Source organism: Camelus ferus, chromosome X (assembly GCF_009834535.1).
Source record: "Camelus ferus isolate YT-003-E chromosome X, BCGSAC_Cfer_1.0, whole genome shotgun sequence".
Classification (NCBI taxonomy): domain Eukaryota; kingdom Metazoa; phylum Chordata; class Mammalia; order Artiodactyla; family Camelidae; genus Camelus; species Camelus ferus.
The window spans coordinates 77,171,074-77,306,957 of record NC_045732.1 but is presented as its reverse complement, the minus strand read 5'-3'; the positions used below and the strand labels follow the sequence as shown (position 1 = coordinate 77,306,957).

Below are 135,884 nucleotides of genomic sequence, written 5' to 3'. Positions count from 1 at the left end.
ACAAACATACATCAGTGATTGAAAAAAAGAAGAAAGAAAGAGTGGGCTGCACAGGAAGGCCAGCCCCACCCCCGCTCCAGGACTGGAGGTTAGGGCGCCTACCTTTCTTATCCTTCTTCTCCTCCTCCTCTCCACCAGCTCCAAGCAAGGTAAAGATGATGCCTGTCTGGGAGTTCACGCCAACAGCTGTCACCACCATTCTTCCAGAGCCTTCCATGACATGAGTGCCTGGCCCAGCAACACAGAGAGACCAAGACAGAGATTTGCACTGCTAGGTGGGACGCAGTCTCAGCACCTCCATGTTTCCTCCTGGGAATCTCAGAGGTAGGCACCCAGCGTCCCCCTCCCCTCTGGGCTCAGCCCGTGCCCTGAGGCCTCACCCGAGAGCAGCATGGGGTCTTTGTCCGCTGACTTGCGCACGTGGTCCGACTCGCCCGTCAGGGAGCTCTCATCAATCTTGAGGTCGTTGCCCTGGATGAGCACTCCATCGGCAGGCAGCAGGTCCCCTAAGTTGGGCCAGCACAGATTGTGGATCCAGGTGGCCCTTGTCTGTGCCACCTCTAACCTCCCCCAGAGAAGACCCATCTTGTCCTTTCTGGGGGGACCCACTCACCCCAGCTCCCAGGGATGGGGACAACAAAGATGTTGGGGGAAGCCCTCGACAGGCCTTGGGGACAGCCTGCTTCTGGGGCTCTGAACCTCTGACTCTCTCCCTCTTAGCTCTGCCTCCTGCCCAATCTCCGGCCTTCAGGCCCCCGCAGGTGAGGCACACTCACTCCTGGGGAGAAGTTAGTGGTGGTGGTGGGGCTCCTCTGGCCCATCCTCCCCCTGAAATGGGAGCTGAGCTTCCTTCACAGGGTGGGTGACAATGGGCGAGCTCACCATACTTGACCTGGGCAATGTCCCCGACCACCAGCGCGGCCACGGGGACCTGGAGGAGCTGCCCATTCCGGATGACGGTGAACTTCTGCTCCTGCTCGATGCGGCTCTGCAGGCCCCGGAACTGCTTCTCCTTGCTCCAGTCGTTGAAGGCCGTGACCAGGACCACACAGATGACAGACAGCAGGATGGCGGCCCCTTCGATCCAGCCAGCCTCGGCCTCCCCTTCGTCTTCTGCCCCAGCTGACACGTTCCCGCACGCTGCGGGAGGAGAAGGGAAGCACAGAGGTGGCTGAGGAGGGCTTCAGCTGGCTCCTTCCTGCTATTGGGACCCGGTTGCCCTGTGACCCTTCCTGTCTCAGGGCCCACACCTCCCCTCCTGCTAGCCCAACTATGCTGCCGCCCTTGCCCCGCCCCCTGCCAGCTCTGGCTCCCCACCTTCGCTCTCCTCTCCAGGGGGCGCATAGAATGAGAGGCCCAGGGATACGATGGCGGCCACCTCCAGGATGATGAGGGTCACATCCTGCAGGGCCTCCCACACCAGCTGTAGGAAGGTCTTGGGCTGCTTGGGAGGGATGAAGTTTTGCCCGTAGATCTGCCTGCGCTTCTCCAAGTCGTTGGTGTTGTCGGCCAGGCCTGCATGGTGCGGGGACATAGAGCAGAGGCACAGAGGCAGAGGATGGGACAGGCTGGCCCTGCCGCTCCTGCTCCCTTCTCCATGCCTGTCTTTCACTCTAGACTGAGAGCTCTCGCAAGGCGGGACTGCACTAGCCTGGCACCTGGATGGAGCCTTTCTGCAAACCCTGGGGTCAGCTGCCTGGACCACACAGGTGCACAAACACATGATAATGCAGAGCCCCAAGCAGGAGGAAGGGCTGGACTATCCTCCTGATCTGCCCAGGGAGGTCTAGGAACAACAGCCCCCTCTGCATCCCTGAGCAGCTGCTCTGCGGGGGCTGGGAGGGAGGGCGGGCCTGGTTGATGCAGGGGCTCAGAACCAACGCCCACAAAGGGGCCAGCCCCAGCATTTGGAAGCTGGGCCCTGACTTCTTATTCTTGGGACAACCCGCCTCCTACCCAGGCCTGTACCAAGGCCTCTGGGTCTCTGCTTCGACAGTATGAATGTCCTCAGGCCTGAAGGTACCAAAAGCTTCCATGTGGGACTGGCATCCGGGTCAGTGCCTCCCAAGGCCAGGTATCCACTTGGCCATCTTCCCCAGAGGCAGGCAATGGGGCGACACAATGCCCTGGTCCCACCCTCAGCCCACAGGATTCTGCTTCCTTCCAGGCCCATCCCCAGGACTCCCCCTGCCCACTGGCTTCTCTGCCCCCAGTTGCCCAGCCCCACACTGACACCTAGTGCCCTGAGTAGCTGCAACACCTGTGGTCTCTTGAGGGGTTGGGGGTGGGGGTGGGGGAAGGGGCAGCCAGAAGGGCCCAGATCCCAGCCACACAAGACCGGGCCCCTGATGACTTGAGAACAAGAAAGTGCTAAGTGTGGTGCAGAAGGAGCTGGAAGGAAGGAGGGCGGGTGTGTACTGGGCAGGGAAGGGCGGCTTTGGGGGAACAAGGGGAAGGGGAGAGACCCCTTTGAGGGGAAGGAATGACAAGAACAAAAGCTCACAGCTGCACCACCTGGGCACGTCCTCCGATTTAGGCCTTGACCTCACGCCGTCTTCCCCACACAGCTGTCCCTGCCTTTCTTCCCCGGCCTCGCTGTGTCTGCGCCCCGCCACGGCTCAAGTTTCTGGAGGACGTGGCCTCCCAGTTGGGTGTCTGGGAGAAGCTCAGGACCTAAGCTTGTAAGGGCTGGGGACCCAGTGAGGGCCCACACCCCACTCCTGACTAGAGCCTGTGTCCTTGACCTATTGGAGGTATGAAAAGGTGGGTAATTACTACGAGGGCCTTCAAACCCTGAGTCTCCCAGACATGCAGGGTATCCACTCCCCCTGCCCTGGGAAAAGGCACTGTCTTGGAGTCCCCAGGAATGACAGAGACCCACTCCGCCCACTAGAGAGCCCGGGGCTGCTCGTCATACCTCCCGAGTCTGCATCCTGCCCGTCCTGGCCACAGGCCCAGCTTGTTCCAAGGAAAGCTGGGCCCTCAGGGTCCCTTCCCCAGGACCTCCGTCCTCCCCTCAGCCTGTCCCTTGGCTTTGCTTTGCCCTTGGTGCTGCGGCAACGCTTCGCTCTCCCTTGCCCTAGGCCAGCCCGAGGCCTTGGCTTTCCTGTGGGCTCGGGGGTCCGGATAGCTGCTGTGGCCGAAGCACTCATTGGGCGGGGGGGGGGGAGGCGGGGGCAGCTGCAGCCCCTCTGGTTCTGAGCAAGTGCTGGTCCAGCAGGCCCCTGAGGTGGCCCAGGTCCAGGGTGCAGGGGCAGCAGTCGGCTGGTTGGCATGGACATAGATGGGCACTGTGCCCAGAGCAGAGGCCAGATGCCATCAGAATTGCATTAGGACCTCATCGGGCGGCTCTTGGCTAACCTGCCCCTCCTTTTCAAGACTGCCAGTGGGGCACACACAGGGGCAGGGCTGGGGCCCAGGTCCCCCTAAGCTTGGCCTAAGACCCAAGTTCCCTGGCTTCTGGAACCCTCTTGGATCACTAAAAAGGTGGAGATCATGGGTGCGCTTATTGCCAGGAGAAGACAAAGTCCCCTGCTCCCCAAAGCACGCACCCCCCGACCCCCTCGCCCACCCCAGAGTGCCACTTTGCTGGCACCCCCAAGTCTGACCACCTTGCCAGGGTGTTGGCGTGGGGCCTGGGGCGCAACTAAGCCAGCTCCTCCAGGAGTTCAAGCCATTGTGTCTGAGCAGGAGCAGGAGTGGTCGGGTGAGAACTCGGGGTCCTTGAGGGCTCCCAGGGCCAGAGAGGGGAGGGTGGTCCTCGCAGCACTCCTTCTGTGGGACGCAGACTGGCCCAGCGGGCTCCCTCAGTTGGAGCTGGGCCACCCACCCGGGCACCTGCCTGTCCTCACGCCTGTCCCTCCACAGGCACCGGGTGAGCGCCACAGCCACTGGGGCAGAAGCGGGGCGTTCCCAGGGGCCTTGACATTTTAAATATTTAACAAGGCCTGACAGGCAGAGGGAAGAGCTGCCAGCTGAAGCCCATCTGCTTGCTTTTATCTGGGAGAGACCAGAGCCCTCGTGGCTAAATGGCCCTCTACCCCAGCCTCCCCTCCCCCAGCCCCAGTCCCGGGGTGGGGGGGGCAAGGAGGAGGGAAGGAGAGACATCCTCTGGCCCTGGGCCAAGCCATCTGCCCTGGTCACACACCCGCGCCAGGTTGGGTCCCTTTAGAGCACAAAGCAGGAGAGACCCAGGTGGTCCCTCCGCGTTCCTGACCTGGCCGAGTGGGTGCCCTCTCATCCGGCCTTGGGGCCACCTCCCCTGGGGGACGCACTTCCTCTCCCCACTCCAGCCCAGGTGTCACCTGCAAACAGATGGGGCCAGGGGGCAAGAGACACAGGTGGTGGCCAGGGCCCTGGGTGGACGAAGGTGTGACGGCCGAGACAGGAGTTTAGATCAATCAGTGCTCGCCGGGAACAGGCCTGGCACCAAGCTGGGACAGCCCCAGCAGCCCTGCCAGGGAGACGCCAGGGGGCCAGAAAACGCTTCAGCTCGTGCAATCTGGGGCCAAGCCTGGCTCCCGGTGGTCCTGGCCTGCCAGAAGGCCCAATAGACAGGACTGGGGAAGGCTGGTGCAGGGCAGGAGAAAAGAGCCACTGGCCTCCACCCACAGAACCTTCTGGAGGACACAACCCAGGCTCCCTAGTGGCTCCCTGCAGCAGAACTCTTCAGGGCTGTACTGCCTCAGAATTTGACCTCTACCCCCACTCCCGACCCAGAGAGCACAAACCCCACACCCTTTCCTCCACTTCCCAACTGGACAAAGGACTGAGCACATGGGGGACTGGGAATCACTCAGTCAGGGACAGCCCCTCTCGCTTTTTGGAAGAGCTTCTAGGGTTTCAGTTTGGGGCCCATTCCGTTGCCTGCACTGATGCGGTGCTATCTTCTCCCTTCCTCTGGTCTGTTGCTAGATTTCTACGTAATCCAAAGAGGAGATGCGAGTGGGAATTGCTGGTGGTGGAGGGTCAGGCTCAAGTGCAGGGGCTCAGGCTGACTCGGCCTGCCCTGGGGGTAGGGACTGTTTGCAGGGAGGAGTGCCGGGTGGCACACGGCCCGGCACCCCTGGCACACACGTGGCCCGTGCGGGGGCTCTGCAGCCAACTTACCCTCTGTGGGCGAGGTCTTCAGCCTCCTGCAGAGCCCGCTGACATCCCCGTAGGCTTCCTGGACTTTCTGCAGCGCCTCGGCCCCTCGGAGCTCCATGAGGGAGCGCAGCTCAGCCAGCGTGCACCCAAAGCCACCTGCATGGGGGGCCTCCCGCAACTGCTGTGGCTTGGGGTGGAACTCGATGGAACTGTTGGCAACGTCACCCATCCTGCCTGTTTCCCAGGAGGGGAGAGCGTTCTCGCAGGTGCGGCGTCAGCTAGGGACAGGCAGCCACCTGAGGTCCCGGGGCCTGAATGAGGTGTGGTGGACGCGATGGCAGCCGGGAAGTGGCCAAGCACAGACACCTGGGGAGAAGGAGGGGAGAAGAAGCCAGGGTCGCAGTTGAGAAAAAACCAAGGTTCGCTTTTCTGGAACATTCTCTGCAAATCTGCACTCAGTCCAAGCCATGACTCACTGAGTACAACATTCCCCTCCCAGGCCGGGCCAGTGGCCCTCAGGCTTCACCAGGCTCCCCTGCCAGGGGACCCCACGGTCCTGCCCGCCAGGAGCGCCCAGGCCTGGAGGACTTGTCCACGTGGGGAAGGAGGACATGTTGGAGCCTCCTACTGCGATCCCGCTGCACCAACACTAGCCAACCTGGGATGTAGAGGTGCTCACTGCCCCCCCGAATCTATTTCGGAACCCATATTGAAGCAAGGGCCATGTCTTGGGATTGAATAGTGCGGGTCTGGCCTGGGCACGGATGGATAATCTGTGCCCCCATCCTACCGCGAGCTTTTCTCTCTCGTCTGCTCCCTCCCGTTCCTGCTCTTGCCTGATTAAGACTTGCGGTGTGCAGCCGGCATGCTATAAATCCCCGTGGCAGTGGTCCTCCGGCGTGGCCTCTGCGGCTGGAGGTTTCAGGCCCAGGGCTGCACAGGGGTCCAGGGAGCATGGACAGATCCAGTTGGGCGCTAGGTCAAGGCTTAGCACACAGAATGTCTCTGCTGCCCTGAGAGTACCTGGGGACCGGGCAAGGAAGGGAGGAGGAGGGGAGGATAAAAGGAGAGGGGAGGGAGAGAAGGAGGGGAAGGGAAGAAAGGAAGGGAAGGAGTGGAAGGGGAGGGGTAGAGCAGAAAGCCAAGAGCAGCCACAGGTCACTGGTGATGTCTCCATTGCCCTGTCCCACAGCTGGATGCCACCCACTCCCCTCCACACCTTTCTGCCCTCCAGATAACCAAGGAAGGTGCTGGGGTCGCCTAACATTAGCAGCAGCTGGCCAAGTCCTGGCCACATGGCCTTGCCTCCACTGTGGAGCATCACGAAGCTGTCAACCCTCTCACTGTCCCCACGCTCTGCCACTGCCACCCCCACCCACCCAAGGAACCACTGGCACCCTAGCTGCACCTTCACAGAGTCTAGTGGTGGGGACCACGGTGGCTGCTGGACAGCTCTGTCCTGGGCCCCTGGCTTCTCCTGCTGCTCTCTCCCTACCTCTCCTTCCCAGCTTGCAGCCGGTGCCTGAGTGGCAGCATCCCCCAAGGCCATGTGCTAAGCTCCCAGGACCAAACTAGTCTCCATGCACATGGCCTTGGCCTTCACACTGGCAAAGAAGTCTCCTGGCAACATGGCTTATTTGGGCCCGATCCCTCACCTCTGGGGAAGCTCCTGGCCCAGAAGGATCCCCTTGGAAGCAGAACTTGGCCACCAATTCGGGTTTCTGCTCTAGAACTGCCCATGGAAACACAATAGCCCAGAGCCTCGTGTCCTCTGCTCTCAGGAGAGCTCCCGTGTCTCTCTCAGAGGCCAGTGGATGCCAGGAGGAGGGACATGCCACAGTCCTCAGAGGATGAGACCAGGGTCTCTGGGAAGCAAGGCCCTTTCTCCATGCCCATGGGCCTGGGGGTCTCAGAACATGGTGGTGGCCTCAGTTCCTCTGGATACTGGCCCCATGTTGGCAGGAAAAATCCCGTGTACCTAGGGCAGTCCCTGGCAGAGAGGCACCTTAGACCAGCCAAGGTGATCCAGATTGTAAAAGTTTGGGCACCTAGGTGTACACTGCCCTCTCCTGCTCCCACGCAGCTCCCATGGCCCGTCCTTCCCGTTTGCTAGCTGACAAGTGTTTACTGAGCATCTACTCTATGCCCACGCTAGTCATCCATGCTGGGCATAGAGGGTGACAGTGCTGAGTGAGTTCCCATGCTCTCTATCTGGCCAGGAGATGGGTAGCTCGTAGGTCCCGCTGGTGAGAGAGATGGAGGAGTGAGCCATTCTTCTGGAGGGAACAGTGTTGTGATGTGAGAAAGGAGGCAGGTAAGGGGACAGGGTGGTAAGGGAGGGGGCTGCAGATCCCCTGGGGCCACCGGTGACATGGGCCAGCACAGAGCACAGGGCTGCTGGGTGATGATGGACTGTAGGGGCTGAAGTGGGGAGATGAGGGAGGGGCCTGAAGGGTTGAGCTCAGGGCTGCGTGGGGCAGCAGAGTGCCCAGGACTTGAAGGAAGTGAAGCTTTCCAGGGGCTCGAGGCAGGGCTGGCTCCTTCTGGAGTGCTCTGTGAACGCATCCACCCACCCGGGTGGGCACAGTAGGAATCACTGTCCCATTTGCCAGCTCAGGAAACGGAGGCCTGGCCAGGTGAAGTAGCAGAGCCCCAAGAACACCCGGGTCACCTGCTTCTGACCGCTGGCCTTGCCCGGCCATTCAGGAACCACTGGAGGCCGCGAAGGCAGCTTCTGACTGTGGCCCGCGCTCCTCGGTCTCTCCAGACAGCCTCACCTGGGGCTCCCACTCTGTGCCTGTATTCCCTTGCTTCCTTCCCCACTCTAGACCTCTGCTTAGATGCACCCCTCCCCTCCTTTCTCTGACCCTGAGCTCCATGCCCTGTGCCTCACCATTCCCAGTTTACAGCAATTTGGGTGAAACTGGCAGAACTGGGCTGTCTCCCAGCCCCCCAGCTGGGGGGGAGGGATGGAGTTGGTGCTTCTGTGTAGGCCCCAGCCTCGGGTCCACTGACAGGCACAGACGCCCTCCACTGGGAGTCGGCTTCCAGGCCCCAGGCAGGCAGGATGGCTGAGAGAGGCCTTGTGAGGTCCATGCAGGTGGGAGGCATCCAGCAAAAATGTGAGTCACTTGTCCCTGAGAAGAGTCCTCATCCCAGGCTCTGACGCCCTTAGTGGGCAGGCCACTGGCCTGCATTCCAAGACCTTGCAAATTCGCCTCTGGGGCCCCAGGGACAAGCTGGGTGTGTGCACGGCCCTACTGAGCTGCCTGGGGCCTCCACAGGGGTTCTTTCTAAAAGAGAAGCCAGATGAATGATTTTGTTCATTGGGAACCCTTTTATCCTTTTGGCCTCTACACTCACTTGGTTGGAAGGCACCCAGCCCCACCAACATGGCACGAGTGGGCTCCAAGGGGTGACCTAGCCAATGGCCCATAATTGGGGTGGGGGGCTCTTGGCATGTGTTGGGATCCAACGGCTCATCCTGGTGGAGGTCGCACCCTTACACACACATACAACCTGCAGGGCCTGACAGAAGCGCCCATTACTCAGAGCAGGGGCACCTTGCAGGCGGGCAGCACAGCACCCTGCTGCTGACAAGCAGGGCTCACCCAAGGGCAGCTCTACCGTCCCCCTCCTGCTCCCTGCCCCTATCCCCAGGGGTGGTACTCCCTTCCAGTAAGCAATAGCCGTGGCCCAGACAGGGCCACGCCGGGTCCTTGAGCTGCTCCAACTGTTGCGGTGTCATTGCTGTGGCCGACCGGGCCCAAGGTGACTCCTGGTAAGGGGACTGGGCAGGAAGTCGAGGCCTGGCCTTTGGCTGGGGCACAAAGTGCTCTTGGCCCTCACCACGGCTCCTGGGCGGGCCCTGCTGTCCCTCCACGCCTCGGTGTCCCCTGGTACCCTGCCTGCAGCTGGGGTGACTATTTGCCCCTCTTCCCCTACCCTCATATAGGGTCTCCCTCCAGTCAGGTAGCTGGTCGCCACCCTGCTCTGAGTCACCGCATCGCCTGGTTCAGGTGTTATCACTCCCTCTGCCTCCAAGCCGCACTGGCCGCCAGAAAGGCACACCCTCTGTTTCCATTTTCCCCTGTCCTATCAAGCAAGAGCCACATTCTTTCAAAGGACCTGACAGTTCCTGTCCTGCACTGGCCATTCGGCAGTGCCGTGCACTGGCCAGCTCCGAGTGCTCCACACGCGCCTGCCCTGTGCTCCCTTCTATCCCCTCTCCACCTGACGACCTTGGACGAAGCTGTGCAGCACTTCAGGGGGACCCTTCTCCAGAAAGGCCCTGCCAAAACTGATGGCCGCAGAGTCTCGAATCCCATGACCGTTCCTATTTTGCTCTGCGTGGTACTGCCATGACCTATGAGCGTGTCATTCCTGCTCTGGGGTCGGAAGCTCTTCAAAACACATGGTTATTGGGTCAGTGGGAAGTCCACTGCCTTGTCAGCCCTGGATGGGGACAGGGGCCTAGAGGAGTGAGTGAGCGGGGCCCCAGGCAGCCGAGGAGGAGCCGGGAGGCTTGGGAGTGGGCGATCGCTGTCCCAGAGAGCATATGGTGGGGTGCAGGGCTGACAGGCGGGAACGCCCATGACCCCCAGCTCTGGGGGCCCGCTCAAGTCAAAGACTGCTCGTGCTAACCTCTTTCAGGCCACCAGCACAAGAGCTATCAGTAAAGTCAAGGTCCAGCTTGAGTGAGCGCTGGCCATTACAGAGACTAAACGGTGTATACTCTTGTTTCCCTGGGTTCTCTGTAAGCCTGGCCGATGGCCTCCCTCAGTCTGAATCAGGACAGCAGACATCACCGAAATGGCCAAGAACAGAAGTGACTGGGCCTATCGGTGCTGCAGGCCCGACAGAGACTTTCCGGCCTGGGCTGGCTGCCTAGAACGGTTTGTAGGCACCAAAAGGGCAAGGAACATACCATTTCTGTACTCTTTCATCCCTCAAAGCTTCATTGCCTTAATTGAATTGAAAACCTCCACAGAGGGGGACTCTGACCTTCTGGCATTTATTTGCTCCATCCTGGCCCAAACTGGCCAGCATTGGTGGGGGTGGTGACAGCAGACCTCCTGTGGGTTCCCTGGCCCCGCTACTCCCTTGCTCTGTGACTTCCAAGAGGAGATCGCCGAAGACATTCTAACAGTCGTGACTTGTGTCCACCAGACCAGAAACCCAGGAGTCCTCGTCCATCTGTGCCAGCCCTCCCTGGCCACCTTAGCTAGGAGCTTCCTGAATGAGGTGGGGGCACCTCTGTTTCCAAGCTCCCCTCTTTCGTGAACCTGCTTCAGACACTTCCCTCATTGCAACTCACAAACACCCTGGGAGGGCAAGGAGACACCTTCTCTCCATTTCAGAGAGGGGGAACAGAGGCTCGGGGAGGTTCCAGCATCCAGACCTCCTGGCCTTGCCTTCCACGTTCCCGAGGAGAGAGTCATGACACCCCGTGCAGCTCAGCCCCTTAGCTCCCGGGAGAGAGAACCCTTCTGCTTTGCCAGTGGGCTTGGTCTTGCACTCTACCCGGTGCCTTTACAGAGGGCACAAGGGGTGAAGGTCCACACCCACCGCCGTCTCCCAAGTCAGACGTTGCAAGGCCTTAGAATTCCCCACTGGTCACAACTGTGGAAGCACAGCCCACGGGAGACATGTCCAACACCTGTCTGAAGCTGCTAGGGTCTGAGTGGACATCTGTCCCCACACTGGTGATGGGGCACCTGCTGCTAGGTACCACTGTCTCCCTGGGATGAATGGATCCCGGCCGGCAGCACCAGCTAGAAGTCACTGGGCCCTCAGCCCTCCTGTCAGCGCACTGAACTGGTGACAAGAACATTCCCCCTCTTTGACGGAAAGGGCCAGGTCCTGCCCTGCAGGCTCCCACAGGCCCAGGACACCACACCTTGAGGCAAGAAGGAGCAGAACCCACCACAGCCATGTCCCTGATCCCAAGTCCCCTCTGAGGCAGGGTCCAAGGGCAGGAGATTGCAGACCTGCAGCCCGCTGGGCATGTGCCCTCCTGACTAACCCAGCCACAGGGGCTCGCCTTCCAGAAGGACTCACAGCCGGCTGAGCAAAGTGATTCACTGTGGGGATTCCTTAAAATAACACTCCCCTCCTCTCTCCACTTCCAGGCACCTGGAACCCTAGCCAGGCCCCACGGAAGCAGGAAGAGGAAGAGCCAGAGGCCCCACTGGCACCTGCAGACCTGCTGGGAGGCGGCAGGGAGCTGGGAGCAGGGCCTCCAGGTGCCCCTGGCCCTCTCTGGGGCCCAGTTTGGTCCCTGGCAGGTGAGGAAGGTGGCCCAGGCACCCCTTTAACCCTTGACTTCCTGCGCTGCTCCCTCCCCCACCAGGCTCTCTCCCTCCCACCGGCCCCACCCTCTCCCCTCTGCTCTGATGCACCTCCAAGCAGCGGAGGAGGTGGCGACCACCAGGCAGGGGGAAGGAGGTCTCCAAGGGCGAGGCCTGCATTCAGCTGAGGAGGGAGGGAGCCTGGGGGTGGGGGTGGGGGGCATGGGGGGAGGAGCAGAGGCAGAGAACAGCCTTATTAATATTTCAGAGGCGCCGTCACTGCAGCTCCTGGGCCCTCACAGCTCTGCCACTTGTGCTAGTGGAGGGAGGAGGATGGAATAAAAGGAGGAAATAAAACAGAGAAAACAGATTTAAAGGGACAGCCCTCCCCCCTCCGTTCCTTCCTCCCCTTGTTCCTGGTACAATCTGTGCACATGCCAAGTGGCTCTCGTAGGGAACAGCTTTGGGCAAGAACAATAACAGCATAAAGGGTCAACCACCGCTGTGGGAGTCACCCTCTCCCAAAACTCCTGCACATCCCTACCCACTCGCAGCTCCGCCCCTGCAGAGCTGCCCCTAGGGAGGGCCTGTCGTGCTGTGACCAGCGCACCCATGCAGGGCTGCCAGCAAGGCCAAAGGATGCTTCCTAGCCAGCATCCGGTCTAGACTCAAAGGATGATCTGAGCCCAACAGAAAGATGGATGCACAGACTCTGGGCATTGAAGTCCTCACTAATTAGAGTCCATTCAAGGAGAATTCTAGAACCCAGAGAAACACAAGTCTAGATTCCTGGAAGTGGCAGGGAACCAGGATTTACCTGATTCAGCTCCTGCCCTCCTGGGATGGGTGAATTTCCTCAGTATCCCTCCCTAACTGATGGCCCGGTGCTTCAGTCTAATCTAGAGCAGCGGATGGACGCCAGACTTGGAGGGGCACCCACTCCCCCCCCCGGGGGGGCCTTTATAGAACCAGAGTCCCAGTCAGAGCCTCCCAGTCGGGGTTGGGGGCGGCACTGGGACCCTATAAAGCTCCCGAAGAGGATCCCGAGGCCTAGCCAGGTTTAATACCACACGTGTGCCTGCCTCCAGAGGCTCCAGGAAGGGCTCAGAATTCTCCAGTGTAGACAAGCCTAACAGAGAATGTAAAATGGTGCAGCCGCTATGGGAAAACAGCATGGCAGTGCCTCAAAAAATTAAACATACAGTTACCACAGGATCCAGCAATCCCATACCTGGGTATATGCACAGAAGGTGAAAGCAGGGTCTCAAAGAGCTGCTTGTACAGCTGAGTTCACAGCAGCATTATTCACAGTAGCCAAAAGGTGGTAGCAACCCAGGTGTCCATCGATGGATAAATAACAGATAAACAAAATGCGTACATCCATACAGTGGGCTGTTATTTAGAATGAAAAGGGAAGGACATTCTGACACCTCTGACAACACGGATGGACCCTAAGGACAGTGAAATCAGCCGGTCAGATGCAGACAGACACTGTAGATTCCACTTCTATGAGGTCCCTAGAGACAGAGAGCGGGAGGGTGGGGGCCTGGGGCTGGGGGAGGGGGTTCGTGTCTAACGGGGACAGAGTTTCAGTTGGGGGAGATGAAGGGTTCTGGGGATGGACGGTGGTGACGGCTGCACAACAGTGTGAATGTACTTCATGCCGCCGAACAATACACTTAAACACAGTGAAAACGGTAAATGTGATGCTGCGTGTAATTTACCACGATCAAAAAACCAAACGGGCTCTACCAGCCCTTTTGCTCTGTGTCCAGAGTAGCCTCCCATGGTGCACCAGGCCACATGGTGACCGCAGGAGTTCCAGCGTCTAGCCTGGCTGACTCCCTGACCATTCTGCCCAGGCTGATGGTAACTCTCAGGAGCATCCCCTATCTGGAAGACTTGGAAGCAGACCTTTTGTACCTCCAGCCTTTGGTCTCAGTGACCTTCAGCACCACCCGCACCCCGCCTTAGTGGGGTGGGTGCCCTATTAGGTGGCACAGGAGCGGATGAGCTGAGAGGCCGGGCTTGCTGACAAGCCACCCCCAGCGCTCTCGCCCTCCGACTTGAAAGAAGGGTGGCCCTCAGGGCTCCCCCGCCTGCCCCTTCTGGGTGCTGCTAGTATGCATTTCCTCAGAGGCACCAACCCCACCTCAAAAGGAACCGGAAAGGGAGGTCAGAAGGGCCTGGTCTCCCGACTGCAGGTTCTGTGCAGACAGTATGAATTTAGAAGGTGCTCGAACCCCCGGAGCTTGTGGCAGAGACTTGCCAGACATTCCCTGATTTCTATTCCTGTCTTCCCAAGTGTATTTTAATTTTTAGCTAGGTGTCTTGTCACCCAGCTAATGACTATATTCCCCCAACTCAGGGGCAGCTACCTGTGGCCATGTGACTAGGTCCTGGCCAATGGGATGTGAGCAAAAGGGACAGGGAACCGCCTTACTCTTGGACAACACTAGGGGGGTTCTCAGCACATGGGACGGTGCTTCAGGGTTGTGTTCTTAAAGGGAAGGAATGGGCTCCCCCCCACCCCCGGTCCCTCTCCTCCTTCCTGCCGGCTGAAATGCTGATGTGAAGACAGGAGCAGGAGCAGCTATGTTGCTCCATGTTGCACACGAAATCCACATGTTGAGGATGTGGCAACACCGTCGAAGAAGCCCTGACCCCGGACAGCCCAGTAGCCCTAGTTGCTTACCTAGACTTTTATGAACAGAAGAAATCATCTCTCTCGTGTGTGTCTCCATTAAGCTGGGTCTGTTAAAGAAGTCAAGCCCGTCTCTCAGGTAATTCAGGTGTGCAGGAAGGAACCCAGCCTGTCGTCAGGTACGATGCCTGCCTTCCCTCCATACCCGGAGCCAGCCCTGGTTCTGGGAGAGCCAGGAGGCATCCCTGAAGTTTCCATGACCTACCAACCCCTGCCACGTCCAGGGGCTCCATGGAACGTGGGATGGTTCAGAGCTGGGCCCCCTCTCACCTGCGTCATTTGATATTGTCCTAGAAATCCCAGCCAAAGCAGAAGACAGAACAATGGGTGTACTGGGGGGAGAGCCAAATAAAAATCTGGTCACATGCAACGCCCAGTGCCCTTCTCCACGCTGTGGTGGAATTCCACCCCCCTACCCCGTGCGCTCCAAGCCTCTAAGGTGGGAGGAGTGATTATCCCCACTTGAGCCTCAAGCCGCTGAGGCACAGAGCGTTTAAAGAGCTCACTCAAGATCACAGAGCCAGCGAGGAGCAGAGGCCAGTGAGAACTCAGGTGGTCTGGCTCAAGAGAATTCTACATTGCTCCTCTGCCAAGTGACGGCCCAAAAAACCCTGGAAAAGTAATGAACACAGGATTAAAACCAATTAAAAGAATTCAACGAAGAGACTAGAAAGGAAGTCTGTCCCTTAAACTTCAGGGCTTGGGAGTGCAAGTGCTGTAGTCAGGCCTGGCAGCGCTCACCGGCACAGATCACTCAGCCTCGCTTGCTTTCCACTTTTGAATCTAGGAAATGGCTCCTCATTCCTCCTGGCTGCATGGGCGTAAACTCCAGAGGACAGGGCGCCACCACGCACACATACGGAGGAAGGGCCCTGGGGGCCCATTTCCCTGGAGGGATTCTTCGTGCCCCTCAGACTTTCCGCAGGAAGATGAATGACTGGAACGCTTCTTGTTAAGTCAATCCATCTACCATGCCTGCCCTCCCTCTGCCTGCACCCCAGAATTCAGGATTCGGGACCAGGCTCCACCAGTGAGGCCAGAACATTCTGCTTGGCTGGGGGCTGACCACATGGGCCTCTCAGATGCTCCCCTGTTTCCGGGGACTTCCTCAAGCAGGTCCAGGCCCTGAATCTCTCCTGGAGAGTGCTAGGCACCAAGCAGAGCGGGGGCTGGGGCCCGGGGCAGCAGCCAGTTCCCTAAGGTGCTCCTGGAGGGAAGCCCTTCAACAGCACCTGGTGCCCCTCTGTCCCTGAGGAAAGTTGGAACCTTTTTCTTCCTGGGGCCTTGAAGTGTAGTTCTGGGGGTCACGACTCTAGCCTGGGGGGGTCAGTCATTTGCTTCCTGCCAGCGAAGGCTTGAGAGTGCGGGAGAGCAGGAGGGGGAGAAGCCGATGGGCAGGAAGCATCATGACACTAATTATCCAATTACAGCTGGAGCTGGAGCTGTGCAGGAGAGAGCTGCGCCGCAGCAGGGAGCCGAGCCAGCTGCCCCTCGCCCGCACTCGGCTGGCGCACACGGCCCACGCCCCTCCTGCTTTACCCTGTGAGCAGCTGGCAGGCAGTGAGGTCCCGGGTCTGCCCAGCGAGCAGAGCATGGCTGGCCTGTGGTCTCAGAAGTGGCGGGGTGGAGGGACCTAGAGATGCCATGGCTTGGCCTCTGGAGCATGCCTCCAGCCCCCAAAGGGGCCGAGAAGACTCCTCTGGGGTCCAGGGGATCACAGGGCCCCATCCTCCAGGCTTTTATAGCGGGACAACATGTGGACAGAATGAGGGGCCCTCAATCCCAGCCCTCCCCCACTCCAAAAAGGGGAGGCGTGTCTCCCTGGCTCTGTCCATGGTACCACACTGCACCCCTGCCAGCTTCCAATCCCCAGAGCCAGCTCGAAGCCACCGGAAGCAGCCAAGTCTTAAATAGGTAATTAAGGAAATTACAGACAGCTGCAGGCCCAGGGTGACTAGATAAGGAGACTGCTGGGACATATGTGTCCTCCTGAGGACAGGCTCCATGGGGCCCCGATTGTGGGTCCTGATGAGGAGAGGACCAGGTTTCCGGAAACTGGCTGAAGCCCTTGGGGAGACAGGCTTGGAGAGACTCTTCAGGTGAAGGTCAGGGGCTAGGGAACTGTCAGGGAGAGACGCCCACTTCTCTGTGGCCAGTAAAAAAAGTCCAGAAGGCCAGGCTCCCAGTGGGAGACCAGAGCTGTGTGAGCTAACTTTGGCTCCACCTCAGGGTCTCTGAGTGCTGGCAAAGCTGGTCTCCTGTGTCTCCCATAGGATTCAGCTTGGCTGGAGGTTAGAGTCAGGTCCAGAGACCTGGCTGACTCCCCCACAGGGCCAAATCAACGTGGAGAAAGAGCTAATGAGTTCCGCCACCGTACAGGGACCCTGGGCACAGGCCACTCTGAGTACGTGGAAAAGACCTTGGTCTTGGGCATCCCACTGGGAGGTGAGAGTGGCATGAGTGCTGGCTGGAGCAGAGAAGACGTGCTCAGACTGAAGATGGGAGTCCACGGTAGCTGGCCTTCTGTGACCCAGACACGAAGAACTAGCACACCAGAGCGTATGTGCCACCTCTCCAGGCTGACCGTGGAGGGATGTCTGCTGCCAAATGCACGGACAGCGGAGGAGACAGTGGCCAGTGCCACTCGAGAGGAAGCCTCGGAAGCTGCAGCTTAGGGAGGGGCATCTGCAAGGCCTCCAGGCTCCACTCCAGCATCCTTACCAACCCCAACTGGCAGCAATGGCAGGACCTGAAGGTCACCACGGTACCAGACGGCAGGGGCCTGGCCGCCATCTGAGTCACACAGACCGCGCCCTGCTGGGTCCTGAAAAGCTATTTCTGATGGAGGAGGACACCAGCACACAAATCCTAAAGCATTTCTGGCAAAGCCCTGAGAGGACACCACAAAGCTCCTGCAGGCCCAGGGTGTGTGGGGAGGCGTGGGGGTCGTGTGGAAGCAGCAGGGCCTCAGTGACAACAAGATACAGTGAGAGTCCCCCCTCAGCGAGCCCCACACCGCAGCCCATCAGGGTCCAGGCTGCCCCTCCCCCAGGTCCCGGACCCTCTCGTCCGTGGTGCCCCTTCCCCCAGCCTGCTCACAGCCAGATGTCCACTAAGGCTGAGAGCCAGGAAGGCAGTGGTGGATGGTGGGGGATGAGATGGGGGGGGCGTGGCCTGGCACCAGCTGCAATGAAAGTGCTGCCTCCTGGTCCAAAGAGGGAGGCCGGGAGCCCTGACCCTGTGGCCCCTGCCCCCACAGCCACAGCCACATGGGCCTCTCTGGGGGCTGCCAGGCCCCATGCCAGCAGCCCTCATGCCGGCCCCCTTGGCCTCTGGCCCCACGGATGGATGGCAGGGGCTAGGGTGACTCTCACCCTGCTCTGCTCCCCAGTACGGAGGTGTCCTAGAGAAGAGGCCTGACCACTGGCCATGGCCCAGTGGGCCATCCGGCCAGGGGCCCTGGGAGGGAGCTTGGGACCGGGTGGGCTGAGGGGCACCCAGGACGGGTCGTGTCTGTGCCCGAGGCCCTCCCTCCCGGGCTGCTCCAGGTCCCGGGCACCATCATGTGGGAGCCTCCCTCTGCCTGCAGGGCCGCCCTGCCCACAGGAAGGGCAGTGCTTGGGAACCTCAGCAGCCCGAGGAGCCCCGGCCCACCTGGCCAGGGGCCATGAGCGTCACTCCCAGGCCCATGGCTCCAAACCAAGACGGGACAGTTTGCCCCAGTTCTTCCGGGAGGAGCGAAGCTGAGCCCTGTGGGTGGGCAGGGTGTCGGGAAAGGTCCCCCGGGCCTGGCGTGGCAGGTGGAGGCCCTTCCCCGTGCTAGGCGCCGAGGGCACCGGGTGCTTTCGGCCGGGTTGGTCCTTCTGTGGAGAAGGGCCCTCCCTGCGAGGCGGTGCCCTGTGCACCACCACGAGCCACGCCTGTGGCCTTGTGGACAGCGGTTCCTCAGAGAGCCCGCCTACTGCTCCACAGACTCGAGCCCAGTTCAGGGTCTGCGGCAGAACGCAAGCGTGTAGGGGTGCCCGGTGTCACCCAGTCCGGGGACCGATGACGTTCCCGGGCCAGTCAGGAAAAAGTCACCTTAGCTGAGTCCACCTTCGTTCAAGGCCAGCCGGAGACCAGACTCCCAGAGAACAGCACCAGGGCCAAAGCCCTGTCTTCTGAGGTCCACAGTGGCCGGGCTGGAGCTGGCCGGCAGTGACCCCCGCATCTCCCTGTCTCCTCCTTGGCTGCCAGCTTTGGTTTCCTGTTTCTCAATCAGGAGGGTCCGGGGATCCTGGCCGTCTGGGCATCCTTTGCTGTGGGCCTCTGCTTCGGACCACGCTCTCCTGCCCACACCTGCCTCCCCTGTGTCTCTCTCTGTGAGGAAAACACACAGCGTCTGTGGAGAGCGAGACGCCATCTGAGCTGGCGAGGACTCACCTGCTGCTTTGAACTCTAAAGAGGCCCAGGACCGTGTGGCTGAGTGCTTGATTTGGGGGACTTGACAAATGGGTCTAAAGTTCAGGGGACAAAGAGGCAAGGAGTTTGATTTTGCTTTAAGATTCCTAAGGTGAGACCTGCAGGTCAGGTATCAAATGACGCAAGGTGTAAGAAATAAAAGCATGCTGCCAGTGTGGGAGCCCATGCACGGGCCCGCAGAGTGAGACAGACAGCCCAGACACAGGCCCTGCTGCACACCAGGACCACGCAATCAGCCAGGAGACAAAGGATTTCATAAAAGAAATGGGAATGATGGGTTACCACTCATGAAAACACTGTACCTTAGGTCTTCACCTACGAATTTCCTTTGGATTAAACAGGATTCGGCAAACTCCAGCCACAGGGACAAATCTGGCAGCCAAGTGTTTTTGTGAATAAAGTTTTATCAGTACACTCACATCCCTACATTTCCGGCGTGTCTGCATCCTTTGCAAAGTGGAAAATATTCACTATCTGACCCTTTGCAGAAAAAGTCTGCCCACCCCTGCATTAAAGAGTTAAAAATCTTAAAAATGCAACTACACATCCAGTCACTCACACACACAGACATATGGCCAACCCAGAGAGGGACAGTTCTCAGATTTCTGTAAGGGAGTTTGTAAGCTGACAAGCAATGGAAGAAATCACAAAAAAACAGTGAAATAGAAAAGTGTTTAACTTTAGCATGAAAACAGTAAAAGGCAAAAGACAAAGAGGATTTAAAATGATTTGCAACAAAGATGCTGAACTAATCTTTTACGTATAAAGTTTATTCAGACCCACAAGAGAAACACCTGGAGCTCAATAAATAAAGGAGAGGGACAGACAGATCACTTAACAAAAAGAGATGCCATCGATCCACAGGGGGAAAAGCGCTCACTCTCAGGCACAATTCAAGGAATAGAAAGCGAAGTAGACATTTTGGGTCTAGACACTTATGCCAGGTTGTTTGATTACAATACCCAAGGCTGGCAGGGCTGCAGTGGGCCGGCCCCTCGGACGCCCAGAAAAGCCCTTTGGAGAAGAATTTGGCAAAATGAGCTTCCGTCTGGGTACTCTCTCCTTGGGACGGAACGAGCGTCACCCACCCAGATGCTCAGCAGAGCCTCACATAGGAGTGCAAAACAAACCCGACGGCCTGCATCTCCACAAATAGCCACATAATTAAGCGAATTACAATCTCTTGAGAGAATATTATTCAGCCATTAAAAATTGTAATTACAGCCCAGAGGACCTCCCCGATACATCCTGGGTGCTTGATAAACAGCTGTTGAATGAGCGAACGATCATGTGTAGTTTCTTCATTGCTCGGTTCAAGTTCTTTATGTTTTGCAATAAAGCACTTACTGCTTTCATAATCTTAAAAAAATTAAACTATACCCATTTTGAAAAAAATTCATTTAGAAAGGGATTACATTAATAAAGAAAATGCTTGTGTGAAGTAAAAAATAGATTACACAATTGTGCCCATGGTATAATTACAGTAATGTGAAAATAAATAGCCTATGCAGAGAAAGAGGAGCGGAGACGCGTCCAATGAAATGGGAAACACTGGCTGGCATTTTGGTGATAGGATGGAGGGGGTTCCTATGTCTGCTACTTCTCAGCGGTTCACGAATTTTCTGCAAAGAGCATGCATGTTAAGAGCTATCTTTAAATGAAAGAAATAAACATTATTTAAAAAAAGGCAACAACCCCCGAGAGCCTCCCCCGTCTGCAGGGCTGCCCAGGAGCCCCCGCCTGCCCCAGGTGAGGGAGCCCGAGCACGAGGTGCGGGCTAGAGCCAGGCTCGCCTCTGCTACGCGCCAGGGCAGCTGGAATCAGCGTCCCCACCACGCGGTGAGCTGCTCCTGGAACGAGGCACTCTCTCCCCTCCCTTGCCCAAGTCTGTGGGCTCCTGGGCTGGCCTTAGCAAGTGTGGCAGAGCCCCCCAGACTCTTCAGGTGGCGGACAGGCTGCCCCGAGGCGTCCACACCCGCTTGACCCAGTCCCTTTCAAGGAACCATGGGGGAAGAGGCATGGGAGTGGCCTTGGGGTCCATGTGAGGGTTGTCTGCATTGGCTCTGAAGTGGCGCTGGATGATAGCACCTCCGGGAGTGACGGAGATGCTCTCTCTGTGTGGCTACGGAGCACTTGAAACGTGGTGAGCAACTGAGGAACGGAATTTTAAACTTGACTTAATTTTAATTAAATCTCCACTTGTGGCTAGTGGCTACTACAATAAATCTCGCCACTCTAGAAAGCACCTCGAGGGGAGGGTATAGCTCAGTGGTAGAGTGAGGTCCTGGGTTCAATCCCCAGTACCTCCTCTAAAAATAAATGAGTAAATCTAATTACCTCCCCCATAGAAAACAAAAAAAAATAAAAAAATATTAAAAAAAAAACCACCCCAGAAAGCACCTTGAGCCCATGGCTGCAGACAGCAGTTCTCCTTGGAAGAAAAGGGTTCCCTTTTACTGAGGACTCACCTACAGAACAAAGAGGCAGGCTCAGGGTCCCTTTAAATCAGGTGCTCCCCCAGGACGGTGGCCAAGGCACCCCCTTTGCACAGTGCTGATGTGGACCCGAGCTTCCGGAATCCTCTGGTGCCCCAAATCCCCTGCCAGTCCTCGGAGGTGGGAATCCCGAGAAACCTCCAGCCCTTTCCCACACCACTCTGGGCCTTCCTCCCGGCACCCTGTGGCTCTGGTTTGGGTTCTGTCACCTGCTCAGTCCTGTGACCTTGATCTCGTCCCCTTCCCAGCCTTGGGCAGTCTGGACACCCAGTCTTTGCTCCTCTGCCTGACAGCATCTTTCCCTCTGTTCCGGTGATGTGTGGGCTTAGATCCTGCTCTCCAGGCGGCACTCCCAGGCCCACTTCCAGCACCTCCCACCCAACAGAAGGTGCACAGGCAGGGGAGGGCTTTCCAGCCGGGCCCTGCTTGGCCTGGCTTCTGCCAGCTTAGCCAGGGCAGGGAACGGAGAAAGAGTGAGGAACTGGGGCCCCATCTAAAGAAGTGGCCTTCTGGGAAATGACGGGGGTGGGGTGGGGAGGAGACATCTGTGCCTGCCAGGTGTCTGCCTACCGTGCCCAGCAAAGTCACAGCCTGAGCCCAGCCCCTGTGCCCATCTCCAAGATGGCACTGGTGAGGCTCTCGGGCAGCACGCCCTTTGTTAGATTTCAGCATCTGCCTTTGGTGCCGCAGCCCAGGTCTCCATCTCTCAGCAGCCATTTAGACACACTGAGATAATCCCTTCACAGAGGTGCCCTGGTGGGGTCACGGGGAAGACTTACTGGAGGACGGGTAGTCCCCCAACTTCGGATTGATACCAATCTACAGTTTAACCATTTCTCTCAGTGGGTAGAGGTGGGCTCAGGGTCTTCCAAAGAATAGAAGTGCCCTTGACAATCGGCTCACTCACACAATGCTGCATTCTGCTGAGTTCAGCACAGACTTCTAGAGAGGACGGAACCAGTGGCTACATACACAAACTGGACTCAGGAGCCTGACGGCCTGCCTTCCATGCTAGTTTTACCACCTACTGGCTGTGGGACCTTGGGCGAGTTGCCTAATCTCTCCGGGCCTCAGTTACCTCATCTGCAAAATGGGGACAGTGATAGCCATGGCTTCCTGTGGTGGTTGTCTCACTGAAGTGAGGGAATGTCTGCGAAGCGCTGAGAGCAGTGTCTGGCATAGGATGAACGCCATTATTATTACTGTCACTACTGCCATTATTTGATGTGCTGGTAACCTCCGACAGAGATGGCAGCCACCAGCTAAATATCCACGCCCTCGGTTGAAAACCAGAAGGGAGCGCGAGGGGCAAAGCCCACATGTGTGCTGGCAACTTGCTCTGCAAGGTGGGGGGAGGAAGCTGGACCCGGCTTTGCTGGCTTCGAGAGTCTCCGATGAAGCTAAGCTCCCAAAGGCTCCAGGGGCCCAGGACACTCTCATCTTGTCCACCAAGAAGGCAAGGGTTCCTCTCTAAAAGCCACGCTGGGGGAGGGGGAGAGGGGCTGCAGCTGACCCCAGCACCCTTCGGCTGCCTCCTTGGGCTGGAAGAAGATGTTCTGGGATAAAGACTGCTCACTGACTCACAGCCTGGCCTCTCCCCGCGCCCGCAAATGATTCAACCTCTGAAGTTCCAGCTCGGAATCCTGAAATGTCAGTGGAGTCCACCGAGGCCCACCCCCGCGCTCCCCAGGCCTGGAGCTGGGAAGAGACTCAGCCAAGGTCACAAAGACCATCAAGCCCAGAGCTAGCCCCCAACCTGGGTGCTCCCCACATGACCAAGACACTTCCCACCACCTTCTCTGCCCCTCAGGGGCCTGCTGCAGCATCCCTGCTCCCCGGCCTGGCATGGCCTGGTAGCCGTCTCCCCAGCACGCTCTTAGCCTCCTGGGCTTCCTTCCCCAAAGGACTGGTTTTCCTTCTGGCTCTGCACAGAGCCCTCTCCCACGCCGCCTCAGTTCCATCTGCCTGTGTTCCCCCCTTCTGTGCCAGAGACGCCTGCCCTTTCTCTCAAACCACCTGGCAGCACTGGGCATGGACCAGGTTGGTCTGATCAAGACCGGCTGTGTCCTTGGCCCTCCCTCTCCTTGAGGCCAGCAGCAGGGACAGTCAATACCCTTGGACCACAAGCTTCCAAATGGCTCACTCTCCAGGGGCTGGCTCCATCCTCGGACCCCCCTGTCCAGCCTCAGCTGAGGCCCTCAGGGGCCTGGGCAGCCTCCTCTGCAGGCCAGAGCCGGCAGGAGTTCCCAACTCCCAGGTCTGCAACCCAGCTCCCCTGTCATGAGCCATGTGGCCTTGGTTTCCTTGGCTGAGAAAGGGTGATGAAAGCAGTGGCGCTGATAGTGAGACGCAGCTGGAAGGTCTAGGAACCTGCTTAGAACCATGACAGGACAGCTGGGAGGTGCTCCCTTCACCAGGCCCATGAGAGTGTCCCCAGCCACCCGCCTAACCAGTCAACACGGGGGCAAGTCCCTTCCCCTCTTGGGGCCTCAATTATCCCATGTAAAAAATGGGGACAAAAATCCAGGCCTTGCCTCCCTCACCAGGTGATTCTGCAGATTCTATGTGGTCAAGGTCGTGAATGTGCCACACAGAATCCTGTGCCCACTCTGAGCCAGGCCTGTGCAGGGCACCCCAGCAGCCAGTGCAGATTAGTAACTGGTCCTTGCCTTCAGATGCTCACAGATCTGAAGGGTGACTGCAGTGGGTCAGGAGGGCCCACAGCTATGGGCAAATGAGGGGGACTGCCTGCTAGGCTGGCACCCAAGTCCTTGCGGGGAGCCAAGGGAGAATGGGACGGTTGGGGTCACATTGGACTTGACTATGTGGCTGACAGAGACCCACTTCAGGTCAGAGGCCCAGTGGCCTCACCTTTGAAATACCGAGTGGTCCCACTCCCCTACCCCAGCCCGGGGAGTACCGAGTGCCTAGTTGAGGGATGTTGGCACTGCCCCATCCTCTCAGGGAGACTTTCCACACTCTCTCCCAGCCCCTCACCAGACCCTCACCCTGGGTTCTCCAAGGCTCCCTCCAGTCCTGCCCTGCCCCTTGGTGTGCCTCCCTCCCAAGCTGGCCAGGCCGCTATGCCCTAAAGGGGCCAGCAGAAGGAAGGAGACCAGGTCCTAGAGAGCGAATTGGATTGTCCAAGGGGGAGACCCAGGGCTCCCTCCTCTGGGAGACGCCACACCAGCGCTCCAAATTCCAGAATCCTAAACCCGTGGGAAAACTGAGGACCCGGCAGGAGGCAGGAGAAGCCGTCTGGCCAAGGTCACACAGGTGAGGAGGCGGAGGACCGCTGTGCATAGAGGGATGGAGAAGGAGTTACCCAAGTGTGGCGGGGCTGCCTGCCGTCAGCACTAACCAGGCCAGCGGCAGGGTCGGCTGGGCGGCTATGTGGGCGTGCGGGGGACATTGTGGGAACGTGTGAGGGTTTCTCAGGCTGTGTGTCCGGGAAGGATGACACAATGTGAGAGTGTGGGGGGAGGGGGTGCCCAAGGCTCCGAGAAGGTGCGTGCGCGGCCCGCTCCGGCCCAGGCCCGGCGCCCCCGGCTGTGCCCGCCCGGGACCCCGCCCGCAGCCCCCAGAGGCCTTTTTTCCCCAGACGCAGATGCGCGTGCGCCCGGGATGCGGGGCGCAGGGTGCCGGCTGCAGGGCGCTGCCCGCCGGCCGGGGGACCCAGGGGGTGACGCGCGGCTGAGGCGCCGCAAGGACACGCAGGCCAGACGCGGGAAGCAGGTGCCGCGAGCGGGGATCTGTGTCCCCCCACCTGCCGGCCGCGCCACCTGCCGGGCCGCCCGCCCCGCCCGCCCCGGCACCCACCCCGGCGGCGCCCGCGCGCCCGGTTCTCCACTTACCCGGTCATGGGCACGGCCGCCACCGCGGCCTCGGTTCCGGCGGGCGCTGTCGCTGGTCGCTGCGGGCGGGCGCCCGGCGGGCAACGATCCGCTCGGAGGACCGTAAAGGCCCGGGCACGGGGCGGCCTGGCCGGCAGCGCGGGCGCGACCCTCCGCGGCGGACGAGGGCTGCGGCCGAGTGCTCCCCACGCTCCGCACCGGCGGCGGCGGGCGACGCGGCGCGCTCGGCTCCAGCCGCAGCTCTGAGCGCGGAGGGAGGGAGGGAGCGGGAGGCGGGGGGAAAGGGGAGGGAGGAGGGAGCGGGCGCGGGGGGCGGCGCGCGGCGCGGGGGCCGCGGGGCTCCCGAGCCAAGCGGTTCCCGAGCTGCGCGCCCGGGGCGCGCCCTTCTGTCCCCCAGGACGTGCGCAGGTGCGCGCCCTTCCTGGCCTAGGGGGGCGTCCCATGAGGGTGCTGGCCCGAGGGGAGGGGGTGGGTGTGGCTGGAAACTAGGGGGCCCTGGCACGAGGGAGCTCAGAGAAAGGGCAGTGAGCCCGCAGGCTGCCGCGCCCTCTCAAGGCCACTGCCTGTTGGGTCCGTCTCCCTGACAATCAAATAAGATGTGGAACCGGGCTGCAGATCTGTAGCGTGGGGCCCATGACCCCTCCACCCCGCTAACCACCTCCCCTCCCAACCCCCGACCCCAACGTCCGTGGCCTCCAAGGCATAGGAAACTGCCGGCTAACTGTTGGGTGTAAGACATCTAAACAAAAAGCTGGAGTTTGGGACAGATTCTCGAAGTCAGTGACCCCAAAAGGTTATCACACCAACACCCTTATACAGGACACGGAGAGGCAGGCACACAGGAACACAGGTTCCTGACACAAGTGGAGACAGACACGCAGACAAAACCCCAACGCAGAGAAGACCCCCATGTGCACAAATGCACACAGGCACATCTGTGGACAGAGACCCAGGTGTGTGCCCGTGGACACTCAGTGGCCAGGCGGGAGCTGGCCGGCACAGGCCCCTTGTCTTTAAAGCCCCAAACTTCCCAGCTCCTGGGACAGTGAGTGCTTCCGAACCCAGATCAGGCCTTTGCCACTATTTATGAGTAGCGAGCAGATGTGCAAGGGGGCGGGGGTGGCACAGGAAGGGGGCTGAGTGTGCAGGAGGGAAATGACGGACTGGCAGTGAGCATCACCAGCCCGGGGCCAGCAGGTAGGAGAGGCCGGGACACAGCCTGGAAAGAGCAAAAGTCTTTCTTGTCTTGGGCAAACAGGGGCCCAGGGTGTCCTGTGTGCCAGACTTGGGCTGGGTGCTGAGCTGGGACCCCAAAACAAGGGGCTGGCAGGCAGAGAGTGAACATTGCAGTTGGGATAAGGGCCCCAAGAGGCCATCAGTAAGGAGAGATGAAAGACGGGGCTGGGAGCTCAGGGAAGGCTTCTGTGAGGAGGCGCCATGCGACAGAGATCTGAAGGACACAGAGGCACTCCAGGGGGTCTTCCGTGGGTTGGGGGACCATCACACCTCCCCATGGTCTGTCCCTTCTGCCGGAAGCAGCTGTTCCATGGACAGCTTCTGAGATCTGGGACCCGTCAGTTCAGGCAGAGGTCACACACGAGCCCGCACACGTGCGCACACACACTCACACATGATGACACACCCTCATGCCTGTTCACACACACACTCACAACACACAGCCTTTCTCATTCTCCTTCACACCAAAGCTCACACGCGCTCATGTGCTCACTCATGCACACTTCCGTGCGCTCGGTCACACTCACACGCAGTCACATGCACACCCGATGACTCATGCAGGCTCGCCCTTCGTGCTCACTTGTTCATGCGCCTTCACACACTTGCACCCAATTAGTCACACCTAGTCGCGTACTAGCGCACACACATGTGCGCACTCTCAGTTATTCACCTGCATTCACACTTACACACACAGGTATTCACGTTTCTTCACACGTCCACCCACTCTCGCCCGCTCAGGGATGCATACACATCACACTCACATGGGCTCACATGGTTGTCCTCACACACACACACCCACTTCATTCGCACATGCTCACTTGCGCACGTGCCCCCTTCCCACCTGACCCGCAGCCCGGGACAGGGAGGATCACAGCCGAAGGGAGCCCACAGTTTCCTGACCGTGGACCCCCAGCTCCGTGCTGCCCATGGGGCCTTGTGTCGTGGTGCTGTTCTTCTTGCCTTTGCCCCGCCCACCCCTGGGCACCCACACAAGAAAGAGGAGCCCAGAGCGGTGGGAGCACCTCCTGAGGGCCCTTCTCCCCAGGCTCAGGCTGCTCCCTTCTTGGCCTCCCACGATGAGGGCAGGATCCCGGGCGTCTGGCCTGGTGGCACGTCTTTCTGTCCTTCAGTCCCTGGGCCGGAGGCCCCTGGCCCCACAGCCAGAGGAGGTCAGGGCAGGCTGCTGATCTGGCCTCCCCTGGCTCCCCTCCGGAGCCTCTCTGAGGCTGGAGTATGCTCTGGCTGAGAGTGAACACCTCAGTTACTGGCCAGCCTCTTAGCAGACATGTTAGCAGCTCTGGGAGGACAGAGGTCGGAAGAAATGGGGGCCGAGAGGGGAGGGGAGGCCTGGGGAGGGGAGGGGGGTGCCCACCTGTGCAGGCTTTTTGGGAGAGAGGCTGAAGAACAGAAGACTCACTTTAGACCGTGTCACCGTCTTCCCTCAGGGACCAGGGGACATGCTGATCGCTCCCAGGGAGGGGTATTCGTTTTACCGATGGCGGCTGTCCGCACGGGGCCCTGGCAGCAGCACGGGGAGCTCGCCCCGTTGCAGAGCTCAGGGCTGGCTGCCTTGGCTGGGCGGTGACCTGGGCCCCTCTCCCTGCGCCCGGCACAGCCTCCCTCTTGCTCAGGCTGTCTTCAAACACCACGGGGAAGAAGAAGGTAGGGGGAGAAAGTCAGAGATAGGAACCACCCCCCCCCCCCGCCACCTCTCACCTCCTCCCCTGACCTGGGGGTGCTGCTTCTGCAAAAGCAGACAAAGCCACAGTCCTTCAAGGTGTCATGAAGGTCCTCCAGTTTTTAGAACTTGTCAGTCCCCGTGCAGCTCATGGGCCAGGGCAGGGCATGGCCTCCTTTTTGTACTCTGAGTCAGTTGGTCCCTGGCTTGGGGTCCTGAGGCCAAGAGGGAGGGCGGGCTCAAGCCCAGGAGTGAGGGAGCCTGGGTGCCAGGCAAACTCTGCCAGTGTCACCAGTGACCTTCTTGGCTTCTTCATCTGTACAGATGTGGGTGGGAAGACTTCCCCTACAAAGTTCTTCGTTGTGCCAAGCCCTGTCCTCTGCACTGGAAATGCTTAGGGAGTAGCTCCAGGGAGGCCCATGGCCTCCCTGTTCCCTGTATCTGCCCCCATCCCTTTCCTCTGGTCCTATACCCGGCCCCCACTGTGCCCTTGCCCCTGGTGCCTCCTCGGCGGCCTCAGGCCTTTGTCACTGCCCTTCACTCTTGCACTGTTGGTGGCTCCCTGTCAACGATCTCCTCCCAGGACCACCTCAGAGACCTCTCAGCCTGACATAAAGCAAGAACAAGTGGCCCGCCCTCCGGCCTGTGCCCCTCCAACCTTCACACCCACGTTCTGCGGACAGGACCTGCTGTCCATTCTCCCACTGACCCCCTTCTCTTGTCATCTGCCTCCAGCTGTCTTCTGCCCTCACTCTCCTTCCCACTCCCTAAATGCTTTCCTTCCCTGGTCCTTGGCCACCACCTGTCCCCAGGCCCCTCCTCTCTGTGGGACCTGCAGCTGCCACCCCTCCCTGGTCCGGTTTCGCTCCTGACACTTTTAGTGTGGCTGTCACAGCTCCTCTGGGAACAGCAATCCTCAGCCCAGCCCTGAAGTGGGGGTGCTCTGGCTGGGCCCGGGTCCCCCTCTTCCTCTCACGCCCACTCTCTCCTTGGCTGAGATCACAGCCACCACCCCCGGCTTCAGGGGCCACCAGTGTGCCCGGACTCCCAGACTAGGGTTCCCCAGCTGCCTGGGGTTGGCTGAAATGCACGCTGAGAGATGTGCCCATCCTAACCCCCGGAACTAGACTGGGACCTTATGTGGAAATAGGGACTTCACAGATGTGATTAAGTTCAGGGTCTTGAGATGGGGAGACGAGCCTGGGTTATCTGTGCAGACCCTAAATGTAGTGATAAGTGTCCTTACAAGAAGGAGGCAGGAGGAAATCTGACACACGCAGACAGAGCAGGAGGTCTGGTGAAGATGGAGGCCGGGGCTGGAGGTACGCAGCCACAAGCCAAGGAATGCCTGGAACCACCAGAAACTGGGGGAGTCCAAGAGGGAGCCTCCCCTAGAGGTTTTGGAGGGAGTGCAGAGGATTTGTGAACTCCAGAAACAGTGAAAGGATCAATCTCCATTTGAAGCCACCTGCTTGTGGTCCTTTGTTAGGGCAACCCTGGGAAATTCCTAGCAGCCCTGACCTGGCCCTGAAGAACCCTGCCCTTCCCCTCTGGCCTCCCATGTGCTCAGCCTCAATAGCCCCCACTCCAGAGGTTCTGCAAAGCCAGGGTGGCCTCTCCATGCTCAGGAACAGCTCAGGGCTGCCTCTGGGGAGGTGGCCCTTTGAGCACAACTCCCTCTGCCAGCAAGGCTTCAGCCTCCAGGGTGGGCTCACCCCCCCCGGCACCCTCTCCCCTGCCCTGGCAGCCCACGGGCTGCCCTCCAGTGCTGGAGTGGCCCTGGGCTCTCCAGGGCCACAGCGGCTCTGCGCCACCCCACACGATGGTCCCCTGCTCCACGTGTCCAGAGTGGAGCTGGCTTTTGCCCCTTCCTGCAGCCCCTGCCCTCCCGAGACTGGAGCCTGGAGTCCAGAGCTCACAAGGGTGGGCCCAGTGATGGATGAACCACTTCCCTCCCTCTGAAGATCTCAGAGCTGCCCCTCCACCCCTCAGGCCCTTCAAGGAGGGCTTGTCCCTTTAGGTGCCCTGCCCCCATCCTCAGCCACGGCCTGCGGACACCTGGCTGGCTGCCCCTCTGACAAGCCCTGACGCGTCTAAACCCAAGCAGTGGATTCAGCTTAGGCTCCAGCTGGGCCCTGCCACATCCAGCAGGCACCTGACCTGCAATAAGTCCTTGGAAATGTCCCCTACCCCAGCCCCATGGCCTCTCCTTTAATGGGACAGCCCTCCCCCAGGGAGCCACTCCCGTGGCTGTCCTCACCCTGTGTATGCGCGTGCAAGTGTGTGTGTGCACGCGCACGCGTGCGGCTGTCCCAGCTCTCCCTCTGGATCAGACTCCTCCTCTGAGCTATCCCCGTGAGCCCACAGATTTTAGGGTGCTCCTGGCCCACAGCAGCATCCCTCAGACCCTGGGGGCACCACACCACCCCCACCCAGCCGCTCCCTTCCTCTCACGTCCATCCTGCACCCAAGTCCAGGGGCTCCTACTCAGCTCAACATCGGCTGGAACCTGGCCCTTCCCCACATCTTTCCTGCCACTTCCCCATGGTTACCCGAGGCTTTCTGATTGCACCCCCTCTGCCCATCCAGCCGCCCAGAGCTCACAGGGGAGGACCCTAGCCCTCTGCAGCTTTGCCACCCTGGGGCTCCCTGGGACTACAGCTGGGTCCCGAGCTGCCTGAGGATGTGGAAGAGGACATGAGGGGCCATTGGCTGGCAGGGACATTGCCATAGGTTTGTTTCCAAAGCCCAATCGGCCTCAACTTCTGTATTGTCATTATTCTTATCTGAGCTTGTGACACACGTGGTAGCAGAGTGAGGCTGACCAGCTGCTTTGGGTATGAAGCCCTCCCTTCCAGCCACCACCCACAAACCCTTACAGGGTGTGGCCCTGGTCACCTCCCTGGCTCCTGCTGTGGGGCCCGAATTCTCCCCTGGGTGCCTCACAGTCACACGTGGGTCTATGCTGAGTGTGGGGCCTGCCTGCAGGGCACTGTCCCTGCTTGTGTGGAGTGACCCACCAGGCCCCCAGGATGCCTTCCCTGAGGCCCAGCCAGGGGCTCTCCTCTGTGCCTACCACCACTATGATGCTTGTCCCACAAGCTTGTCATGACACCTGTGTCCCCAAGTGGCAGGGAGACAGGGGGGAAAAGAAGGACAGGAAGGCTGGGAACCCACACAACATGGGGCCCCAGACCTGCCCGCAGAGAAACGGCCCGAGGGCCCCACTTTTCTGTCTCCGCCAGGCCCTTGTGCTGGCTGCCCCTCCTCCCACCAGCAAGGGGACTTGACTGAGGCCCTGACTCCTGGCCCCCCTCCAGTGCCCTTGCCCTGAGCCTGCCCAGCTCAGCAGAGATTGTCGGGCCATGGAGCACATGGCCCAGAATAGTGCTATGATGCCGACGGGTGACATTCTATCGCTGGGCCGCCACCCTGAGCGGTGCCTCCCATCCCCAAAAGGAGAAACCCGGGGATTCCGGGTGCCCTGGTGCCAGGCCAGGCAGAAGGGCGCATGGCTCTGTGTGCACGGTGCCTCCGGCTCCTTCTCTCCTGGGCTGGCACTCCCGGAGCGGGGAGCCCGCCTGCTCTGTTTTCGTGGGTGGCCCACGCCACCCAGGGAAGCCCTGGCTCCCACCCCCCGAGACAGAGGCCCCTTGTGTGGGACGAAGGAAGAGCAGCCAGGCCATAGCCTGTCATCTGCTCAGCCCTCTGGGCTTGCCATCCGAAGGGGCTTCACTCTGGGGACTGACCCCTAACTCTGCTATTTCCAGGGCAGACCTGTGTCCCCAGTGAGCCAGCTTCACAAGCTGTGCCCCGCATTCTCTCTTCGGAGCCAGTACCTGCACGCTGTCACCTGGGCCTGACTCAGCTGGCCTGACAGTGTGACCCACTAGGGGGACCCTGGGCTGGAAGACCAGGCCAAGCCAGCCTGGGTGGGTGTGCACAGCACTCTGCCCTGTCCCTCGGAGACCTGGCCCTCCTGGGGGTGCACCCCCTGGTGCTGACGTGGGTGTAGCACACAGCTCTGACCACAGCGGAGATTGTTCTGAGCCCCCAAACCCCATCAAGACAGGCAGGCCCTGACCCCTAGGCTTCATGGGCTCCTCTTTCTGTGGAGGGGCACTAGCCTGGTCCTCTGCAGCGGGCAGGTGCTCGGCAAATGCTCCTTTCTGGGATGGCAGGTGCTACCTTGGCTGGGCCAGCTCCAGGAGCCCAGTCTAAGGCTAGCGGGGGCAACAGAAGTGCCTAGAAGAGGGGGGAAGGGCTCAGCCTAAGGCCTTCTGCCTGGTTGCCTGGGGCCTCCTTACCCAGTCCCAAACCCGGGGGTGCTGAGGACCCTCATTTTAAGGCAGGGAAGGCAGCAAATAGGCAGCCCAAGGCTCAGAGTGGGCATGGAGAGGCAGAATCTGGGAGCCTGCTGCGGTGGCCCCGGTGGCTGTCTTTTCTTCTGGGTCCCCAGGCCACCCCGAGAATGGTGGCACAGAGAGCCATATTGCACAGTGTTTCTTTAATTGAAAGACACAACCGACCTCAGAAGCAGCCCCTCCTCAAGCTGGGTGTGATTGCTCGAAACCCCCACGTCACTGGGGGCTGGAAGGCAAGGGGAGGGGAGACTTAGCCATCATGGGGGGGACAATGAAAAGCATACTGGAGACTCCGGCGGGATGCTGGGTCCCTCCCAAGGGGCAGACTCCCAGGGTCTGAGTCCAGCGCTCCCCTCCTGACTGTGGAGCATATGGGGGGTGCAGTGCCTCCACCTACCAACATCTTCGAGGATCATCCAGGCTTGAGGGGGCAGCTTACCTGGGTAGGGGCTGGGCAGAGGCCCAGTGAGAATGGGTCCAGATCCAGCCCAAGGATGTGAGAGAGGAGAGGGAGGATGAGGGAGAGACAGACAAAGAGACAGAGAGAGAGAGACAGAGAGAGAGAGAGAGAGAGAGAGAGGGAAAGAGGACTGGTCCAGGGACTAGTAGAACAAGGAGGATCGGATGGATGGGCCTTGAACTTGCAGAAGGATGGCAGGGGACAGGGAGGACTTGGGTAGCAGGCCAGGCCAAGGAGGGTTGGAAGCTGGAAGTACACGAGAAGGAGGGATTGTGCCAGGCAGGTGGGGTGGGCTCAGGGGGATCCGCTATCCCCATCTCCCCTACCTCCCTCCTGCCCGCCAGATCCGGGGACCATTTTCCTTGGACTGGAGCCTCAGACAATTTGGTTTTGGAGTGAATGGGAAGAAAGCTTGGTGGAGGGGGTGGGGCTCTGAGTGGCTATGATGGAGGGGCAGGGGCAGCTCTGAAGCCAAGGAGCAGTGATGGGGGTCAGGCCTCATGCCCCACTGCCCACTTGGGAGCCAGGGTGAAGGCATCAGGGGGCAGTGAGTGGGGGTTGGGCATCAAGGGTGGGGCTGGGTTGGGCGTGGCTGGGCACTGGCTTCACTCCCTTGCTCTGTATCCCCCTTCAGGGCATCTTCTGTGCTCCCCAGAGACCCCGCCCAAGCCACCTTGGCAGCTGCCGCCACCTCTACTTTTTGTAGTTGCCGAACTGAATGGCCAGGCGGTCAGTGACGCAGCGGAAGGTGGCCGGCTGCACCTCCCAGTAGGGTACTGGGTTGTTGAAGAGGCTGATGCCATTGTAGTAGGCCCGCTTGATGCCGAAGCCCACGGGGCAGAAGTCGTTGACTCCCACCTTGGTGATGTTGTTGGTGTGCAGATAGACCACCTGGGGGCAGAGGGGCGTGGCTCAGGTTCAATGTCAGTGGCCCAGTTGCCTCCCCACGACCACCCTCCCTTAGTCTGTTCTGCCTGGGCAGGCAGAGCGGAGGGCAGAACACAGAGGCTTGTGCCTTCCCTCTTGGCTGAGTCCCACACAACTGCTTTGGTGGTGTCATTTCATTGCCTGGCATCTGCAAGGCCCTTTGAGGGACTGCAGATGATTCTCCCATTGTCAGGAGGAGCAAACCAAGGCTTGGGTATGGTTTTCAGGGTGGGAGTGGGTGTTGGCCAGCATTAAGGCGCAGATGTGTGACCAGGGGCCAGGATGAGGACCTCTGGTGGGGGTGGGTGTGTGGTGGGTGTCGATGCAGAAAAGTTGGCACCTTGGGCTCACATAAAGTCCCTGGCTCTCCATCTGGGTTCCCTGGGCTCTGGGCCCGCCCCCCAGGGAAGCAGCCTCTTACTCCAGAGACCCCAGAAGCCTAAGTGGAGACAGAGCCTCCTCTTCCTCCCAGTCCTCAGGGGCACTTGTCCTCCAGCAGCGCCACCCACCCCAGCCCCGCCCCACCCCACCCCGCCCCAGCTCCCTGAAGTCTGGCTCTGTGGGAGAAGCAGAGGGGACAGGTGGGCGGGTAAGTAACCCGTAGTCCGCCGGAAGGCGCTCAGACTGCAGCAGCGCCCTCTAGAGGCGGAGAGCACGCAGCCGCTAGAGGGCGCGCTCAGCCCGGCAAGGGTGGCGCTGCCGCTGCAGTTGGGCTGTCCCCATACAGGGCTCTCGAGTGGACTCGTGAGAATAGCCGGGCTCCTGGCATGTGAGAATGCGTCTGAGGAAGAGACTGAGGCCCAGAGCAAGGGTGAGTAAGGCCGAGTTCACCTGTGTGACTGACAGCCCCTCATCAGCCCACTTCCTGCCCTAGGCTGTCTCTCTCTTGCCACAGATCTCTGTACCCTCAGGCCCAGACTGTCCCCTGAGCTCTCAGGCCCTGCCACACACCTTCATGGTGTCGCACCCCACCTGAGAGATCCAATATCTACAAGGCCAACTCCTGCTCAGCCCTCACTGCCTCTCCCTCTCTCTCTCTGCCCTGCCCTCCCTCTCTTCTTCCTCAGCACGGATCTTCGGCACTGAGGGAGGGATCCTTGTGACCGCTCCTTTCCAGGTGAGGAGACAGAGGCTGAGAAAGCAGGAGTAACTGGCCAGACCACGCATCTGGCTAGCTGCACAGCGAGGTTCAATTCCAGCCTGGACCTTAACCCTGCACGTGCTGGGCCAGAGCAAGGAGGGGCACGGGCTGTGGAACTGCCCTGAGGCCATAGGCTGCTCCCCTCCCCTTGTCTTAGAGAACTTGGCACCAGGGGCTGCCCCTCCCCCCGGCTCTCACCTGGAGGAGCTTGAGGTCCGGGAGGCCAGCAGGCACCCTGGACAGCTTGTTATTATCCAAGTGCAGCTCCCGCAGGGTAGGCAGAAAACTCAGGCTTCCATTCTCAATCATGCGGATCTGGTTGTGGCCCAGGCCCAGCCTGTGAAGGGGATGGGTGAGATATACTGAAAGGCCAGAGGAGAAAAGGACAGTGGGGTGGGGCCCACAGGCCACATGGCCCTGGGGGGGACACAGGCACCCCCCTCAGATTCCCAGCCCACCTGTACAGCTTGGAGTAGCGGAGCAGATCCTCCAGCTCGATAGCCTGGATTTTGTTGTGGTCCAGATGGAGTTCATTCAGGGTCTCGGGGAGGTCTGCCAGGAAAAGAGGATGCTCTCAGCTCAGCTCAAGAGAGGAAGCCATGTGTGTGGGCTGGTGCTGGCATTCATCCATGGGAGCAGAGACCCTAGCTCTGCCCTGGGGCAGGATGGAGAAGGGCCACCAGAGACCTCCCTGAGTAGACTGGCTGGCTCCGGATGGCTCCAGCAGCCAGCCCCCCACCTCTGCCCATCTGTGCCCTGAAGGTCAGGTAGTGTGGGAAGCAAGGGCCACCTTCATACCTTTAGGGATGCCGGTGAGCTTGGCCTCGGAGATGCGCAGGTAGTTGAGCTTCAGGCCATCGAAGGCTCCAGGTTCAAAGCCACTGTTCTCCAGGGGGTTCCCACCCATCTCTAGGAAAGAGACACCCCTCAGTCCTGGAGCTGAGGCTGGGCATCTGCCCACACACCCGAGGGCCCATCAGCTTCCTGGCTTGGGCTGGCCTGATGGGCCCTGCTCATCACCCAGTCCATCTTCCCCTGAAGGCAGTGTCACTAATTTACTCCTCATGGACTCCTCATGGTTCAAGACCCCTAGCATCGGCCTCAGGGGGCAGGCAGCAGAGAGAAAGGGAGAGGAGCCAGAAATCAAGGCAAGACCTCCCCCGCCCAGTCCAGCCCCTCTGGCTGCTTGGCTGCACTGGCCTTTTCCTTTCCCTTTCTTTACAGGCCCTTGGTTTCTCTTCACGTGGCCTTGGCAGCTCTTGGAAAGTTCTCAGACCAGCCCAGCCTCTGGAAAGTCCCAGGAGGCCCATCCAGCTTGTCTATGGCTGTCGCAGACAACCCAGCACCCAGCGGCTCTGGCTGGTAGAACCCCACACTTAAGCGCAGGTGAGGACCACCGGGGGCAGGGCCTCACTCACCGATGCAGTTCATGTTTCGCAGCCCGCTGAACACGCCCTTGGGCACCTTGCGGATGCGGTTGTCATGGATGCGGAGCTCCACCAGGGAGCTGGGCAGGTTGGGAGGGATCTCCACTAAGTGGTTCTTGGAGATGTAGAGCTTCTGTAGCTTCCGCAGGGGGCTGAAGGCCTTCTCGTGGATCTTAGAGATCTTGTTGTTCACCAGGACCAGGGCCTGAGGCAGGGCAGGGACCGGAAGTGAGGGTCCTAGCTCTCCATCCTGTCCGCCTTCCCCCTTCCCTCCCTCTCCTGCCCCCTGAGCTGGATGTCTGAGCCCCAGCTTGGCCTCAAGGAGCTCTGTGCTGGCGGGCAGAGTGCGGAGCAGGTGGCTGGCACTCAGGCCCAGCAAAGCCTCTGCCTAGTCCATCCCATCACTTCTCTGCACCTCTGTTTTCCCACTTGCACCTTGAAAGCTTTTCTTGCATGGTGAAATCTTTTCTTCCCGTGTTACTGGGAGGAACCAATAAGATGAAAAGTTTTCAGCCAAAGAGGGAGTTAGGCTGAATGATTCTGCACTGTGCTTATGGTCTCTGACACCCACACACGTGACAGTGACCCTGGGTGCTCATGCTTCAGCCGCCTTCAGACTTCTCAGCTCTTCCTGCAGCTCCCCAGTCCTCTCTCTCTTGCACTCCACCCGGACGTGCCCACACCCATCTGGGCCCAATCCCCCCCCCCCCCCCCCCCCCCCCCCCCCGGCTACAGGCCTGCCACCTTCTGGCAGCGGCTTGGAAGGGCTGGGGCGGGCTTACATAGAGATGCTGGAGGCCTTTGAAGTCGTCCTTCCGGAGCTCGGAGATGTCGTTGTTCTGCAGGTCCAGCAGAGTAGTGTCGGGCGAGATCTCCTTGGGCACAGCCTTCAGACCTGGGGGCCGGTGCCACTGTCACCAGTGTGAGCTACGGCCACGGCCCCAGAGTGGTGTGGGGCACAGAGACACACACACACAGATCCACGCCCGAGGACTCGGCCACTGATGGGCGCCAGCTCTGGAGCCGGCAGCAGGAGGTGCTTCTTGCTCCCTGCTTGCTTGCAACCAGACAGATGGACACCCTCCCACTGAAATCAGGCTCCCCCAGCCAGCTTGGGCTCACTCCACACCCACCCTCAGCCTTCCGTGCCCATCCCCTAGGACTGACCCAGGTCGGAGCACTGAACGACCCGCAGGTGGCAGTGGCAGCCGAAAGGGCACATGGCACTGTAGGTGGGAGGAAGAGAGTCCAGGTCCGGGATGCCTGAGGTCGTTTCCGCGCCCGAAGCCTCCTCATCGTTCAGCATGGGTAGCCCGTCATCCAGGGTGAAGTCCCAGAAGCCTTTTTGCTCAAAGGGCAGGGCCTGGCTCAGGGCCAGCAGGGATGCGAGGAGCCACAGGGGCCACATGGTGGGCGTGCCTGCGAGGCCAGTGCAGAGGGGCTGTCAGGAGGGCCGGGCCACTGGGCCCTTTCCCATCTACCCACCCAGCCCCAGGGGCTGGGGTTCTGCATGTGTGGGCCTCGTGCCCCTCATTCCTCATGGGGAGGGGGGCAGCCAGACCCTGGGGTGGGAGCGGCAGGGATGGAGGTGCAGGCGGAAGCCCCAGGCAGGATGGGGGTGCTGTTGGCTTTCTCCACTCCCCTCCATTCCCAGGCAGGACTTGGCCCCAGTGGGCAATGCAGTGTCTTCCCAGTTAGTGAGTCCGCAACCCTGAAACACACACACAGAAACACACACACACACACACACACACACACACACACACACATACACACAAGCCACCAAGTCAGCTGGCAGCCTGCCTCGGGGGTCGATGAGGCCAATGGAGGAGGTGGAGAGGGAAGCTCAACCATTTACCCCCCACATGCTTTGAATAATTCAGTTTTAAAGATACCACTGAGGTCCGGGACAAGTCCACATGCTCAGGGCAACGTGGGTACACTCAGGGTGGAGTTAGGCGACCACGAGTCACTTCCTTTCCTGCCTGAGTCCCCCTTGCAACGCACCTACATTTTTCTAAGAAAGTTGAGGGGCCAAGGCACAGGGCTGGGCATGCTGGGTGGAGAGCTGGGCCAGCCCTGGAGGTAAAGTGGAGGAGAGGAGCGTCCTCCCAGGCTGCGGGTGAGATTGCAGAGATGGCGGGGGCGCAGCCGCCTGCCCGCCTGCCCTCCTGCCCTCCCTGCTGCTCGCCGAGGCCTTGGCTTCCTCCCATGGCCCACAAACCTTTCCCTGGCTCAGGCAGTGGAGCCCCAGGGCTTCCACATCTGCTTCCACCCTTCCTCCTGCCCACGGCCTGGCCCCCTGGAGAGGCCACCGGAGGGGAGCAGGCTGCTGCCAGGGTGGCAGGCAGGGTCAGGCTTGTCTGGAGGCCCCCCAGGCCGGGCAGCGGGGTGGGGCTGGGGGAAAAGCTGCCCTGCCCGAACCTGTCCTCAGTGCCCACATCAGTTTGCCTCCTTCCTCCTCTGGCAGAGTCTGCCCCTCATCCAGAGGCTCCTGCCTCTCCCACCATCCCCACCTCCCCAGATTTCCTAGGAAAGCCCAGCCTCATTTTCCCATGCATTAAAAAGGAATCAGAGTGCCTGTCCTGCTCTTCTCCCAGGCATGAGGTGTCTGGGGTCACCCTGGGTGCAGACCTGAACCGGCCCCACCTCTGGGAAGTCCTCACTCCGAGCCCATCTTGGCCGGGGGAGGGACTGTTGGGGGCTTCGGTGGGGCTGGCTGCGAAGGTGGAAGGATGCCCTGGTTAGGGGTGGAGGCTCTGTCCCCCTAGAGGAGTACCTTCTGAGCAGCTTGGCCTGGACTGCTGCTTTCCTGGGCAGGCCCCGCTGACTTGGGACTGGGCTGGCTGCCATCTGGAGCCCCCGCATAGAGGCTGAGGGTGGGGGCTGCTACTCTGGGGTCCTTCCACCAGCAGGCTGGGGGCCTGTTGCCACCTCCAGACCTGGGCACCACAGCTCTGTGCCTCGGGTTTCCATTGATCCCCCCTCGCTGCCCCTTCTTGCCCCGCTCAGGCACCCCTAAGCCGGTCACGTGGCCTGTCCTAGCTCCCACCCACCTGAGGACGGAGCTGCAGCTGCCAGCGTGAGGGACCAGAGCAGCCTTTCTGGTCACCGGGGCTTCTGTGTGCTTGGCAGGCCGAGCCCGGGGAGCCCAGGATGTGGTTCAGCCGTCTCGGCTGTGGAGTCAGCCCCAGAGCTCCCAGGGACAGGCTCAGAAAAGCTGCCTGCCTGCCCCAGGTGACAAAGCCAAGTAGGGAGCCCTCAGGCTGGGGGAGCACCCAGCTTCCCTGGCTCCTTCCAGTGTTAAGACCCTATGATCACACACCAGGTCCTGCCAGCCCCAGCTGGACCTTGGGCAGGACCCTGGGGAGCCCCCAGAGGGCCATGGCACAGACTGGGGAGAAGGCTTGCCTACCTGGACTGAGGGCACCTCCTTCTTCCCACGAGTTTGCAAACCCCAAGGCAAAGCAGGGCGGGCCTAGGCCTCCCAAGCTCGCTGCTGCTGCGCACGCCCCTTGCCCAGGTGCCACTGGACACCCAGGGCTGGGAGGAGGAAGAGCAGCAGGGAGAACAGGAAGGGGAGGACGAAGGCAGGAGGGTGAGATGGAGCAGGAGAGGGAGGAGACTGCGCCCCCTTGCCGGCACCTCTGCCAAAGCCGCTGCCTCACAGCGGGAATGAGTCAGGCCTGGAACGCCAAGTGGGAGCCTTGGAAGGTTCTGGGAGCCACTGTCCACCTGGGCAGGTAGGGGTGGGGTGGGGTGGTCTGGCCAGGCTCAGGGGAGGGTGTGGGGAGACACGGGTGCAAACAGGCCTCTTCCAGCCTGGTGTGACTGGGGAGGGCTGTGGGCCTCCGCCAGGAACCTCCGCCGGGCCTCTGGCCCCTCCAGCATGGGAGAGGGTGGATAGGTGCTGGGAAGGGCAGCCACAGCAGGACTAGGCACTAGGGCCCCCAGAGGCTCACGGGACCCTCCCTGGGGGGACGGAGGCTCTCTAGAGGAGGTGAACCAGCTCAAAGCAGCTGTGCCTGCTGTTGCTGCATCGCTGCATCTGGGGCCCCTGCAGAAGCTGAGGAAGGGGCGCTGGGAAGGGCGGGCTCCAGTGCCAGCTCAGTCTGAGGGGGAAGGAGGCGGAGGGCTTGGCAGCCCTCTACCAGGGCCCCGTGACAGAGCAGAGGACAAGGTCTGGCTGGTTCTCCCTGGCTCCTGGCTGGGCGCAGGAGCTGTGCAGGCTGGCGGGCTTTCCAGCATAGCCCCTGCTTGCCCTTGGAGAGCTGGCACTGGACTCAGCGGCCAGAGCTGGGTGGGGGAGGACAGGGGTACTGGTGGCTTGACACCCAGCACACAGGAGGCGGCAAGGCGCCACAGAGCCGGAAGGAGCCAGGGAGAGGCCATGAAAGGGCGCTCTGGAGGAAGTCTCTCTGCTTCCACACAATTAGTTATCTCCATTTTATGGAAGAGAAAAGGGATGCCTAGAGAGAAGAACCAACTTTCCCCGAGTCACTCAACCTGAGACTTGGAGCCCAGCTCAGGCGACTCCAGGCCCTGGGCTTTCAGGCCTCAGCCACGGAGCTCCTGACCCAGCAGGGGGCGATGGGGGTCTCGAGGTGGCTGGCTGGTTGACTGAGCGTGGGCAGCACAGGGAGCCTGGGGGAGGAATCTGAGGTGGCTGGTGGTTGGGGTAGGGGCTGCAGATAGCGCAGCCCGGCCTCCCCCCACCTCCTCGCACTGGGGCCCCGCCCTGCACACACATGTAGGAGCCCTCCAGAGACGGGTGCTGTGAGACCCATGGCACACCCCCCGAGGCCCTCCTCCCCACGCTCCCCAAGCCAGTGAGCCTGTTTCCCTTCATCAGCCTCCCTGGGCGTGGCCCCAAGGGCTTCAAGGAGAGCCTCGAGCCCCACAAAGCGTTCTCTGAGTTCGATGGGCCCCACCTCCTCAGAGCAAAGGAAAGAAGTGGTCATGGCGGTGAGGCCTCAGGCTGGCGCCCACAGGTGTGAGGGAGAGAAGAGGCTGGGCTTCCTGGAGCCTGCACCGCACACCCAATAGGGCCCTCCTTGTCTAGCCCTTTGAAAACCAGCCAGTCCTCTGAGTGGGATGGCTCCAGGGCACAGCCAAACAAGACACCCTGGCAGCCCCTGAGAACGCGGAGGGGCCAGGCATTCAGGCCAGGCCAAGGGCGGCGGGACTTGAGGTCTGGCAGGCCCTGGGCGCTCGCCTGCTGATGTGTGGCCTGCAGCTGCCAAGTCGCAGACGCCGGATGCTGTCCGGCAGTCTCAGCCTGGGTGTCTGGCCCAACGGAGCAACCCTACCTGAACTCGGACACACATGCCATCTTCCACCCAGCCCTGCCAGTCCCCAGGACTGCAGGGTGCCCTTCCTCCCTCCCCTCTGTCCACCAAAGCTTTCCAGTCCCAGCTTTGACTAGCAGGCTGGAGGCAGGGGCGCGGCCCAGAGCTCCGCCCCACAGGCTGATGCTGGCTACTCCCCACTGCCCACCCCCAGGCCCCAGCCCACCAGCATCCCCCACCCCTGCCCGACAGCTCTAGTCTGCACTTGGGTGTCACTCAGAGAGATGGGACGTGTGCTATCCATGTGTCTCCTGAACTTACGTGTGTGCGTGCGTGTGGCAGTGACTGTGTGAGGGGCTGGTGGCTGGAGTGGGGAGGGGATGGACCTGAGCCCTGCCCCATCTGTGCCGCCCCCCCCCCGCCCCCCTGAGCCCACCGCCATTGCCTTCACACGCCCTCCAGCCCCAAGCCTGGCTGGCCAGGGCGGCTCCCTCCTGCCGCAGCCCTGGCGCTGCTGGGATGACTGGACGGAGCTGGGTCCTGTGCTCCCGCAGGCTTTGGGGGACAGAACTGACCTGGAGGTGGGTGTTGGAGACTGCAGGGGACCAGCAGGGAGCCAGCCCATCAGCTGCAAAGTGTTGGCACTGGGGAGGTGGTGAGGGGGCTGGTGCTGGCCAGGCCAGACTTCTCTCCCCACAGCACTGAGGAGAGCCATCCACCTCCGCACACCCCCTCAACCCCGCTGGGAAACCTCTGGAAAGCAGGAGGGTCCCTCTGCTGGCTTTCCGCCCCACCAGGAGGCAGGCAGCCAGGACCTAGGTCGGCTGGGGGTCCTGGATTTCCTGGTTTTTCCGCACCTGAGCTGTTTGCCCTTCCTCCTTCTCCCACTCACAGAAGAAATCCTGACTGAAGAGGAGGATGCCTTCCCTTCCCAGGGGTGGGAGGGGGCACTCAAGTGATTTCTTAACACAGCTGATGGCCAGGGGAAGAGTGCTGTTTCTACGCTTGATGAATTGGTAAAGTGAGGCCCAGAGTCTGTCTGAAACTCTTGCCCAAGGCCGCGTAGTGAGGAAATGGTAGAGCTGGGACTCCAGCATCTGTCTGTCTACCTGCCCATGTGTCTGGCTCCATCCTCCACTAATGCAGACTTTGCCACAGACTCCAAAGCCGCGGGATCCCCCACTCCCTGGGTTGCACAGGGGGCTGGGCCAGTCCCAGGGTCCATGGAGATGGTTCCTTGCCAGCTCCCTCACTGTGGCTGGGAGGTAACACTGGTGGTGCGCAAGACCCTGCTCTGTGCGTCCTGCACCTCCTCCCCAACTTGCAGCCTGAATCCTCTGGAAACATAGCGTCTCTGTCTAGCTTTCACTGTCAATAGCTCCCCTCAGCCCACAGGGCCAGATGCCCCTCTTCGGCCCCAGCGCACCACCAGGGCAGCCCCAGCCCTACTGCCTCCGCCTCCAGCAGCAGAAAAGTTGCCTGGAAAAGCCATCATCCTAGCCTGGCCAGGGGTTTCCCCCAAGCATTTCAGGTCCCAGCAGGCACCAGACCCCCCAGGGAGATGCTCTCAGCCTGGCTCCCAGAGCTTGAGGCCCTGTCTGCCTTGCTCTCTCCATGATCCTGGCCCAGGCAAGGGGGCTTGGCCCCACTGCTTGGGCTGGAGAGCAGCCAGACACCCAGGAGGGAGGCCCTGTAGCCCTCTCCCTTCCTGTGCCCAAGGTTTCCTGTAGACCCTTTCCTGAACCGGGTCCTCCTCTCTCTGCCAGGGGCTCTGGCTGGGGTGGGACTTAGCCCTCTGTGGCCAGCCTGGGAGGTAACGGGACCTGTTCACCATCAGCTTCTCCCAGGGCTCCGGCAATGCACACCTCCTTGCAGCCAGGCGGACTGTAAGGCCTATAGGACCAAAATTAGAGCCAAGCTAGAACTCAGACTGTGAGACGATGGAAGTAGCACCCGCCTCCCAGACTTCCCCAGCCTCTCTCTGCCTTCTGCCCTTCTCCTTCAAGTCCGACCTCTGTTCCCCCAATCCCCAGTCCTTCGGCCACTTGGGCCTCTGATGGCTGTGTCCCTCTTGGTCTAGAGGCAGCTGGTTGGGGGGACGCAGGGGCGAGTTCAGAGTCATACAGAGTCTGGGACCTCCCCCAGCCCGCAGCCTCTTGTCCTGCAGCTCAGCGCCAGGCTGCTGTTTCTGCTGAATTTGGCTTTCAGATGCCCCAGACCAGGAGGGTTGGGTCCTAGGAGGCTGGGTAGAGCCTCCAGGCCCCTAAACCTGAGGGATGTGTCACCACAGGCAGGGGACCCCTGGTTGTCTAGGATTCAGCGCTCTCTCTCATCACAGGCGGGGGACGAGAGTGAGTCATCTGAGGCCCTGGCACCTTCAGTGGGCTTGGGAATGTCAGTGACGCTGGTGGGCCAATGAGCATGAGCTGCCACTGCTCTGCAGGCTGTGATGGGGGCCAAGCAGCACCCGGAAGAGCCGAGGCTGGTGGCCTCTGGGCAAGCAGGTGGCTTCCACGGCCACCCCAGGAGCTGCCCTGCCCCAGAGCAGAGAGGATGGGTGACAAGCCAAACAAGGCAGAGCTATGGTGCTCCCAGGAGCCTGGGGTCCTGGAGGGAGTGAAGGAAGTCCCACGGACCCTTGGACTGGGGGCTCTAGGTAGGCGGGAGGGCCTTTACCCCAGGACCTCCCATCTGGAAGATGGGGACATGAACCACAGTCCCAGAGAGCACTGGGAAGCTGGTTCTGGAAGGCTGGAGAAGGGGTCCTGGCTAGAGGGCTGCCAATTAGCCTCAGCCGGCCTCCGGCCTGGGGCAGGACTGAACAGACACCCCCCCATCCCCCAGCTCAGTCCCCTCTGCCCACCCATCCCACTAAAATGAGATTCACAGAAAAGATTTTGTGGGTGACCGAAGTGCAGGCCCCAGTGTCTGAGCAGAGAGAACAGAGCGGACAGGAGGGGCTCTGACTGCTCCAGGCACCAGCCGGCAGGAGGGGCAAAGCTAGCAGGACCCCTGTGTGCCTGCCTTCAGAGGGAGCCCAGGAGAGCCACCCCCACCCTCTGGCTCCTCGTTTGGAACTAAGCCCTTGGGCTGGTGTGTCCCCTCCCACCAGCAGGGTGGACAGGCCTGGGAAGGGGTGGCCAGCTCAGAGCAGGGACCCAGCCCCCCCGCCCTGGGGTAGCGGATGAGGAAGGCTGGGGAGGAGTCATCGTGGGCGTGCGAAGATCCTTCTAACAATCCAGGGTGTTGGCAGATAAGCAAAGAAGGAGAGGGGCCCCAGATGGGCCACCGAAAGAACAAACTGCCCAGTGGCTTAGCAGATGGGGCTTCAGAGGCCTGGGACCTGGGGCTGGGTGACAGCACCCGGCCATGCTGTGGGTCTGTGCACTGGGCTGCTGCCTGCTGCTCACATGCATGCCCCCCAGGGTGGCCCTGGGGGCTGACCACTCCCTCAAGCTGTGTCTCCAGGTGGCCAAAGACAAGTGATTGCTGGGACAGGCTTGAGCTGCACTGTCTCCGTGGGCTTCTCCGGGGAGTGCAGGAGGGATGGTGGTGGGTGGGCCCAGGATGCAGGGGAGCAGAAGGATGGGATGCCTTGTTGGAAGGCACCACTGCAGACTCTTGCACACAGGCTCAATAGAGATCCCTCCTCTGGGACTTTGCTGGCACTGGGACACTCTGTGATCTTGAGTGCCTACGTAGTGTTGCTAAAGAAGGGAAACTCTTCCTTGTCTTACAGACACCCTCTCTCCTGTCCTTTCTGTTCATGGTTTTCCAGTGGGCCAGGGCCACTGGTGGGATTGGGGAGAAATTCTGGTCGATGCTTGTAAGTTTCACCCTGCACGACGGTCAGAAGGCCAACAACTCACTTTTCTGGGTCCCTGAAATGAGCTGGCACAGACTGCCACCAGACCCACCAGTGAAGGGGCTGGGCCCTGGACTCCCCCTGTACATGTACAGTGGGGTCCCTGGTGCCTGCTCTGGGGCAGACAGAAGCAGTAGGATGGTTAATGCTCCCATGACCTGGGTCCTTGGGGCTTGAAAGTGGGTCAGTGGGTGAGCCAGCCGAGGTGGCCAGGGCAGCCACTCAGCTGCTGGCTGGCTTGCTATGAGAGCCCTCCCTGCTCCCAGCCTGTTCCCACTGCCCGGCCCCGTGCCTTCGAGGCAACCCTGTGCCTTCCCTTCGGTGTACTCACAGAGTCCTGCCCTGAAAGGCTCACCCCTGCTGGCCCAAGGCAGCCGGACATGGGCAGATTCCTCACAAAGGCGCCTCTGCCTGGCCACCGGCCCTCCCAGGGTGTGGATGGGCACAGGCAGCTGTGTGTCGCCAGGAGGCGCTCACCTGCGCTTATGTAGTCTGCCTCTTTGCAGAACCGCAGCCCTGGATGCAGATGCTAGGGAACCCTCCTTCCTGGCCCTGAGGGCAGGGGTGGGGGAGTGTGCTTGAGCATCCCCAGCTTGTCCCAATCCCAATCAGTCCTAATAGGGCAGAGAGCTGGCCGGCCAGGGAGGGCCCAGTGCGCAGAAGCAGGAGGACAAAACTGGCCACCCGATTGGTGACCTGAGTGGCCCTTTTGAAGACTGTTCCCCCGTTTGGGAACAATCTCCCTGGCCTGAATGAGGTTCCCCCCACCCACCCACCGCTCTGCCCTGGAGGACCCTGGGCCGTCTGCTCCACTCAGCAGAACCAACTCAGGAAGCACTCACCAACCAGTGCCCAGGCCCCAGCCCCGCCCCTGGAGCAGCGAGGGTGGTGCTCCCATCCCCCAGCCTGCCAAGGCACTTGGTGGCACACCCAGCCAGCTCCGCTCTTCCTTGCTCCACTCCTGGGTCTCTTGGTGGACCCCTCGGCATGCCAGCCATTTCGGTAGCTTGTAGGACAGGGGCCAGTGACCCGGCCACCTCCCACTCCAATCCCCACACACTGTAGTTGACCATAAGCTATCATCATCACCACTCAGGTGACTTGGAGGGCTCCCTGGGAGCTATGGGGTCAATAGCCAGGGTTTGCCCATCAGGAGCCCGGGGTCTTGACCCCAGTTCTGTCCCTGACTGGCAGTGCTACCGTGGGCAGCTTCCTGCCCCTCCCTGGGTCTCGCCGCCCCTTCTGTACAATGGATGAGGTGGGGATAGGACCAGCAGGAGCCACGCGTCCCCTCCAAAAGGGCCCTGGGGGGCAACCTTGCAGCTACACTTTGCTTCAGACCTGGGCTCTCTCCATTCCAGAGATGCCCTCAATGCAGTGGGGGGCTGCCTTTTGGGGACAGAGCATCTAGTCTGGAGCTCTTGAACCTCAGCCTTCCCTAAAGGTACCCATCCTGGGACGACGGTGTCCTCACATCTACCCACGGTTCCCTGAAGCCTTCTGGGCCCCAGGCCAGGCCTGCCTGGCTAACACCCTACAGTTGCCTGAGTTTGTCTCTGCAACACACCCCTCTCTGTTGGAGCCCCAATCCAAGAGGGCTGAACCACCCAGGCAGCCCCACCCAGGGCCCCCACAGCCAGGGCTCTGTGGACCCACACCTCGGCCAGGAGGAGGTGGAGGCAGGGCATTCGCCTGTGGGTGAGTGAGGAACATCTGGGCAGGGTGCCTGGGGCGTGCCTGGGAAACCAAGCCTCTGAGCCCACTCCAAGGACTAGCCCTGGGCAGGGCGCACTGCTCCCCGGTGCTGAGCTCGAGTGGGTGCCCAGAGGTCCTTCAAACCAGGGCCAAGTGCAAAGCGCAGAGTGGGGCCAGTGGGAGAGCAGGGCATACCCAGGACTTGCAGTGAGGGGAGAGGGCCTTTGGCCGAACCACGGTGCCAGCCACCCAGCCATGCCTTGATGATGCTTTCAGAAGTACCCGGAGAGGGAGGCAGAGAGGGCAGCCGTGGAGAGGGGAGAGGGAAGGGGCTGGAGAAGGTGCCTGGAAGAGGGAAGGGAGAAGAGGCAGAAATGGGACAAGGACCAAGGGGGCCACAAGGTGGCTACGAAGGGGCACTGACTGGGAGAAGCAGTTGTTTCGTGGGGATCTGCAAGCAGCCTAGGGGCAGGAGAGGGCAGCAAGGGGGGCAGCGAGGAACAGCGGTAGGGACGTGGAGGGTGAGCGTGGGAGGAGCAGGGTCGGGGGCATCTTGAGGACAGCGAGGGGGCAGTTGACAGGGGGATGAAACAGCGAAGGCAGCTCCAGACAGCACAGGAACAGCGGGGATGGTGTGGGGCTGGCGTGGGGGCCCTACCTGGGGAGGGGAAGCAGCTGGGCGCGGGCTGGCTAGTTGGCAGGCTTGGGGGTCTGGCAGTCTGTGCGTCCGTCTTCCGTCAGGCTGTCCGTCTGAGAGCAGCTGCTCACTCCTGGGCAGTTCGCGGAGAGAGAGAGACAGAGGCGGTGGTGGGAGGGAGGCTAAAGACTGGGCGGGCGGCTGACAAGGAGGGGACGGCTGGGAGAGGGCGGGGAGGGAGGAAAGGAGGGAGGGGGCCAGTGGGGCGGAGAGGGAGGGAGGCAGGGAGGGAGGGAGGGAGGGGGCAGGCTTCCCGGCCCCCCTGGCAGCTTCAAAGGGAGCAATTTTCTTGTAGACAGCTGGGTTAGCTGCACCCCTCCCCCTTGCATCCCCCCAGGACTTCCCCCCAACCCCCTCATCCTGGGGCACAAAGTGAAGGGACACAAACTAACTCATACGAGGACCCTTGGCGTCTCTGGCAGGCACAGACTCAGAAATTCAAACTTTCCACTGTCCAGATGGGGACACTGAGGGCCAAAGAGGGGCGGGAGTTGGCTTGCTGGCACTAGGCCGGGCAGAGGAAGGGGAGAGGGCAGAAATGGAAGGGGAGACAAAGGAGGGGCCAGTCCAGTGAGTGGCCCCTGGAATTCTGTATCCAGTCTTCCCAGAACCTGTGGCAGCCGGGGCCTGAAAAAGGAAGTGTTTCTCTGGGGTCAGGGAGGCAGCCGTTGTGGATTTCTGGAAAGGCTTGATCTAGGCTCCCAGGCACTCTGGACGCTCCACCTCCCACCCTACTCCAGCCTTTTTTCCCTAAAAGTAGAGGAGCCGGTCCTGTCTGTGCGATCTCAGGATGGGACTCAACTAGGAGCTGGCGTGAGGCAGCACAGATTCTGAGGGGCCTCCCTAGCGCGTCTGCTCTGAGCTGAGGTCTGGAGAAGCTGATTCAGAGAGGAGGAGCCTAGCGAGTCATCCTTCTTGGTCCATCTGTGCAGGTCCCCAAGGATGCAATAACTGTTCTGTGGGTGGGCATTTCCGGGGCTGAGCCCAGGGCTGGCCACTTACAGGGGTTCACTGGGTCAGCCCACCAAGCATCCCAGGAAGAGGCCATCATCAGCCATGACACCCACAGAACCACTGGAAGCCTGGCCACTTCCTGAGGGTCCAGAGCAGCCCAGCCCTACATGCGCAGGGGCCCAGGGCCATAGCACGACACCTCTTCCCTGTCCATTGTGGTCCCATTCCTCCCCTGGCCCGTGTGCCCAGCCTCGGTCATAGGGAGATTCCTGCAGGAGCAACTTTGAGGAGACAAAGGGGAGGGTTTAGACGAGGCGAGAAATTGAGGCAGGGAGAATAGGAGACTGAGAGGGGGAGAAATGATGGCAGGCAATGCCAGACAGGACAGAACTCCACTGAGACCAAAAGAAAACTGCATAGAGAGAGGAAAAGCTCAATAGGGCAGGGGTGGGGCCAGGCCAGGGAGAGGCAGGTCCGACACAAGGCGAACAGGGGTGATGCCTGAGGCTCCTGCCCACTCAGCCAGCTGTGGGTCAGCATTTCATGCTCAGCTGAGGCCTGGCGTGCAGGTGGGGTCTAGAAGGACGTGGGGAGTGGCTGGGACTGGACTCCTTGTCTGGGCACCTGTGTCAGTTCAAGGACCCCCCAGTCAGACCTGGGACACAATGGTGGCCTGCCCAAACTGTGGGGCCTGCCTGCGAGAAGTTTCCAGTGTGGGCCAAAGATGAGAGAGGCATGGGAAAAGCAGAGTCCAGTTTGGGAGTTCTGGCTTCCTCTTGTTTTCGTGGATGAGGCAGTTCCACATGGTTGGGACCAGGAGATTGGAGAGAACATTTGCCCTTCCAGACAAAGGGGGTCAATTTGTCTACTTGTTTGTTTGTGGGTTTTTTTTTCCTGTTTATTGGAGACATATTCAAACCCGTCTGGCAGGAGAAAGACTAATATAGTGAAGCCCCGGGAGCAGGAGAAAGAGGATCCAAAACATGTATAAAACATTGTGCTCCACAAAAGAAGCCAGTTGAAAAAGACCACATAGTGTGTGATTGGGCATGAAACGTCTAGAACAGGTAAATCTATAGGCCAAAAAGTAGACCAGTGGTTTCCTAGGGCATTGGGGATAGAGTGGTGACACCTACAGGTATGAGTTTCCTTTTCAAGGTGATGAAAATGTTCTCAAAATGACTGTGATGATGCTGCGCCCTCTGTGAATGTATCAATAAAACCCATTGAGTTGTACATTTTAAATAGGCTAATTGTATGGTATGTAAATTATGTTTTCAAACAAACAAAGCTGTTTAAAAAATGGAAAAAAAGAAGCACATAAGGCATGCCCGTTATCCAAAGAGACTTTAACCAAGTTGCTTACTGAATAAGGCCCCACCTGGCCTCATGCTCGCAGCCAGCCCTCCACTACGCCTGGCACTGCTCTGAGGGCTGGGACCCTAGGAACCGTCACTCAGGGGCCTTGGCCTCCAGGAGTCCCAGCGGGGGTAAAAGAACTGTAGATTCAGTGGTCAGGGCTTAGCTGGAGAAAACACACTTTAGGAACTCAGGGGCTGGGCTCTGAGCTCTGTGGCAAGGGAAGTGGGGCACTCTGGTTTCTGGATTCCCCAGGGCCATAAACAGCACAAGAGGCTCAGGAAGACTTCCTGGAGGAGGTGACTTGGAACAGACAAGTAGGGAACAGGGACATTTGTGGTGGAAGGAAGAGTACAGGGCCAGGTGTGAAGGATGTGGGGAGCAGGGAGGAGCGAGTCTCCTGCAATGAGGTGGGCCTGTCTCAGTCTCCCCTGCACAGCGAGTTCCTGGAGGTGGCTTGGGGGTGGCAGTGAGGTGACACCCTGCACAGGGCACATATGCACCTTGGAGTTCTTCCCCGCAGTTGACGGGCTGCATCTAAGGCAATATTTCCATAAATATGGTTCTCGCGCCTGAAAGGCTCTTGTGTCTGTGGTCTGCAGTCTGCAATAAGCCATAACTGTGTGCCCGGCCCAAGGCCCACTGAGTCACTTGGTCTGGCCCTCTAATTTGGGAGCCACTCCCAGACCAGCTGGGCAGTACCTCAGTCCTGAGCCTCCCCCTCGCCCCTCCCTCTTCCCAGGCCTCAGCTCTCTCTGTGGTGGTGCGGGGAAAACCTGGACCCCAGCTCAAGCAGCGCTGGGGACAGCACGTCCCTGCCGGCTAGCAGAGCCGGAGACCTCCTGCCCTCTGGCCTCTCAGGGCTGGGAGGAGGCAGCAGGAGGCAGGGGAGGACAGGCACGAGGGGCAAGGCAGGAAGGAAGAGCAGGCATTTCCTGAGGCCCCCAGGCTCTGGAGGAGGTTGATGCACAGCTGTCTCAGCTCCACAAGAGTGGCAGATGGAGCTGGCCGAGTGATTGGAGGTGCAGGGGGGTGTGGGAGGCAGAAGCCTGCCTCCACCAGCAGGAGCGCTAGTGCCCTCTCCCAGCATGCCCTGCGCATCTGGGACACCACTGGACAGGTGCCCGAAGCCCCAGCCTGGACACTTGCCCCAAGGGACTGCGGAGTGCTGGGTGATCCTGGAAGCACCAGCCCACCCCTCAACCTGGAAACCCCAGCAGGTGCTGAAGGAGCCAAGAACGCGTCCCTCTGGACCTGAGAAGGAGCCTGGTGGTGGCTCAGGCTTCCCGGGAAAGTGTCCTGCCCTGGGCCCCCACCCCTGCCCCTGTTCAGGTCCCCTGGCCATGGAGCAGCCAGTCCTCACCTAGCACTTGTTGGGTCACTGCTGCCCCTGCCAACTCCCCAGTGCTCCGCCCAGAGCCCCAGAGCCCAGGGCAGGTGCTGGCAGGTAGCGGGCGGGGGTGGGGGGCATTCAGAAGACCCAAGGAGAAGAGTGTGTAGGAGGGAAGGGAGCTGAGAGGAGGGGAGGCCGGGCTGGTGAGCAGATGTGGGGGCCACCCTGGGTAAGGCGGTCTAAGCCTGTTGCCATCCTGTAGGCCTGTGTGTGAAGAAGGGCCTGGAGTCAGCTGTGGCCCGTCCCTACAGCTGGCTTGCAGCTGTCAGTGCCCTGGCTTCACAGCTAGAGGGGGAGGCCCAGGAGAGAAGCAGGGCACCCAAAAGGCAGACCTCAAGTCTCTGATTCCCCTTTGGGCAAAAAATCTCGCCTTGGGTGCGGGTTCCTCAAGGGCAGAGCCTGGCAGCCTGGAGGTGGCCCCTTGGGCAGGGCTCCAGAAGCTGAGAGGGAGCCCCTACAGAGGTGGCAGCAGCTGAGAGCTCCCCTCCAACCCCAAGCTCCAGGTCACCCAGCAGCTAGTCCCATGAATGTCTGGGGCCTGGAAAGAGCAGCCTGGCCTTGACCTTCAGGGGCCCTCTCTCAGTCCCCTTCTGAGGCCTTTCTGGCCCCCCTGCCCTGCTGTGTCTGGCTGGTCCCCTGCTCGCTCCTCTCTGCCTCTGTGCTCCCCTATCTGTTCTTCTGGGCTCTCCACTCCTTTCTCAGATCTCCCCTCTGCATCTCTGTCCCTTCCCTGGGCACTGAATCAGTCAGCCACAACTTCCAGCCCCCCTTGGAGCACATGCATGTGAAGAAGCAGAGTGGTGACCCAGTGTGGTGTGGCGCAGGGGAGGACTTCTGGAGGAGGCGCCCTGGGGCTGCCTTCCAGCCCTTCCCTGGGGCGCTCACACACGGATCTCTAGAGCCAGCCCAGAGCGAGGCATCTCACCCACAGGAGCCCCCTTAGGCCTCCAGGATGAATTCCCAGGCAGGGACACATCACATACAGACAGAACTCAACCAAAAGCTGGGAGAGGGCCCTTGGAGCTCCCAGGCACTGCAGCAGCTGAACCCGAGCCGGTACCCCCAGATTCACAGCCTTGCATGGCCCTACTCATAGCCTACTGGTTTCATCGCACAGTCAGGAGCTGGGCGGGGGGGCAGGGCCAGGGCCAGGCCTACAGTCACTAGGGGGCAGCCCCGCCCACTTCACTGATCCCTTGAGGCCAGAGCCCTGACATCCTGGAGCCCCTAGAGGCGGCAGGTTTAACTTGTGCTCAGGTGACCCTCAGGATCGAGGGGGTCATTCTGGAAGAGGCTCATGCTAATGGGCCTAAGATGGAGCTGAGCTACTGCGGATCGGGCCGACCCTCTGCTATCTGGAAGTTTCCCAGTGCTGATGGCTGAGGCGTGGCTGGTGAAAGCTGGCACTCTTTACGCCAGAGCTTTTTTTGACCTCCCCCTCAGGACATAATCACACAGCGGCTCTCTGCCCCGGGCCGTGAGGGCTGTAATTTCAGGGCTTGAAGGGGGCTCCGCGGAGGCCGGCCTGCGTCTAGCTATCTTTAGAGAGGCACGGTCTGGGGTGCGGCCCGATGAGGGAAGGTGGGCAGGGGGTTGTGCCGCAGGGAGGTGTCTGTGGGCTGCCTGCAAAGCCAGCGAGACACAGGGAGGCCAGGATGTACCCTGGGGTCCCCACGGGCTTCCCCTGGGGGAGGTCAGCCCCCAGGAGCAGTGTCTGATTTTCCTGCTGCCTGCAGGACCAGGAGCCTCTGGTGGGGGCAGTGGGTGAGAGCAGGTGCAGGGGAGGGGGCCAGGCAGCCAGCGTCTCCGGGACTGGCCCTGCGTGCCACTGAGGTGGCCCTGCTGACAGGCCGGAGGGAGGCACACCACGCCTGACACATCCTTTGCCCTCCTCTGCTAACACACACTCCTTCCTGGACTCTTTCTCCTGGAGGCCACGACATGGGGTATGAAGCAGTAGGAAGGTTTGGAACCGGATGTACATTAGACAGAAAGCCTGGCGAAGGAGTGGGTGGCGGGCCCTTGGGTAGGGGCACTGTGGACAGAGAGGAGTAGGCGGGTTGGAGAGGAATTTGGAGGCCAATAGGCAGGAGTCTGGGACTGTGGCTGGGAGGGGGCCGAAGTCCCTGGAAGGAGTGCACCACTGCTTCCTGCCCCTGTTCTCGGCTCCTCACACTTGCCAGCCTATGTGATCTGCTCCTTGTCTCCACTGTCCCCGCTGTCCTTACCCTCACCTGGATCCAGCGACTGATGAGTGCCTCGCTTTTTGCCACCTGAGCCTACTGTGTTGTCACCACCAACACAACAGTCACTACAGTGAACCATCAGATGCCCAGTGTTTCCGGGTTCCTGACTGGGCCACGCCTACCGCTATACCCTCCTGCCGAGCCAGCCCCCGCCTTGGAGAGCACAGTGACCACCTCCAGGCAGGCACGAGTGAGTAGAGGATACACGGTTGGGGCGTGGGTGAAGGAGGGACAGGCACAGGACAACAGGTGGCCTTGGTCCTGCCACCAGGCATTGACTGCATTGCGCATGCTCCCCTGGCCGGGGGTCTGTCTGGGGATGTCCCTGGGTGGGCTGCTGACCCGCCTCTCCCCCTGGGGGCACGTCATGCTGCCACAGCCACCTCCCTGCTAGGACTGAAGCCCCTGGTCTCCAGCTGCTGGCACCCCAGCCCTGAGCTCCCGGCCCTCTTGGGGAGTTGCCTGGGCTGAAGAGAGTGCCCTTGCCCTAGTGACAGCCCCTTTGCTGGGCAGCCCTACCCAACTATGACAGGGGGATGGAAAGGTCCAGTCCCCTTGTCCTAACTCAGGACCAGCTCAGCTCCAGAGCACCTGGAGGCCTTGGCTGGGCCTGTGTCGTTGGTCACAAGCCAGCTTCTCCCTGGGCCCACTCCTGCTCTTGTCCTCTCCTCCCCTAGGAGACTCCCAGAAAACTTCCTGCACACTCATCCTTGCCTCTGGTGGGTCAGCTTCCAGGGAGCTCACTGGCAGACACCTACTAGGGTCTCAGGAAGATCACAGAAGGATTGGCCCGCTTGCCTGGATTCAGGCCACCTGACAGCAGCCCCCAGAGCCCAGCGACTCCCTGTCTGCAGTGGAATTCACCCGGGGAACTGCCTAGGCTGCCTGCCTCCTCCATCCCCTGCCCTCCTCCACTCCTCTGCCCCAACCCCACGGCCAGGTTGCCCTGACAAGCGGCCCTGACAAGTGGCGATGGGTCCTTAGGTGTGGCCCTTCTCCTCTGAGGCCTTCCGGCCCCATCTGCTCAATAGAGAGGTGCGAGCGGCTCTGGGGGGAGGTGGCCCAGCCTGAACTTCCTGTGCCTCCTAGGGCCTGACCTCTGCGACTGCGGGGAAGGAGGGGGCTGGTGGCTGACCAGAGTGGAGTGGGAGGGCTGGGGCCAGGCAGCCAGGCGGGGGAAGAGGGGTCGTGAGAGCTGGGAAAGCAAGGGGCCCTCCCCATCAGGGCCAGTGCCTCCAAGGCTGCTGACCTCTGACCCAGTCCAAACAGGAAGTGCCATATCTGTGGGCCCCGGGACGGGCCGGGAGGAGAAGGAATGCAGGGATGAGTCCAAAGCAAACAGGCCGCCAGCTTCCCAGGCCTCTCCCCTCCCCCTGCCAGAGTCTGGCCTGGTCTCTGCTGAGAACTCAAGGGTAGGGGGCGGGGGGCTGGCTGCAGAGTGTGACAGACGGGAAACTCACAGTTCCCAGGCCCAGACCCCAGCCCGAGGCCCTGGCAGGGCAAGGTCTCTGCAGTGGCACTTGCTGCCTTTTCTCCTTCACTCCACCCACATCCAGCAGCACTGAAGGCTGGGTGAAGGCTGGGGCCTGTTCTGCTCCACGGCATTCTCTACCCAGTCACTTGGCTGTCTCCCTGCCCCCCCCCCCATAAGCTCCCCACTCCCCAGGGCGGGGGCTGAGCCCGCAGTGCTTCCTGCTGGTTTCGGCCCCTGCCCCCATCCCTCTCCCTCCGCAGCACTAGGCACGGGGCACTGTCAGCTGCCAAGGCTGACCTAGTAACCCACCCTGTTCCTGGTGGTCCCTGTCACACAGGCAAGGCAATTGTTGCAGTGACCTCAGGGTGCTCTGCAGATCCTGGGTCCCCACCATGCAGAGTTGTGGGGCCTCTCTCCAGGCTCATAGCTGGCTGGTGTCTGTGGCTGCCTCCCTCACCAGGTGGACAATCAGCAACTCCAGTCAGGGGTTGGTCACCCCTGGGTCCCCAGGGCTAGGCCTGGCCTCCCGCAGATCAAGAACTTGCTCCCCAGGAGTTGTTGAGAGGATGCTGCTCCTCACCCTCCCCTGGCACCAGGCTGCACGTGGGTACATCCAGGTCCCAAATCCTTGGACCCCTGTGCCTGTCTCCGAGGAATGTGTGTAGGGCCCTGGGGACCTGTGGGCTGGTACGGGAGACTGAGGTGTGGAACCGGGATGAGAGCCCTGGGACCTGGGATAGGGGAGAGGGAGGAGCAAGGTGCCTCTGGTGTTGGTGCAGGTGTGGGAGGCTCCAGGACAAAGGGCAAGCACCAGGGGTGCTCACATCAACTTCTCTGACAGCCAAGCCCCACTCTATGCATCCACTCCATGGACAGGGTCACTTCCTGGACGAGAGAGTACTGATGCTGCCCTGAACAATGAGGGCAAGCCTGGCCTCCAGATGGCTTGGGGCTGAGCTGCAGGAGACTTCAGGACCCTGGCCAGGGCAGGTGGGGCTGTGGAGACTCTTGGAGAAGCTTCTAGAAGCAGGCCCTCTTAAACTCCTGCTGATGAAGCAGTATCCAGGATGTGGGCTCTGGGGGCTCCATGCACAAGAGAATGCCAGCGTGTACAGGCAGTTTAGATCCAGGAGGGAGGGCAGGAGGCTAGAGGAAGTGAGTGGACTTGAATGAGATGCATTTATTATGCTCAAGTCCAAACCAGCACCACATCCGGCTGGGTCATTTACTAAGTGAAGGGACCTCAGCAGTCAGTGGGATGTGGGCGCATCTGAAGCAGCAGGGTCTTCTAGATCTTTCTCCCAGTGATGCAAAGATCAAATGGAGCTGGGCTTGGGCCCTCCTCCCCTTACCAGTCCCCAAGGAACAGGGGGTGGGGAAGGTTGGATCTGGGGGCTAAGCACCCTCCGCCTCCCCCTCCTCCTCCCCCTGCTGGGGCTGGAGGACCACACTGTGGTAGGCCCGGATGCAGGAGAAGGCAGTGGGGGGGATGCGGCGCCGGTCGATAAGGTTGTTCTCCAGGTGCGTGGAGATGAGGTTGGAGTCCTGGGCCACGCGTGTGTCACAGATGGAATTCAGGGGCACGTGTCTGTGGAGTGGGGGTGGCAGGGCGGAGCAAAGGAGCCAAGACTCCAGAAAGAGGAATCAAGCATCAGGTAAGAGGAGAGAAAGAGAGGGCCTGACAGTGAGTGGGTGGTGAGACCAAGGTGCAGAGACCAGACCCAGGGTGGAGGGTCTGGAGGGTTGCTACCACCACCTGCCACCTCTGCACTCAGGGCTCAGCCCTTGTTGCTCTGGGCCAGAGCCCTCCCATCTCCCCCCTGCCCACCCCCTGCCCAGATTCTGCTGTCTGCAGCCCTCCACCTTGGCTGCCCAGGCCTGCCACCCACTGGGCACAGCCTCCCAACATGGCCACCAGGATGGGTAGGTGCGGGCGGTGAAGGGGTACCCCCACAGCCCCGCCCTCAGCCTCTGAGGCCCTTGGGTGACGAGCCCACCGGCTAGCCCACCTGGCCCACCTACCAGGCCAGGCCTCTGGGCCTTGGCTGCGTTTCCTCCCCGGCCAGTGGTGGGGATGGGGCTGGGGTTGGGGGAGGCAGGTGGGTGACCCTACCTGATCTTGTTGTGACTCAGGCGCAACACCTGCAGCGCCCTGAGGCCCAGGAGGCCTCGAGGGATGGCCTGCAGCTGGTTATGGTCCAGCAGCAGCTCGGCCAGGGAGGCTCGCAGGCCCAGGAAGGACACGTCGTGGATGCCATCGGCGCGCAGGCTGTTGTGAGACAGGTGTAGGCGCTCCAGGCCCGGCTTCATGTGCGCAAACACATAGCCGGGGATGCGCTCGATGCGGTTGTGGTGCAGCGTCAGGTGGCGGAGGCCCCGGGGCAGGAAGGAGGGCACGTGCACCAGTTGGTTGTGGGACAGGTCGAGGGCCTCCAGCTTCCTATGGGCCGGGGCGCATGAGCACAGGGTGAGCTCATGGCGTCTGACAGGGACCACAGCCACAGCTGGAGCCCTAAATTGGAGTCCCTGGTCCACGTCGGAGAAGAGAGTGGCCACCAGGGCTCCCAAGAGCTGACAAGGGTCAGGCCCCGTCTGGCTTCTGTGTCCTCCTCTGTCTGCTGAGGCCGGGAAGAGGGGATCTGGGGGGGGCCTCTCTTTCTCACCGCAAGGCTAATGAGGCTGGCCCTCGGTGTGGACGTGGCAGACCCGCTCCCACTCCTTTCTCTCCCTCCTAAACTCACGGCTGACAAAAGAAGCACGAGGAAAGAAGCTGTGGTCCGGGGAGAGAGCTGTCCCTGGCTGCCCCACCCAGGCTTGCCTCCGCTCTGCCCTTCCTGGCCTGCCCCACAATCTTCTGCTCTTGCCCCTACTCCCTCGTCCTCTTCCTGCCTCGCCCAGGCCGAAGACAAGCAGAAACCAGATGAGGAGGGAGAAGAAAATGAAGCTCCCGGGGATCAGGGCCGGGGGACCCTGAGGGAGGCCGGCCGTGAACCCAGGTTGCTGCATGGTGGGCGTGGGCAGGGGCTGGGCAGAGGGAACTGGGAGCAGATGGTGGTGGTGCTTCCAGAACAAGTTAGAGCCGGGAAAGTGGCTTCTCTCATTAACATCCCTACCCCTGCGAGTGGGTCAGCCCGTTGGCCTTGGGGTTCACACCGTCCTTAGTCCACAGGAGTGGGGGCTCTGGTGCCTCCCAAGCCTGCCGAGTCAGCAGCCCCCTCCCCATCCACCAGCCAGAGAAAAGTGAGGCGCCGCCCGGCTAGGCCTTGACTGGCCGCCAGCCCCCTGCCCAGGCCCCGCGGCGGGAGTGGAACGGCGGCTGGGCGGGCCCCTCCCTAGGCTGCCGTCTGCTTTCCTTTGCCCCCTTGGCAAGAGGGGGAGAGGAAAAAAGAATAATTAAACCCAAACGTCCTGGTAACTTTTTCCTGGAACACTAGGATGCAGGGCGGGAGACTCTGGTCCCTGGAATGGCAGGTCAGACTGTCAACCCCTGACTCCCCCTGCAGCCCCACCCCTACCCTGCCTCAGTGATCTTGAGACCCCATGGATTGTACCTCCCCAGCCCTCCCGCTGCTCCCAGGATCACATCCTGACTCCTTAGGCAGTGCCTGCAAGGGCCCTGTTTCCTCCTGGACCCCATCTGTCAGTGCCCCGACTCAGCTGTCCAAACCAGATCATGGGGACTCATCCTGGACCCTTCCTGTAGTGGGCTGAATAGCGGCCCCCCAAGGATATGTCTACCCAGAACCTGTGAATGTGACCTCATTTGGCAAAAAGGTCTTTGTAGACGTAAGTAAGTGAAGGATCTTGAAATGATATCATCCTGGTTTGGGGTGGGCAGTAATGCAATGACAAGAGTCTTTATAAGAGACAGAAGAGGAGAGACACAGACACAGAGGGGCAGCCACATGAAGACAAGGGCAGAGACAGGAGGGATGCAGCCACAAGCCCGGGGACACTTGGAGCCACCAGAAGCTGGAAGAGGCAGGAAGGACTCTCCCCTAGAGCCTGCAGAGGGACCATGGCCCTGGGACACCTTGATTTTGGACCTCTGGCCACCAGAACTGAGAGAAAATAAATCTCTGTTGTTTTAAGCTGCCCTCTTCATGGTGCTTTGTTACCTCTGCCCCAGGAAACTCACATATGTCTTTCCCACGGCCGCCATCTCCCCCATGTCCATTCCTGCCCCTGTTGCTTCCTAGCTAAACCTAGCACGGGGCCAGTTCTCACCACTCAGGCTGCCCCTCCATCTAAGCAATCCAAGAGGAGCTTCCTGGCCGCCGGCAGGGCAAATCCAGGCATGGCAGGGGAGGGGGTTTCTGTGGCCTTGGAGATTCTGTCTGGCGGGAGGGACAGAGGGAAACCTTGAAGGAACAAGTGGTGTCTGAGGGCCCAGGCCACCAGAAGCCAGGCCTGGGCAGCAGAGCCCCCTCTCCCAGCCCTCTCTGCCCTTGCTCCTGACTCTCTAGCTTCCCTGAGGAGCATCCTCCCTTTCTGGACTCCAAGTGCCCGAGTGGGTGAAGCTCGGGCCAGGCCAGGGTGGATGGCGGCACTCACGGAAGATCGATCCAAGCGCGGGGTGCCAGCCGGTCCTCCTGGAGCCGGTTGTTACTGAGTACAAGCACGCTGAGGCTGTGGCTACGGTTCAGTGCGCCCTCTGTCACCTCCTCGATGATGTTGGTGCCCAAGTGCAGCTCCTAGGGCCAGGGCTTGGGGTGAGGGGCCCACCCTCTACTCACTGGTGGCCTGGCTGGGTTCCTGCTCTGCCTAGTCCCGCTCCCTGCCCCCTTCTACTAGGTCTCACCCGTGGGACTTCAGATGCCACCGTCTCTGCCCCTCTCAGGGCCCTGGCCGACTGTGCAAAGGATCCCAGTGGCACAAGACAGCCTCAGGGAGCACCGCCAAGCACAGGGAGATCATGCGGCCCAGAGAGGGCACGGGCCTAGCTCAGGGACATCCAGCGGGTCCAGGACAGTCCTTGAGGCTTAATTTTGGGCTTCCAGAAGGTTAGGTCAGGTAGAGGAAAGGCTCTTTGGCGTTAAGGCCTTGTGGGTTTATCATCAACCCCCACCCCCACCTCAACCGCATGGGTAGCTCTACCTGCCTGCTGGGCCGGTGGTGGCAGATTCTCAGGTCTTTCGGCCACAGCATTGCCTCTCGTGGCCTTGGGGTTCCCAGCTCACCTGCAGGGAGGCTGGCAGGCCAGGAGGGATGGTCCGCAGCTGGTTCCGTCCCAGCCTCAGGTAGAGCAGGCTGCGCAGGGGCTGGAAGGCCCGCGGGGAGATGTCCCCTTCATGCAGCTGGTTCCCTTCCACCTCCAGCGTCAGCAGCTGGCCGAGTCCTGCAGGGCCAGATGGCAGAGGGGCGCGTGAGCTGCCTGCTGAGCTCCAGAGACCCCCTGGCTCTAGAGGCCGGTGCCACTTCCCAGAGCAGATGCTCCTTCCTCTGCCCTCCAGCCTGGCAGCCCTGGGCAGACCTTCCCCTCGCCCGCACCTTTCCTTGGCTTCCCTGGCCAGCCCCTTCAGCCCCTGCCCCCCGGAGCCTGCCCGCACCCTGAAAACTGCTGCTCTGTAGGCCCTGCAGAAGGTTGTCATTGAGTTTGAGCTCCTGCAAGGAGGCGGGCAAGGCCGGCACCGTGGACAGCGAGTTCCCATCCAGGTTCAGCCGCTTCAGCCTGGTCAGAGTCTGGAGTGGGGGGTGGGGGTGGGGGGTGGAAAGGGGGCTGGGGGCTGGGGTTTTGCTGGCTGGGGCTAGGCTCATCCTGCCCAGGGTCACCCCCATTTAGTAGCATCGTGGTTTCCTAGTTCCCTCTTGGACCAGGCCTGTCTGGGGGTTTCTGGAACTCTGCTCGGTTTCTCCTAAGAGTGCTGATCCCTTGTGGGGCTCAAGGATCTGTGTTGTTCCTTGTGTTCCCAGCTGTAGACCATGTCACTCCAAACCGTTGAAGCCCCCAGCCCCCCGGCCCCGTGCTGGGTTTCTGCACAGCGCCCAGGCAGAGTGGGGAGAGGAGTAGTGGTTGCCCGGAGCCATGGGACCTGCTGGCCCCGCTCCTGGCCCAGCCCCCTGGGGGGGGTGGGTGGAGGGCCTGGGGCGCACCTTGAAGGCATGAGGGTGCAGGCCGCGGGCATCCAGCTTGTTCTTGCTCAAGTCCAGCCACTCCAGGTTGGGCAGTCCCAGGAACGTGTGGGCCGGGATCTTGGCAATTTCATTCTCTGTGCACACATGGGGAAGCCATTTTCCGTGCCCCTCCATCCCCCTCCCCTCTGCCACTCTGTGCTTCCCCACATGGGCCAGGGGCAGCAGGTCAGGGCCTCTTCTTACTGCCAACCTGGACCCCATGGGAGGTGAGCCATCCCCAGGCACGGTGGGGTGGCCGAGGACCCACTCAAGGGGGGCCTTTTCACCTCTGCTGCAGGAATGGCTGCAGGGAAGAGGGGCCACCCACCTGCCAAGTAGAGCGTGGTCAGGCCGGGGTCGGACAGGGCAGGGACATGCTTCATCTTGACGTTGCCACAGGCAATGGCCGCCTGGGCCCGGAGGCAGGAGGCTGGCAGGGACGGCGTGGGCTGTTCCGCAGTGCCCAGGTCTGCAAAACCATGGCTGTGTCCTCGCTTGCTTCCAGGCCTTTTCCGCCCATGACCTGTAGTCTCTGAGGTGTGGCTGCCACCTTGGCCTTGGCTTTGAACCTTCTTTTGATGCCAGCTGCCCAGGCCAGGTTGGTGGGAGGCCCCTGGGGGACGAGAGCCGAGACCCCAGCCTGGTCACGTAGCAGCAGGAGCCCACCGAGGGGCAGGGGCTTGCCTGGTCTCCCTGGACCTGCTGGTGACCCGGCCAGCTGAGCTGGAACAACAGGCCACTGGGTTTGACCCCTTTCCTTTGGCACCAAGAGCAAAGGCTAGGTCCAAATTGGGACCCTAAGCAGGGGGAAGGGGATCTACCCTTGAAGATTCCCCTCGTGCCAGGCACATGGGGGTGTTCAGCCTGGGCACGTGGAGAGCAGGGTGGGGTCTCAGTGGCTGCTGACTGGTGGAGGTTGGCACACGCCTTGGCCCCTTCAGACTTGAGTATGGCCCCATTACCCATTGCAGGCCCTATCTGGGGGCCGCCTGCCCCAGCCAGTCCTCACCTTTGGGGGGCCTCCCAGGCTTTGGGCCCCTTTCCCTGGCTTCCCAGCCTCCTGCCTTCCTGTCATGGCCCTCCTCGGTGGCCACTGCCCCTTCCTGTGCTCGGGGAGCCCTGCTGGTCTGCAAGGGCCTGAGCTTGGCAGCTTTGGGCCTCGCTGCCCCAGCCCCAGTTGCTGCTGTGGCCTGGGGATCGACCTGCACGGTGCCTGCCCTGTTGTTGGGACCCCTCTCCTGCTCCCAGGCAGCTGATGGTGTCGCCTTCCTCTGGGCCAGCCTTGGCCTGGCAGGGGCCTTCCAGCTGGGGGCTGGGAACCAGGTGGGGGCTCTGTGGGCTCCCTCCTTGGAGGTGAGCTGCGACTGTGATCCGTCCAGCTGCCTGTCCTCAGGCTTGTCCAGGCCGTCGCTCTCGGGGATGGGCCGAACTTGACCTGCAGAAGGAGCCAATGTGGGCTGGGGTGACTGGGATCCCCGCACGGCTGAAAGACAGCACCTCCATCCTGAGTGGGGGGATCAGCCGTAGGCTGGCCCACCTCCCTCCTTGCCTCTTTGCCCAGACCTCACTTCTGCCTCTTTCTTCTCTGCTCAGGAGCCTTCTGTTACTGACCAAGTGTCAGAGAGTCCCTGGTCTCTGCCCTGCTTTTTCATGGCTCCAGAGTGGGAGACGCCGAGCACCAGAAAGGGAGAACAGGGGGCTGCTCAAAGCCAGAAGCACGTGGAGTCACCCTGCTTGCCTCTCAGAACTTCTGGGGACCTTCTAGGCTCATTGTGACAGGGCACAGGCAGGTTCCTGGCTCACAAGGGTGGGTCCAGGAGCGCTTCAGTGGCCCTAGATGGAGGGGGCTGGGCCTGCTCCTGTGCCTCCCAGTCCCCGGTGCATTCTTCCTGGGCAGGAAGGGGTTGGGGAAGCCTCTGGGGAGACGAAGGGGTCCCTGCCACCTGGCACAGTTTGCTTTTGGAGGTGGAAGCCCCAGTGCCTGCAGGGAGAGGAGGCTATTGGGGTCGAGTTGAGCCCAGGGGCCACCTTGAGGGGCTGTCAGCAACGGCCAAGGAGGGGTGATAGCTCCAGGGCCTGGCCTCCTCTGCATGGTACCCTTCCTCAATCAGCACTAACTGTGGGCCTTCCCTGCAGGTCCTGCTGTCTGCAGGGGTTGGGGGATCGGCTCACCCAGGCCCACCCACTGGCCCCTCCCACTCCAACCCTGGGCCTGGGGCAGGGCCACCACGCATGCTGTTAACCGAAGGCATCTGAGACCAGGGTGACCCTGTAGCCATTCACCTGGAGGCCCTTGTGCCACCTCACCCCACCGCAGCCCCAGGCCCCGACTTCCGCTCTCCCACGCATCTCTGGGTCCCCTCAGTAGGCCTTAGGGCAGCCAGCAAACCTGGATCCGTTCTTGCAGCCCCAGCTGAGGCAGCCCCTCCTAGGGGAGCTTCTCCCCTCCCCTGCTCCCACCCTAGGCAATGAGCACGAAGCCTCTGAGTCTGCAATACCCCCTCACCCTCTGGAAAGGGTTCCCTGAGGCCTGTGGATCCCTCCCAGCCCTGACCTGAGCAACCGACGTGGGTATCGGTGGGCAACCTCAGGATGACCAGCTTTCTCTCCCTCTGGCCCAGCCCCAGGCTGTTCCCCTCCCACTAGCCTCTTCCTGCTGGTGCCACCTACTCACCATCGGGGGGCCCCGGCGGGCTGGGCGGCAGCGGCTGCAGGGTGGGCAAACCCGAGGAGGATGGCCGGGCCCTGGGCTCTCTCAGGCTCAGCCCCTGCTTGGCCAGGGCCCCTCCAGGGCAGCACCCCACCCAGAGAGCCAGGATGGGGAGCAGCACACTCTTCATGGCTGCCGCGTGCAGACCGTGCAGCCCGAGCAGGCTGCCTGGGCTGGCGGAGGGGGTGAATAGCTGGGAGAGGTGGGAGCCACGGCGGCAGGATGGAACACCAGCGGGCTGAGGGAGCGACAGCCCTGCTCCCTGAGCTGCAGTGCTGGGAGCCTCCGCCACCCACCCAGCCCTCCCTCAGGAAGGCTCCCCTCCAACAAATACCTCCCCAGGCCTTGCCCCTGACTCCGCTCAAAGTCCCCTGCTCCCACCTGAGGAGAAAGAGAGATTGATTTTTTTCTTGGACCCAAGCGCTCTCGTTTTTTTCTGTGAGGCCTGCGTTTATTCTCCACTGGCCCTGGCCCAGTGGCCCCCATGAATGGGGCTTCTGTCTCCACATACAGTGGACCTGTGAGGCCCACCACAGAGCAGGCTGCCCACCGCAAGGCTGCCAGGTCCCACCTCCATGGCCGGGAGAGGAGAGGGGCCAGGCCTTGCCAGCAGCAGGCCCCAGAGCCTCCTGGGTCCTGGGGAGAAGGGACAGGTGACAGGGCCACCCGGACAATGGCGGCGCTGGCTCCTCTGGAACCTGCCAAGCCTGTGGGCTTCCTCTGTGGGCGCCAGTTCCGAGGCCTCCCTACTCCAGAAGAAACAGAACATGTGTCAAGCAGAGACCCTAGCCCTTGGGGCCCCAGTGCCACCTGGGTATGGACCTCCTGCCTCAGATGGGGCTGGAGTAGGCAGTTCAGCTCTGGATCCTTCTACTGGCTCCCTACCTTCCCTCTAGGCCTCCACTTTCCCCTCTAAAATGGTGAGCGGGTATACATCCCGCTGACTCCCACCCCTGCTATGTCCCCACCTCACACTGGAGTGTATGTGCACCGGGACTGCTGGGTTCTTCAGGGACCACTGGCCCGGCAGTAGTAGCCTGGCGGAGGCCATCTCACAGTTCCCTCCAGGCTTCTCGGCCGAGAGTTCCAGGTCTTGGACTGACCAGTGTCATCGCTTCCCTACACCTCACGCGCGCCCTCTCTGGCCGAGGGGCACCTGTGGGTCAGGAGAGGGCTCAAGAGCAGGGCCGTGGGGTGGAGCAAGAGGCAAAGAAGGGGTGTCTGACCACAGGCCCCTGGGCCCGCCCTCAGATGGCCCCAGCCCCAGACCCAGCTGTGGGAGCCGAGGGCAGGCGGGGACTGGCAAGGAGGCCGGGTCTCACCACATGGCTCTTTGGGGCCAGCCTTGAGGAAGCTTTTCCTACAGCTCTGTCCAGCATTGACTTATGTTTGGAAGCGATCTTAAAAAATGAGTTAATTGTGGGCAAGGCTTGGGTGGACGGGAAAGGGGGAGGGGGGGAGGCGCAGGGCCAGGAAGGACTGTGGAGGAGTTTCCCATAGCCACCTGGGGTTCAAGGTCTCTGTTCGGGGCCACAGAGGAGTGTGCAAGGGCGTGGGGGTAGGGCACAGAGTCCCCCTCAAGCAGGTCTTTGTTGGAGTCCTCAGCATTGACCCACTTGGGCCCGGGGAGCAGCCTTAGTCCCGAGTATCAGATGTACTGCGCCCGGGGTACAGCAGGGACAAAGGAGTCACCACCTTCCCGGAGCCTCCGTGCCAGCTCACAGTCCCACGTGAGCCACACACAGACAGCGATGGTCTGCAAAGTGAGCGTGAGCAAGTACCCTGGGAGCCAAGGATGAATCCGCCACGTGCCCGTGTGCCCGTGGGTGACACAGGATGGCCTGGGCTAATGGTTTGCCAAGCTGGGCGCGGGGGAGCGCTTAGGCACGGGAGGCTGGGCTTTGCCCAGGGATTCTGGAAGACTGAGCACAAACCCCCGCCCCCAAGACAGGGAAGGAACTGAGAGGGGGTAGGGCTGGCCTGAGGCAGATGCCAGAGGCCAGGCCTCCTGTCTCCTGCCTCCTGGTCCAGGCATCCCTGGAGGAGGGGGTAGGACCCCGCCTGAAGTGGGTCCCTAGAGACAACTGTGGTGGGACCCCCAGCTCTAACCCTCCCCCTGCCTGGGGATGGCTTCTGGAATTCTGGCCCCCAACCCATTTCCCCTGTTCGCGCCGCTCCCCAGGCGCTGACTAAACATCCTGCCATCTGGTTCCCATTAGCTGAGCTGGGGGTGAGGGGAAGCCTGCTCCCAGGTTTCTTTGGCACAGTGGCCTGGAGGAGGGAGGGACCCTCGCTCCGACCCACCTAAGCAGGAAGGGGCGAGGCCTGGCGCACTCTCAGTTCCCCAGGTCCTGTGGAGTCCAGTCATCACTGCCCTTCCCCCACTGGGGGCCAGCGGCCACCTGGCCACCTACTGTGTCCAGTTTCAGGGTGCTCGGCCATCGTGGGGACCTTGAAAGAACCCCCACAGAGCAGAGCCAGCTTGTCGTGGGCTCAGCAGAACCAGAGGTGCCCTCCCACACCCGCCCCTCTTGCACACGGAGCTTACTCGTGGACTTGGGCTGAGACAGGCAGGGCCCCTGGCCAACACTAACCCTGAGCCTGGTGTCTGGAGCACAGGGTGGGAGGGGTGTCGGGATTTTCCAGGAACCAGAGATGTAGCCTGGGGGTTGCTGGAAGGCTTTTGGGCTCCCAGCTCTGCCCTGGACAGATGGACCATTTGATGTCAGTAGCAAGCCTCCCCGCTCAGGGCCTCGGTCTCCCCATCACAATGTGGTGGATAAGGGCTCCTTAGAAAGTTCTAGAACCTGAGAACTGGAAGGGGCCTAGATAAGCGCCATTAGACGATCATGGTTGCTTCCAGCTGCACAATCCCAGGATTCTGAGGGCAAGGAAGGGACTCCTGCCCCTTCTCCTTCTGTCCTCCCCTTCCACATGGGCCACTGTCCATGCATCTTGCCCCCAAGAACACACAGCCCCTCACGAGTCAGGACTCAAACTGGCAGCCTGGAGGATGCCAAAGCCATGCCCTTCATCCCTCAAAGCGCCTTAGAACTGCATAGCTGAGAGCCCTCCTCCCATCAAGGGAGGATTGGAGAATAGATTCTTCATTCACTGAACATCCCTGAGCGCTTGCTGTGGGCTAGGCACTGTGCCCGGTGCTGTGAGCAGTACAGCAGTGAGCCATGTGGCCAGCTGCCTTGTGCTCACAGACTGGGGGGCGTGAGGAAAGGGGCTGGCCATGGCGGCTGGAGAGAGAGACACTTTTGACAGGGGATGGGATGAGGACTGTGAGAAAGTGACATTTGGGTGGAGGCGTGAGTGAAAAGGAGATAGCTACACCAAAAGAGTTCTGGTAAAGAGCCCTCCCAAAAGGAGGGATGGCCAGTGCAAAGGCCCTGAGGCAGGAAGGGTTTGGCCCAATTTGAGAACCAGCAAGGAGACCAGTGCTGTGGAGCAGGCTGAATGAGGGGTGAGGCTGGGGAAGAGTGGAAGGCCCAGCTTGATAGGGCATTGAAGGGTGGCAGGTGGACTTTGACTTTGAACTTAAAAGAAGCTGGGGACCACTGTGGACTTCTGAGCAGAGGAGTCACACATGATCTGACTTATAAAAGGACCCTTCAGGCTGCGGGGTGGAGCACAGACGTGTTGGGGGCACAAGGGCAGAAGGAGAAAGCCAGTGCGGAGGCAGCTGCACTCTCCTGGGGAGAGGTTATCTGGCTGGCCCAGGGTGGAGGCCGCAGGTGGGGGAAGTGGGCGGAGTGAGCCTGGGACAGAAGCTGGGGACTCCAGCTCCTGACCTGTCAGGTGTGAGGTTGGTGATTAGACAGCCAAGCAGTAATGTCTATAAGGCAGTTCTCTGCATGAATCTGGAGCTCAGGGCCAAGGTCTGGGTTGCCAGTTCTACCCTCCCACTGTCTGTCATTTGACAAGTACCTTGAGCCCTTACTGTGTACCAGACTTTCCATCAGGGCCCAGGGCAGAATAGTGGCTCTACAGCCAAAGACATACCCTTGGGGTGACCCCTCAAGAGCAAGGGAACAGGCCTGTTCTTACGCCTTCCACATTGTATCCGAGTAACATCACAACCAGCGTGTGTGTGTGCACCCGGGCAACTTGTGCACACGTGTGCACACAGATGCCAGTCTACCTATGGGTGGGGGCATGTGGGAGGGTCTCTCTGGCACATGTTTGGGCATCTATTGTAAATAAATAAAGGTACAGTGGCCTTTTTCCTCTTCAAATTTTGAGAAGAAAAGAGCCATACTTTCCATGCCCTCTTCCCATTGCCAGCCGTCTCTTCCCTAGAGAAAACCTATCTTGTTTTAATGCCATTAAAGCCTCAGAGGATCTGGTCCCAATTAAACAGCTTTTCTTGCCGATGCTTTTGTGAGAACTAAATACATCAAGCGATCCAGACTCATGCGTAGTGCTTCCTTGCTTGAGACCTGGTGTTCCTGAGCAAGCAAGCCACAGAGGCAGACAGACGGACACAGGCAGAGATTGAGGCAGAGACAGAGAAAGAAGGACAGAAAGGGAACACAGAACAGAACCCCCAAATGGGACAATGACGGTTGGGGATGGGGTGGGTAGTAAGGAGCACTGAGGTCAGGGGAGCAGAGCCGAGGCCTTCGGCTGCTGGGCTGTGGGCGTCCCAGGGGAGGTTGCCAACAGAAGGTGGGTTGGAGTGGGTGGAAAGCAACAAGGGTGGTTTGGGGGCTAAAAGGTCCCAGGTGGCTGATGTGGCTGGGTTGAGGGAGCAGGGCCATGGTGGGCATAGGGGCACATGGAGGCCACTTTCCCATCCTCCTTCTCTGTCTGAAATCCCAGATGGTTCCTGCCAATAACGTGGGCCCCGCTGGACGCTCTGTGGAAGCTGCCCTTGCCCCTCCAGGTGGGCATCGAGGGGCCTCAGACAGGGGACAGGCTGGGCAGAAACGGGCTCCTGTTGGGCTGGGGGCGAGGGAGCGGAAAGGCGAGGTTGGGCGCCCCCTCCCCTGCCTGGCCCTCCCGAGTGGGCACGTTCATGTTCCAGTCCTGGCGCCCGCGTCTCCAGCTCCAGACGCATGTGACTCAGCCCCGTCAGCCTTGCCAAGCCGTCTAGACCGGAGTGTCTCCCGGTGGAGGGGGCCATCCCGCCCGCCATTTCCTCTCCTGCCGCCGGGGGTGCGGCTGAGCCCTCGCGCACATGAAGCTGCGAGCGTCCCCACCTCCCCCGAGCCGCGTGCACACGCCCCGCTCGCTCGTCTACCCTTGGGCGCGCGTGCCTGGACCGCTGCAAACCCCCAGCGCGGGGGCGCCAGCGGGGAGCCCCAAAGCCCCCACGGGTCCAGCCCACCCCCATCTGTGACCATCCCTCTCCCCCGTGTCTGTTCCCACCCCAGGCCCCATCGGGGCCAGGAGTGCACTTGTGGGTACAGCCCTGTCCACGCAGCCTGGCTCCGTCAACACCCCCCCCACCCCCAAACGCCTGGGCTTCCAAGCGACATTCGCCCTGGGAGGAGGCGACCCGCAGACCCTCGCAGATCCTAGGAGTGGGTCTGGGGCGTGACATGTTTTGTAGGAGCTTGTGGCCTGGGGGTGGGTTGTGTCCCCTTGGCTCTGAGGGCCCCTCAGCGGCAGGAGGCCGTGGAACAATAAAGGTCCCGGGTTTGACAGGGTGTGAGGGTGCCATTGCCTAGGTGTCCCATGGGCAGGGAGCCACCTGTCCCTCTCAAGGGCTGGCTCTCCAGCTGCCCCTGCCTTGGGCTGCCACGGTCCCTGCCCCAGAATAGGGATCAGAAGGGATAGGAGGAGGAGGCCAAAGTCCCAGGGCAGCTTCTCCATCCTTACGTGCCAGTAGACTCCCAATGTGGACAGACATAGGCCTAGAATGAGAGCATTCCAGAACTGGCAGTCATCAGTCAGCTCCTAGGTTGACAGTCTCCTCCATCCAGTGCTAGGACCAGAGACCACTAGATTCCCCCCAGCCTACCTATGGGGCAGGCTCACATCTGTCAGACCCACTGTGGCAGCTCTGGGGTCCTTCAGACTTATGCCACCCCAGTAGCTTGTGCTTGGCCAGGCCAGTCCCCAGGGCCTCAGGGTGGGTGAATGACAGCTACCCGAGGGAAAGTCAGTGTCATTCTCATTTCCAGAACTCTTCTGGTCTCTCTGTTCAGGTCAAAGTTTGGAGTCCCTGCAGCCTTGAGGGTCTTTCCCATTTCATTTGCAAGGGCCTCCCACTTTCATGTTCCCCACCCCTCCTCTCATCTGCGTGAAGATGGTGTGCTTTTGAGTGGGCTTCTGGCTGGCACAGATGGCATGGGCTGGCTGTAAGCCCTGGGCACCTGGGTGGGCGGGTGATCAACAGCCCATCATGGCAGCTTAGTCTGGAGCAGATGAGAGAGGTCGGAGAAGGAGAGGGGAGGGAGAGGCAGAGAGAGGGAGGGAGGAGAGGAAAGAGACAGCCCTCTCACTTGGTCTCTCCTGGAGAGCCTTGAACTCAGATCATCCTCATCCTGACCTCATGACCTTGTCTCATTTCTCCCCCAAATCCAAGGCCAAGCACTGCCATTTACTTCTCCCATGGAGCGGATAAGCTTCTCATCCCATAACTGAATCCTTCCCCTGAGATGTCCACCCACGTCCCACACGTGCGCCTGTGTGCTTGCCCTCTTCACTTGCCTTTTCTTCAGGAGTCTGCATTTGGTGCTCACCAGAGGATGTGGTGAGGAGTCCTTTGATCTCCTTTTCTTACTGGGGAATCTCAGGGTGGGGAGAGTCGGGGCTGGAGGTATCCTCTATCCCTCAAAAGCTCCCCCTTTTTGGAAAAAGGCCTTCAACCCCTGTTGGATGCAGCAGAAGCCAATCTGCCTTTTCTTCTTTGCTGGAGAGGTAAACCCTTGAACTTCAGCTTCCTTTGATTGGCTGTTGGGGGGCCGTGGTTAAGATCCCCCCTGCATCCTGGGGTCTGCTGCTAAAGGCAGCTAGAACATGCTCTTGTGGCCCTTCCTCTGACCCGATGCCCCACACAGCTCCTGCCAACAGCCCTGCTGCCCCAGGGCAGGGAGGCCATTGGGTGAAGCCACCTGGTTGGCTATATATTTCCGTGCCTGGGGCACAAAGTGAGGTGCCTCACATGGCTGGCTGCCTCAGCCACCACTGCTGCCAGCCCATCCCTGGCACAGTGGGGCCAATACCTGTCAACTGTTCTCATTTTCCAACCTATTTTCCAAGCACTGACACATGGCCAAGTTTCCCCCACGATCAGGAGGTTGGCTCTTGCTACGTGCCGCGCCTGGGGTCTGCCCAGGGCCCCCCAGTCTCCGCTGACATCCACCCTGCCAGCCGCATCCCCTCCTAGGCGGACCTGTCCTTCAGCCCCATATTTGGCCCCTGATGGCGCAGGCCTCCCTTACAGAACCCAGGTGCTCTGGGCAGGAATGCCCTTTAGGGAACTGGCCACTCCTTCCTCACGGGTAGCAATCCAGTGCTCCACATGCCTACCTGCCTTCCTGAGCTTGCACACATCCCAGGACAGGGGGCCCCCTCCTTTTCCAGGCAGCTGGCTACTGTTTGGACAGTGCCCTCTGAGAGAGGTACTTCCTTGTATTGAGCCTGAGTCTGCTTTTCCAGAAGCTTCTACCACTCGGCAGCCCTTTCCTCCCTCTCCCTGAGAGGCCCAGGAGTCTCTGTTCCCATCCCAGACTCTGGTCTTTCCAGCAGAGGATGCCTGGGAGGCGCCATGATTCAGGGGTGGTGTGGGCAACCATTTCTACTAGCTGAGGGCTGGCCGGCAGGTTCTTCAGGAAGGGGGACCGATCCCAGGACCCCTTGAGATGGTCTTCCCCTCTCAAGGCCCTGGCAGTCCCTCCATGCCCCACCCCATTCCACAGACAGAGCTGCTGGGTTGGGGAAGGGCCGGTTAGAGCGCTGGCTCTGCCGAGCTGGGTGGAGAAGAGGGCTTTTCTTCCAGAATACACAGGGGCTGGTTTCTTCCCGATCCTCAGGAGCAGAGGATATGGGGAGGGTGGGGGAGGCCACCTCACCGCCATGGTTTCTCCCGCCAAATTCCCCAGTCCTAGGAAAGATCCACAGAAAAACCCACAAGAATTTGAATGTCTGAGCTGGGGCTGTGATGGAAATGAAATTTTTTAAAAAAGAAAGAAAAACAAAAACAGAAAAAGAAAAAAAGATGAAAAAAAAAAAAAAAAAAACAACCACCACCCAAAGCCCCCTAAGAGTCCTCAGCCACTGGAAGGGCCCAAAGCAGCAGCCTCCTTGGAGCGGGAGGGGGAAGGGACCTTAAGGTGCTCTGCGAGTCTCTAGATCCCCGGGCTCTGGGGCCCAGGCTGTCCCTTCAGCTCAAATTTCGAGGCTTTGTGTCCTCAGAATAGCTTGGAATTCCAAGCCATTCAGTAGGGAATCAGGCCCTGCCCCACAAGGCCAGGCTGGGGTCCATTCCTGTTAGCTCAGTCTCCTGCCCTTCCCCTCTTCCCAAAACTGAGCTGAGTCCTCTCCTGTCACTCAGATGACCGCAGTTGCCTCCTGTCAGCTCCCTAGGTCTGCCTGCCTCTCTCTAGACACGCCCGCCCCCTCCATCCCACCCTTCAGGAGATGGCAGGGTGGGGCACAGAGGAGGGATAGACTCAAGAGCATCAAGGAGGACTGGTAGCAACTGCCTGGCGCGGCTTTCCCACTCCCTGGGCCCCAGCCACCCTCCTTCCCTGGGACGTTGGTGGGGGGGGCGCAGGCGTTCACTGAGTTTGGGAGGTGTGGGGGAGGACAGGCTGACAAATTTCATTGCTGACTCATTGAATTTGAGGGCCCTGAGAGATGCAAAGACATTTGTAAGTGGACAGGGCAGGAAGGAGAACTTTCCAGAAGTTCAAAGACAGACTAGAGGAGGAAGTAGAAGGAGCAGGGTGCAGCATAATAATAGTGAACGTTTACGTAGTTCTATTTATATACCAGGTATTGTCCTAGGTATCTCATAGGAATTGGCACCTCATTTCATCCTCATAGCAACCCAGTGAGGTAAGTGCTTCATATTAGGTGAGGACAAGGAGGCATAGAGAGGTTAGGTCACCCGCCCAAAGTCACACAGCTGGGGCCGGGTTCAAACCCACGAAGCTCCACTGTAACTACAGCTGGGAGTGGGGGAAACCAAAGACGAAGCCCCGCGCTGGGAGACCGGATGCTCAAGTCCCAGTTTCGTCCTGTCCCCAAGGCTCCCCTTTATCGTCCCGCAGAGAAACCGACCAAGTCAGGAGCGCCCTCTTCTGGAGGACGCTCCTCTTGACGCGTCCTCCGCCCGGGTCAGCGGGGGAGACGTGAGCCCGCGAGGGACCCAGCAGCCAACCTCGGCTCCGCCCCCTTCCTTGAGCTCGGCCTCCCGGGCGGGGCCGAGGCGCGGGCGGAGTCGCGGCCCAATAGGAAGGCGCAGTGGGGGAGGGGGGTTGGTCGCAGCTGTGCGCGCGCTGGTTCTGGATCCCGCTCCCGCCCCGGCGCAGGTGGGAGGAGCGCGGGGCTTGCGCTTGATTGGCAGCCGGGCCGGCCAGTCAGCACGGGGCGTGGGCGGGGTGCGACTGTGAGCGCGAAACATGGCGGGGCTAGGTGCTGGCTGCGGCGGCGGAGGCAACGAGGGTCAGGACGACGACAGCGTGTTCAAGGCGGCCGTGGAGGTGTTCACGAAGCTGAAGGTGCCGAGGGGCCGAGGAGCCACCCTAGGGCGGCGGGGGCCGGGCGGCGGGGGCGGGCAGGGCCTGATGCGGAAGTCGGCGGCGCCAGGCGCGCGGCCTCTGTGGCGGCTGCAAGGGGGAGGCTGTGGGGCTTCCATCTCTGCTCCTTGGGCGGCCCCGGGCCTTCACTCTTGCTGTCTCCACGGCCCTGGACTGGTAGTTCGGGCCCGCACCTTAGCCTCTGTGGCACGGAACTCGGCTGGACCCGGCCGGGCGCGCAAAGCGGGTGTGGAGACAGGAGGGCACAGGCCCTCGCCTCGGCGAGCTCGCGGGGTTCCGGGGGAGAGACACGCGCGGGGTCCATGGCAGATGCCGGTGGGGGCCGGAGTGAGGAGACCCGCCCCTGCTCGTCGGGTATCTGTCCCAGGTCCCTGATCCCGCCCGCCCTGTCCCGCCCTTCCCCCTTGTCCCCCTCACCCGCGCCTCCTCCCTCCGCGATCGGCCCTCTCCCTCTCCTTTCCCCGAGCATGGATCGGAACGTCACTAAAGCCCCTAGTTGCTACGAGGTCAGACTGCTGTGTGAGCCCAGAGGGGGCGTACTTAGAGGAGGCGGAGCTGAGGGGAATGGAACTCTGGGTGGGATGGAGAGCGCCGCCCGGGTGCACACGCTGCGGGAGGGGAGCATGTGTCACAAGCTTGGCGGCGGCGTGGCAGCAGTAAACGCGTGAGAGGGGCACTAAGAGCATGATGGCAGAAGTGTGTTTTTACCTTTCTCTGATGTTGGCTTTCTAAAGCTCCCTGGCTTTCCCTTTCCTTGCTTAGGAGCTCAACTGCCCCTTCCTCGAGGGTCTGTATATCACAGAACCCAAGACCATTCAGGAACTGCTGTGCAGCCCCTCGAAGTACCGCTTGGAAATCCTGGAGTGGATATATATACGGTAACATCATTGTTTCTTCCTTCCCCGAGCCCGGATGCACATGGGCACCACTCAATCGGCCTGGGGATGAAGAGGTTTGTTATTTTGATGAGGGGCTGTCCTCTATCCCAGGTCACTGTGACAGCACCTGCTTGGCTGAGAAGTGCCAGCTGTGGAGCGATGCTCGAAGTGGGGGAGAAAGTGCTCCCAGACAGTGCTTCAGCTCGTCTACTTGTTGTCTTGCTGAAGTGGAGCTTGGCTCCTGAGCTTTTTTCTTGCTGTAACTATTAGTTTCAATGCTGGCAGCGACCTGGGAAATAATGTACTTCAGTCCTTTCATTTTCCGACTGGGCAGCTGAGGGTCAGGCTGGAGTCGTGAACTGTCTCAGGTCTTACCACTGAGGAGTGCCAAGCAGGGCTGAGACCCCCTTTCCCAGTCCTTCAGGCCAAGGTGCACCTTGGTGTGTGTGCCTGGCACTGTGCAAGGGAAGCAAAGCCTGTCCAGACGGCAAGGGGAAAGGTCTATAAAGTCCCTTCGAATATCTGCTCCTTGGAAGCAGCAGCCCCTGAGCTGAGCGGTTGTCTTAAGGTCATGACTCCCAGGCCGGTCTCTGGCATGACTGTGGTTGGTCGGTCCAGAGTCTTTCATGATGCCAAGCCTCTGCCCATTCTCAGCCTGGCCTGTCTGCCCTCGCAGCTGAGGAAGGGGCCTGGGCAGGAACCTGGCCGGGGCAGCGAGGATTCAACTTGCACCCAGCTGGAGTGCCTGCTGGGCCATGGGAAGTCGGTAGGCCTGGCCCTGGGCTGGGTGTCCTGGGGATGGCTGGGAGGAAGGAGGAGGTGTTTTCACATTTGAGCCTCTGCCTTTCAGCAGCCTCTCCTGCTGCCATGTGAAGGCCTTTGACCTTTATGCTCTGGGCAGGATGAGCCTGGGACCAGGGGCGTGGCATACCGAAATTGGCATTTTTGGCAGGGTGACATGGGAGTTCTGTGGTGGATGGATTTGGAGGGAAGAGGCTGGAGGCAGGGAGACCAATGCAGAGGCTATTGCAACAACCCCGGGAAAGGATGACAGGAGCCTGTCTTAGAATGGTGGGTGGCTCAAGTGATAGGCACTGTCGGCCCTGGAGGCACCAGCCACTGGTCCAGGAACCTGGGAAGAGAGACAGTAGTGGGGATGGCTGGGGCTAGTTCAGTGATCTTGAACAGGCTCCCAGGAGGAGAGAGGCCAAAGTCATGTCTTGGAGAGGCTCTCGTTGGGAGGGAACCCAGACTTGCCTGGCCCATGTGGAAACTGGGGACCGGGTCACTCTGCTGCCAGAAGGGAGGGGGTGAGAGTCCACGGCTGCAGTCCTCAGATACTTTTAGTGCTTTTTAAAATACAAGAAACAGAATCCTTTTAAGAAGCAGCCAGGGAACGTTCAATTGCTTTTCATGATCCCAAGCTGGCAAAAGTGCCATAGGCCTTTCAAGGACCTGAAGAGGATTGAATAGAGTTCAGTTTCTCCCAATTTCATGTTGGCTTCTTTGCTTGTGGTTATTTTGGCCCTTGTTTAGGGCCACCTGTTCACCCCTCTCTGGGCAGAACCTGGAAGCCATACCCAACATTGGCCAGGTGGCCTGGTGTGGCAGCTCTTGGTGGCCCATATACCCAGCTGGCCCTCAGCATGGGCAGGGCAGGGCCACTGGGCCCCTGCATTGCTGAGTTCAAGGCACGTGGGTTTCCTTGGCTCCTGAAGAGCTGTACTTTGCTTGCAAGGCCTTGAGCACCATTAGTTTCTGCCCTGCTCCCTGCTGCTTCAGGAAAATCAACTTTAATGAAAGCCCTTTCCGAGTGAGGTCACTTAGGCTTTTGGGGATTTGTCCTTTAGTGTGTTGAAGTGGTTTGCTGCGGTCTAGCCTGATGGATCGTGGAGTGCTCTCTGCTCCCTGGTGCTTTGTGAGTGGGAGCATTGCCCAGCAACCAGCCCAGGGCCAGCCTCCTACCCCCGCTCCTTGTGCCCCAGCACTCTTTGGCTGAATGGGTGGTTGCCTTAATGAATAATGCAGACAGGCAGTGCAGCTGAGGCTGCTGGATCCCACTTCCTCTCTGCTGTAGTCCTGCAGTGTGGGGCCTGGTACCTCAGGTCCCGGGTAGCCCCAGCTCCCAGGGGTCCAGCATGGTGCTGTAAGTGTGGCCTGGGATGCAGGCGTTTGATAGCATAACCCCAGGGAAGCAGTGAGCCCTCTCCACTGAACACCTTCCATGCCCTTTCCCACCATGATGAGTCAGTCAGCCGGTCCCTAGGCCTGAGGCCTGGGTCCCCACACCACTCTAGAAAGCAGTGGAAAGAGTCTCTTTATCTTTACGTAGGAAGGCCCTGCTGTGGCTCCCTGGCAAGCAGGTGCGGCCTCAGCAGCTGGGGTGCAGTTCCCATGGCTGCGGTGCTGTGCCAGCTGGGCTCCGGGCTGAGAGTGCGGGGCTCAGACCGTGCCTCCTGGGGAAGACCTATTGGGAGGCGTGTGCCTTGTGTCACTTGTGATGCCTGCTGGTGTGTGGCAGCCCTTACTGCCTTTGGGTGTGGTCTGTGTCTGCTCCTCAGCTCAGCATCTTAAGGCAAGCTGCTTACGAGCGGCCACCATCCCATTTACCTGTGTGGGTACCGTCAAGGCTGGGGCTCCACCAGACCCAAGGGGGCGGCTGGGACTGCTGTCTCCCCACCCAGGGGACTAGAGCTATGGCCCCAGAGCCCATCATCTAGGAACCCTCAAATGGCTCAAAGCTGTGACCTGGAGTAGCATCATCTCCTGTTGACTTCTGTTTGTTTAAAAACAGAAAATGTCTCTCTGTTGAAAGAGCTCAGCATGGGCACTTATTAATGGCATATTATTCTGTGGCAAGAGGCCACGGTCGTCCATTTGTTAAGGCACACTGGCCACCTTTTTGGTGCTGGCTGCCGTGTTAGACCCCAGAAATGCAGAACAGAAAGCTGGCTCCTGGCCTCTGTGAGCCCAAAGCCTGAAAGGTAAAGCCTGGTGGAAGGGCGGTACCCAGGCCCAGCAGTGATGGAGGGGTGCCAAGGTGGCTGCAGGCACGTCCAGCCCTTCCCTGCCTCCCTAGGGAGGCGATGTCAGCCATGGGCTTTGTGGGATGTGTTGGAGCTGACTTGGTGGGCTTGGGTTGTATGGGAAGAGAGCACTCCAGGCCGAGAAGGGCAAACACACAGGTGCACACGGAGGTGCGAGAGAGCGCCCCAGGAGGGCCTGCAAGGACACCGGAGCAGGAAGGGCCTTTTGGGACATCCTCCCTGACTTAAAGAAAAGACAGCCCCTAGGTTCCTTCGGAGACAGAGCTTGGAGCTCTGAGTAATTCAGATTTTTCCTCTTGGGCAGTCCTTTCATCTTTTTATTGTGAGAATTGTAATTTCAGTATTTAAATTCACATTTCTGAGGTAAACTTTCCAAGATATTTTGTTTTTTCTGTTTCTCTGATAATGTATGGAGTTAATCCACATCACATAAAGTTACTCATTTTAAAGTGAACGTTTCAGTGGCATTTAGCACTTTGCACAAATGAGTAATTCACTTTTGAGAGCATGTGTAAGGAGAGGTGGTGAGGGGGCCTTTGCGGCCCACTCAGGCCTGACTAGCTTTGCTCTTTCCTTGCAGGGTCTGCCCCTCCTGGCAGGACAAGTTCAGCTCACTGAAGGGGGCTCCAGCCGAGGTGAAGGTCCAAGGTGGGTGTTCGTCCTCGGAGTTTGGTGTCAAGTGGTGGATTTTGGGCCGTTTTGACCTGGTGCACAGTCTCCTCGCAGGTTGTGAACATCCCATGAGACGGGTTTTTTTCTCCTGGAAGGTGCGCACTCTGTGGACGTTAGTAGAGACTTCGAGAATCGGCCCTGCCCCGCACCCCCCACTGGGCGTGGTGAGTGGGAGTGCTCCTCTGCTAGGGGCACATGAAGGCCAAGGCCGCGTCGCCCTGCCAGCCCATCCACTGAGGTGCTGGCGGCACAGACAGCAGTTCTCACTGATGCCACCAGTGGCTCTCTTCACATGTCGCTGGTGTGTGCACGTGCATGCTACGTGTGGCGCTCCTGTGAGCACGCTGAGCAGGTCTCCACGGCACTTGTCTTGGAACTGCTTCTTTTTGATCCTTTCTTGGCACAAACTGTGCTTTACCTGGTCATGAACATTCGGTAAAGGGGAGCCAATTGTTGTCCTCAAGGTGGTGGCTGACCCTTCACCTTGTGTGCACACGGAGTGTTTCCAAAGGTCAAATTTTCCATGGGTCTCATTTGGCCCCGCCACTTCAGGGTGGGTGAACTGGACCCTGGAATCCTGATCCATGCCCCTGCTGGCGCTGCCAAAGTAGTTATCTGGGGACAGTTGTCCCCGAGGCTGAAATGGGCCACAACAAGGCGTCGGGCCTTGGAGCCTGTGGGCCAGCCTGGGCTGTGCAGCAGCGCTGCCCGTCTCCCCAGCACTGGTCCCCCTCCTCCTGAGGGGACCACAGCAGTCAAGGCTGGGTGAGCCTGTTCACCAGGCCGTAGCTGAGTTCTCTGACACACATGCACACACAGGTGCTAGCCCTGGCCCTCAGCCCAACCACGGCCTTGGCCTTGCCATTCCCAGCCTCAGTTTCCTCTTCTGTAAAGTTTGGAGTATCACCTAGCCCTGACCGCTTTGTGGCAGTGTGCTTAGTGGCAGAGCAGGTGGTAGACGTGAGTGCTCGTCGAAGAGTATTACTGGGAGAGACCAGGATAAGTTGGGAGATTAGAATTCAGCACTTTGCTTGACGGGTATTTCTGGAGCACCAGTACGCGCCCACTGCTGTTTCAGATGCTGGCGGTGATTGTGCTGTGCTCACGGAGCTTCCTCTGTAGCTGGGAGAGGCAGGTGCTAAACCAAGAAGGCAGCAAAATTTGTAGTGTAGCAGACAGTGAGAAGCACCATAAACAAAGCTAGGTGAAGGCAAAATTGTGCTTGGATGGGTGGGGAGAAGGGTGGTTCTGTTGACAGAAGATGGCTGGGGAGGGCCTCTCTTTAAAACAGAGACTTGCAGGAAGGGAGGAAGTGAGCCAAGCAGATATCAGAAAGAAAGAACAGTGTTCAGGGCCAGAAAACAGCAAGTGTGGGGGCCCTGAGGTAGTCTTGTGTGTGCCTAGCAGTTTTGAGGAGCAGCCAGGTGGCCAGGGTACCTGGCATGGAGTGTGGAGCAACAGGAGGAGGGGGGTGAGGTCAGAGGGGCAATGGGGCCAGACTGGCCCAGTCCTTGTGGGCCACGGAAGGACGTTGGCTTTTATTCCGAGGAGGGCTGCGGCCTGACTTAGGGTTTAACAGGGTACCTGGGGCTGCTGGGCTGAGAGCAGGAGGCTGGGCAGAGGGAGGGACACCACTGACAGGCTCCTGCAGCGATCCAGGCTTGAGATGTGGGGGCAGTGGGAGAGGGGAGCACTGACTGGATCCTGGATTTACAGCAAAGGCAGAGTTGGCGGGGCCAGCACGTACACAAGGATTTGGGGTTAAGGGATGCGGGCCGGGCAGGTGTGCCTGGGGGGTAACTGGCACTTGTGAGCCATCTCCAGGATTATTCATACTTTCACATAGACGCTCTGCTTGCTTCTAACACCAAACCTTCCAAAGCAGATGCCAGAGTTATGCCCGTTCTGCCTTTGAGGAATGTGAGGGTGGGAGATGGACCTGTGAGGGGGTAAGGACATTGCCACGGGGCTAGGTGGGGGGCATGGAGCTGGCATTGGCCCCAGGCTTTCTGGCTCCAAGGACTGGCCTTTCTCTGTGTGCCACATGGTTACTCAGAATGCTCAGGGCACCCTGGAAAACATGGCCAAGCAGACCCTATACCACAGAGGGACTCAGTTTCCTAATCTGTGAATGGAGCTAAGGCCCACCTCCTAGGCTTGTCAGCAAGATGAAAGGAGATGATGATGTGAAAGGCCTGTAGGAAACTGACGAACATGAGAGACGGTTCCTTTTGCTTTGGCCTGGCGAGGTCTCTGAAAGGGCAGCACACAGCATGTTTGGAAGATTCCCTGGGCTCTCTTGACTCCTCAGGCAGCTGACTGGCTTTTGCTAGAAGCCAGAGTTCTCTGTAAGGAAGAGCGTTGAATGCAGCGTCTTATTTCAGGTGAGGAAACTGGTGCCCAGAGAAGGGCAGTGACTAGATACAGGTCACAGAGCAAGAGGCAGTCCTGGCACCTGGGGGTGTCCTCCACCTGCTTACTTGTTTACCTGGGTCTTCCTGGCCCAGCCAGGAGCGGGAGCATCTTCACCATGGGAGCACTGGGCCCCTGCATGGGTGTGTGGTGTCCTCGCCTGTTTGGGTGGGTGTCTGCGGTAACTGGATCCTTGTGTTCTAACAGAGATGGTGAAACTAGGCCATGAGTTGATGCTGTGTGGGCCGGATGACCAGGAGCTCCTGAAGGTAAGAGAGGGCCCTCTCTGTCCCCATGGGGGTCTCAGTAAGGCTGCAGTGGGCACGCAGGGGCTTTCTTTCCCCAGGCCTTTGCTCCTCAGGTCCAGGAGGTAGCATCCCCAGTCTCTGCTTCTTAGCTCCCTGGGGCAGGAACCCATAGAATTCCCTTGGGTAGATCCCAGCCATCCCTAGGGACAAGAGGGGAGGGTGGCTGAGGAGGCCAAGGAGGACCTCTGGCTTATCATGACCAAAGGAACAGAGAACACATCCTGTCCTCGGTGGATGACATCATACACACCAACACTGTGGTAAGTACTTTACATGCCGGTAATTGTCACACCCACCCTTGGCAGTAGGTACTTGTCTTGGCTCCATTTCATGGGGAAGGTGACAGACAGCTCACTCAAGGTTACCCAGTGACAGAGCCTGGCCTCCATCGCAGGCCTCTGGCTCCTGATCCTATGCACTTTCCCCATCTGCTGCCCACTGTGGGTTTCTATACAGAGATGGCCCCAGTCCACCCCCACATCAGTCAAAGAAACCCTGCCACATACCCTTAAAATTAAAAAAAATTTGAAATAATTATTTCCACATTTTGGCTATTAGAAATAATGCTGCTGTGAATGTTCCTGTATACGTGTTTGACCAAAGACATGTTTTCAGTTCTCCAGGGTATATGGCTAGGAGTGGAATTGTTAAACTTTCTGAATTTTTTTGAATATGTTTAACTTTTTGAGGAACCACCAAACTGCTTTCCAAAGTGGCTGCACCATTTTACATTCTCACCAGCGGTGTGTGAGGAGAGTGCCAGGGTCTGACATCATGACCGACACGTGTTACTGTCCATCTTTTTGCTGCTAGCCATCGTTGTGGGTCTGAAGGGCTGTCTCACTGTGGTTTTGATTTGCATCTCCCTGATGACTAACGATGTTGAACGTCTTTTCCTGTGCTCATCGGCCATTTGTACGTCTTCTTTGGAGACATGTTTCTGTCCAATTCTTTTGCCCACTTTCTGATTGGGCTATTTGTCTTTTTATTATTGAGTTATAAGAATTCTTTATATATTCTGGATAGAAGTCACATCAGATATTTGATTTACAAATACTTTCTCCCATTTTGCAGATTGTGTTTTTACTTTCCTGATGTGTCCTTTGGAGCACAGAAGTTTTTAGTTTTGGTGAAATCCAATTTATCTGTTTTTCTTTTGTTGCTTGTGCTTTTGGTGTCATATTTAAGAATCTATCACCAAATCTAAAGTCATTAAGATTGGCACCTGTGTTTTCTTCTAAGAGTTTTATAGTTTTAGCTCTTGTAGTTAGATCTTTGATCCATTTTGAGTTAGGTTTTTTTATATGGTATAAGGGATGTACCCAACTTCATTCTTTTGCATGTGGCTGTCCAGTTTTCCCAGCACCGTTTACGAAAAGACCATTCTTCCCTCATTGGATTGTCTTGGCATCCTTGTTGAAAATCAGCTAGTGTAAATGCGAAGGTTTATTTCTGGATTCTCCATTCTGTTCCATTGATCTGTATGTCTGTCCTTAGGCCAGTACCACACTGCCTTGATTACTGTAGCTTTGTAGTAAATCATGGCATGTGAATCCTCCAACTTTGCTCTTTTTTGAAGATTGTTTTGGCTATTAGGGGTCCCTTGAATTTCCGTGTGAATTTTAGAATCAGCTTGTCAATTTCTGCAAAAAAGCCAACTGGGATTTTAATGGACATTGTGTCGAATCTGTAGATCACCTTGAGGAGTATTGTCATCAACTGTATTAAGTCTTTCTGTCCATGAACACGGGCAGTCTTTCCATTAATTTAGGTTTTCTTTAATTTCTTTCAAAGATACTTTGTAACTTTCTGTGTACAAGTCTTGTACTTCTTTTGTTAAATTTATTCCTAAGTATTTCACTCTTTATGATGCCATTGTAAATGGCAGTGTTTTCTTAATTTTATTTTTATATTGTTCATTGCTAGTGTATGGAAATACAGTTGATTTTTGCACATTGCTCTTGTATCCTGCCACCTCGTTTATTAGTTCTAGTAGTTTTTAATGCATTTCTTAGGATTTTCTGTATGCAAGATTGTGTCATCTGCAAATAGAGATAGTTTTACATCTGCCTTTCCAATTTAGATGCTTTTTATTTCTTTTTCTTGCCTAATTTCTGTGGCTAACACATCAGTACAGTGATGAATAGAAGTGGCAAGAATGGGCATCCTTATCTTGTCCCTGATCTTAGGGGGAAAGCATGGATCTTCACCACTGAGTATGATGTTAGCTGCGGGTTTTTTATAGATGCCCTTTATCAAGTTGAGGGTGCTCCTTTCTATTCCTGGATTAAGTGTTTTTATCATGAAAGAGTATTGAATTTTGTAAATGCTTTCTCTGCATCTGCTGCCATGATCATGTGGTTTTGTCTTTTTTTCTATTTTTCCTTCATTTGGTGTTCCAGGTTTCCTTCTGATATCATTTCACTTCTGTCTAAAGAACTGCCTTTAGCAATTCTTTTTTTGAAGTGGTCTGCTGTGTCCAAATTCTCTTAGATTTCATTTATTTGAGTATGTCTAGTTCTCCTTCATTCTTGATGGATATTTTCACTGGATATAGAATTCTGTGTTGGCAGTTCTTTCTTCACAGGTTCTGATGAGAAATCTGCAGTCATTTGAGTCATTTCCCTCCTGTGAGTCATGTATTATTTTTCTTCTGCTACTTAAATTTTTTTCTTTGTCATTAGTTTCCAGCAATTTAATTATGTATTTGTGCGACAGTTTCTTTGGTTTTGTCCTATTTGGATTTGCTCAGCTTCTCGAATCTGTAAGTTTGTGTCATTCGTCAAACTTTGGAGGTTTTCAGCTATTATTCCTTAAAATACTTTTTCAGTCTACGTACTTTTCTCCTCTCCATTTGGGCCTCCTATGACACACATATTAGGCCTTTTATTGTTGTACCACAGGTCCATGAGGCTCTTAATGTTTTTCAATTTTTTTTCCTCACTGTTGCTCATATTGGGTAGTTTCTGTTAATCTGTTTTCAAGTTCACTGACTCTTTCCTCTGTCTCCTCCATTCTGCTGTTGATTCGCTCCATCAGTGAGTTTTTATTTCAGTTACTCTATTTTTCTGTTTTAAGTGTCTATGTGGTTTAAAAAACACACACATTTCTGTCTCTTCGCTGCTGCTTTCTCTTCCAGCTTTGGTCTCAGTGGTGTCTATGACTGCTTAGTCAGCATTTTTCTAATGGCTGCTTTAAGTTTGTCATGTAGTTCCAGCATCTGTACCATCTTGTCATTGGTGTCTGTTGACTGTTTTCTCATTCAAGTTGGGATTTTTATGGTTTTCTTCATGTGCCAAGTAATTTTAGATTGTGTCCTAGACATTTTGACTATTACTTTGACTTCGAGTCTCGTTAGATTTTATGGAGAATGTTGCTATTTGTGTTTTAGCAGGCACTTAACCTGGTTAGGTTTAAGCTGTACATTCAGCCCACTTCTCTGGCCCGTGGTTCCAGTGTCTGCTCAGTTCCCACAGCCTTTGCGCTGCTGCATACGTGACCCAGCATTCAGCCTGGGGCCTGGGTGCTGGTCTCCCCACTGGCTTAGTGATCAGAGCCCCAGCATGCTCATCAAGGTCAGACCCAGCCCTACATGGAGGGGGGGGCGTTCTCAGACAGATTGATGAGTTTAGTTTCCCGAGTTATTCCCTCCTAGTCATCTCTAATATTATCTGGTTCTTGGGGAATGGGGCTCTCCTTTTCTGTCTTCCAGCCATGATTGCACCACAGCGGTGGGAGGACAGAGAGGAAGAAAGAGTAACAGCGTTTGGCCCATAGCTCCACTGAGTGGAGAGGACGCTTCCCTGCCCTCAGAGTGTTGGCTCCTGTAATTTTCTGTTGCCAGGCTGCCTATGTGCTGCTGCCACCCCCACATTGCCTGGGGTCTGGGGTCTGAGAGAACAGAGAAAAGAGAGAGAAAAAGGCCAGGGACTTTTCCAGTCTCTCTAAGTGCTAGGGTTTTCTCCTCCTGGAGCTCTCCGTGTGTGCCCCGTGCTCTCTCTGGGCCTGGGCTGGCCTGAGCACAGGCCTGGGGAGACCAGAGGAGAGAACGTGGTACGTCCCCACCAATCTGAATGGTGCCCTTGGATTCTGACCTCCCTGACACACCTGCTGACATTTACCTTTCAGAGGCTGCAGACACCAGCCACATGCTTTCTGTCCGCTCTGAGCAGTGGGTGTCAGTGGGTGTTCAGGAAGGTGACGTGTGCTCTCTCCATCTTACCCGGAACTGTAACCCTTCCCTTAGTTTTAATTAAAAATTTTTTTGTTGTGGTAAAATGCATGTAACATAAAATTTACCCTTTTAACCATTTTTTAAAAAAATTTCCCGCCCTGAGGGGCTCTATTCTTTGTTTTAATACTTTATTATTGTGGTAAAATAAACATAACAAAATTTACCATTGGAACCATTTTTGAGTGTATAGTCAGTGGCATTAGGTACATTCACAATATTAGGCAGCCATTACCACCATCTCCATAACGCTTTTCGTTTTCCAGAATTGAAACTACCCAATTTTTAAGCCATTTTCAAACATATAATTCAGTAGCATTTAATACATTCCTCATGTTGTGCAGCCTTCACCTCTGTCTAGTTCTGGAAGATGTTTGTCACCCTAAAAGAAGGTCCTGTGCCCATTAAGCAGTCACCTCCATTAGCTACAGGCCCTGGCGCCCACTGCTTTCCTGTTTCTATTTCATAGGAATGGAATCATACAGTATTTTCCAGGGTCATCCATGTTGAAGCATGAATCAGTACTTCAGTCTATCTCCTGGAATAAAACATAAAAGCAAAAGAACCATCATGTTGGCATTATTGAGAGCTGGGAGTCGGGATGTGGGAGAAAGCAGATTTGGGCATAAGACTGTTAGGTTCGGGAGTGTCAGTATGAGCCCCTAATGTGTTTGAACTTTCAGAACGTATGTGTGTCTACACACACACACGCACACACACACACACACACACACACAATTTCCTTACTTTATCCCCTGAAAAGGCCAAGAGCAATGACACTGTAGTTGTGACACAGGCCCAGGGCAGGAAACCGCCTGCAGTTCCTTAGACGGTAAAGCTCAATTTCCCACCTGGCCCAGCACTTCCACTCATAGCTGTCTCCCCAAGAGGACCGAAAACCTGGGTCCCCACGGGAGCTTGTACATGAACAGGAAGTAGTATTCTTAGTAGCCCCAAAGTAGGAACAACTCAAATTTCCATCTGCTAGTGGATGGATAAACTAATTAGCAACAGGAAAGGAGAAAATACCGATCGGTGCGACTCTGTGAGTAGACCTGGAAAACAGGATGCGGCGTGAGAGCAGCCGGACACAGAAGGCCAGGAGCGTGTTCCCACTTGTAGTAAAGGCCCACAAGACACGAATCCAAAGCAGCAGAAGCAGATGAGTGGGCACCGGGGCTGCTGGGTGCAGGGATGGGGAGCAGCAGCTACTAATGGGGATATGGTTTCTTTTGGGGGTGATGACAGTGCTGGACTGACATAGTAGCAATGGCTGCACAGCTCTGTGACTGTCCTAACAGCCACTAATCTGAACACTTCAGAAGGGTGAATTCATGGTATGTGCATTCTATCTCAGTAAAAAGTACCAGCTCTCGGAATGAAAAAGCACACCTGGGAGGGGAGTGCTCCAGGCTAAAGAACAGTGAGGGCACAGCCCCGAAGCAGTGTGTCCTTGGCCTGTTCCCGAAACAGCCAGCAGGCTTCTTTCGCTGGAGCGGTGCTAGGGACCAAGCCTCGCAGGAGGCCTTAGGGTGTTTTCTCAGGGCAGTGGGCAGCCGCTAGACAGAGTCTGTTGAGCATCACAGAGACGGGTACTGGCTTGGGCAGCTGTGGTCGCAGAGGCCACAGTGGAGGGAAGCAGCCAGGTTAGGTGGGGCCCACCTGCTTTGCTGATGGAGGGATTGGGCTGGGGCCCAGGGGAGGGCATCCCACCCAGAGCACAGTGAGGTTTGGGGCTTCAAGGATTCACTCTGCAGGCCTTTCTGAGTGTCTTTGTTGGGTCTGGCCCTTTGCTGGGGAGAGCAGGGGACACAGATGGCATGAGATGAGGCCTTGGCCTAGTGCTGCCCCCAGGCCAGTAGAGGCCATGGATGGGCATCAGTGAGGTGGCTGTAGTCCAGACTGGCGACTCCTGAGTGTTAGAGGGGCTGAGCCCTGATGAACCACAGAGGACCTGGCCTGGAGGCTTGTAAGCAGACACAGGCCGGAACTGCCCAGTGGGGTCAGTGCCAGTCTGAGCCCTACCTCAGGTTGGCAGAGCCTCAAGCAGGGAAACCATCCTTTCCTGGGCATTGAGGGGGAGCTGGGTCTGTGCTGAGGAGGGGACAGCAGTCAGGGTGTCCCAGCCCTGGCCACTGGTCAAGGCCTTGTGACGTACTGCGTGGCACTTGCTCTCTTGATTCTGCCTGGGCTCTCCCCTGTCTAGTGTCACACCTGCCACCTCCCACTCCCGGCCTGCCCTTCAAGTGTGTCATTCGGGCTCAGTGTTGTATGGGCAGATGGGGAGAATGAGTCAACAGGAGGGCATGGAGATGTAGATGCCAGAAGCTTCCAGAGGCCAGGCCTCTCAGGTTGTATTTAGGTCCAGGGGATCAGCTGCAAGCCTCCTCCCCTTTCTGGAAGGAGGAAGGAGTGGTGCTTCCGAAGCCTTGAGCTCCTGGCCGGGCAGCTCCCTGCTGGGAATCCCAGCCGCTTCTGGGGGCGGGGGGCTAAGTCAGCTGCTACTCAGGGACCCTAACTAAAGCCTGGCCACTTGCTGCCTGTTGGGGATGAGCCCTTATTCTGTCACGAGGAGTAGGTTTGGTGCAGGCCAGCTCCACGACCCCGTCTTGCTGGGCCAAGGGCTCTGAGCCAGTCCATGATGCTGCTGGGTGGGGTCCCGGTTGCTGGGGGCCCAGTAGGGCTGAATGTGGGGCAGGGGCACCTGGCACATCTGGCTAGCGAGTGCATGTTGCTTTCCTTGCCCAGGGCCAGGCCTGCTCCCAGAAGCAGCTGTGCTTCTTGGACCAGCTGCTGGATGTGGCCCAGAGCCTGACCATTGGATGCTCCAGGGGCTCCAGGTAAAGGTTCGGGACACACCCTTTGCAGAACGGCTGGTGGGCACCCTTGGTCCTCCAGCTGGAGTTGGTAGGGCTAGGGGACCGCCACCGGGCACGTCTCCAGCTAGAGTTTCACTCCCTGCCCTGGGAGCAGCAGCTACACACTGGCCCAGGAGCTGCGGGGTGCTAGACTAGGCAGGACTCCCACCACCCTGGGGGTGCTGCCTAAGGTACCAGGCCATCGGTGTGAAGGCATGGGCCAGCCACTGGGGATGGGGAAAACAGGCACCCGGGGTGTCCCTGCCATGGGGGCGGACTCTCGGAGACTGGAGGAGATGCTGTCTCCTGGCCTCTCTGCCTGGTTTCGTTTTGCCACTTGGGTCTCTGACTGGTGATGAGCGTGGCCTGGGGCTGCCTTTGCAGTGTGAAGGAGCACTTTGAGGACACCAGGGAGAAGAATGAGGCGCTGCTGGGGGACCTCTTCTCGAGCTCCCACCTGCGGATGCTGCTGAGCCCCAAGTGTGACCCATGGCCTCTGGACATGCAGCCCCTTCTGGACAAGCAGAGCGATGACTGGCAGAGGTACATGCTCCCTTGCTTCTGTTACCTGGATGGGCGCTTCTGCATGTGGCCCACAGGTGCCCCGATGCCCGTGTTGGCACCGAGCAGAAGTGGCCCCCCTTCTCTCCCTGCAGGGCTAGCCCCACCAGTGAGTCAGAGGAAGAGAAGGTGGAGGAGCTGGCCAGGCAGCTGCAGGAGAGCGCCACCAGGCTGCAGTCGCTCAGGCTGGAGGTGAGGGCGCTGCCCCCAGCTTTGTCTCTGACAAGGTGCACCCAGCCTCAGATGCCCTGTTTTTATACTGGGTGTGTTGGGAGGTCTGAGCGAGGTGGCATGAGCGCAGAGCCAGCGCCTGCAAGGTGGAGGGTGCTCAGCCCACGTGAAGGCACAAGCAGGGAGGCTTTCCGAGGAGTCAAAAGGACTGGCCTCAGGCGGCTGTGAGCCAGGCCCCATGTGCTTTCTTGTGTGTAGCCTGGACCTGGCCTCGTTATGGGACTGAGGAGCACATTGAGGCCCACCCAGGTCTCTGGTCTTAATGTCTCCTGGTTTGTGGAAGTGAGGGGTGGCCAGTAGACCCTGCTTCCCGAAGGAGGTTAGGGACATGGTGCCCCATGACAGACAGGGTGGCCTCGAGGGACCCTCGACCTTTGGCTTTGCAGTGCTTTGCGCGGCAGAAGCCAGGGGCCGCTGTGAACAGGGCTGACAACAGTACCCTGGACCAGAAACTGCGCTTGGTCATCTCTGACTTCCATCAGCTCATCATGGCTTTCCTCCAAGTGTATGAGGATGAGCTGGGGGAGTGCTGCCAGTGCCCAGGCCCCTACCTCCACCCATGTGGCCCCATCATCCAGGCCGTGTACCAGACTCTGACTTCATGGAGCCAGGTAAGAATTGCCTCTTCTGTCCTCCTCCCTCCCACGGGCCACTGCAGCCCCCACGGAGGGACCCGAGGGCTGGGACGGGGCTGGGAGGGACTTGGCCTCAGCCTCCCTGCGAGTGAGTGGCACACTGGGCTCCAGGTTCTAGACCTCAGTATGGGACTTTGGGTGGGTTGGGGCAGGTGCCTCTCCTGGTGCCATGGAGGGGATGAGGGCTGATGGGGATGTCCCCCTGTGGGTTCCCTGCACTTCAAGAAGGTACTAACTCAGCCAAGACCCTTGGCCCAGAAGAGGTGTGTGCACTGCCTGCTCGGGGGCCTAGCAACTGTAGGAGACCCTCACCTCCAGCTTCTGTCCCTGTATTGGTCTCTGTCTTCACGGTATACCCAAATGTATCAGAATCTCTTCGTTCTTATGAATGTCCAAGAACTATGCCAGACAGATAGGTGCTTGCCTGTCTGTGCCCTTGGCCAGTTCAGACAGACAGGAAGAAGCGGTCCCACGCCACTGTGCTGACTACGTCAGTATTGACTCTCTGTGGTGTTCTATGTTTCAGATCCCCAGAGGCTGACCTAAGATGCTAGGCTGGGTTATGATTATGAGTACAGTTGCCATGCATGGAACTCTGACATTGGCTCAGGGCTTCCATAATGTTGGCCTTGGCTTTTTAACAAAAAACTCCTAGATTTCCAAACCTCTGACCAGCCTGTCCTTTGTGATTCTACCAACAGGACAAGTTAGAGCACAGTCTTCTCCCATTGGAAAGGCCCTTTTATCTTGGGACACTGATTTTCCCACCGTGCCACTGGCTTTGCTTGGCTACCAGTGTGGGATGGAGCACGTGATAGTGCCCCCTCTGGGCCAGGAGGAAGGGAGTTAGGTTGGGGAACGCTGATTGGTGACTCTCCAGCTGGGAGTCCTGCCCTCGCCCTGGGCTGTCCTTGGGGGTGAATGTCATATATTTGAGGGTCTAGGGCAGAGCACATATTCAGTGTGAGCCTGGATGTGAAGCAGGAGGTGCCTTCTGTAGGCCAGACCACCAGCATTAAGTGGCTGCATGTCCCCTCCTGCCTAGCTATTGAAAGCAGTCGTGGAGGTCACTGACACCTCGGTGAAAGCCGTGGAGATGGCAAAGCAGCAGCAGGGCGAGCCGGTCTGCTGGGGCAGGAGCAACTCTGTGATGAGTCTAGGTATGTGGTCACCACTTTCTGTGGCTGTGGCCACCCATTTGGTGGTCAGGGATGGGGCTGTCCCAGCACACCTCAGGTTAGCACCTGCCTCCTTCTGTGCTTGACCAGCACTTGGGGAGTGGTGCCTTACTTGTTTCTTCTTTTTCTAATGCATAAGGTTTTCCTTCCCTTGAAAAAATGCTTTTGACAGCCTATAAAAGAAAAACATGAATTATAGAAAATTGGAATAGTCAAAAGACGTGGAGAGGTAAGCTAAAAACATTGCATAACGGGGTGGCCCACGGATGGTCAGTGTTAATATTTTGGTCTGTTTCCCTCTATTCTTTTTCCTCTCATCTATTTTTTATTTGTTTGCATGAGTTGAGTATAATCACAGCATGTATACGCTCTTGTATTCTTCGCCTTGGACCTCATTGTAAGCATTCTCCCTTGCTGAAGTCACATTTTTAATTGTCAAACACTGTTCCTTTCAGGCATTTGCTATAATTTATTGAACATTTTCTATTACTGAGCCTGTAGGTCATTTTCAGTTGCAAGATTTACAACTATGACAAATGGAAACAACCCAGGGTCTTACCCTGGGGTAGCGTTGGGATAAATAACGGTGTAGGTAGGTGGTGGGACGGTATTTGTTGTTTGAGAACTTGGTTATGATGACCTGAGGAAATGCATATTGCGGAGTGTTAAAGCGAAATATATAGGTTAAAAATGAAATACACGGTATGATCTCACTCTTCTAAAGGGGAAAAAATGTAGACGAATCCCTTGTAGGAACTGAGCTAGAAAGTGGACCTTGGTTTTCTCCGTGTTAGAATCAGAGGTGGTTTAGTTCATTTACTGTTTCTTTATCCTGCTCTGTAGTCTTCAGCTGTTCCCCAGTGAACATGTATTACTCAGGTGGTCGCCCTTCAACTGTCACGAGCACGGTTAGACATTGTAGCCCCCATCCTTCAGTGGAGGAGGGGCTCCCGCCTTCGTGGTGGTGAGGCTGAGCAGTTTCCATCCTCCTGTATCCTCATCAGCCCTGGCCTTGCTCCTTCCAACCTTTCTGCTGTTGGATAGGGGCAAAATTGTATCTGAATTTAATTTTAAACTTTTCTTTCTGAGTAAGTTTATCTTTCCTATGGAAGTACACACTTGCACTCAGAAAAGGCTCCCCACCACCTTTTCTTCTGTGATAAGAAAAATAGCTTTTAGGGAGGAGTCTCAACTCACAGGGGTAGAATGGTGAAAAATAGGATGTTTTCCCTGTGCTGTTCAGTCCAGTTGCAATGATTTTAAAGCCAATAGTTGTGTAAACACAACCCAGTTCAGGAATTGGCAGAGGCCTCGCACCCTGGAGATGCCCACGGCCTCTTCCTGCCCACAGCTCACTGCCACTCTGACACCGTGAGACTTCTGTCCCTGTTCCACCTACCTCTCACGTGTGTTGCCATGGAGCCAGACCTTTGGCTTTTGACAGTCTGGTTGTAATGTGCCTTGGTGTGGGTCACTTGAAGTTTCTCCCATCTGGAGTGTTTTGAGCTCCTTGGATGTTTAGCTTCGTGTTTTTCATCCACACTCAGCCAGACAGTTGACTCTTCCTTCTCCTGTACCTCCCGGGGCTCCCAGTCTCGAGGTCCACCCGAGGCGATGGCTCAGGGCCTTCCCAGCTCTCCCCTGGGCATCTGCACGGCTCCAGCGAGCACGTGGCCTCTAGAGCCCCCGGACTGTGAGAGCTGTTCAGAGCCCTCTCGGACATCTCATTCTGCAGCCTCTCCTTCCGCGCCTTTTGGTTTGTCTGCTGTTCACTCTGACTCTCATCCCCCATCTTAGGCAGTGGCAATTATAGCATCTGCCTGCGAATGCTGCCCCGGTGCGCCCCCGAGGGGTGGCTTTAGCTCATGTAGCCCCTGAGCCCTCCCTTTGGGGGGCTGTCTGCATGAACTTACCAGCCTGCCCTCCCCTCACTAGGCCGGCCTTCTTGCTGCTCTTGGCTTGGCACACACACTTGGCACATGTACCCCTGACCGCCCAGGGGTCTCTCTTCTTTCTGACTGAACTGCAGCAGATTCCTCCATTTTGAAATTTCTCATAACGTTTATCCTTATCATCACTGTCACTCTGACTCTCACCCCCCTGCGTGTAATTGCGTAATTGCTGTTCAGACAATGCCTACAGCCTGTGCTGTCATTAGTATAATAATGAGCACGTCTTCACCCCTGCTCACAGGAGTGCTCACAGGACTGTGCAGGCTTCACCTTTTCCGTCACGCCCTAAGGGGGAGGGGGCGAGCCGCTGCCCCTTCCCCCTGTGCTTTGCGTGCAGAGAAGCATCCGCTTGCCCTGCAGCCTGGAGAGTCTTGAGGGCAAGTGCTGCACCCGAGCAGGGAGCTTCCTTCTGCCCCCGCACACCTCTGGCCCAGCTCTGGTCAGTGCAGCCTCCTCATTTGTTTGAGGTGTGTTCTTGTGCTATAGACACGACAGAGAAACGATCCGTGTCAGCCCCATGCCAGGGGCCAGTTAGAATGGCCTTTGCATTTCCCTGGTTCCTACCTGACAAACCAAGGTCCTTGGTTTCTATGACCTTGGGCCAACCATGTGCAAGCTGTGTGTGTCTGTGCTGCTCCATCTCTTGGTCTGAGAAGCTAGGCCACCGTTCTGGGTGCTGTAGCTGGGCTGTGTTGGTCCCATGTCCCCATGCTGGAAGTGAGGGGCTTGAGTGAGGGACCATTGTGCCTGCAGGGCCCGTACCTGGAGCCATGGCCTTGTGTGCGGGGCGGGGGGCTTTGGCGATGGAGAGCGGCTTATCCCATCATCAGCCACCAGTCACCCTCTCACCTGGGTGGACCTGAAGCCCCATTTGCCTCCCAGGCGATGAAAATATCCATTTATTTTGAAAGCAGGTTTCTGGAAGCTGGAAAGTGCATGGGAGTAATTTGATGGATGCAGTGGGTGGAGCAAGCTGCAGCTGGGAGGACGGCCCGAGGGGGCAGTAGGGGAGCCGGTCTGCCTGGTGGAACCACCATGGTCCCAGGGCTGTGTGGCCGGAAGTTCCAGGGAGGGGACAGTGGCCAGTGGGCCAGAAGTAGAGGGCATAGGCAAGGCAGGTCTGTACGGACTGGCACTCCCAGTGAGAAAATGACCGAATTGAATGGCAAATCCGGGCTCCCAACATGGCTGGAGGCCCGGTTGAAGCCCACTTCCTTCTGGCCTGCCAGGGTCCCTGGCGTGAAGGTTAGTCCCTACCTGCCCCTGCTGCCATGCCCCCCGCATGGTTCCCGGCTGGGGAGACCCTGCAGGAAACAGGCGGCTCCGCTGGAGTAGAGCAGGGCCAGTGCGCCAGCTGCCCTGGCCTCCTCTCTCCAACCTGGGCCAATACCATGGAAGAGAGAAAGACCTGGAAAAGCATGGTACTGGCTCATTCTGAGAAGAGAACTTTCCAACAAATTGAAATTAACGTACTCACTATCTTGTCCAAACGTACCTAGGAAACTATGAAGAACCAGCAAGGAGAAAAGCAAGCAAACACTCAGGAGTTAAAAATGGTTGTTAAAGAGTTCAAAAAACCCATGCAAAGAGTAGAAAACAAATGAGGCAACGAATCTTCAGAGTAGAGAAAAAAGGGACTGGTAAACAAAACGAGGACAAAGAAGAGCGAGGCCGAGGCCTGATGCAGACAAAGGAAGGACCATGAGGCAGAGGTTGCAGCTCAGTGGCAGGCCCAGGTTCCCAGGACAGAGCAGATGCCACCTACAAGCTGTGCCCCCAAGCCCAGCCTCCTGAGTCCGTAGTAGTGGGGACGTAGCACCGGGCCTGGCTTCCGGAGAGAGCGCATGGCCTCCAGATGATGATGTCCTGCGTGTTCAGAGGACCAGGGGCTTTCAGTCTGGGATCCACACCAAGAGAAGGCAAGGGAGCGCCGAGAGCACAGGACAGAGGGGAGATGGAGCTGATGAAGCAGCAGGGGTGGGGGTCCCCAGGAGCAGAGCGGGGCTGGGGGCAGCTTAGGGTTGGGAAAACCTGAGGATTTAGTGAAGGCAGAAGATACCCCCAAATCCCATCTGTGGAGAAATGTGGCCACGCCCCAGAGGGAGTGTTGATGGTGAGCGTGGAGGGTTGCTAGGGCTGGGACTGGGTGGGCCGAGTGCTGTCTCAGCTCTGTAAGGAGTCCGCCTGCTCAGGCTTTGCCCCGAGGCCCACCCCCTGATTCCTGAGCTTTGGAGTCACCCTTGGGATGGGCAGGACCACATGCCAGTTGACATCCTTGCCATGTGGGAGGGGAGAGGATGGGCCAGGAGGGAGGGAGGCAAGTTGGAGGAAGGATTAGGTGTCTGTTTAAGTTCCGTCACCACCAGCAGGAAAACCTGAAGGGAGAGCGCCAGTCCATAGGGAGGGTTCGGGGTGGGAGTGAGCGCCAGTGGCCCAGTGCTCACTATCTGAAGTTGGTACTCAGGAGGCAGGTGTGTTATGGTGGCATTTCCCTTCCCACCCGCCCCAGAGCCCAGCAGAATCCCAGCGCTGGCCTGCGGTGGGGTGCGCAGCTAGGGCCCGTGCTGATTGATCTGTGTGCATAGGTTGCCGGTCTGACTAAAATTGAAGACAGCATCAAAATCAGAACAAGCCCTGGCTCCTGGGCTCTGGGGAGAGGGCTGGGGGCGGGGACAGGCTAGTGGGCCCTGGCCTGGGGCTCGACCTGGCACCCACAGGTGCCTTCTGTTCGCGCAGGGCACCCAGTGCTCTCCAGCCCCTGCCCCCTCAGCAGCTCCTGGCTTAGCACTTTTGAGTCATAGCGGGAGTCGGGCCCCCCTGGAGGCCCCGCTGTGGAAAACCAGTGGAGGAGGAGGGCCAGGGAGGGGGCGGGTGGGGAGCTGCCTCTTCCAGGCTGGGAAGCGCTAGACTCACTTTGCCATTGGCCTTTTTCTTTTCTCTGCAGCCACCAAAATGGAAGAACTAACCCAGAAATATATGAGATTTTCAGCGACGGTCTGCACAAAGGCCCCGGGTAGCCTGGGAGCTGGCAGCTCTTTCCCCAGTTGTCAGGCAGCGGGGGCCGGGGGGTGCTGAGCCATCAGCAGTCACAGCCCTCGAGTTCTCCGGACACGGCCTCCGAGTACTCAGCGCCTGCAGCTCTTTGGGAAGGGGTAGAGGCAGGGTAGGGCAGTGTGAGCTGGGAGAAAAGAAAACTCAGGTTCTAAGAAGTTACCTCCAGCCTGCTTTTTTGTTTCCATGTCTGCATGTGACCTCCTCCTTCCCTCTGCTGTCGCCCCAGTGCTCAGTCCTCCCTTCTCCACATCCCGCCTGTTCCATGTCCTGGGCCCCGCCTGGCTGGGAGCCTCCTGCCATCCTTCCCCTGCCCCTGCCTGGTCCTGAGTATGGTCAGAGCACCGCCCCCCCCTGCTCCCTGGGGGCCCCCACATGAGGCCTCCTTGCAGCCCCTCAGCCAGGCACGCACCGCACCTGGATGCAGCGGGCGGCCGTGTGCTTCCTCCTCCTCCCTCCCCAGGACACTGCACCAGCCTGGGGAGCTTGTGCCGTGGCCTGACTGGTTGTCCAGGAAGCTGTTCTCTGGGCTTCCCGGAGTGACCCATCTCCCTGAGCGCTGTGCCTGTCACAGCCTCCTCCTTCCCTTCAAGCACGGGAACAGGCACAACTGGTGCGGCCCCGCCTCCCTCAGCCCAGCCGCAGGTGGAAGGGGGTGAGGGAGGGGCCTCCCTCTCTAGGCTGTGGCAGCTTTACCCGCTCTGGCCTGCTCCCTGTATCTGCACCGTCGTTTCCCCAAGTTCCCCTGTGGGTGCTCTAGACAAGGAGGCTCCCGGGAGCTGGACACCAGGTCCCCTCCCACCTGGGCTGCCAGAGCCCCTGGGCCTAGTCGCTTGCCTGGGACACTTCCCAGATGGCTGCTATGGGAAGACAGGCCAGCCCGTGGTCACCACAGTCCAGGTTCACCAACAGCTTTACAGACTAAGGTACTCTGGCGGACCTGCAGTGGGCAGGCTGCTGCCAGCACCTCAGTTGCCACCTTGTACCCCAGCAGGAGATCGGGCCTGTGAGCACCCACTGCCAAGGGCTGGCACGTCTTGTCCCGGCATGAGGTCCTGGGGATAATGCCACCTGCTTCCTGGACCAGGGAGGGCCTCCTCAGTCCCCTCCCATTTTGACTTCCTTTCACCCTTGACTGAACCCTTGGGGCTGGGGAGGCCCGAGAGCCTGGGGTCTGAGAGGCTGGGGCTGTGGGTGCCTCTGAGACCGTCCCTGTCCCCCCTACCCCCACCATGCTCCTGCCCACCTTGCCTCTTTCTCCTTGCCTGGTGATCTCTGCTAAAGGCTCCTTAGATATTATGGGTCATTATATGTGAGAAACAGACTCCATCTCCCTTTCCTGGTGGAAGATGAGCCCACAAGGTGGGTGAGGCATGGCCAGGCAACGTGTGGGCCGCACTGAGGCACCCCACCCCCTGTCACTGGGGCAACACCGAGGCCTGTGCTTGCAGCTCACTTTAGCTTCCCAAGGGGCAGCTCAGTCCCCTGTGACGGGGGAGCCGTGCCCTGGAGAAGGGGCCTCATTGCCTCCATGGGAGATGCCCCAGCCTGGGGCTGGGTGTTGAACGTATGTCAGCCAGGCCCAGCTGCGGTGCTGGGCCCAGTTAGACTCGGAGGCAAGGCTGGGTGGAGGGCTTGGGCTCCCTTCTCGTGCCTGTGATGACATGGAGCCTGTGTGCGGCCCGGGAGCCAGTTTCCAATCTATAAACACGGGGCGTGTGTCCCAGTGGCTGTGAGCGACCAAGGGGGCGGCGAGCTGGCCACACAAGTCCGGCGGCCTCAATCCTCCGTGTTGCCCAACAGGCGGCTGGGGGCGGGCCACGGCCGCAGATTAAAGGCCGCCTGGAGCAGACTGTGCAGAGACAGGTGCCCAGCAGCCCAGGAAGCCGGCCAACACCCGCCCCAGGTAAGCCGGCACGGTAGGGTTGGCAAGGACAGCTGCCAGGGGCCCGGAGGCAGGTGGAGGCTGGATTCAGGCCAGGACTTGTGTGCCAGGGAGGAAGCCAGACGAGGCCAAGCCAGGGAGGCTGGGGGTCACCGTGAGGGCTTTCTCGGGTGCCCATTTGCCTGCTTCCCAGCTGCTGACCCTGGGGTGCATTGCCAAAGGCTCCTGGCCATGGTGTGTTGGTGAGGACGCCATCCTGGGCTGCACCTCCCCTTGTCCCTGATGACATGGGCTTGGCACATTCTTCCTGTCCATGTCCATGTCCCTGGAGGCCAGAGGCAGAGGCCTCTGGGCTGGGGTCTGTGCACATCAGATCTTTTTGCTGTCAACTAGGTGGTAGTAGTGGGGATGGCCAGGGAGGGACAGAGAGTCAGAGTGGATGGGGTGACAATCCTCTAGGAGACCTCACCCTGGACAGAAAAGAAGTAACAGGCCCCGGTCACTGGGTTCCAGCTCTGGAGGCCCCTGAACAGTCTCCCTGCATATGGCTCTTAGAAGTGGCTCCTAGAGCCTGAAGTCCCATGAGGTGGCAGGGGGTGAACACAGGGGTGGGAACCTTGGCCACGAGCATGGCTGTGGGTGGCTGGGTCCAGGCACCCCCATCTCTTGGCCCTCAGGTTTTGCGCCTCTTGCCTTGGCAGCTATAGGCTTCACTGTCCCTGTGAGAACATCACTATGTCCAAGGCACCCCGGGCTGAGACCTTTGTCTTCCTGGACCTGGAAGCCACCGGGCTCCCCAGCGTGGACCCTGAGATTGCAGAGATCTCCCTGTTTGCCGTCCACCGCTCGTTGCTGGAGAATCCAGAGCTCGACGAGTCTGGCGCCCCTGTGCTGCCCCGGGTCCTGGATAAGCTCACACTGTGCATGAGCCCGGAGCGCCCCTTCACCACCAGGGCCAGCGAGATCACTGGCCTGAGCAATGAGGGCCTGGCGAGGTGCCGGAAGGCAGGCTTTGACGATGCCGTGGTGCGGACGCTGCAGGGATTCCTAAGCCGCCAGGAAGGCCCTGTCTGCCTTGTGGCCCACAACGGCTTCGATTATGACTTCCCCCTGCTGTGCATGGAGCTGCAGCGCCTGGGCGCCCACCTGCCCGGGGACACTGTCTGCCTGGATACACTGCCGGCACTGCGGGGCCTGGACCGTGCCCACAGCCACGGCACCCGGGCCCAGGGCAGCAAGGGTTACAGCCTGGGCAGCCTCTTCCGCCGCTACTTTCAGGCGGAACCGAGCGCGGCCCATTCGGCCGAGGGAGACGTGCACACCCTACTCATGGTCTTCTTGCACCGAGCCGCCGAGCTGCTTGCCTGGGCCGATGAGCAGGCCCTCAGCTGGGCCCATGTCGAGCCCATGTATGTGCCACCCGATGGCCCAAGTCTCAAGTCCTGAGCCAGGGCCTTGGTGACACTGTCACCCAGGGCAAAGAGGCCCACTCCCTGCACCACAGGCAGTGCCAGCCTCAACCGTTCAGCCAGGCCTGGAGTCCTGGAGCGGGCACCGGACCGCCACCTCGCTGCCCCTCCCCACAGCCTCTTGGCTGGGCAACCCTGGGCAGGGCATCCACCAGGCTTTCCCCAGTCTCTGGCCTAACTCTCCCCACAGCCCTGGAGCCTCCTCTCTGCCCTCCCCCAGCCTGTGTTCCCATGGACTTTGCTGCTGCTGGTTCCCACTCATCACCCTGTCTTTCAATAAATATTGACGACAGCTCACCAGCTGGCTTTCTGGTTGTCCCCTTCCGCACACCCTACCCGGAGTGGGTGAGCCAGGCCAGGGGCCAGAGCAGAGCCCCCAGGGCTACCCCCTGGTGGCCTATCTCTACGGTGAGCCTGGTGGGTGGGTGGGGGAGGTGTGGGCGCTCACAGCCTGGTCCAAGGGGCTGACAGGCTGAGGCTGTGGACCCCGAGCCACCGGCCTCCTCCCTGGCTGTTCCTGAGGGAACTCGGGCTTCTCAGCCCAGGGGGCTGAGTCCGCAGAGCTGCCCGGCTCCTTTGTCTCCCAGAGCTTCTTTCTCGCTGGTTGAGTGGCAGCAGGATGAAATGAGATGACAAGTACACAGAGCAGAATGGTGTGGGGGCACACCCAGGGTGCTAGAGGAGGGCCTGGAATGTCTAGCGTGACAGGGCTGGGTACCGTGTGGGCTCCAGGCTGTGCTGCATAGCCAACTTGGAGCACTAGGACAGGCGGTGGGCTGGTGTATTGAGGGCGACACCTAGGAAGGAGTCTGTCTTGAGCTCTGTGTCCCTCGTGTTGTGGCCTGACAGGCCGGGAGGCTGCTCTGCGGAGGGCAGCTTCTCGGCAGCCGCTTCCCTCAGCTGGGCTTTGGGGAGCCAGCTCACCTGCCTCTGGGGCCCCACCTGTGTCACCAAAGGATGGGGCAAGGCAGGGGCAAGATGTCCAGGAGCCGGAGAGCGGGTGAGAAGGGGTGGGGTGGGTGGGGCCGCCATGCCCAATAGTGACTCATAGGAGCAAAGCCTTGAGCCTTGAGCCTTGAGCCAGCTGGGCCGTCCAGGAATGCTAAGTAGGTCAGAGTGACTAGAGCCACAGCGACGTGCAAGGGGGCAGAATGGTGAGGCCCAGCCACCTTGGGCCACCCTCATTGCCTGGGCCAGCGGTCTGGACCAACCTGAAGGCCATGGGGAGCAACAGAGTGTTGTAAGCAGGGTAGAGGAGAAATCAGATTTACGGTTTTACAATACTTCTCAAGCTGCGATGTGGAGAATGGACTAGAGCCCTTTTGGAGGGAGAACCGCTGGCCTGGCCCAGACAGGATGGCAGGGGTCGGGGTCGGGGTGCGCCACAGGGGCAGATCTGGGGGATGAGCTTGCAGGTGTGGTTGCATGTGGTCTGTGCACTGCTGAGCTTCCTGAGGGGGGTGGTCAGCTCGGCCCCCTGCCCCGGGAGAGCACCGCCGGGGAGAGGGCACAAGGCTGCGCCTCGGTCCAGCAGCTGGCGGCAGGCTGGAGCTGAAGGAGTGGGGACACCGTGAGAACTAAGGTGAGGCTGAGTCCCCTTTACCTGGTTGGCCAGGCTCTGGGCCACCAGCTCACTGAGCGGGAGATGCCAAGAGGGCCCCTCCAGGCCCAAACAAGCAGGTTGGTGGCTTGATCCGGGGCCACTGCCACCACTACAGCATGGTCTCGGGTTTTGTGCACTGTCACCTTTTGAGGGCCCAGGTGCTTCTCCGTCACCACTCCAGGCTGGCCTCGGGTGCCCTCCCCGAGCCTCTGCTTGGACTGGGCTGGCCAAGCTTTGTACCTTCTGTGCCAGGTAGACAGTCTGGGGCCTGCCCTGCTGCCCGAAAGCAGTGATATCCTGATAAACGGCGACGGTGGCTTTCCAGGAAAATAATAATGCAAACCTGTCTCTGTGTGTGTGTGTCTATTTCTCTCTCTCTCTCTTTGGATATATATGCACATACACAGAGACACATACAGACGTATGTAAGTTTATTATGAATTTTATTGATGTAAAGGATGTGAGCAGACAATTTGCCAGTAAAATCTGAAGTATATACACAATATACATTAAAATATATGATACACTGTTTATAAATTCCATACAGCCAGTTGATTCTCACAAAATCCTTTCAGTTGACTTTTGCCAAACTCTCATATCGGTACCTGACCCAAAATTGCACCCTGTGACTGAGTGTGGTCGCTACATAAGCGCTGGTTGGCGTTTTCACTTACCTCACCGAGGAAGACGGACGTGAAACGACAAGGGCGCCTCACACGCTCATTGGTGGCATGAGCAAATTCTCTGCCGAATCAGATAATAGTTTTTGATGTTGGAAAAGTTTTTCCTTTTTTGTTTTTTGCTATTCACATTGTAATTACTAGACTCAAATCTATACAATCAAGTGAACAGTAACAGATCAAGCTCTGGTTTTTAGGCTGTGCTGATTCCTGTGGGGCAAATACTTCCACCAGGCCAAGTTCATGTGGCACCACTGAAGAGATTCTGAGCAGCACACTGTCACATTGATTCCCAGCAAACTGATACAAGACATAAATAACCGTGAAATGTGGTGAAAGAAGACATAATTTAAGTGGAACTTTATATAATTTAATTTTTAATAATGCTGGTGTTTAACAACCCACTCTCAAAATTCCCAAACTTTCAGCATCTATCAGAATGTGAAAATACAAAAGATCGACCATACTAAATGCTGGTGAGGAAGGGGAAATCTCGAGGTCTCAGACTCTATCCCTTCACAGTGATATCTAGACTGATGTTTGACCCCAAACTGGGAAACTTGGCCTAGCCAAGTGCGCCCTGAGGGGATTCAGGATGGAGAAGAACAGGATACTGGCCCTAGAGAGCTAAGATTTGTATCAAAGGAATGATTTCAATGAGCCCAGGCTCTTGTGTCTTCCCATACATAGAGAAGCACTAAATTCATTAACTTGAGAGGTCTGGTTTTCATGATTAGCAGTAAGCTTTTGATGTGAGAGGCTGTATCCCGGAGTATAGTAACGTCCCCAAAGAAAACAATTCTAAACTTTTACGCTGTGCTTTGTTTTCAGTCGATGATCCATTTTAGCTATGGCTGGTTCCTTTTGTTCAGAATCTTCCAAGATGTTCTTGTCTTCCTGGGATCTCCAGAATGTTCATTAGGGCATGCCTGGGTCTTGAAGCTTGGTGAGCCCACCTACTGTGTAGATGGGTGGGGAGGGCCTTTGTTCTCTCAGAGGGTGTTCAATGACGTGTTATCTTGTTTCCATCCTGACCCTACTCCTTCTTTATTGTCTCCTGGTTAGCATCCCAAGGACCTCTCTTTTATTTAAAATTTATTTTCAAATTTACTTTTATTTTCCTCAACTTTATCGAGGTATATAATTGGTACACAAAAACCTGCACAGAATTAACCCAGCAGCTGGGGTCTCTTAAGTAGGACAGATCCATGACCTCCCTCTCCCCCTGGACGCTGCCACTCTGGAGTCCTCTCCGCAAAGTGGGCCAGAAAGCAAACAGCTTCACTATTGAATAAGCTCTGAACCCATCTGCCCTTCATGCCCATCTCAGGCCGTCGTCATGAGATTGCGAAGCCAGAAGGAAACCTTGGCCTGCTGGGAAGGCAGGACTTCCCAAGATCACCCACTTGAGCTCATGAACGAGCTCATGGCAAATTCACCGGCTAATCAGGGTGGCCATCTGTGTTTGTGAATTGCCTTTATCCTCAAGACAATGAAAGCTTTCTCTCTGCCTGCAGCGGGAGCTAGGGTCCCTTCCTGGAGGTTTGCATTTCAAAAAGTTGACTCTGGGGCCCTTAAAAAGAACCTTCCTGGGCTGTAAGTCTGGCAGGAGGCTTATTTAGGTTGACAAAGATTTACATACATCTCAAAGGGCCAGAGCAGGGATTCACAAAGGGGCAGTTTCTCACCCAAGTGCTCTAAAGAAAGGGATGGGAGAAAGGTCTCCTTCCAACAGCTGGGCTGCAGCTTTCCCACGGTCTCTCCACTGCCGGAAATGCTCCTGCATCGCTGAGCCGGTGCTCAGGTTCTTGGGCCAGTGAAGGGTGAGCTCCCACTGAAGGCTGCACAATGTCCCTGTGGATTCTCAGAGGCTGCCCTTTAGGACTCGGATGTCCTGTGAGTTGCCTGGACTCTCCATCACTCAGGCAACTCTCTGCTGGGCGAAGGGCTCAGTGTCCTGTGCACACCCCACACGTGGCCTCTCACAGGCCCCAGGTGGATTGTCCCCGCTCCAGACGGCTTCCCTGTCACCTATCCGCCTCTTTTCACTACCACCAAGCCAAGCAAAACTAGGATTCTTGGGAAGGGAAGTGCTCTTGGCGAGCCTGCAGGTAAGGCTTCCTGGGATGGGACCTTTTTAGGAAGGTCTAACGTGGCATTGTCACCCGAAGTGGTAAGTGGACCCCATCCACCTCGGCTGTGCTATGGGATGGGGGGCCGATGACGGTGGCTGGGAAGGAGGGCCAGCGGAACAGGCAGAAGGATGTGGGAGGAGGCAGGAAAGCTGGAGGTCCAGCAATCTGGGATCAGGCTGGCCAGTAGAAGGCTAGAAACCTCTGCTCACTCACTCACTCTGACCCTGGCGGCTCAAAGAAGTAGTGTATTTCACCTGCCCAGCAGGGCGCCTCAGGTGGAGAACCTGAACATCCCCTGGACATCCTGCTCGTGGACAAAAAGGAGAGAGAGCAAGGAATCGCTGCCCTTTCCCCTCTGTGTGCTCCTCTGGCCCTGGCCCCGTGGCAGAGGGGCGGGTGGGGAAGGGAGAGGGACCCAACTGTCGGGAGGGAAAGAGCCTCGGGTCTTGGTGACGTGCACAGACTTGGCTGTGGGGGAGCCTGGGCGCCGCCCCAACCCTCCCTGTTCCTCAGCTCTGTGATCAGCACGTTACCTCCCTGGGCCCTGGGAATGTGACCTTATTTGGAGAAAGGGTCTCTGCAGATATAATAACATTGAAAATCTGGAGATGAGGTCATCCTGGATGACCTGCATGGGCCCTAAATCCACTGACAGGTGTCCTTATAAGGGACAGACAAGGAGAGATACATACAGAGGAGGAGGCTCCTCACTCACTGCTGGGCCCAGAACCCAGCCCAGGGCCTGGCCCAGAGAACTCTCCCAGGGTGAGTCTGTTCACTGAACTGAAGAAGGCTTTTCTCACCTTTATTATAAGGAAGGAACTGAGGCACTCGGCATCTGACGGAGGAAAGTGCTGCTGGCACTACTCCCGGGCCCCAGTCCCCGGCTTGCAGGAGAGTCTGACCAGCTGAGACCCTGGACTGACTCGAAGGTTTGGTGGTTATTTTTTTTTAAGTCAAACTTTTTTTTTTAATTTCATAAAACAGGACTCAACAGTGTTTTTCTTTTGTAAAATACCTTTCAGAAAATTAAGTCTACTTTGATGTGATTTTATCTTCAGCTATGGCAAGTGTAAGGGATCATGCACCAGTGGGAAAGCCAGCTGAATTCCCTCTAGTTTGGGGGACACAGTTGGTGGAGCAGAAAGAGCTATGATGCTGGGGTCTCAGAATCTGGGCAAGAATCTGTCACTGTCCAGCAGTGAGACCTTGGACAGTTCCTTCCTGTCTCTCAGCCTCAGTTTCCTTGCTATAAACAGGGGTCAGGATGGTACCCATCTCAGTGGTGAGAGTGTGCACATGAAGGTGCAGAGCCTGGGCACCTGGGGAGGGGCCAGTTATACTGGATGAAGGCCTCCACCCCCTGCCAGTCCAGTGGAGTCCTCTTAACTAGTTACATCTTTCAAACAAGCTCACCTTCTGAGGTACTGTGAGTTAGGACTTCAACACGTCTTTTGGTGGGGGACACAATTCAATTGATAACACCGCACAATATCCATTCCAACATTTTCCCCTGGGGATAAGACTCCAATTTTTTCCAGGGCTTTAGTGGGCTCAGCCTCAGTTGACAAGTCATGACAATCCTGTGCCCTACTTTCTCAGCCTCTCTTCCAGCTATGAGTGCCCATGCAATCCACTACTGGTTGAGACCTATATAGAAGTCTCCTGGGCAAGTTTCTGGGCAAATTGTTGCTTTCTTCATAAAAGGGGAGAGACGCTGTTGTCCTTGGCCCTCCCGCCTCCTATTCCCGAATGCATATGTGATGGCTGGAACTTCAGCAGCCATCATCGTGATCATGAGGAAATGCTAAGCTAATTAGAGGGATGCTGTAAGAATCCTCAGGTGAGAAAATTAAACCTCTAATTATTTATCCACCACAGTCAGGTTTCCTATTACTTGTGGCCACTTTCCTGGTACACTATGTTTATTTGTTCCTCTGTGCCACTCCTGTAATCTGAGGTGATAACCAAGCTGTTTTCTCCTTAAGTGTTCAATCACTGCAGGGCTACTCTGCCTCTCAACTGTCCTTTCGTCTTCCCAGTTTTGTCCTTCTCTCCCCATCCCTTCTCTGCCCATCTGGCTTCCTCTCCCTCCTTTCACCTTGTCCCCACTTAATTAGCCAGACTAGGGAAGGAAAGTGTATTATGTATTAAGTGAGGAATACGTTCACTGGAAAAAGACCAAAAATTAATTGAAATCTGACTCGTTTTGGTTTGATTCTGTTTTTCTGTTAGAAGATTTTGCCAGAAAAAGTTTTAAAAAGTTTTAAAAAGTTTTTGGAATAGTGGTTAAGTTCTTATAGCCATGAACATGGGTGCTCTGCGTTGTATTGTGGTTTAGGCCATTACCAAATGTGGGCCGGGTAAACAAAGACGTCAAAGGAACAATCATATGCTCACTCCTGATCATGGATGCATCTCCCTCATCCTCACATCCCAACACATGGCCATATGTCCGATGTGTGTCTGTGGAAGGAAGGAGTGACTACCCAAGAATGCCAGGTTACCGAGGATGTTTCAACAAACAATAACCTTGAGATCAATAATTGCCTGTAGTGATAAATCTGACAAAACATGTGCCAGGTCTGGACACTGAATCCACAACCCATCACTGAGAGGAATTAGAGAAGGCCCCCCAAATGAAGAGCTATGTTCATGGACTGAAAGGCTCAATATTGTTCAGATGTCACTACTCCCCCCAAATGATTGATAGATTCAATGCGGTCCCAATCAAAAGTCCCAGCAGGCTTTTTTTTCCTCCATACAAACTGCCAAAGAATTCTAAAACTCATATGGAAACGTGACACACTTAGGATAGACAAAATGATTTTGAAAAAGAACCACACCAGAGAACTCAGGCTCCCCGATTTCAAGACTTATTACAAAGTCACAGAGATCAAGTGTGACATTGGCAGAAAGGCGGACAAGCCGACTGGGGGAGAAGCAGCAGGAGCCTAGAAGCAGACTCACGTGCGTGGCCGACTGACGGGCAGCAAAGGTGCCGAGGGAAAGATTGTCTTGTCAACAGACGATTCTGGGAAAGCTGGATATGACTATAGGAAAAAAATGAACTCGGAATTCGCCTCACATCAGACACAAAAATTAACTCCAGTGGTTCATGTCAGGTAAACGTAGAAGCTAAGACTATGCAACTTTTATGAGAAGACAGAAAGGGAAATCTTAGTGACTCGAGTTTTGCAAAGATTTCTTAACTCTGAGATGAAGAGTTCAAAGTATAAAATTTAAAAATCCATCAATTGGACTTCATCGAGATAAAACCACTTGTGCTTATCAAAAAACAGATGTAAAAATGGACAGGCAAGCCAGACTCTGGAAGTAAATATTCTCAAAACATGTATCTGACAAAGGACTTGTATCTAGAACTCTCATAACTAAACAATAAGACAACCCAGTTAAAAAGTGGAAGATGTATGAACGGCTGACAAGGACATGAAAAGGTGCTCAACATCATTCATCCTCAGGGAAGTGCAAATCACAGCCATGATGAGATCCTGCTTCACGCCCACCAGGATGGCTGGAATCAAAACTATGGACAAGAACATGTGTTGGGGAGGATGTGGAAAATTGGACCCCCCTCATACCCTGCTGGGGGGAATGTAAAATGGTGCAAATGCTTCAGAAAACAGGTTTTCAGGTCCTCAAATAGTTCAACATAGAGTACATGACCTGGCCATCCCACTCTTAGCCAGAGACCCAGGAAAAAGGAAGACATCTATCCACACAAAAACCTGCACACGAATGTTCATAGCAGCTTTATTTGTCACAGCCCCCAACTGGAAACAACCCAAATGTCCACAAACAGGTCTTCAACAGGTATTGTGGTCCATCCAGACGATGGAATAGTCCTCAGCAAGAGAAAATGAAGGCTCAATATGCACACGACAACTTGGGTGAACATCAAAAGCATGCCACTGAGTGCGCGGCCGGGGAAAGAGTGCGCACTGCAGGACTCCATTTACACAGAGTTCTAGGGAACACAGACTCACTTACAGTCAGCAGTGGCTGTTGGGGTGTGGGGGAGGAGGGGGCAGGGAGGAGGGATCGCTGGCGGGACAAGGTAACTTCCGGGGGCGATGGATGTATGTTCACCATGTCCATTGCTGTGATGGTTTTAGAGGTGGATGCCCGTCAAAACTCATCCAATTGTACACTTTAAGTATGTGCAGTTTCTTGTGTGGAAATTATACCTTTATAAGGCTGTCAAGGAAGATGAAGAATCAGCAGTCTTCAAAAAGACTGAAGTCACAGACACACTGGTGGTAGCATAAGAGGAAACCAGATGGTTTAGGTAAGTACCAGGGTGAGTGGGAGTTCCCAAGAACGTCAGTTAAGGCTGCTCGTGTCAAAGTATCCTGGGTGGCGGACTGCTGTCACCCATTCCCACAGGTCAACACCTACAAGCATCAGAACGCTCTAGATGGCTACGGTGTGGAAACTTGGTGGCCATCTATGTGTAAATTCACACACTCCAACAGTTGTCATTTGCATCGACTTCTCTTCCTTGATCTTACAATATTTCTGTATTTTAAAAAATGCTCCTCTTCAGGAACCAGCTAGAGACCAAACGTCTTTGTCTGGCATCCCTGGCTCTCTGAACCCTGGTTCTAATGACTTTTTACCCCACGACTTCCCTACAGACAGTCCTCTGTCGTTCTCGGATTCCTCAATGCACCACATGCCCCCTGTTCTTCCTTCCACCCCCCAGGAGCCCCTTGACCTCTACTTCCTGTCTTGAGAGTTCACCCAGTCCTTACTCCTTCCCTGGCCTTGAGGCACTGCTTGTCACACTTTGCTACCTAACAAGGTGTAGACTTAGCATCTCTAACTGAAAGCTGGCCATGTAGTCCACCCACTTCCCCGCTGAGGAAGGGAGTGAAGGGTCCTGGCCCTTCCTGAATGGTTCACGAAGAGTTGCCTCTGTCTGGGGCATCCTTAGAAGCTAAGGATGTTCAGGGACGATGGTAACAGAATCCTCCAAGAGCCCCCTTCACAGGCCTGCTTTTTCCTTCCCTGGAAAGCACAGCCCTTACGTATTTCTTTGTTTAAGGCACGTGGCAGCTTCACAAAACAAAGCAAGTCTTGCAGGCATCTAAGCAAAGGTTCTAAGACGCCATCCAGACTGTGGTTTTCAGAGGTCCGATGTGGCACTCTGCCTCCCAGGTCTCGGAGTCATGGTGTCCCAGCAGCCTTGGGTGGCTCGATCCCTGTGCAGCTCGACTCCCAAGTTCCCACCTCACCTTCGCAGGGGCCACAGGGCACCCAGACATACCCTCTTGGCGTGCCCCCACCATCTGGGTGTGCAACCTTCCCTGACACTTTCCACCCAACTGCTGGCTGGTTACTTCAAACCATCAGGAGAGGCCGTCTCCGCCAGAAGGCTCATTCCAAGGTCAACACTCAGACCTTCCTTATTTGTTTGCATGCAAAGTAGATGAATTGGGTCAGGACAGTTTACTCATTACATGGAGATACTGTCATGGCATGTAAACAGCTTTAGAAAAGTGGCCAAAGTTTCAAACGGCAAATAAGGTGCTACATACGGGCTGATCCAGTCTCTTGCAGGATCGTCTCTGGGGCAGGAGGCCAGTCCAGCGGTGTGAAGGGGCTGACATCCAGGGAAGTTGCTGGGGGGAATGGAGCCTGGAAAGCAGGCAGGATGTCCCCCAGTAGTTTCAGCTTTTACACTCCAGCAGTCCATCAGAAAAGCCAGTGGTGGAGCCCGATTTCAAGGCACTGGGGAAGGAACTACACAAGCATTCTTCCGGACACTCTCTTGACTTGTATTTCATGCCATACCCATTCAGTTCCTGTTGCACACATGATCTAGAAGAAAATGACACTCAAAATTGCTTTAGAGCGAAAATCTAACAAAGAAGAGTGAAATTAGACCAAGAATCGACAAACAAAAGATACATTACTATTAGAAAAGTCACTTATCTAGGTGAGCACTGGGGGATTCCGGATCTTTTCAGGACACCCCAAAACCAGAGCACAAGTGCCAGACATCTCTCCGGCAAATGCCCTTTCTTCTGAAAACACCTGGACATTACTCCTCCCCTCCCCCATCTGGTCATCTTTGGGTGTGTGTCCCAAGGTGAAAAAAAGGAGCTCACGGTAAAGAATCAAGTTAGCTTATCCAGTAGAACCAATGGGATGACGTTATATTGGGAAGATACCACTCTTTATTAAAAGTTGGTTACTGACTAGCCTGCAGGAGCGAAGTCTTTCACTTACTAGAGCAATGGAAACAGACATCGGAGTCCACAGATCTGCGCTCTTCCCAGGTCCCATTGTGCACCAACTGCTGCCCAAACCCCCTGCAGGCCACGGCTGAGCAAAAATGAGACTGCAGCCCAAGTGCATGGCTCTGGCCACTGTCCCCTGCCCTGCGTGGGGCTGTCTCCTGCTGCCTTAGCAAAGAGTGTCTGTGCTTCAGTAAGCATGTGCTTCCCAGGGACCTCGCCATGGATCCCAAAGGCACTGTTCCTACTACTTCTCCTTCTACTGGAAAACGCAAAGTTGCAGATATTCAGGTAAGGCTGGAGCTGACTATGGCCTAGACCTGAGTGCAATGCGCTCGGGGGCAGTAGTGACTTCCCAAGTATTCATTAAGCACAGAGGACTGGGCTCAAAGACGCACGGGTCACACAGAGCAGAAGGAAGCTATAAAATAAGAGCGAGTTGCAACAACTCTAGAATTTCCCATGAGTCACAGGTGCGTAAAATCATTTCTCTCCCCCCACCTCTATATATAACTTCTATAACTATATCTAATCTCTATCTCTCTTTTGGAGTTATCCAAGCAGCTCGAGCTCCAAGCAGCAGGCGCAGAAGGAACCCTGTATTTCAGAGTCTTCCACCCTCTCTAGATGGTCTCTGACCCACCCTGTCTGTGCCCAGCAGGAGGCCTGCAGCACACCTGCCACCTGCCTGCCCGGGGGCTGTCCGGAAGACAGAGCCAGAGTCCTAGGCAGTGAGGAGGGCTCGAAGGAGCTGGAGAGCCAACCAGGACGCTGGACTGAGAACAGCAAGGGGCAAAACCCTTGGTCCCAGCTCTGGGGACGGCGTGGGTGGAGCAGGACGGAGCTTGCCAGACGTTGCCAGCCCGCACGCCCCACCCCCAGCATCAGCTGTCTGCTGGCGAGTCTCCCTTTGCTTACAGTGAAGTTTGTAAGGGCCCACGCTGTCTACCTGGGGCTCGGGGGTGGGGGGAGGCGTGAGAAGAGGGGCTGGCCTGCAGCCCGCTGCAGGGTGTTGGACCTGGAAAGGCCTCCCTTCTCCTGCCTGAGGCCTTCTCGGAGGGTTGGGGGACTCTCATTTCAGGAGTGGTTCCCTGACACTCTCATATGGCAAACATCTCTATCTTCAACTTGTATTATCCCTGCATGCAAAAACATTCGAAGCGACAGAACCTCTGATGGGTTCAGAAATGTCACATGACAGACAGAGCTGAGGCACAAAAACCACTGCGCCTCCGCTCTGGGCAAATTTCTAATGGGTCCTGCTTCCCTCCTGAAGGCACCAGCCACAAGGGGCGGCTGCCAGAGGGGGAGCAGCTAAGTTTGAAGCTGGAGGCACTGAGGGTGGTGGGGACAGGCAGAGAGGGGCGTGGCCTCTGCAGACAGGGTCTGAAGGCAGCAGAGAGCCCCCAGCCCGGTGGGCATGGAGGGGACCAAAGGCAGCGGGGCAGCTGGAGGCAGGTGTTGCCAGGCTTCCACGTCTGGCCTGGAGCCCACTCCTGTGCGGGTCCAGAGCCAACGGGTTCCTCTTGGGAAGGAGAAGGCAAGAGTCCCCAGGCCTCATTCTCTCCTCAGGGCCCAGGCTAACCATCCCCTAGAACTTCCTAGAGCTCTGAGAAGATGGGGCCCAGGTGCTGCTCCTCCAAGAAGCAGCTGGGGACGCCCAAGGAAGGTGGAGGCTTTCAGGCACAAGGATGAATGGCCTGGAAAACGAATGGACCACTGCTGCACGCAATAGTAGGGGGTCACGTGCCCTCCTTCCAGGGAGACACCACTCCCTGCGGGCTGACAAGACCAGTGCAAGCAAGCAGTCCACGAGTGAGCACAGCTGCCCGAGTCCTTCTCCAGATCATTTCTTGATGAATTTTAGGTGATGTCACAGTCAAGTCACAGTCGAATTGTAGAGCCCTCAATTCTGAAGTCCCTCTGGTCTCTTCCATCTATAGGCTCTTAAAGAATTAAAGTGCTTTCAGTGTCTTCTACCTGGAAACACTCACAAATCTTGGGGTGAAGCGAACAACCCCACGAGAGGAGATGGACCACTCTTCCCCAAGTCAAGGCGCGCTCCCAGACTGGGCTCCCTCCCACCCCCAGCGGGCGGTCCCCACGCGCGTGGGGCAAGAGCACTTTCAGCAGCTCCCACGTGGAATACACGCGCAAGCGCGCGCACCAGGACCAGTCCCTGTGCCTCAATTGCATCACCAACTAGCCAATGGAAGGGGGCGGGAGGCCCCTCGGTTTGAACCTGGCCCTCCCGCGGAGCAGCCCATCAGTCTGCACTGGGGACAGCCGCGCCCTCGGAGTCTGACCAGTGTTTCTCGTCCTCGGGGCGGGGCTCTGCAGCGGGTCTTCCGAGGCCCAAGGAGGCCGGCGCCTTTTCCAAGCCGCTCCCCTCCGAGAGCTTTCTTCCACTGCGAGTTTTCGGCAACTTCCCCTTGAAGGCCTTGCTGCAGTCGCTGCCCGCGCGCGGCCCCTGGCCGCTGTGGGTGCTCCGATGCTCCTGGAGGACCGAGCTGTTGCGGAACATCTTCCCGCACTCTAGACATTCGTAGGGCCTCTCCTCACTGTGCACAGCCTGGTGCTTGAAGAGGTTGGATCGCCTGCTGAAGGTCTTCCCGCACTCACTGCACTCGTAGGGCTTCTCCCCGCTGTGCACCCGCCGGTGCTGGCTGAGGCCCGAGCGCCCCCGGAAGGTCTTCCCGCACTCCTTGCACTCAAACGGCTTCTCCCCGCTGTGGATGCGCTGGTGGTGAATGAGCTGGGAGATGCCCTTGAAGGCTTTTGGACACTGGCTGCACGTGTAGGGCTTCTCGCCACTGTGGGTGCGCTGGTGCTCGATAAGGTTGGAGCTCCTGCTGAAGGCCTTCCCGCACTCGCTGCACGCGTAGGGCCGCTCGCCACTGTGGATGCGCTGGTGCTCCAGGAGCGCGAAGCTACGCCGGAAGAGTTTCCCGCACTCGCCACACTCGTAGGGCTTCTCGCCGCTGTGGATGATTTGGTGCTTGATGAGGTTGGAGCTGCGCGTGAAGGTCTTCCCGCACTCGCCGCACGCGTAGGGCTTCTCGCCGCTGTGGATGCGCTGATGCTCCAGGAGCGCGAAGCTGCGCCGGAAGAGTTTCCCACACTCGCCACACTCGTAGGGCTTCTCACCGCTGTGGATGATCCGGTGCTTGATGAGGTTGGAGCTCCGGCTGAAGGATTTCCCGCACTGCTGACACAGGAACCGCTTGTCGGCGCCTTTGGAGCCCTGCTGCCTTAGAACGGAATCCTGCCTGCCACCATGGCTGCTTCTTGGTGTCTCTCTTCCGTCACCCCAGGAGCTGCCTTGGCCTTTCTCCCGGGGATGGTCACCCCTGCCAGAACCTGTCTCTGAACCACAAGCGTGTTTCCGTCTGTGATCAAGTGTCTCCTCTGACGGCCCAGCTACCTGGCCCTTGTTGCCACCCTGGAGACGGGCCCCTGCGAGTTCTTTTGGACAATCTTTCTGCTTTGACATCGACGTCTTGTTCTTTATCCTGTCACCTGTAAAGACAGGGAGCACCAACCAGTGTCACTGCCTGCCCCCCAACCCCAGCTCTCTCATTCCAAGGATGGAAAGAGATGCATCAGGAGTTGAGTATCATCGTCAGCAGACAGGAGGGCAGGAGGGGAAGAGGTGGGAATGTGCTGGAAATAGCAGAGCTGGTGTGAGATAGCAGCACATGCTCCCTTCACCTGGTACCTCGACACAGGACCCCCTGGGAGATTTCAATCTACCATGAGAGAGAATGTCCCACCCAAATTGGCCATGCCACCCTCCACTGGCCGCTGCTCTTTGCAAATGACTCAGGCAAGCCGGCAGAGCGCCCCTCACTCACCTGTCTGCATCCCTGTGACGGCCCCCATCCTGTGGACGTCTGCTACCCAGGGCCCCTCCCCTCGCTCTAGCTGGGAGACCAGGTGAGGCTTGGAGGATGAAAACCCTGTCCAAGGAAATGAAGCAGATGAGTCACTCCTGAACTCAGCCCAGCCTTAGTCTCTTCAGGAACAGAGAATGAAGAACTCTCTAGAGAGTGCCACTGGGAAAGTCCAGAAGGGCAGAGTCCCTCTAAGGAAGCAAGGGGCTCTGAGTGTACAGGGGCCAGGTGTGCGTGGCAAGTATTAAGTATGTGGTGGTTTGGCCCAAGAGGATAAAGGATGTTATTATTTGGCCTGAAGGAAGGGCGGCAGGCTGGTGGGAAGAGGGGGATCTGTGGGGAAACCCTAAAGGACAGAGGAAGGGCTGGAGCAGGTGCCCACAGGGTACAAGGCCCCAGGGAGCATCAGAAGCCACAGAGCTGAAGGGCTGCCTATGCCCTGAAAGCCACAACACGTGTCTCACCATCCAACAGAACAGGTGTCTCTGTTCCTTACACCAAACTCCGTGGAGGTTTCTAGACCTCCCCTGGGAACCCCAGATCTACCTGGTGAGGGTCAGAAAGAACCTAGAGGAAGGAGCCCACGCATTTACCTAAAACACTAGATGACTAGATGACTGCAGGTGAGATCTGCAGAGTCGAAAAGAAGAATTGGAGAGAATGGGTCCCCTCCAAGCCCGAAGGTGGCAGGGTGCAGTGGGGCAGCCGACTCCAGCTCATTCCCACTTCTGCAGACGGGGAAACCAAGTCCTGGGCCTCTGTGCTCTGGGCCCTTTGTGACTTGATGCAAGGGAAAATGCTGCTGGACTCTATACCGTGAGATGAATGGAACAGGCAGCCTTGGCAAAAATGAATTAAGTATAAATGAGTGCATATAAATATTCGAGGATAACTTGCATCTATCTTTCGAGTGGAAGAGGTTTAGTTTACCCGTGATTTTATATGCAAAATAAGTGTGACGGGGGCCTACACATTTTCCTAACACACCCACAGGCCCAGACCATGTAGCTCAAAACTGTGCTACTGAGGTGAAGGCAGGGCTACAACGGATTACGGGTCCCACGGACTCACAGTAACCAATGAGCAAAGAGACTCGGAAATAAACTGAGCTCAGAGACAGAGTGGGGGACTGGGTGTGGGGGGTCCTTACCCAGTGACACCAAGTGGCGGTAGTTCTCTAGCATCACCCGCTTGTAGAGCACCCTCTGTCGGAAATCCAGGAGCTTCCATTCTGTCTTGGTGAAGTACACGGACACGTCTTCAAAAGATACTGGCACCTAAAATGAGCCATTCCTGTGGCGTTCACCCCTGCGGGCCCCAGGGTGAGCTGGCGGCACTGACACGTGGATCAGGGGGTGCCCAGAGAGCTCGGCTGGGGCCAGAGGAGGTGGTAGGCGGGTCGGCTGCTGGGAGGGCATGCCCGCCATCAGGAAGCCCCACTCACCTTGGGTCTGGCCTTCAGGAGCACGGCTGCCATCACAGGGCCACGGAGACGCTAAGGGGGTGGGAAGAGCCAGGGGTGAGCTGAGTCTACCCGCTAAGTGTGACATCATCCAGATAAGGTCCCATTCCCAGATGTTGGGGGACAGGACTTTAGCTTATCTTTTGAGGGGGGGACACAATGCAGCCCATAACACTCTGCCTAGCTGAGCTTCTGTCCCCTCTCCTTGCCATGCAGGGCCCACTGGACAAATATACACCCTCTCCCCGTGCTAGGCCCGCCGAGCCAGGCTCTCGAGAGGCTGTTTCTCATTTCCTTCTGCTCTCTCAGGCAGGAAGAGCACGTCACTGACAAAGTGGACAGAATCAGATTTCTCTGCATCCGTTCTTGATGCCAGAAGACAGGGCTGCAAAAAGAGAACTTGCTCCAAGGATGTTATCTCCGCCCACTGGAGACCACGACATGGGAGTGGGGGTGCTTCTGACACGTGGGCACCACAGCAGGAGAGGGGGTGAAGGGGTGAGGTCCCGGAGCAATTTACATATCCAGAAATTCCCTTGTCACCATGATGAGCTGTCACTTAACAGCTCCATTCAACACATGGGCAGCAGTGGCTCTGCTGTTGCCCCTCCACTCCCCTGCCAGTGCCTTAGCAGAATAAATAGACAAATGCATGTCTGGTGAAGAAGTTTATACTCATCAGAGAGAAAGAGTCCCTTAAGGCCAAATGGATGCTAAAGCCATTAGGTGAAAGGCCGAGGGAGAAAGACCATCCACGTGATGTCAAAACACCTTCTTGGCTTACTGCCGGCCACGAGAGGAAGCGGGCCTGATGGTGAGGCAGACGTGGGGTGTCCCCACTGTGATGATGCCCAGGGGGGCTCTTGCCAGAGCCTGACCTGTCTCTACTACAGCCTTGGGACCCAACTTCCAGTTTATAGAGGACTTGGGGGACAGAGGGACCAGTTAAAGACACGACAAGGAAGCAACCAGCCTTATCCTGAAGGTGGGCTGTTCCCTGGTCTCCTCTGTAAATCAGTGTCACGGGGAAAAGAGGAGGCTGAGGAGGGAGACTGTTCCAGATAAAAAGAAATTTAAGGGGCCAACAGCCAAGTGGAAGGGGAATCCTCAGTGAGATGCTGGTGTGAACAAAAGAGGGGTCAAAGGCATTGGGGAGTGCTAGAAGGGTGGCAGCAGGGCCACTGCTGCCCATGTGTGGAACGGGTAGTGGCGCCGGGTCAGGGAAGAAGTGTCCTTCTCAAGAGACACGCGTTGAACTCTTTGCAGAGAAAATGGTGCCTGAAGTTACTTTAAAATATTTCAACAAAACAAAAGAAAGCGAGAAGGAGAGAGAGGGAGAGAGAGAGAAACAAGCAAATAAGGCAAACGGGAACAGGAGGCCACTGCGAACCCGGGCGGGAGGGCCCCTGGGCGTGGCTGGACTATTCTCTGCACCTGTCTGTCTGCTTGACAGTGTTCAGAGTGAGAAGGGTTTAAAATAGTCTGGTGGTTCCTTAGTCAGGAAACATAGTTATTCTATGACCCAGCAGTTTCACTCCTGGGTATATGCACTGAAAACAGGTGTTCTGGCAAAAACGTGTCCACCCGTGTTAATCAACTGCAGCACAATTCACAGTTGCCAAAAGGTGGAAACAACCTACATGTCCATCAACTGAAGAATGGATAACAAGCCACAGTCTAGACACATGACAGAATATCATTTGGCCACAAAGAGGAATGAAATACTGGTCTACGCTACCATGTGGATGAACCTGGGGACCGGATGCTAAGGGAAAAAAGCCAGGTACAGACATGAAAGGCCACATACTGTATGATTCTATTTACATGATGTAATATAATATTTCACAAGAGCTTTCTTGACCTGGTTTTGAAGTTATGATTAAAAACTCTTCTTTTTGGCCCTTCTAAGGCAGTTTGCTAAGCCCCCACCCCACCCATCTCCCTTATGAGGGCCCCTCCCTCTGGGGCCATTACCCCCATTCCCCTCTTATCGGGGTCTCCCAGTCCAGGTCCAGGTTCCAGACAACTAGGGACAGCCCCAGAGATTCAGAGAGCAGATTGGTGGGTGCCAGGGGCTGGAGTTGGGTCGAGTTGGGGCTTCATGAGGATGGGGTTTCTTTTCTGGGTGATAAAAATGTTTTGGAAATAGATCGTGGTGATGGTCGCACAACTTTGCAAATATACTTAATATTGCTGCCAAGTCATCGTTCTGATGTCCACAGGGCACCTAGGTTTCACTGGGACACACCGTCAGTCACTGGGAGACCTGCACAAGTTAAAGGTATGGGGAGCGCCGAGAATACTGTTAATAGCAAGGGTTTTCAGACAAACAGCAAATTGTTTGGAAACACATCACAAGCTTATTTTTTTCCTATCATGACTGTACTGCCAGGTCACCATCCATTTTGGACAACACAGAAAAGTTGAAAGGAAAAGGCGTTCTGTCTAATCCCCCACACCAAGACATGCTGGGGAGCAAGCCCTCAAGAGAGAAGACACTGTTGAGCGGTGACCGCCTGAGAGAAACATCACGGACAGTTTTCACCCGCAGACAGAGACCAACGTTGAAGTTCAAACCATAAGGCCCATTGGAGGCACCAGCCACGTGAATGGTCACACACAGCAGTGTCCATCCTTCAGACCTACTGCCCGACGTCAGCATAATTTCAAATCCTGGAATGACACATGACAAGCCCTCCCAAACCCTAATGCCAGGCAGCCCCCAGGTGGAAACAGGGCGACACTCCCGAGCAAGAATGCAAGGAAGACTATGGAAGGAGCCTGCAGAACTGGAGAGTGGCTTCTCCTAAGACCCCTTTGACCTCGGTGGGCCTCCAGAGCAGAGGAGAGGTTGCGGGATGATTCCAGGCCCCGAAGCTCAGGTTTCCCTGAAACAGGACACTGGGCACACAGGGCAGACAAGAGTCCATCAGATTGCCACACTTGGGGCAAGAACCTGGGGAGCCTCCTTCACCCTGGGGAACCGGGTGCCTACCCCTGGGCTGTTCCACCCCAGGGAAGGGAGCAGACTCCCATCCCGCTCGCTGAGCCTGGCCGAGGTGCGGCTGCGTCTGTGGGGAGGCCCCAGGGGGAGGTGGGGAGCAGCCTGGGGAGAGCAGTGTGGCCCCCACAAAGGGAGAAGCCTCCAGTGGGCTTCAGTGCTGATGTCTTCGGAAGACCACGAGATGGGGCTATTTCCCCAGAAAAAGAAAACAGAAAACAAACAAATAAACAACAGGGAAGGCATTTAGCCAGCCCACTCACGCTGGATCAGGAACTGGGGCTCTCTCGCCCACCAAGAGGGACACGCAGGACCACCAGGGTCGGGCTTCTCCCTTCCTGGTGGAACTTCCTCTGGGGTTTGGCAACTCAAATCCCCAGCTGCCTCCTCTCAGCTGCCACAGGCTTCCCTGTGTCACCTGTCACCTTCTGGAAAGGCCCAAGGACCCAGTGCCCAGGGAGTCCAGCCTCAGCTCAGAGCCGAGGTCTGCTCTGGGCGCTGTCACAGGTCATCCCAGGGCCCTCCGTGCTGTCTGGCCCAGCAAAACCCTCCAAGGAGCCACCCTGCCACTGGCGTCTCCAGGCCCTGCTCTGGGGCGGGAATGGAGGCTAACCTGGAGAGAAAGAGGCCACCTCCTAACGGGGTTCTCCCCCGCTCACAGCCCTTCCTGGGGTGCCCATCTCACCTCCTCCCTCTCCTCCGGCCACACTGGCCTTGGTGCTGGCCATTCCCTCTGCCAGGAAGGCTCTCTCACCTCCTTCAAGTTTTTGAGAAATGTCGCCTTCTAACCTCAGTTCTTAAACCTGCAGTCCAACCCCTCCACTCCCTTCTGCTCTGTTTTCCCCATGGCATTTACCACTGTTTACCATACAGGATAATTCTTAATTGAAAGCGCTTACTGTTTATTACCTGTGCTCTACCACTAGAATTGGACGCGGGAGCGGGGTTTGGCTGTTTTGTTCCCTAATAAATCTCCGATGCCCGTGGCGGCCTGGCCCACAGAGGTGCTTGGCAGCTATCTGTTGAATCGGAGGGCTGTCAGAACTGGCCCTGCGTGGCCATCCCGCACACTTTTCCGCTCAGCCCAGCTCACTCCCTCTCTTGCTCCTGGGGTCTTTCCATCTAACCCTTTTGGTGCCTTCTGGCGTGCTCGTCCCGCCAGCACCCCCGCACCCCCAAGGGGCCCAAATCCCCACCCCTGACAGCCGCAGGGTCTCGTACTGGGACCCTCAGGGCCCACGCCCGCGGACGCTTCGCCAGGTGCCCCTGGGCAGGAGTGCCGTGACCTCATGCAGAACCGCAAAACCCAAACTTACCAAGTGGCTGGGCGACGGGATGCTCTCTCGCCAGCCCCAGAGTCTGCAGCGAACCTCACTCGGAGGAGAGAAACTGGGAAATATGGGCTGCCTTTCCCCGGCGCCCAGGGAGGGGCAGCCCCGAGGGCCGGTTGGCAGCTCTCGTGCTCGCCACCTCCCAGGGCGTCCAGGCTGTTGCCGCCGCAGCTCCCTCACCCTCTCGCCACCTGCGGAGATGGGGCTCGCGGGCCTCGGGGCTGTCCTTCCCTCCTCCCCAACCCACCCCCCTGGCAGGCCCGCGGTCAAGGCCGCCGCCTCCGAGAAGCCTTCCAGGGCAGCGCCCCCGGAAGGCGGTGGGGCTCCCGGCTGGGTCTCGATCTCGTCCCCGGGCGCCGCTCCGGAGACGCGTTCTGCGCGGCCGTCTGTCTGTCCAGCGCCGACGAGCCGGGCCGGGGCGAGGGCGGGGCTGGGGCGGCGGTGGCGTGGGAACGGGGCGCGGGGAGGGGGGGGGCACGGAGCATGCGCAGCGCGGCGGTACGGAGGCCCTGCCCGGTGCCCGCCCCGGCGCGCCCAACGGGGTTTCTGGCCTAGCTCCCTGCGTACCCCGAGGCACTTCCGCTCTCCATCTGGGCTGCCTCGAGGGCTGGGGTCGCAGGAGCCAGTTCACCGCAGTGCCCCAAGGGGACAGGAAAGGGACAACGTTGGCAGAGCACTTCCACTGAGGCTTTACTTTACGTCCATCCATTCATCCGACCATCCATCTGGGACCCACCGGATCCCTACGGGGCAGCCAGCACCCAGCCAATCCCCCCCCCCCCCCCCCGTAAGGGACCAACCAGCTTGAGCCAGGAGGGCAAAGATGAGAAAGTAGGGAGCAGTGAAGGGGGATTTGGAGGAAGGCCGTGTGCAGACAGATGGAGAAAGAGAAGAGATACCCGGTGCATTGGGACCCCGCCCCATGTGACCATCAAACTGGTCTTTAAGGTGGGCATTGGGGTCTCCATTTTCCCACAGGTCACCGTCCACATGGCAGGACTGGGGTTGAAATACAGGGCCTACTCTGCACAAATGCACCACTGACAATGATGAGTTCCTCCCAAAGTTAAGTTAAAAAGGCCGTGGAGGAAAAGCAACAAGGAAAAAACCCGCGGGACCGCCTGTCCCACCCCTCCCGGTCCCTGCTGTGCTTGAGGTGGGCACCTCCTCTGCCCCTGAGCTGTACCTTTCCTGACACAACCAGATCTCTGGCATCTTCTCTTCAAACGGCTCCAGGCCCCGGCCAGGAGAGCGCAGGCCTGCAGTGAGAAGCCCTCCCCATGCCCATGCTCCCAGGGCAGCAGCTGCCCACGCCTGGCTTCAGGGGAAAGCTGGGACACCAGCTCAGGGTGCTTCTGGCCTCAGGGAGCAGGGATCTCCGGGGTGGGGGCAAGTGCAGCACAGCTTCAGGGGTCCTTCCCTGGAGCAGAGGCGGGGAGGTCCCCTGTGGCCTTTGGTTGTGAAGGCCCTGATGACCAATCTTGTCTCTAACCAGAAGTATGGCTAGACACGCCTGGGCCTGTGCTTAACAGATGTAGTGGAGTGAATGGTGGCCCCTCAAAAGATATGTGCACCCGTAACTCCCAGAACCTGTGCATGGGAACTTTCCTGGCCAAAGGATATTTGCAGATGTGATGAAATTAAGAATCCTAACATGAGGTCCTTCTGAATTATCCAGGTGAGCCCTAAATCCAGTAATAAGTGTCCTTCTAAGAGGCAGAAGAGGAGAGACACAGACATAGAGGGGAAAGAGGCCACAGGAAGATAAAGGCAAGAGACAGGAGAGACGGGAGGGTTGATGGGAAGGATATGGCCACAAGCCCAGGAGTGCCTGGAGCCCTACGAAATCATAGAGGCAAGGAGGGGTCCTCCCCTAGAGGGCGTTTGGAGAGAGCACAGCCCTGCTGACACCTTGACTTTGGGCTTCTGGCCTCCAGAACCATGAGAGAATAAATTTCTGTTATTTTGATTTTTAAGAAATTTTTCTTGGGGGAGGAAGTAATTAGGCTTATTTATTTTTAGAGGAGGTAATGGGGATTGAACCCAGGGCCTCATGCATGCTAAGCATGTACTCTACCACTTGAGCTACACCCTCCCCCAGTTCCTGTTGTTTTAAGCTGCCTGGTTTGTGGTAACGTATTGCATCTACTCCAGAGGGAACAGCCTGAGCCAAAAGAGGGCTGGGCCTTTGCACCCACCTTCACAATTAGTAATTGGAGGTGGGCAGGGGGCAACTTTGGATAAGGCGGCTCCTTTGGCCTTGGTCAGTTCTCAGAGAGCCTTGGCATCCAACCTTCATGGAAGGAGGGAAATGAGAGCCTGAGGCTGAGACAGGGGCTTGGGGAGTACATCCCGGCATCCAGTGCAGTGTGGAATGGCTGCATGCTCTCAGCAGGTAGCAGGAGATAAATTTCCCTTCTAGAAGATTTTCGGTTTTTTTATTATGAAGATTTCGAACACATGCCCAGCCAAGGGAGAGTAATCGAACGAAAATCTGTGTATGCACCAGGCAGCTCCCACAGCGGTCTATGCAGGTCCAGCCCTCTCCCTCTCCTCTGTCTGCTTCCCCTTATTGTGACCAGGGGGGCCTGGAACCTTCTCCGAAAGAGGTGGCCTCACCTGCTGCGGTGAGGATTATGCCCCAAGGGCAACAAGCCCCGATTCGGCCACCCTGCAGCAAGTCCCTCAGACTCCCATGGGGAAGGGGCCTGGGGAAGGGGCCCAAGGGGGGAGTCCAAGCCAGCAGTGGCTACGCTGTGGCTGACAGGCTCTGGCAGCCCATCCAGGGAGGAAGGTGGTCTAGGGTGGGGTCCTCTCAGCCCCTGTCACTAATTGGGTGACAGACAGAGACCAGGCCTGACAGCGTGTGAGGTGAGCTGGTTCTCTGCCGGGAAGGTGGTGTGGATGGAGTGGAGCTGATGGGTGGAGGAGGGGGTAGTCCAAGGTGTGGTCCTGGGAGACAGCGGCCCTGGGGTGTGTAGGGGCTGGGCACGCTTGAGGCAATCAGCGCTCTAGGTCACCAGGGCTGCTCCTTGACCCTGCGCAAGGGTCAGAGCCTTGAGTGGCTCACAGGATGCAAGGTGTCATGTCACACGTGGGGCCAGTCCTCAGACCCCTGGGGCCCCGGAGGCTGGATGGGGGTCTCGTGGTGAGGCTGGTGGGGGCAACAAAACCGGACTTGGGTGCCAGTAGGGAGCAAGACCCTCCCCTCAGAGCAGGCCATTTTGATGTTTGTGGGCCTGGAGCTCGGCTGGAACTGGAGCTTCTCTGACGGCTGCAGCTGCCACTCTGACACCTGTATTTCCCAGACAGAAGACACCACTGTCCCTCTGCTGTCCCTCCTCAGTGTGGCCACCACTGTCCCAAAAATTGACTCTCCCAGTATGACCACAACTGTCCCTTTACTGCCCCGCCATGTACCCCAAAGTGCTACAAAGCCCCAGACTGCACCCAGGACCCAGCCTCTTTCTACCCTCAAGTCTTGGCTCTGGTGTCAGCCTGCCCCTTGGGGGCTGGGAAAAGTCTGTCATTGGCAACGGGGACCACTTGCCTCCTTGAACCTCTTCAGGGAAAGAGGAGCCCTGCTGCTCGGACAGAAAGTGACTCCTTCGCTGGTGCCTGACTGGGCCATTTGGTCCAGGCGCTGCCCAGATCTCTAACAGCTGCCCTAGGGATGTCATGTGTGTGGGGGCTGGGGGACTGGGACCCATCAGATCTGCCTCTGGATTTGGGGATGGGGGTTGCCATACCTCAAGCCACACTGGGGGGGGGGGAATGGACACCTGAATGAAATGGAAGAAGGAGAATGGCTGTGGGGAGGGCAGCCAGCAGTGGTCTGAAAGAGCTATGCAGCCAGGATGGCCTGGTGGAAGGGAAGGCTCACCTTCCAGCAGCCTGAGGCCGACCTCCAGCCAGGCTGCACCTCGCCAACCAATGCCCACCTCCACTAGTGGCTGTGCCCCCCCCCCGTCCCCCATCCCGGGTCTACACTTGGGAGGGGGAGTGGCCAGTGAAGTGTGTCTGCTCACTAACTTCAGTGCGGCTCTTTACACAGTCCTTTATTGGTTCCTCTTACTCCATCCTTCTTTTAATGTTAGTGTTTAATAGTCATGAATATTTAGAGGCTTCATGTTACTTGTTGAAAGATAGAAATGATACATTCTAAGAAAATGACAGGAAAAAAACCTTTTCAAAACCAAACCAAACCAAAAAAACAAAAACAAAAAAACAAAAAACAGAACCTCAGTGAGCTGTGAGACAATATAAAAAGGTCTAATGCATATGTATTTGGGATCCCAGGAAGGAGGAGAGAGAACAGGGAAGAAAAACAACTTGAAGAAATAATGACTGACATCTTTAAAATCTGGAGGTAGACATAAGACATAATTTACAAATTTCACAAGCTCTGTGAACCCCAAGGAGGATAAATACAAAGAAAAAGCACATGTAGACCCATTACCGTCAAACTACTGAAAACACAGGATAGAGAGAAAGTCTTGAGAGCAGTCAGAGTTAGATGAAGCACTACATATGGGAGAACATTAATAAGAAAATCCACTGAGTTCTCCTCAGAAACAATGGAAACCAGGAGACAGTGGAACAACATTTTAAAGTGCTGAAGAACAACAGAAAAATAACTTTCAACTCAGAACTCTGTAGTCAGGGAAAAGATCCTCCCAGAATGAAGGTAAAATAAGGACCTTTTGGGATAGATGAAAGCTAAGACAATTCACCAAGAGACCTGCACTAAAAGAAATGCTAAAGGAGGTCTTTCAATCTGAAGAAACACAAGAGAGAAACTTTGAACTTTGGTAGAGATGAAGAACACCAGAAATGGTAAATGTGTGGGTAAACATTAAAGAAGAGGTATTTGCTCTTAATTTTTTTATAATACAGATGACTATTTAAAGTAAAAGTTATAATAGTATATTGTAGGTTTTATAATATATTTAGACATGTGGCAACTACAGCATAAAGGATGGGGTAGAGGGGAAATGAATCTATGTGGCAGAGAGGTTCTTACATTCATGTGAAGATAAAAGGTAATAATGATAAAAGGTTAATTAACCAGGAATGCATCCAATTCAGGTCTACTTGCACCTAACAGACCTTAAAATATATGAAATGAAAATAGATAAAATAAAGAGAGAGATGTTTCCACAAGTATAGTTGATTTTAACACTTCTGCCTCAGCAATTGATACTAGACAAGAAATCAGTAAATATACGGAATAGCTTTATGACATTATCCATCACAGTAGAAAACAAAGTATAAGAAAAACTGGACCAATTAGCTACAGTGGGTTCTCCATCTGCAACCCCTCCAACCCCGTTGCCTTGTACGGAAGCCACTTTACCGGTAGGAGGCCAGTGGGCGTGTCTTTTGCTTTGGAGGCGCCAAGCCTTAGGACCTCAAGTCCTTACTGCTCACGGCCTATTGTTACAGTAACAAACCACCTGCTCACGTGCTCTTCTGATCCAATCATCTTCCTTGCCGAGAGACGTCTAGAACTTTCTCACTCATCTTCCTGGGACTTCCGGGAGGGCTGGGGAAACCCACGAGGTCGCAGCACAGAGTGCCTGGGAGAGTCCGCTGCTCAGTTCCTGGCCACAGTGCTGAGACTACCTCTTCAGACCCTTCTGAGCGGGACCCCGGAGTTGTCCACAGAGTCAGAGAAAGTAAGCGGACCGGCAGGGGCTTGACCTGGGCCTGGACTCTGCAGTTACCAGGCGCCCTCGGCGGGGGCCCATTAGCTGCCTCGGCAGGGAGTGGAAGTGGGGGGAGGGCTAACGTCTCAAGTGGGGATGCAGAGGCGGAGGGCCCCCACCTAAAGGGAGGGCTACTGCCCGAAGTGGGGCTGAGGGAAGGGTTCTCCAGTGTGGGGGTCCGAGGGGAAGGCTGCTGGCTAGGAGGGTGGCTGGTGAGGAGTGTTCTGTTGGGGGGCAGAGGGTGGGGTTAATGGCTAAGCATGTGGGGGCTCGGAGGGGAGGGCTCCCTGCTGAGCGGGTGCACCGGCTTTGGGGGCTGGAGCAGAGGACTCCTGGCTGTGGGGGTGGGGAAGATGGGAGAGGAGGGCTCCCCATGCCGGGATAGGAGAGGAGGGCGAACCTCTGCCACGTGTGTGGGGGCCGGGGGTGGGGGGAGCTACTGGCTGGAGGGCAGAGACCGGGAGGACTCCCGGGTGTGGAGGTGGAAGCATAGGGGGCGCTCCTGCTGTGCGTGGTGGGGGGTGGGGGGGTCGGGGAGGACGCCCGTGGCAAGAAGCAGGGCTCCAGTTCCCGGGTCTGGGTGAAGGGGAGGCAAGAGGGGCGGGCTCCCAGTCTGCATCTGGGGCCAGAAGAGGGGAGAGCTCCTGGCAGAGGGTGCTCCTGGGAGGATTCCTGGGTGTGAGGAGGTGAGAGAGGAAGTCTGGTCTCTCAGCATCTGGAGGCGCACTGCTACAAGGGCCAAGAGTGGAGTGCTACCCGCTGTGGGGGAGGGGTGAAGTGGGAAGGGGCAGGAGAGGAGCCGCCTGGCTGCATGGGGTGTGGATGATGGTGAGGGGGAGGTGCTGGGGCGGCTCTGATCTGGTGCAGGCTGTTGGCCATGGCACTTGGATTGGGGGAGTGGCTCAGAAAGGAGCCCTGGGCCTGCGCATTAGGTATCTGAGAGGCTCCAGGGCGCCTCCGTCTGGGGTGGCATAGGGATTGCAGTGATGGTAGGGGCAAGGCCTTGGTCTCCGTGTACAAAATACAGATTTCTTATGAAGTCGGCTTTCTACATTCCTCCAGACTGACCGTACCTGGGGTTGTAAAAATCCATCAACTTAAAAGGATTGGAATTTTACAAGGTAAGTTCTCCCATCATAGGGGAATTTTACTTGACATTAATAATGATAATATATCTTTAAATATTTGGAAACCGTGTATCAAAGAAGAAATCACAAAGGGACTTAGAACATATTTCAAACTGAATAATAAAAAGCACAACTTACCAAAATTAGTGGGAGGCAGCTAAAGAGCGACAGAAAGAAAATCGAAGTGCTTACGCTAGAAAAGAAAGGGCATAAAATCAGGGACCTAACAGTCTATTTAGAGGAGCTAGAGAAAGAAGTATGAAGGAAACAAAATGAATTGTCGGCAGAAATAGTACAGCTAAGAGAGGAAATCGGGGATAGAAAGCAAATTGTGGACACTGTGAACAAGGCCGCATGCGGTGGTTCTTGTTTTTAAATAGCAACAACAACAACAACAACAAAAAAAAAAAAAATGAGAAAGCCCTAAAGAATCAAGGAAAAAGAGAAAGAACGCTAATCACCAATATGAGGAATGAAGGAGGGCTAACGCTGCAGATCAGACTGATATTAAAAGGAGAATATAGGGATATTATCAAAAAATGTATGCTAAAAATTTGAAAACTTGAAAATTCATTGTGAAACATGCAGCTTCCTAAAATCAATGCCAGAAAAGTAGAAAACATGACTAGCCTTCTATCTTGTAAATAAATTTATCAAAAAATTTTCTTAAAATCCAACAAACAAAACAGGATTGGGGTGGTGCTCCAATCTGCTGCTGTGAAGGGCATGGGACTCTTGGTGGGCAGTGGGGTGGGCTGTGTGGCACAAACATGCTTCTCTCCCCTTTGTACCCACAGGCTGATTTCCACACTTCAGTCTGTGCACCCCTGTTCCATCACTTGCCCTCATGCTCCGCTCCTCAAAAATGGCGATGGCACTGGCGATGCTGCAGGATTGGTGCGGCTGGATGGGCGTGAATGCTCAGCGCTCTCTGCTCATCCTGGGCATCCCGGAGGACTGTGAGGACCAGGATTTCCAGGAGGCCGTGCGGGCTGCCCTGTGGCACCTGGGCAGGTACCGAGTGCTGGGCAAGGTCTTCAGAAAGGAGCTGGGGTCCCGGGTTGCCTTGGTCGAGTGTGCTGAGTATTTAAACCGAAGCTTGATTCCTCGACAAATACCAGGCACGGGGGGACCCTGGCCTGTGGTCTTCCTGCCACAGGCCCCTGATTCTGAGTCACAGGATAGACCCAATTTCCCTGCCCAGCCCCAGAGACCAGCATTGGTTGGCAGGGCAGGTGAGGCAGGAGCTGCAGGTGAGGCAGGAGCTGAGGGTGAGGCAGGAGCTGAAGACGCGGCAGGAACGCCAGGTGAGGAAGAGGTTGCACAGGAAGTAGAGGCTGCAGAGGAGGAGGGGGCTACAGGTGAGGAAGGGGCTGCAAGTGAGGCGGGAGCCGCAGGTGAGGAAGGGGCTGCAGGTGAGGCGGGAGCCGCAGGTGAGGAAGGGGCTGCAGGTGAGGCGGGAGCCGCAGGTGAGGAAGGGGCTGCAGGTGAGGCGGGAGCCGCAGGTGAGGAAGGGGCTGCAGGTGAGGCGGGAGCTGCAGATGAAGCAGGCGTGTCAGATGAGGAGGGAGCCGCAGGTGACACAGGAGTTGCAGGCGTGGCAGGATCCTTGAGTGTGGCGGGAGCGGGAGGTGAGGCAGGAGCCCCAGGTGAGGAAGCAGCTGCGGGGGCAGCAGCAGCAGCCATAGTCGAGGCGAGAGCCGGGAACCGGCCATGGAGGCAGGTCTTGCAGCCTGTGCTGGAAAACATGGGCTCTCAGGGCCTGAGACCCTTCTCTGGGCTGGAAGAGCCTGGCCCCAGGGAGGAGTCCTTTGAGAGCTGGCTGGACCACGCCAACGACATGCTGTACCTGTGGCGCCACGTGTCTGAGAGGGAGAGGAGGAGGAGGCTGGTGGAGAGCCTGGGCGGCCCCGCGCTGGATCTCCTGTGTGGCCTCCTGGTGGAAGATCCCGACATGGCCGCACACGACTGCCTGGCCGCGCTGGTGCAGGCGTTTGGGAACAAGGACACCCGGGTGACCGCACGGCTGAAGTTCATGACTTGCGCCCAGCGGCCCCAGGAGACTCTCTTTGCCTACATGATGCGCCTGGAAGGCCTGCTGCAGTCGGCCCTGGAGAAGGGGGCCATCCACCCGGCCATCGCAGACCAGGTGCGCGCCCGGCAGGTGCTGATGCGGGCCCGCCCGAGTGCTGCACTCCAGAACAGGCTGAGGAGGATGAGGCTGGAGAGGAGACCCCCGGGCTTCGTGGGGATGCTGCGGCTCATCCGGGAGACCGAGGCACCGGAGGCTGGCCCAGCGGGCAGCGAGCAGCTCCAAGTGGAAGAAGAGGCCCGCGTGAACCCTGGAGACCTGGCAGGTGCCCCAGCTGTCCCGGCCCAGGAATATGGTGCCAAGGCCTCCTCAGCCCAGGAGGTCGTCACCGGGGGCACCACTGCAGATGGAGCCAAGGCCTCCCCAGCAGGTGAAGGGACCGCCCAGGGTGCCCTTTCCAAGGAAGGTAGCACTGAGGCCACCCCAGCCTGTGAAGGGGCCAGCGAGGCGGCTCCTGGCACTGGCGAGGCTGGTGAGGCTGACCCTGAAACTCACGTTGCCACTGGGGCAGCCCCTGCCCCTGGGGAGACCAGCAAGTCCTCCCCTGCCACTCAGGGAGACGAAAATCCTCCCATCCCTGCCTGCACGGGCAGTGCTTCCCGGGAGGCCCCAGGAGGTCCTGGCTGTGAGCCAGAGAACCTCACCCAGGCAGGAGACCAGGAGGCTGAGGGGCCCCCCGAGGAGGGGCTCAAGCCCATCCCAGAGGACCCGGGAAATGAGGACAGGGCTGTGGAGATGAGCCCTCCCAAGTCCTCCTCGGGTCAATAGGCTCAGCAGGCCCAGGGCCCCCCTGGCCTGGAGGCAGGTAGAGGCCAGGCCAGGCAGCCACCTCGCCCCAGGTAGGGAGCAGGGTGGAGGGAAGGGCCAGCCCAGCCCAAAGCAACTCCCTGGGCCCCCCATCACCTGCAAGAGACCCCCACCCACCACCATGAGTCCTTCCATGTTAGACACCAAATGGGGCGGGGAGAGGTGCCCCTCCCCCACCATGGCAACACCACACCAGCCTCAGCCCCAAGCCCTGCCAACTGGGGCAGCCGGCCCAGGAGGATCCCTGAGTGCCCAGCCCCGGCCTTGGTGAGGGCCACCTGAAGACGTCTGCCCCCACACTGCCCTGGGAGATGTCAGGGGCCATGTCAAGGTGCCTGGGCCTCCGAGAGGGGCCCCTAGTCACCGTCCCCTGGGGCAGGCTGCTCCCTGTACTAGGAAGCCCATAGGAAGCCTGTGTCTCTGTGGCCCCATAGTGATCTCCTCACCACCCCCACACCAGCCCCCGTTCCCGTGCAGAGCCCTGAGGTGCCCGTGGACCCAGGCCGGGTGTCCCTCCTACCCGGGCCGCCACCTCTGGGCCCGGCCACGTGCCCTGAGCTCAGGGCACCAAGGCTCTGCTCGCTCTGGCCCAGTGTCGTGAGCTCCACGTCCGCTGTGTCGGAGTAGATTTAGGCCAACCGCTGCTTGTTCTTGTGGAGATGTGTGTGTGTTCTTCTCTGAGCAGTACCCCCAGCCCAGCCCGGAGACCCCAGCCCGGTCCCAGGAGACGGCGGGAAGGACAGATGGACGACGCCCACCTGGTGGCCTCGGGAAGGAAGAACTGGGCCGGGGAAGGTCGGGGGCTGTGGAGGGTCCTCGGGGACCGTGCTGTGATCTGCCATCGCTGCTCCTCGTGACCCCTTGTCCTGGGCTTGGGGGAGCGTTCCCCGCCGTGTTCTCCAGTGTCCTGGACTGTCCTGTGGGGGCCAGAGGGCAGGGCCAGGCCCCAGCACGTGGGCCAGAGGTGGAGGGGTGCCCTGGGGGCAGCGGTCATTGCTGGGGTCCACCGTCCTGGCCAGAGGCTGACCGTGGGGCCCTCAGGAAGGGAGACTACGCGGGGAGGGCCACAGCATGGTGGGGGGCAGCTGAGACACCTGGTGAGGGACCCCGGGAGGAGGAGGGGGCTGAGATCTGTGGGCTTTAGTGGCCGTTAGAAGTTCCTGTCTGTGTGGTCATTCCCTCTCTTCAGTAGTTTCAGTCAATGTTTCTCTTTAATAAATTTCGTTGAAAGTTTCAGCTGAGTCTGGCCTCTGCTGTGGGCGTTTGAAGGAAGGGTCTACTGGGGATGGGGGTGGAGGGCCAGAATATGATTCCTGCTCCACGCCCTTGGGAGAGTTCTCCAACGAGGGGGTGGGGTGGGCACTTTGACTGGCAGACCAGAATGTGTTGAGGGTATTTTTATCCATTTTATAGGTCAATTATAAAGTTTGGTGTCCACCTGTTCTGTTGGGATGCTTTGTGTCCTGGGTCTTTTGAAGGTGGGTGGGGTGATTCTGGTTTTCTCCTTCACAGTGGGGAAGGTGCTACTGGCATCTAGTCCCTGGGCTCTGGACTGCTAAATGTGTGTGAGGGCCCCATGGCCTGGGGCCCTGAAACAAGGAGCTGTCATGCCCAGGAGGTCTCTAGCCTCCTTGGTGAGAAAGTCAGCATTAGACTGATAGATTTTTGAAAAACCCCAAATGTATTTTAATTTGAGGAATCTTAAAATGTGAAAATCTCACCACAGAACAGTGATAGGACTTATGGAGCAACTGAAAATCTAGCCTAGACATTTGGGTTCCTGGGAGAATGGGCCCAAACATATCCACACCACCTTCACCTGCTAATAGATCTGCTCTCGAGAAGAAAAAAAGACCAGGCTAGCAAGATGCACTGGAGCAGAAGCCCCAGTCTTGGGGGAGGGGAAGGGTGCTGTATGAAGGGGTGCTGTTCAGGGATGGGGGAATCGGGTTTCAGGCTACAGGCAGTGGGACAATGTTAGACCATTTCAGTAAGCCCAGTGGACACTTTCCACTCCTTCTGTCCCAGAAAGTTACCACTTTATGAGGCTGAACCCACTTCCTACAAGAGGAGCAGAAAATGCCAGACTCCCAACTTCTCTTGCAGCCAGGGTAGGGGCATAGGACGCAGGCCTGGCGATCAGATGCACCTGCTGCCAGAGCCAGGGAGAAGCAGGGGCCACACAGATCCCACTCGGATGGGCAGGTGACAGGGGCCATGAGACCTGTTTCTCCAGGAGCATTGGCAGCCTTGGTTCTCACGGCAGCATTTGAGTCCCAGATGGCTGGTGCAAGCCTCAGTGTCTGTGCTCAGCCATGGGAGGGAGGGAAGGAGCCACACGGGTGCCTTGTGACGTGATTCAGGCCCTTGTTCCTCTCTGCAGAGCCTGGCTCTCCAGCCCTCCCCAAATGCCTATGGGACACCTGTCACCCTTCCGTTAATTCCCTTTTTTATTCCATTGGCCACAGTGAGATGTGATTGCTAAAGACTCCAAGTGGTACAGGGGTCTCCCATGAAATTCACTGAAAGGACCCCTAGCACCACAGGAGCAGAGCCCTGTACTGCACTCCTGCCAGGTGGTCGGGAGTTGGAAGGCCAAGGTTAACGCTTCCAGGCCGGATCTGGGGGAAAGCAGGCAGGGAAGATTAAGGTGTGGGAAGGTTCAGGGGAAAGCTTTGGTGAGTGTGTGTGTGTGTGTGTGTGTGTGTGTGTGTGTGTGTGTGTGTGGTGTGTACACGTGTGGTGTGTATGTAGGTGTGTGTGGTATCTGTGAATGTGCAAGTGAGTGTAGGGTGCAGAGTGGCTTGTTCCAGCCCACATCACCTTCTCGGACGGGGGCCTGATACTTACAGGGGCTTCCCTCTTCTCTATGAATTAGAAGAACACATCAGCTGACTCCAGCCAACTGAGGGGGCCATGCAGACTGGCTGTCCCCAGTGTCCTGCTCTGTCTTCATTTCCCAAAGCTTCTGGTACTTTACTTGTGTCCCAGATGTGGTGGCCAGAGATTTTTCCACAGGCCTTGACAGTGCCTTTCACATTTCCTTTTCAGTCTCCCTCCTGTGCCCTCTGTCTGGCCCACAGTCCCAGGCCACATTGGCCTAGCCCTGTCCTGGCCCTTCGTGTCATCTGGGGCAGTGAGCAGATTCCTTCAGACTGCAGAGTCCTGCCCTCCACTCCCCAGCCCTTTCCAGTGGGTGGGGCTCATGTCGGCCAAGGGGTGGCAGCTCGCTGAATGGATGGCCCTCAGGCAGGTACTGCTGGGGTCCCATCTCTGTCAGTGCCCATCTTGGTCCCAGCCCAATCTCTGTCTGCACAGAGGCAGACTATTCAGCAAACAGCCACTGAGACCACCCTGTGGAGAGGCTGCCAGCAGCGGTGGTTAGGGGGCACTGGGGAAGTCACATTGAGCCGTTTACCCACAGGGGCTTGCCTGGGAGCCTCAGCCTTGCTCTGTGGACACATTTCAGTGGCCAGGCTGGGATTTGGGGGACAATCAGGGCTCCAGGGACTCTGCTCGTAGCCAGATCCCCAGGGAGCCAGTGACTTCTGGGTGAACAGGGATCTGGGCTCTGGGGGCCGCCTGGAGGGAGTTTGGTAAGCCTGTGCTCTCATAGCTATTTTGCAGGCCCCAAAGTCCAGTCTTTCTGAAGGTTCGGAGCTGGAGAGGCAGCTTCTATCATCATTGTGTAAGTTGCCAGTCTTTCCATCTGGTGCATTCCAAGATCCTGGGGGACTTGGGAGCCTTGCCAAGGGGACTGCATCAGGATCTTGTGCTCAAGCTGGCTTCAGCACTGCTGCAGGGGTGGTGCCTCCCTGCTGTGCTCTCCAAGAGGCTGGGCCCCAGTGGTTTCCCCTAGTAATCCTCTCGCCCAGCCCTGCCCTCCAGTGCCCATGGAGACGGGTAACTTCAGGGCTGGGGTGGGTGTGGGGAAGGCTCAGGGACCCAAGGGCACATCTGCACCTCTGAAGCATGGGGTGCATGATTCCAGGCGCACATAAAGGGGTGGTGGGGAGGAGCGGAGGAAGCAGTGAGGCATCCCCAGGTGGGAGACAGCCCTTGTCAAGTGTACGGTGTCCACTGGGCTAAGCTGCAGCTAGTTCTCCGAGAATCCCTTGCTTTTTATGGTCCCAGGTGAAGGTTAACCACAGGAGAAATTTGTGTGAGATTTGGAAGGGAGAAATGAAGCAGGGGTCATGTTTTGTTTTTGTTTTTAATGCTCAGAAATTTGCTGGCTCAGAAGTTCGCTGTAGCACAGCTTCATTGATCTGCTGTCTTTTATTATTAATATTACTATTATTGTTATTATTTTTAATGGAGGTACTGGGGATTGAACCCAGGACCTGGTGCATGCTAAGCACGTGCTCTACCACTGAGCTGCACACCCTCCCCACTCTGCTGTCTTGACTGACCTGCTGCCACCACCAAGTCGCCTCCTTTCACTTCAAGTTCTGGGCTGGCTGCGAGTGTGGCTCTGTGTGGACAGTGCCTGCCTCTGGCAGGTCACCTGCATCGACCAGGTCTGAGGTGCTGGGACACATGTTGCTTCTCATTCATCCTGACCCCACCCCTCCACTTCCTGGCTGTCTCTCCTTCCCTTGAGCCAGCCCTGCCGACTTTATGCACAGAAGCAGCAGTTCCCCCAACTGCAAGGAGGGTAACCCCCATGACACATCATCTGTATCCCTCAGGGAGTCAGTTCTGCTTTTGAAGGAACCTTAACTGACAGGGCACCGGGGCGGCCTGGAGAGCAGATCCGGATCCCAGAGTGCCTTCCCTGCATCAGGCTCCTGCCACTCCACCTGAAGGGACCTCCCCACCTGGGGCCGCCCTGCCCTGGCTGCTCCCAGCATGGGGCTGCTGGCTGCTTGCTGTCCCTTGTCTGCTCTGCCCTCCTTGCCTTTGCCTTTCAGGGGTTACTTCAGGTCACTTTCTCTCTAATGTCATCCCAGGCAGCTGAGAAGGTCTGCAATTTAAATGCCCTGGGTCATGGTTTAAGGAACACCTTGGACTTGGGACTGCCCAAGAGACTCAACTTGTTCATCAAAGGGGCTGGAGCTCATTAGTCACGTCCAGCCACTTTGGGAGATGGGGCATCTCCTTCCATGCTCCATCTCCAGCTCCTCCCAAGGCCCCTGAGAAGCAGCCAGCTGAGGGCTGGTGCTCAGCCATGACACATCTCCGAAAGCCCTACTGTGACATTTAATGTACACATTGAATGTGACCTCACAAGTATGATGGCTGGCAGCGAGCAGCACTTGGTGACAGAAATTCTCTCCCAGCCTGGGCCTCTTCCAGGTTCAGACCCCTCTGTGACTGGCTCAGCCTGGGAGCTGGTAGAGCTGGGTGCTCTGTGTGCTTGTCTGAAATTTAGCTGCCTGTGAAAGATACTGACTTAAGAAAGGAAATTCCTTCAAGGCCTTGGGCTCTTTCCTTCACCAGTTGTATAGAAAAATGATGGGCTGGCCTGGCTTCAAAGAGAAAAACAACATTGAAAAAGGCTACAACCCCAGACCACAAATTAGGAATCTCTCCAGCCAAATGCAGCTATGTCTGGACAGGGATAGGGAGCCAGCTGGGCTGGCAGTGCCTTCTCAGAGCTGGAGCAGGAACCAGACTGCTCCAAAGTCAAGGGTCACAGGCCAGAAGTTCTGCTTAGATTAATGAAACTTCAGGACACAGGCCACTGGAGCAGTCAGATGATATGCAAATAGGAGATGGTGTGGACATATTGGCGAAGCCAAGGGTACCCACAGCCCAGTGTGGGTCCTATACAGAAAATAGAAACAGCAACAATTACAAAAATAAAAGGGGAGGAAAGGAAGAGAAGCAAATAGGAGATGAAAAGCACATCACAAGGGGGAATTACACAAGAAATACGGGAAGACTAGACACACACACAAATCTCCATAGATGCCAAGAAGTTTCAGAAAACACGATTTCTCAAAACAAGAAAATCTGAAGAAGAGATCTAGAGTTTAAAGAAGACATTAGAAGAAAGCAGAAGGAAATGAAAGGAAGGTAGCAGAAATCAGAGAAGGATGGGAAGAGAAAAATAAAAATAGTACTGAGATGAAATCTACACAGAGCAATAACAATTTGAGTAAACAGGACCAAGGAGACCACGTACCTAATGGCCATTTGGGTACACAGAAGCAAGGTTTGAAGAAGTCACACAATACAAAGCAGATAACAATCTGGGAGATGGAAAAGGAGGTGCAACACATATATAATTGGTTTCCTGAAAAAGCGAACAATCAAGAGAAGAAAATCTTTCTGGTAAATGTCACGTTGCCCTTAGACTTCTCCGAATCAGTTCTCAGTGCCAGAAGCCAGTGGGGGAAAGTTTTCCAAACTTCTGAGGAAAAGACAATTTACTCTGAGAATATTCCATCTGTCCAACTTGCCCTTCAAGTCTAAAAGCAGAAAGTAAAAATTCCCAGTGGACAGTCAAGGCTAGCCAACTGAAAGATGAATTGAAATGAAGAACTTGGAAATGGAAGAACAGTCCTGAGCACTGAATCCGTTTCCATGCAGAACTCATCTCATACTCCATTACTGTTGGAACTGTGCATTCAGACATGTCCTGCTACAGGACCAAATGCAGATCTTAGAAACCTTGACAATGTAAAAGTAATCATCTAATCAAACCAGAGGTGGACGACTGAAGGGGTGGGAGGAAGAGTGTGGAATGATGTCTTCATCTGGTAGAGCAGAGAGTCATTGGATACTGTGTTGGACTATGTAATTCAACATAATATTTCAAATATTT

The 135,884-nt window shown here is 57.8% G+C and overlaps 7 protein-coding genes and 1 long non-coding RNA gene across 12 annotated transcripts in view; 4 read left to right on the top strand and 4 right to left on the bottom strand.

Annotated features, from left to right (window-relative positions):
* Positions 1–5,452, bottom strand: part of ATP2B3 (ATPase plasma membrane Ca2+ transporting 3) — a 21,032-nt gene extending 15,580 nt beyond the window's left edge. The window contains exons 1-5 of the mRNA XM_032474705.1: positions 5,110–5,452; positions 1,318–1,515; positions 883–1,140; positions 381–506; positions 103–228 (exon numbers count right to left, since the gene is read on the bottom strand). Of these exons, the coding sequence (XP_032330596.1) occupies positions 103–228; positions 381–506; positions 883–1,140; positions 1,318–1,515; positions 5,110–5,317 (916 nt within the window). The 5' untranslated portion in view covers positions 5,318–5,452. The remainder of the gene's footprint in view (positions 1–102; positions 229–380; positions 507–882; positions 1,141–1,317; positions 1,516–5,109) is intronic.
* Positions 5,453–32,296: 26,844 nt separating this feature from the next.
* On the bottom strand, positions 32,297–47,787 carry BGN (biglycan). Its single transcript, XM_032474379.1, has 8 exons — positions 47,632–47,787; positions 37,293–37,544; positions 36,908–37,020; positions 36,117–36,330; positions 35,497–35,607; positions 35,157–35,250; positions 34,897–35,035; positions 32,297–33,521 (listed from the first exon to the last, which is right to left on the bottom strand). The coding sequence occupies exons 2-8, from the start codon at positions 37,531–37,533 to the stop codon at positions 33,324–33,326; spliced, it is 1,110 nt and encodes a 369-aa protein (XP_032330270.1). The 5' UTR covers positions 37,534–37,544; positions 47,632–47,787; the 3' UTR covers positions 32,297–33,323.
* LOC116661812 lies at positions 37,557–55,071 on the top strand. Its single transcript, XR_004317771.1, has 3 exons — positions 37,557–39,868; positions 53,621–53,812; positions 54,300–55,071. It is a non-coding gene; the product is annotated as an uncharacterized LOC116661812 (long non-coding RNA).
* A 918-nt stretch (positions 55,072–55,989) lies between these two features.
* On the bottom strand, positions 55,990–64,497 carry LOC116661883 (extracellular matrix protein 2-like). Its single transcript, XM_032474704.1, has 10 exons — positions 64,492–64,497; positions 63,885–64,113; positions 62,220–62,645; positions 61,539–61,679; positions 61,190–61,305; positions 60,646–60,778; positions 60,277–60,434; positions 59,651–59,790; positions 57,210–57,536; positions 55,990–56,684 (listed from the first exon to the last, which is right to left on the bottom strand). Exons 1-10 carry the CDS (start codon positions 64,495–64,497, stop codon positions 56,492–56,494), a joined length of 1,869 nt encoding a protein of 622 aa, XP_032330595.1. The 3' UTR covers positions 55,990–56,491.
* An 8,953-nt stretch (positions 64,498–73,450) lies between these two features.
* HAUS7 (HAUS augmin like complex subunit 7) lies at positions 73,451–95,818 on the top strand. Of its 2 annotated transcripts, XM_032475995.1 has the most exons (11): positions 73,451–73,603; positions 74,405–74,520; positions 78,148–78,215; positions 78,335–78,403; positions 80,859–80,920; positions 87,939–88,030; positions 88,433–88,591; positions 88,705–88,801; positions 89,227–89,451; positions 90,521–90,635; positions 90,793–95,543. In XM_032475995.1, exons 1-11 carry the CDS (start codon positions 73,505–73,507, stop codon positions 90,843–90,845), a joined length of 1,155 nt encoding a protein of 384 aa, XP_032331886.1. In that variant the 5' UTR covers positions 73,451–73,504; the 3' UTR covers positions 90,846–95,543. The 2 variants fall into 2 exon arrangements, with proteins under 2 accessions (XP_032331886.1, XP_032331885.1); XM_032475994.1 differs by lacking the exons at positions 78,335–78,403; positions 90,793–95,543 and adding an exon at positions 95,550–95,818.
* A 147-nt stretch (positions 95,819–95,965) lies between these two features.
* TREX2 (three prime repair exonuclease 2) lies at positions 95,966–99,308 on the top strand. The gene is made up of 2 exons (XM_032475996.1): positions 95,966–97,562; positions 98,243–99,308. The coding sequence occupies exon 2, from the start codon at positions 98,277–98,279 to the stop codon at positions 98,985–98,987; it is 711 nt and encodes a 236-aa protein (XP_032331887.1). The 5' UTR covers positions 95,966–97,562; positions 98,243–98,276; the 3' UTR covers positions 98,988–99,308.
* A 7,870-nt stretch (positions 99,309–107,178) lies between these two features.
* ZFP92 (ZFP92 zinc finger protein) lies at positions 107,179–119,822 on the bottom strand. Of its 2 annotated transcripts, XM_032474962.1 has the most exons (5): positions 119,364–119,822; positions 115,029–115,079; positions 114,735–114,861; positions 113,546–113,650; positions 107,179–113,210 (listed from the first exon to the last, which is right to left on the bottom strand). In XM_032474962.1, the coding sequence occupies exons 2-5, from the start codon at positions 115,059–115,061 to the stop codon at positions 111,958–111,960; spliced, it is 1,518 nt and encodes a 505-aa protein (XP_032330853.1). In that variant the 5' UTR covers positions 115,062–115,079; positions 119,364–119,822; the 3' UTR covers positions 107,179–111,957. The 2 variants fall into 2 exon arrangements, with proteins under 2 accessions (XP_032330853.1, XP_032330854.1); XM_032474963.1 differs by lacking the exons at positions 115,029–115,079; positions 119,364–119,822 and adding an exon at positions 114,178–114,423.
* Positions 119,823–124,878: 5,056 nt separating this feature from the next.
* On the top strand, positions 124,879–129,216 carry PNMA6E (PNMA family member 6E). Of its 3 annotated transcripts, XM_032475396.1 has the most exons (4): positions 124,879–125,056; positions 126,149–126,207; positions 127,011–127,574; positions 127,629–129,216. In XM_032475396.1, the coding sequence occupies exons 3-4, from the start codon at positions 127,061–127,063 to the stop codon at positions 129,071–129,073; spliced, it is 1,959 nt and encodes a 652-aa protein (XP_032331287.1). In that variant the 5' UTR covers positions 124,879–125,056; positions 126,149–126,207; positions 127,011–127,060; the 3' UTR covers positions 129,074–129,216. The 3 variants fall into 3 exon arrangements, with proteins under 3 accessions (XP_032331287.1, XP_032331285.1, XP_032331286.1); XM_032475394.1 differs by having other exon boundaries at positions 127,011–129,216; XM_032475395.1 differs by lacking the exon at positions 124,879–125,056 and adding an exon at positions 125,722–125,772 and having other exon boundaries at positions 127,011–129,216.
* Positions 129,217–135,884: the final 6,668 nt, after the last annotated feature.

Coding starts and splice junctions, on each gene's coding strand:
- TREX2 (XM_032475996.1), top strand. CDS start 98,277: ATGTCCAAGGCACCCCGGGCTGAGACCTTTGTCTTCCTGGACCTGGAA.
- HAUS7 (XM_032475994.1), top strand. CDS start 73,505: ATGGCGGGGCTAGGTGCTGGCTGCGGCGGCGGAGGCAACGAGGGTCAG. Junction 89,452..90,520: donor CTCTGACTTCATGGAGCCAG/GTAAGAATTGCC, acceptor CCTCCTGCCTAG/CTATTGAAAGCAGTCGTGGA. Junction 90,636..95,549: donor CAACTCTGTGATGAGTCTAG/GTATGTGGTCAC, acceptor TTTTCTCTGCAG/CCACCAAAATGGAAGAACTA.
- LOC116661883 (XM_032474704.1), bottom strand. Junction 60,779..61,189: donor TGCACCCTCATGCCTTCAAG/GTGCGCCCCAGG, acceptor CCCCCACTCCAG/ACTCTGACCAGGCTGAAGCG. Junction 56,685..57,209: donor CTGAGTCACAACAAGATCAG/GTAGGGTCACCC, acceptor CCCACTCCACAG/ACACGTGCCCCTGAATTCCA.
- BGN (XM_032474379.1), bottom strand. CDS start 37,533: ATGTGGCCCCTGTGGCTCCTCGCATCCCTGCTGGCCCTGAGCCAGGCC. Junction 36,331..36,907: donor AAGGCCTCCAGCATCTCTAT/GTAAGCCCGCCC, acceptor GCCCTGCCTCAG/GCCCTGGTCCTGGTGAACAA. Junction 33,522..34,896: donor CGGACCTCAAGCTCCTCCAG/GTGAGAGCCGGG, acceptor CTCTGCCCCCAG/GTGGTCTATCTGCACACCAA.
- PNMA6E (XM_032475394.1), top strand. CDS start 127,061: ATGCTCCGCTCCTCAAAAATGGCGATGGCACTGGCGATGCTGCAGGAT.
- ZFP92 (XM_032474962.1), bottom strand. CDS start 115,061: ATGGCAGCCGTGCTCCTGAAGGCCAGACCCAAG. Junction 114,862..115,028: donor TCCTGAAGGCCAGACCCAAG/GTGAGTGGGGCT, acceptor GGCTCATTTTAG/GTGCCAGTATCTTTTGAAGA. Junction 113,211..113,545: donor CGTCACAGGGATGCAGACAG/GTGAGTGAGGGG, acceptor CTGTCTTTACAG/GTGACAGGATAAAGAACAAG.